This window comes from Bufo bufo, chromosome 3, assembly GCF_905171765.1.
Source record: "Bufo bufo chromosome 3, aBufBuf1.1, whole genome shotgun sequence".
NCBI classification, from domain to species: domain Eukaryota; kingdom Metazoa; phylum Chordata; class Amphibia; order Anura; family Bufonidae; genus Bufo; species Bufo bufo.
This window is the reverse complement of record NC_053391.1, coordinates 596,289,588-596,433,766: the sequence shown is the minus strand read 5'-3', so window position 1 is coordinate 596,433,766 and position 144,179 is coordinate 596,289,588. Positions and strand designations below refer to the sequence as shown.

General features: G+C 44.3%; 3 protein-coding genes and 1 long non-coding RNA gene across 4 annotated transcripts; 2 read left to right on the top strand and 2 right to left on the bottom strand.

Moving 5' to 3' along the window:
* Positions 1 to 14,429: 14,429 nt before the first annotated feature.
* LOC120993943 (transmembrane protein 70, mitochondrial-like) lies at positions 14,430 to 19,721 on the top strand (the record flags this gene model as incomplete). Its single annotated transcript, XM_040422405.1, has 3 exons — positions 14,430 to 14,582; positions 17,080 to 17,191; positions 19,273 to 19,721. Coding segments are annotated over 3 exons (714 nt in total), but the record flags the coding sequence as incomplete, so codon positions are not given.
* Positions 19,722 to 60,547: 40,826 nt separating this feature from the next.
* LOC120996153 (methyltransferase-like protein 7A) lies at positions 60,548 to 74,591 on the bottom strand. Its single transcript, XM_040425905.1, has 2 exons — positions 74,000 to 74,591; positions 60,548 to 60,985 (listed from the first exon to the last, which is right to left on the bottom strand). The coding sequence occupies exons 1-2, from the start codon at positions 74,495 to 74,497 to the stop codon at positions 60,746 to 60,748; spliced, it is 738 nt and encodes a 245-aa protein (XP_040281839.1). The 5' UTR covers positions 74,498 to 74,591; the 3' UTR covers positions 60,548 to 60,745.
* LOC120996154 lies at positions 73,631 to 117,777 on the top strand. The gene is made up of 3 exons (XR_005777735.1): positions 73,631 to 73,803; positions 107,447 to 107,781; positions 117,548 to 117,777. It is a non-coding gene; the product is annotated as an uncharacterized LOC120996154 (long non-coding RNA).
* Positions 117,778 to 126,139: 8,362 nt separating this feature from the next.
* Positions 126,140 to 139,139, bottom strand: LOC120996152 (methyltransferase-like protein 7A). Its single transcript, XM_040425904.1, has 2 exons — positions 138,592 to 139,139; positions 126,140 to 126,398 (listed from the first exon to the last, which is right to left on the bottom strand). The coding sequence occupies exons 1-2, from the start codon at positions 139,087 to 139,089 to the stop codon at positions 126,159 to 126,161; spliced, it is 738 nt and encodes a 245-aa protein (XP_040281838.1). The 5' UTR covers positions 139,090 to 139,139; the 3' UTR covers positions 126,140 to 126,158.
* Between the last annotated feature and the right edge of the window lie 5,040 nt (positions 139,140 to 144,179).

The window sequence follows — 144,179 nt, the reverse complement described above, 5'->3', positions numbered from 1 at the left end:
TCGGATTTCACCGGCCATTTTTTACAGATTCTGATTTCAAACTACTTACCACACATTATGGCCCCTAGAATTCCAGGGCAGTATAACTACCCCACAAGTGACCCCATTTTGGAAAGAAGACACCCCAAGGTATTCCGTGAGGGGCATGGCGAGTTCCTAGAATTTTTTATTTTTTGTCACAAGTTAGCGGAGAATGATGATTTTTTTTTTCTTACAAAGTCTCATATTCCACTAACTCGTGACAAAAAATAAAAACTTCCATGAACTCACTATGCCCATCGCGAAATACCTGGGGGTGTCTTCTTTCCAAAATGGGGTCACTTGTGGGGTAGTTATACTGCCCTGGCATTTTAGGGGCACGAATGCGTGAGAAGTAGTTTGAAATCAAAATCTGTAAAAAATGGCCGGTGAATTCCGAAAGGTGCTCTTTGGAATGTGGGCCCCTTTGCCCACCTAGGCTGCAAAAAAGTGTCACACATCTGGTATTGCCGTACTCAGGAGAAGTTGGGCAATGTGTTTTGGGGTGTCATTTTACATATACCCATGCTGGGTGAGATAAATATCTCGGTCAAATGCCAACTTTGTATAAAAAAATGGGAAAAGTTGTCTTTTGCCAAGATATTTATCTCACCCAGCATGGGTATATGTAAAAAGACACCCCAAAACACATTGCCCAACTTCTCCTGAGTACGGCGATACCAGATGTGTGACACTTTTTTGCAGCCTAGGTGGGCAAAGGGGCCCACATTCCAAAGAACACCTTTCGGATTTCACCGGCCATTTTTTACAGATTTTGATTTCAAACCACTTCTCACTCATTCAGGCCCCTAAAATGCCAGGGCAGTATAACTACCCCACAAGTGACCCCATTTTGGAAAGAAGACACCCCAAGGTATTTCGTGATGGGCATAGTGAGTTCATGGAAGTTTTTATTTTTTGTCACAAGTTATTGGAATATGAGACTTTGTAAGAAAAAAAATAAAAAAAATAAATCATCATTTTTCCGCTAACTTGCGACAAAAAATAAAAAATTCTAGGAACTCACCATGCCCCTCACGGAATACCTTGGGGTGTCTTCTTTCCAAAATGGGGTCACTTGTGGGGTAGTTATACTGCCCTGGCATTCTAGGGGCCCTAATGTGTGGTAAGTAGGTAAATGACCTGTGAAATCCTAAAGGTGCTCTTTGGAATGTGGGCCCCTTTGCCCACCTAGGCTGCAAAAAAGTGTCACACATGTGGTATCGCCGTACTCAGGAGAAGTAGGGCAATGTGTTTTGGGGTGTCTTTTTACATATACTCATGCTGGGTGAGAGAAATATCTCGGCAAAAGACAACTTTTCCCATTTTTTATACAAAGTTGGCATTTGACCAAGATATTTATCTCAGCCAGCATGGGTATATGTAAAATGACACCCCAAAACACATTGCCCAACTTCTCCTGAGTATGGCGATACCAGATGTGTGACACTTTTTTGCAGCCTAGATGCGCAAAGGGGCCCACATTCCTTTTATGAGGGCATTTTTAGACATTTGGATCCCAGACTTCTTCTCACGCTTTAGGGCCCCTAAAATGCCAGGGCAGTATAAATACCCCACATGTTACCCCATTTTGGAAAGAAGACACCCCAAGGTATTCAATGAGGGGCATGGCGAGTTCATAGAATTTTTTTTTTTTGGCACAAGTTAGCGGAAATTGATTTTTTATTTTTTTTTCTCACAAAGTCTCCCTTTCCGCTAACTTGGGACCAAAATATCAATCTTTCATGGACTCAATATGCCCCTCACAGAATACCTTGGGGTGTTTTCCTTCCGAAATGGGGTCACATGTGGGGTATTTATACTGCCCTGGCATTCTAGGAGCCCTAAAGCGTGAGAAGAAGTCTGGAATATAAATGTCTAAAAAATTTTACGCATTTGGATTCCGTGAGGGGTATGGTGAGTTCATGTGAGATTTTATTTTTTGACACAAGTTAGTGGAATATGAGACTTTGTAAGAAAAAAAAAAAATTTCCGCTAACTTGGGCCAAAAAAATGTCTGAATGGAGCCTTACAGGGGGTGATCAATGACAGAGGGGTGATAGATGACAGGGGGGTGATCAATGACAGGAGGGTGATCAGGGACTCTATATGGGGTGATCACCCCCCTGTCATTGATCACCCCCCTATAAGGCTCCATTCAGATGTCCGTATGTGTTTTGCGGATCCGATCCATGTATCCGTGGATCCGTAAAAAACATACGGACATCTGAATGGAGCCTTACAGGGGGGTGATCAATGACAGGGGGGTAATCAATGACAGGGGGGTGATCAATGACAGGGGGGTGATCAGGGAGTCTATATGGGGTGATCACCCCCCTGTCATTGATCACCCCCCTATAAGGCTCCATTTAGATGTCCGTATGTGTTTTGCGGATCCACTCCATGTATCCGTGGATCCGTAAAAAACATACGGACATCTGAATGGAGCCTTACAGGGGGGTGATCAATGACAGGGGGCTGATCAATGACAGGGGGGTGATCAGGGAGTCTATATGGCGTGATCACCCCCCTGTAAGGCTCCATTCAGACGTCCGTATGTGTTTTGCGGATCCGATCCATGTATCCGTGGATCCGTAAAAAACATACGGACATCTGAATGGAGCCTTACAGGGGGGTGATCAATGACAGGGGGGTGATCAGGGAGTCTATATGGGGTGATCACCCCCTTGTAAGGCTCCATTCAGACGTCCGTATGTGTTTTGCAGATCCGATCCATGTATTCGTGGATCCGTAAGAAACATACGGACGTCTGAATGGAGCTTTAAAGGGGAGTGATCAATGACAGGGGGGTGATCAATGACAGGGGGGTGATCAGGGAGTCTATATGGGGTGATCACCCCCGTCATTGATCACCCCCCTGTAAGGCTCCATTCAGACGTCCGTATGTGTTTTGCGGATCCGATCCATGTATCAGTGGATCTGTAAAAATCATACGGAATTCTGAATGGAGCCTTACAGGGGGGTGATCAATGACAGGGGGGTGATCATGGAGTCTATATGGGGTGATCAGGGTTTAATAAGGGGTTAATAAGTGACAGGGGGGGGTGTAGTGTAGTGGTGTTTGGTGCAACATATTACTGAGCTGCCTGTGTCCTCTGGTGGTCGATCCAAACAAAAGAGACCACCAGAGGACCAGGTAGCAGGTATATTAGATGCTGTTATCAAAACAGCGTCTAATATACCTTTTAGGGGTTAAAAAAATCTCATCTCCAGCCTGCCAGCGAACGATCGCCGCTGGCAGGCTGGAGATCCACTCGCTTACCTTCTAATCCTGTGAACGCGCGCGCCTGTGTGCGCGCGTTCACAGGAAATCTCGCGTCTCGCGAGATGACGCATATATGCGTGACTGTGCGCAGGGCTGCCGCCTCCGGAACGCGATCCTGCGTTAGGCGGTCCGGAGGCGGTTAAATAGCACTCCACCCCAGTGCTCTGAGCGGATTATATTATTCACTTAGGTCTTGGAAGCTGGAGAGGAAGGGTGTCTGTTCCAGCGCAGAGAGATAAGTGTGGTTTCTTGTTTGATTGTTTGGTGTCATCTTCCCCATCCAGGTTCTGTGCGAGCAGGCTGCTCCTATTTCCCCTCTTCACCATCTCAGGGAATTTAGGGTGTTTCAGTCCAGGCACGGGGACACTTCATACCTACCACAAAGGTATGCATGTGGGCTGAGCAGTGCAGGGAGACAGGTCAGGGATAAGTTAGGAGGTGACCCTTCCCCTGCCTCTTGCCTAGAGCCTGGTTGGTGGTTTAATTGTTAGTCTTTGTGCACGTCCGCCGTGACACCTGTATGTTTGATAGTGTTTATGCAGCAAGTAAAGCAATTAAGGCTACTTTCACACTTGCGGCAGCAGGGTTTGGCAGGCTGTTCCAGTGGGGGAACAGCCTGCCGGATCCGTGCTAACACTAGCCCACCATGCCATCGGAAGTCTGCTCCGGCCCCAATCACTATAATGCCTGCTGGACCCTGCTACCGCAATTGTGAAAGTAGCCTAAAATGTCTTTAGTGCTAGTGCGAGTGGTGGGGTGTCGACTGGAGCCGTATGCATTGGGGCTTGGGCCCTGGATCTTTTGAGACCCCAGCAATGCCCCTGATTGGTGGTGTTTTATAATTTTTATAAATGTTTTAATTAATTTTTTGACATTTCTTTTAATTGCTGATTTCTCCTGTAACAGAGGCCAACATATTAGCCCAAGCAAAGGGGGATACTGCTTCTGCAGATGCATGATGTCCTTGCAACTGCTAAGGCTACTTTCACATCTGCATTTTTGCTGCATCCGTCATGGATCAGCAAAAACGCTTCTGTCATGATAATACAGCCTTCTGCATCCATTACGAACGGATCCGATTGTATTATCTCTAAAATAGCCATGACGGATCCGTCTCTAAAACCATTGTAAGACGGATCTTTTTTTTTTGTGTCAGAGAAAACGAATCTGTCACAATTGTGAGTCATGACGGATCCGTCTTGCTCTGCATCCCAGGACGCACTCAAAAGCTCTGCTTGCAGTGTTTTTGTGTGCGTCATTGGAACACAATGAAACGGAACGGAATGCATTTTGGTGCACTCTGTTCCCTTCAGTTCAGTTTTGTCCCCATTGACAATGAATGGGGACAAAACTGAAGCGTTTTCCCCACTTTTGAGATCCTATGACGGATCTCAATAGTTCAAAGTGAAAGCGCAGATGTGAAAGTATCCTAACTCTGCAAGGACACTCAGAAATGTCCTTGTGGAGTTAAATGCAACACCCCCCCAGATGTATATAAATGGGCAGTCAACAACTGGTTAACATTGCCCAGTTTAATGAAGGCATTCTTACGCGATCATCAAGACAATTAACGCGATCATCTAGTTCAAGTAGAATTGCCTCTCCACTCATTTTAACAGTCCCCGCAGGGGATTACAATAAAGTAATATGACAATATATGGTAAGATTACAATATAGTCACATACAGCATGCAAAGAGCATGTAGTATTGAACATGGTAAACAACTAATTAGAATGCGATCAGTCATATTCCAGAGATATGTGTCCTTGTCTTCTGTCTTCTTGGAATGTTGAGGTGTTGATGGTAGGTTCGACGGGTCCTCAAGATATGAGGTCTTCTTGTTAAAAAAGTTTTTATGCGTATATAAGTAGAATTTTCTCAAGCACAACAGAATATATTATTAATATGAATGAAATACGATTACAGGCAGGCAGGGTATCAAAAATAATTTATTTCTTTAACGTTTTTCACCATTTTGATGATTACATTATCACACATATGTATTTCTCATTGATTTATTAGCTAACTATCTAACCTACCTGTCTAGAAAAGGCCCCTTAGACTGCCTGTACTGCATGAAGTATACAGATAAGCTGCATAGATCATGGGATGTTAGACATCCATTCCTGGCCGCCTCATAGTAGCCATTTCATCTGAATATTCACACATCATTATGGACTTGTTGACAACACACACACACACACACACACACACATAATTATCTACCTAAAAGGATGACGACAGCCAGCCAGAGGTGCATCCCAACACAAGGACCACCCCGGAGTAATCCCCGGTGAAATCACGCTTTTAGGGCATTGACTCTTCTTGTAGGAGTGGTGCTCAAACTGCTAGGGTGCATCTGTGGGACCCTCTTTCAGAGATGATGTCCTCCACCCAACTCTCAAAAAGCTGAGGGGTCTTCAGGAGAGGTGGGCAGTCGAGCTGGGCTATCAGACGGTCAACTCTGTAGCTGTGATGTCATCCTTCCTACAAAATGGACATGTCCACACCCTTAACTAGAATTATAACATATTAATCTTTTCCAGGTAATCATTGAATGTTATATCAATAAAGAGAAGCAGGAAAGTGGAAATAAACCAGACATGAGCAAAAACCCTGATAATGATTGATGCTAGAAATCAGAGTTACTTCTTTCCTTTCACATTTTCTCCTATTTTGATCATTACATTATCACTCATATATGCATTTCTCATTGATTTATTAGCTAACTATCTGTCCTAGCGGTTTAGAAAAGGCCCCTTAAATTGCATGTACTGCATGAAGTATCTAGATAAGCTGTATACATCATGTGATATTAGATATCCCTTCCTGACCACCTCATAGTTGTCATTTCATCTGAACATTCCCACTTCTTTATAGGGTTATTGACAGCACTTACTTCATTATCTACCTAAAAGGATGACGACAGCCAGCCAGAGGTGCATCCCAACACAAGGACCACCCCGGAGTAATCCCCAGTGAAATCACGCTTTTAGGGCATTGACTCTTCTTGTAGGAGTGGTGCTCAAACTGCTAGGGTGCATCTGTGGGACCCTCTTTCAGAGATGATGTCCTCCACCCAACTCTCAAAAAGCTGAGGGGTCTTCAGGAGAGGTGGGCAGTCGAGCTGGGCTATCAGACGGTCAACTCTGTAGCTGTGATGTCATCCTTTCTACAAAATGGACATATCCACGCCCTCAACTAGGAATATAACATATTAATCATTTACAGGCAATAATTGAATGTTATATCAATAGAGGAGAAGCAGGAAAGTGGAAAGAAACCAGACATGAACCAAAACCCTGATAATGATTGATACAAGAAATCAGAGTTAATTCTTTCCTGCCACATTTTCTCCTATTTTGATCATTACATTATCACTCATATATGCATTTCTCATTGATTTATTAGCTAACTATCTGTCCTAGCTGTCTAGAAAAGGCCTCTTAAATTGAATGTACTGCATAAAGTATCTAGATAAGCTGTATACATTGGGGAATGTTAGATATCCCCTTCCTGACCACCTCATAGTTGCTATTTCATCTGAACATTCCCGCTTCTTTATGGGGTTATTGACAGCACTCACTTCATTATCTACCTAAAAGGATGACGACAGCCAGCCAGAGGTGCATCCCAACACAAGGACCACCCTGGAGTAATCCCCGGTGAAATCACGCTTTTAGGGCATTGACTCTTCTTGTAAGAGTGGTGCTCAAACTGCTAGGGTGCATCTGTGGGACCCTCTTTCAGAGATGATGTCCTCCACCCAACTCTCAAAAAGCTGAGGGGTCTTCAGGAGAGGTGGGCAGTCGAGCTGGGCTATCAGACGGTCAACTCTGTAGCTGTGATGTCATCCTTCCTACAAAATGGACATATCCACGCCCTCAACTAGGAATATAACATATTAATCATTTACAGGCAATAATTGAATGTTATATCAATAGAGGAGAAGCAGGAAAGTGGAAAGAAACCAGACATGAACCAAAACTCTGATAATGATTGATACAAGAAATCAGAGTTAATTCTTTCCTGCCACATTTTTTCCTCTTTTGATTATTACATTATCACTTATATATGCATTTCTCATTTGTTAGCTAACTATCTTTCCTACCTGTCCATAAATGGCCACTTAGACTTCCCGTACTGCATGAAGTATCCAGATAAGCTGCATAGATCATGGGATGTTAGACATCCATTCCTGGTTGTCTGATAGTAGCCATTCAATCTAAACATTCACAAATCTTTATGGGGTTATTGACAGCACACACCTACATCATTATCTTATAGAATGATGATAGTCAGCCAGAGGTGTATCCCAACACAAGTACCATCCTGGAGTAATTCCCTAGTGAAATCACTCAGGGCATTGACTCTTGTAGGAGTGGTGCTCAAACTGCTAGGATGCATCTGTGGGACCCTCTTTCAGAGATGATGTCCTCCACTCGACTGAGGGGGTCTTCAGGAGAGGTGGGCAGTCGAGCTAGGCTATCAGACGGTCAACTCTGCAGCTGTGATGTCATCCTTCCTACAAAATGGACATGTGCACACCTGCAAGGAAGAATACAAGATATAAATCATTTCCAGGCAATTGTGGAGGCAATAGAGGAGAAATATAAAATTTGATGTAAACTAGAAATAAACAAAAACCCTGATAACGATTGATGCAAGAAATTATTTCAACTTCTAGGACAATGGTCTACGACCTCTGGCTCAGCAAGTGCTGCTGTAGAAATACAACTTCCATCATCCCATAATAGCCAGCAACTGTCAGAACATGTTTGGAGTTGTTTTCCACTCACTAAACATCTCAGGGGAAATTTATCAAGAGCAGGGGGGATGCATTTAATTTATCATGAAGTTCATACCTGGTTACAAATTAAGTGCATCCTCTGACAGTCTATGCGCCCTGAATGAATTCTTGACCAGCTCACAGCTGCCATAGATTTCGGTCATCATGTACAGCAGAAAACTGGCATACATCAAGTAAATCTTCTGGGGCTGATGTCTAAGCCCACCCCTTTCAAAAAATGGAAAGGCTGGCAGTAAAATGCCATTTACAAACATTTTAAACAGAATTTGCAACTTTTGTTTATCAGTTTTCTGGTGTACAGGAATGATACATCTCTACTTGTGCTATGAACTACCAAAAGCAGTGGACTTAATAATTAGGCTACTTTCACACTCGCGTTTGGTGCGGATCCGTCATGGATCTGCACAGATGGATCCGTTCCGATAATACAACCGTCTGCATCCGTTCTGAACGGATCTGTTTGTATTATCTTTAACATAGCCAAGACGGATCCGTCTTGAACACCATTGAAATTCAATGGAGGACGGATCAGTTTTCTATTGTGCCAGATTGTGTCATAAAAAACGGATCCGTCCCCATTGACTTACATTGTGGCTCAGTCTCGTCAGACGGACACCAAAGCGGAATGGAGATGGAATGAAGGCAAACTGAGGCATACTGATGAATTCTGATCTGATCCTTTTCCATTCAGAATGCATTAGTGCAAAACTGATCAGTTTTGGACCGCTTGTGAGAGCCCTGAACGGATCTCACAAACGGAAAGCCAAAACGCCAGTTTCAAAGTAGCCTTAATCATCGCCTCTCCTTACCTTGGTGTTATCATGGTTGCTGTTGTTTGTGTGACCAGAGACAGTGACCAGTGAAATAGGGGGAACATTGACCAGTAAGATAGAGCAGCATCCAGGAAGATAGGGGAGATAGTAAGCAGTAAGATAGGACAGAGACCAGTAAGATAGGATGAATAATAACCAGTAAGATAGGGTAATGACCAGTAAGACAGGACAGTGGAAATGTCAGACTATTAAGATCACGGATAAATACGATAATGGGCGATACAGTAATTAATAATGGGTAAATTGGGAGAGTCACCTACAATAAATAACCCCAATTGTAGTATCAAAAAAATGATTTTACTAATTCATGACCATACCCAAAAACAGGACATTGAGATAACCCATAATTCCCAACATATCTTCTTTGGTGTTCTATATCATTAATTAATTGAAGATAGGACAGTTAGCAGTAAAATAGGGCGGGTAGAGACCAGTAAGGTAGGGTAATAACCAGTAAGTTAGGACAGTGACCAGTAATATATGGAAGTGAATTGTAAGATAAGGCAGTGATCTATAAATTAGGGTGGGAAGTGACCAGTACGATAAAGGGGGCAGTGAATAGATGAACTAAAGGCACTTTCCAAATGGTCTGAAAGCTGGAACCTTATTGGCTGCTATGAACAAGCTCCAGTCGTCTTATGCAGTGCTTTAGATGAACCTCTTCATACACATAAATCATCCCATACAGTTCCCTGGTACAGTAATGATCCCCCTCCTGCAATGTCAGAACTTACCATGATCTAAAGAGGGGTCGCAGACTTCACTACAGACACACGGATGCTTCTCTCTTGCAGACAGAGGGGGGTGTGATGCAGCAGAGCTGGGAGACATCTTCCTCCTCCTGCAGCCGGCAACCAGGAATGACAGTTGGTAACAGCAATTATCATTCATGTCTCTGAGGGGAAGTGCTGATTGGTTGATCAGATTCTAATCCACCAATCAGCAGCTCTCTGTTCTCTACAGCCTGGGACTGGAGGAGCACACAACAGCCCGAGCCCTGAGTGCAGCACAACTGATGTGTGCGACTGTGAGGTGGACCAATTATTACCCCCAGAGCAAAGTGTGGGTAGGGTTGATGCAAATTAAATTTCCCATTAGTGTCCATACTTTTGCTCTTTTTCCCCTGAAATACTTAAACTTTTTTGTTTATAGCAGGGTACATATGGTTAAAGGAATTTTTATTTATTTATTTCACTATGCCGTAAATAAGCATTATTATTAATCCCACTAGATGGATTTCATCCGTTCCTGTTATTTTTCACCTTCCTGACAGAGCCTAGTTTTAAAAATCAGTAACTTTGGGATGCTTTAATTATCCAAGCCATTAAGAGACTCTTTTTCTAAATTTTCCAAATTTTTTTTTCTCTGCTTTTGTATTTAACTTTTTTTTGCGATATGTTTAATTTAATTCTGAATTTGAGATAAAAAGCAAAAAGAAAAGAAAAAAGAAGACTATCCAGGAGGCTCCTGAGAAATGGAGAGATCTATTGCATGAGTTGGCAAATCTCCTGGGCATCACGGAAGACTTCAGGCACTTCCCGTACTACAGTCCTCCATGAACCTGTGTGTGGGATTAGATGCAGCTCTGGCACCCAAATGTACACCGAGGGGGCAGTGCCATGTCATGAAAAGGATGTGTGGCCTATTAGAATTGGGCATGGTCTGCAGAAAGGGGCAGTGCATTGTGCCTGTGTATACTATGAAGGGGACATGGCAGACTCCAAGAAATCAAGCACTGAAGGCCTCACCTAAGGAAAAGAAATCAGAATTAAAGTTGCAATGAAAACTTGCTCTGCTATATGGCTGCCCAACTGCGGTGCACAGTACATTACACACCGATCAGCCATAACATTGTAACCACATATCGTAGGTGAACTGAATAACATTATATTGTGTCAATATCAATTGTGGATTATACATATAAGGTGACAAGTGAACATTCAGTTCCTGAAGTTGATGTACTGGAAGCAGGAAAAAGCAGTCAGAGCACACTGTGCATTACAGCTTGCTGTATATGTAATTGAGACCCCAGACCTGACCTCTGAATTAATTCAGACCCAAACCAAGCCAAAAAATGTATTCTAACCTCTGACCAGAACCCTAAATTATTTCAGACCTCGTAGCAAACCCCTAAGTTAAAGGAGCTGTCATTCCTTCACTCCTTGTTTACTGAAAATGTGGCCGCTGGAGTCATCAGCTGATGTTCTCTCAACATCTCCAGAAAGCAGCTGATTTTGCTGGGGAAAGCCTCGACCATCCACATCCAGCCAGGTATTTCATTTCAGATGAATGGCTGTCCCAGTAATAGAAGGGTGACCTAAGTCTGACTGAGTCAGGGATGCTCATACAAAGCAGCTCTCAGTTTTAGCTCTTAGCGGGGAGTCCCTAGCCCAGTGGCGTAGCTATAGGGGTCGCAGCGGTCGCAATTGCGACCGGGCCCCTAAGTCAGGGGGGCCCACGGGGCCCCCCAGGAGATAATAAGTAAAGCCCTGGCCCGGGTAGTTTACAATACTTGTGCGCTGCAGGCGGCGCCGGCCCTAACCCCCAGGCGTTCCCATGGTGACAGGGACGCTTGCCTGGGGGTTAGAATATACCATCGGATCTGAGTTTTACGAGCTCAGTGACATCGTAAAAACTCAAATCCGATGGTATATTCTAACCCACAGGCGTTCCCATGGTGACAGGGACGCTTGCCTGGGGGTTAGAATATACAGGGCCACGCCGCTCACAGCAGTATATTTATAAACTAATCAGTAACTACTTTAACTTTAATCATTGCTCATTGCTGAGCTCTTTACTTGGATTATTTGGATATCTTACTTTGTCTTAGCTCCGGTAATAGCAGGCAGTGCGGGCGGGCGGCGCTCACTCACTGACGTCATGCGCCTGCGCCGCCTAGTGGGAGGAGCAGGCGCGTGACGTCAGTGAGTGAGCGCCGCCCCCCGCACTGCCTGCTATTACCGGAGCTAAGACAAAGTAAGATATCCAAATCAGCAATGAGCAATGATTAAAGTTAAAGTAGTTACTGATTAGTTTATAAATATACTGCTGTGAGCGTCGGGGAGGGGGATCTGTGGATGGCACTGTAGAGGGATCTGTGGATGGCAGTGCCATCCACAGATCCCCCTACAGTGCCATCCACAGATCCCCCCTCCCCTAAACAGTGCCATCCACAGATCTCCCCCCTAAACAGTGCCATCCACAGATCCCCCCTAAACAGTGCCATCCACAGATCCCCCCTCCCCTAAACAGTGCCATCATGGCACTGTTTAGGGGAGGGGGGATTTGTGGATGGCACTGTTTAGGGGGGATCTGTTGATGGCACTGTTTAGGGAAGATCTGTGGATGGCACTGTTTAGGGGAGGGGGGATCTGTGGATGACACTGTTTAGGGGAGGGGTGATCTGTGGGTGGCACTATTTAGAGGGGATCTGTGGATGGCACTGTTTAGGGGGGATCTGTGGATGGCACTGTTTAGGGGGGGATCTGTGGATGGCACTGTTTAGGGGGAGATCTGTGGATGGCACTGTTTAGGGAGGGGGATCTTTGGATGGCACGGGGGGGGGCCCATAATTTTTTTTGCTATGGGGCCCATGCATTTCTAGCTACGCCCCTGCCCAAGCCCTAATACAATGTCCTGATGCCAGGTTTCCTTGTTACTCCAGAAGAACGGGAATTCCAGGCCCAAATACAACGTTCTGATCAGGGCTGGCGTTAGGTATTCAGGCGCCCTGTGCGAGCTAATCTTGTGCCCCCACCCCCCAGTTCACCTAAACATACACAAAGAGGAAAACAATCTTTGTAACAAACAGATTTTTTAAATTACAGATAATTTACGTGCAAACAAGTACAATCATACCCAGTGTCACCCAGGGCCAGTCCACTGCTCCCCTTAATCATACCCTGTCACCTTTACCCAGTCCCCTGCCCTTCTTAATCATACCCAGTGTCACCCATAGCCAGTCCACTGCCCCCCTTATTCATACCCTGTCACCTTTACCCAGTCCCCTGCCCTTCTTAATCATACCCAGTGTCACCCAGGGCCAGTCCATTGCCCCCCTTAATCATACCCTGTCACCCTTACCCAGCCCCCTCAATTAGACCCTGCCCCCCTTAAATTAAGGGTGACAGTCTCTTTGTGACATTTTTACTACAAAATCACAGTGAGATACAGTTGTCACCATGATTTTGTAGTAAAAAGATCACAGGGAGGCAAAGAGCATTATCAATCATGTTACTGCTCCGTGTCTCTGCTGTCCGGGACGGGGCTTGGCACTCTTTCACGCAGCGGATTACCCGCACGGCATCCGCTCATGTGAAAGAGCCCTTAGGCCCCTTGCAGACTAGCGTTCCTCCCGCAGGAGTCCACATCGCAGCACCCGGCCTGACCTCCCAGCGCTGCCGGAGGTCACATAGCATTATATTGATTGATCTAACCCTTAAAGTTCTGGAATGTATTGGATAACACTGGCATAATGCTCTTAGTGTCATCTAATACATTCCAGCACTGTAAGGGTTACATAGCATCATAAATCAATATAATGCTATGTGAATCCCGTCAGTGCTGGGAGGTCAGGCTGGGTGCTGCGATGCGGACTCGCTGCGGAGGAACGCTCGTCTGCAAGGGGCCTTAGCACAGGGGGGCCCACTGAGGCTTTATCGCCCAAGGGCCCACATGAACCTGGAGCCGGCCCTGCAGGACTGTACATAGTTATGCCTTGTCTGCCATAGCAGAAGTCATTTGCAGCTCTGACTAATAAAGTGGGGTCATAAGTGGAGGATCCCTTGTATGATGTTAAAGGGGTATTCCGGTTATATAAAGTGATCCCTATCCACCAGATAAGGGATAACTATTAGATCGGTGGGCTCCATACCCCTTGGATTCCCCCTGAAATTAATGAAGCAGCCGCTCAGCCTACCCTGCAGAATTCCCATAGAAATGAATGGAGAGGCAGGGCACAAGCCTGACCAGCTGCTTCGCATTTTGGGGGCTCCCAACGTGGTAGGACCCCCACTGATCTAATAGTTATTCCCTATCCTATGGATATCGGCTAACGTTATGTAACCAGAATACCCCTTTAATATACCCTGAGGACGTGTTCACATGGTTGACTTTCTACACTGATTTCAGTGCGTGTTCTGCACCCAAATTCCTGGTAAAACCGCAGCAAATTCCATGTAACACTGAAGTCTGCGGCTGTTGGGAGGCTGGTGCGGCTTATGTGACACCCCGGGCTGGCAGTCTGATTTATTGGGGACACTGCTGGATGTTTGTGGAGGAGCAGTCTGTAAAGGGTTAATTGACTTCTCAGCTATTTAGGCTGTTGACACGTCTCCCCCTATGTTTCCCAGGCAGCGGTAAACCCCGCCCAGCAGCCGCCAGTCATGTGACTTTATTGTTGCTCCAGCCGTAACCAGGCAGCGGGGTGGACTCTATCACTTCCGGGTCACTTTTAATGTATCCGGGTGGCAGCGCTGAATGACAGCCGCACCACATCCGGGTCAGCCGCGCAGAGGACGAGGATGCTGTGGGCTGCCTTGTATGGGGGGCGCTGCGCGGGACGCTGTGTCTGGGGAGGGCACGGACGTGTGTCTTCTCCCTGTCCCTGCGGAGCAGAGCGCCGCCCGGGCGTCAGGTGAGGCTGACCTTGTATCTCTAGCTTGGAAGAAAGACGAGACAGAGGGGATATGATAGAAACTTTTAAATACATAAAGGGAATCAACAAAGTAAAAGAGGAGAGAATATTTAAAAGAAGAAAAACTGCTACAAGAGGACATAGTTTTAAATTAGAGGGGCAAAGGTTTAAAAGTAATATCAGGAAGTATTACTTTACTGAGAGAGTAGTGGATGCATGGAATAGCCTTCCTGCAGAAGTGGTAGCTGCAAATACAGTGGAGGAGTTTAAGCATGCATGGGATAGGCATAAGGCCATCCTTCATATAAGATAGGGCCAGGGGCTATCCATAGTATTTAGTATATTGGGCAGACTGGATGGGCCAAATGGTTCTTATCTGCCGACACATTCTATGTTTCTATGTATGTTTCTATGTTTCTATGTTTCTATGTTTCTATGTTTCTCTACGCGTCACGTGGTGTGTGCAGCAGGTAGCCTCTGGTGCTGTACTGACCGCAGTATGGAGTGTGCATCAGGACCCCTCATCATCACCTTACCCTAAGGCCTGCCTAATATGGGCGCCTAGCAGTGTTTCCCAACCAGTGTGCCTCCAGCTGTTGCAAAACTACAACTCCCAGCATGCCCGCACAGCCCAAGGCTGTCCGGGCATGCTGGGAGTTGTAGTTTTGCAACAGCTGGAGGCACATTGGTTGGGAAACAAACAGACTGATGTGTATGGGGTGGGAGGGTGGACAGCACTAGGACCACCTCTGTATTTTGTGGATCAGTGATTTGCGGACTGCAAAATGGATGCAGTCATGTAAATGAGGCCTGGTGGTGAGGGTTCAGATCCACGGGCCCGCGCCCCAGCATTGGAGTGTAGTTGTACTAGCAGAGAAATGAATGGGGGTCACAGCGGAACTAACTCATTTGACGGGACCCCAAAATGGGAACAAATCCAACACTGCTGCATTTCTGGAGATTCTGAGGCTGTGGCTGCACCGCGACCCCATTCCTTTCTATCCTAGTGCCGCTACGGTGCGGTGATCGAGGGCACTGTGTACCTGCGCCCTAGAGGGTGACATGCTTCTGCCACTCACAGACGTGAGATATTGGAACACTTTCCGTAATAAATAAATTACCAAGTCTAATACTTTTGACTCATTTGTATGATCTTTATCTACTTTTAGGACTTGTGTAAAAATCAGATGTGATGTAAGCCAAATTTATGCAGAAATGAGATAATTCTGAAGGATGCAGCAATGTATATATGAGATAGATAGAACCTTAAAGAGGACCTCTCCGGACATGCCTGTTTTAATATCTTCATGCATCCCCCATGTAATAACAATTGTGTTACATCTCTTCTTATGGCTCTGTGTTGTGCCATTCCTCTATTATTTACACAAGAAGTTATGAATAAACTGCTATTGGCCTTCAGTAAGGATACAGAGGGGTGTAACCAGTTAGGGGGGTTACCTGCTCAGTCTGAAAACGGCAACTGATTGGATAGAGTGAGTCTGTGCAGGTACACCCCCCCCCCCCAACTTGTGACCACCGCTCTGTACCCTTACTGCAGACTGCTAGCAATTTATTCATAACTTCTAGTAGGAATAACAAAGGAATGGTACAACATAGAGACATAAGAAAAGATGCTCCAGAATTATTATTACATGGGGAATGTATATAGCTATTAAAACAGGCATGTCAGGCGAGGTGACAGGTCCTCTTTAATGTAGTATCAGGGGAGGGCAGAAGATGGGGGTACATGAAGGACAACAACATGTATGGGGCAGTCAGGAAAGTTGATCATCAGCCAGAGAAGCATTTGGCTTATTGCTGTCCTATGTGTGTGGTTGACTTTAGGGCTCTTTCATACGAGCAGATCCCGTGCAGGTAATCCGCTGCGTGAAAGACAGCCAAGCCCCACTCCGGACAGCAGAGACACGGAGCAGTAACATGATTGATAATGCTCTTTGCCTCTCTGTGATCTTTTTACTACAAAATCACGGTGACAACTTTATCTGATGGTGATTTTATAGTAAATAGATCACAGAGAGGCACGGAGCATTATCAATCATGTTACTGCTCCGTGTCTCTGCTGTCCGGAGAGAGGGCTTGGCCCTCATTCACGCAGCAGATTACCCGCACAGGATCCGCTCGTGTGAAAGAGCCCTTACAGTAAAACCTGGGCCGGCAGAATGTCTATTATACACATTTATTTGTATTATTTTGGTTTAGTACTGTTTACTGCGTATTGTTCCGTTCACCTGAATGGGAGAGAACTGCAGTACTCTGAACGGCCACAATGAAAAGTACCACGATCTGAGGATGAACCAGTTCAAACGCTGATCACTGGGGGTGCTGGGAGTCTGACTACTGCTAATATATGATTGATGGCCTATACTAGGGATAACCCCTTTAAATTTCCACTTCCAGCATCACTTCCCTGTCTGTCACGCATGTTGTGGCTTTGACATTCTCTGACACAAACGTTTTATTTCTTTCTCTACAATAGGTTTCTGTACCTGATGTGAAGTTTGTTCGTTTCGTCAGCACGTCCTCCACTCCAGTAAACCATGAGGAGGACAGACTGGTTTACATTGGAAACCTGGGAACGGCAGTGCTTGGTACGTTCTTGGCTGATATGTCTGCCACATCCTACTTGAGGTCCTCCATGCAGGTGGAGCAGCATCAGTGTAAGACTGGGGCTACACTGTGACATCAACCTGCCACCAAGGGTCCGGGTGTTGGATCCTGGATGATGTGGTGTCACCTTGTAGCACCAACCTTACACGGAGCTAGCGGGTGCAAGCACCAGTCAACTGGGAAAATATTGAAGAGCTGCTTCTATGTGACCTTTATATGCGGTAAATGACCAGACAGGGTATTGAAATTTCATGTTGAATTTCAAAATCCTAATCCCCTTTTGTCCTAAAAGATAAGCCCTCCTAAATGCGCCTGGCAGTATCTTATGCCCCTCTTATTGCAGATAGAATATGGGATGACATTGATGTCTGTATTTTTACAGGGAGTGTGGAGAATAGGCTCTACTCTGCCCTAGGTGCAGGCGCCCATAGGTGTTGGGGGGCAGATATGGTGTCTGTACTGCTGTAAATATCTGGTATATCGGCATTTTGCCTGCACACTGTAATGGTGTTTCAGCAGTGTCTCGTATTAGATATACAGGAAAGGCATGACTGCCCAATGAGACGTATACTGATGACCTATCCTCAGGATAGTTCATCAGTATCTGATCAGTGGGGGTCTGACACCCCGACCTCTGCCAATCAGATGTTTTGAGAACGTACCAGCGCTCACAGTAGCACCACGACCTTCTCATAGCTTTCCCCTGGCCAGTAAAGACACGTTCATGTGTTACGTGGCCTAGGAGCAGCTCAGCCCCATTCAAGTGAATGGGGCTGAGCACGATACCAAGCACAGCCACTATACTATGTACGGCGATGTGCTTGGTGAGCTGATCGGTGGGGGTCCCGAGTGTCGGAACCCAGCTGATCAGATACTGATGACGTACAGTACAGACCAAAAGTTTGGACACACCTTCTCATTCAAAGAGTTTTCTTTATTTTCATGACTATGAAAATTGTAGATTCACACTGAAGGCATCAAAACTATGAATTAATACATGTGGAATTATATACATAACAAACAAGTGTAAAACAACTGAAAAAATGTCATATTCTAGGTTCTTCAAAGTAGCCACCTTTTGCTTTGATTACTGCTTTGCACACTCTTCGCATTCTCTTGATGAGCTTCAAGAGGTAGTCCCCTGAAATGGTTTTCACTTCACAGGTGTGCCCTGTCAGGTTTAATAAGTGGGATTTCTTGCCATATAAATGGGGTTGGGACCATCAGTTGTGTTGAGGAGAAGTCAGGTGGATACACAGCTGATAGTCCTACTGAATAGACTGTTAGAATTTGTATTATGGCAAGAAAAAAGCAGCTAAGTAAAGAAAAACGAGTGGCCATCATTACTTTAAGAAATGAAGGTCAGTCAGTCAGCCGAAAAATTGGGAAAACTTTGAAAGTAAGGGCTATTTGACCATGAAGGAGAGTGATGGGGTGCTGCGCCAGATGACCTGGCCTCCACAGTCACCGGACCTGAACCCAATCGAGATGGTTTGGGGTGAGCTGGACCGCAGAGTGAAGGCAAAAGGGCCAACAAGTGCGAAGCATCTCTGGGAACTCCTTCAAGACTGTTGGAAGACCATTTCAGGGGACTACCTCTTGAAGCTCATCAAGAGAACGCCAAGAGTGTGCAAAGCAGTAATCAAAGCAAAAGGTGGCTTCTTTGAAGAACCTAGAATATGACATATTTTCAGTTGTTTCACACTTGTTTGTTATGTATATAATTCCACATGTGTTAATTCATAGTTTTGATGCCTTCATAGTCATGAAAATAAAGAAAACTCTTTGAATGAGAAGGTATGTCCAAACTTTTGGTCTTTACTGTATCCTGAGGATAATTATACTGCCAGAATCTTTGTGTTGCATGATAGGATACAATTCAGGAGACCCTAGAAAAGCAGAGCGAGCAGACATGTTTTCTACACCTAGTCTTTGGCTTTCTCTGGATCAAAGTTCTAGGTTGCTTTTAAAGGGACTGTGTCTTCAGTGTTAAACTTGCCAGATATATACATATACAGTTAGAATATGTGTGTTACTAATCTGTTCTTTATTATTCATACAGGGGTGAAGTTCTTCTCCTACTCTACCAGCGTGGTCAGCTTAATTATTCTGCCAATGATTTTTGCAAATTCTGGCATCGGAGTAGACAGTCTTCCATTGAAGATTGGTTTCTTCAGCATAGTTGGATTCTTCACCTTCATTACTCCTGTTACTTTGCATTTGTTGACCAAGGGCTATGTGGTTCGCCTATATCACAACAAGGAGAGAGACCTTTATACTGCAATCACTTACAATGCATTTCTTAAAGAGAAAAGGACGGAGTTTTCCCCAGAAGATGTTGAAGTACCTGGAGTGAGCAAGATGTTCACCACATTTTATGCAAAGAAGAAATCCATGCTGATAAATCCAATGTTATTTCCCAATTCCAATGATTATCAGCACCTTATGGGTTATGATAAACCCTTCACTTTTAATTTAGAAGACCTAAATCCTCCCTCTAAGGAAAAATAAACCTTGTGTTTGTAAAGGTGTCATTTTCTTAAGATTTTATTATTATTATTTTTTAAGATGACGTTTAACGCTTCCTTTCACACTTGAAGTTTTGAGTAAAGTTGAGCACAATTTTCCATCCACAGGATATGTGTGAAAGGATGGTACATACCTCATGGTATGTAAGAGAAGCTGCTCAGAGCGCAGTACGATTAAAGGGGTTCTCTGAGACCCTCAGAGTATAGCCACATGTAGCAGGTCCACTACAGAAAAAACATAGCATATCTGGATGAAATCTGCAGGGGCAAAATCCTCACCAAATCTTGCAGGTTTTACTATAGATTTCTATGCATAATTATGCAAGTTTCCATTGCAAAGGGAGAAATCCGCAGCATAAATTGGCATTTACAATTTGCATCTTGCGTTACGTGCGGATCTCTGTGCAGACATTTTCTGCAGTGTGTGGATAAGATCTGTGAAAATGTTATCCACTTCCCTGCTCCTTGCTCGGTGTGACCATACCGTAACACTGATGGCATATCCTTATAATACGCCAGCATTGTGTGTTCGGCGTGGGTCCGATGTAGCCCGGTTCTGCACAGTCCAGTGGATGGGTGCACATGGTGATTGACAGGCTCTCCTTTATGATTATGCATACTTAGCTGTCAGTCACTGTTTAGCACTACCCACAGGACTTTATAACAGTCTGCCCCCACATTAGATAGCATGCTCAACATGACACTAAGCAAATCTGACTGGTGTCCTCTGAGTGCAGAGAGTAAGTCCGACCAGGACTCCTAGGAGAGACGGTGAGACGCCTGAGGACCCTGCCCACACAGTATGATTGGCAGCTTACTGTGTATACATACTGAAACGGGGAGAGCTGTCCATCACTGTGCGCGCGCGTGGGGTAATCAGGACTCTTACTGTTTCTCCTAAGAGTCCTCTCAGGAGTTATTGAAAAGTTCTGCTCTAAATCTTGTACACATATAAATATATATGCGGTTGATCTCGGGAGGCTTTTCCCTCTAAGATCTGCACTGCGCAAGCCCTGTCAATCAGAAGGCGCAGCAGCTGCAGAGAAAGCAGAGCCTCTAGGTGTAATGGTAACGCCCCCGTTGCTCCTAGAGGCTCATTTGCATATATTAAAACATCATTTTTCTTAACAGGTCAGATAGTTTTATTATAATTTTGTAGAAGAAAAAAAAAAAAGCATATACCATACAGGATAACTTTATTTATTTTATTATTATTATTGCACAATAGACAAGTCTAGCATGCATAAAACGTCACACTCTTGGCCGGGGGGAAGGATATAATAAATACATTCAATGTGTGTGCCCGGAGTTTTCTTGGTACATATATGATACTGGTAATGAAAACAGGATGTGAACAGAGCCTTTCATTGACAGGAAACTCATTAAGCTCTGCCTTGGGCATGGCTTCAGTTCATTCCAGACCAGGGGACCTTTCTTGGCGCTCTCTGCTGTAGTAACTCTTTAGATCAGTATTGATCACTGCATCTGAGATCATGGTTAACTCCAGTCCTGACCAATGCAATAGGGTGTCAGCTGTGTGCGGGCCAAACTTGTGCCTTAAAGGGGTAATCCAGAAATTGATTATGTTGACCTAGAAGTCATCATGATTACATCAGCGGGGTCCAAGTCCCGGCACCCTGCCAATCAAATGTTTCAGGGAGCTACAGCACTCACTGGAGCTCTGGTGAGCACAGCCGGCAGCTTTAGGCCACTTGCAGACGAGCGTGAGCGGATTAGGTCCGGATACGATGCGGAATGCGTTCAGTGAAAACTGTGTTATTTTGCAAGCAAGTTCATTCAGTTTTGTCTGCGATCGCGTTCACTTGTTTAGTTTTTATCGCGCTTGTGCAATGCGAGTTAATGCGTTTTGCACGCACGTAATAAAACTGAATGTTTACAAACAACATCTCTTAGCAACCATCAGTGAAAAACGCATCGCTTGCTTGTGGATGCGATGTGATTCTCATGCAGCCCCATTCACTTCTATGGGGTCAGCGTTGCGTGTAAATTGCAGAATATAGAACATGCTGCGATTTTCACGCAACGCAGAAGTGATTTGTGAAAACCAACGCTCATGTACACAGACCCATTGAAATGAATGGTTCCGGATTCCGTGCGGGCGCAATGCGTTCACATCACGCATTGCACACAGTGCCCTACATCCCATAGCAGCAGTGCTTGGTATTGCAGCTCAGCCCCATTTACTTTATGTTTACTTCACTTTATTATTTTCCAAAGTATCAATCTCGTATAATGGGCATACGAGCATCAAACAGCAAAAATATCCAAATATCAGTAAAGGATCACGCAGGATCCACATTTTCAGTGACAATCAATGTATACAAATGAGAAAAGTAAACAGATAGCACTAGAAAAGTGTAGAGAATATTCTCAAACAAGCGACATTGTACATATTATACATCAATTTAGCATTATAGTACCCCACCCCAAAGGACGCTAAAGAATCAAGAGAAGTCATCTCACATATAACATTTATGAAAAATAAACCAAACCGTTAGAGCCCAGAAAAAGAGAGCAAAAAAGACCCTTAAATAGGAAGTAATCTATATATGATATATAGGTTAGGAAAAGGCAATTGTAAAAGAGGAATATAGAAGCGTGCTGCAAAACTATTATTCCCTGAGTTCCTCTGTATTACTGAGTTCTCCTAGTAGCCTTGAAAACTCAGAAGAATGGACAAAATCCACCAGAGTATTCCACCTACTATAGAATAGATTCTCCATACCCTGCGAAAGTGCTGTAAGTTCTTCCATTCTTAACAAATATCTGAGTTCGGACGCCCATGCACAGAGAGAGGGAGCATCCACCTTTTTCCACCGACGCGGAATAACCATACGTGCTGCTACTAGAAAGAACCGCAACAGATTTTTCTTTAGACTAGCTATCGAGCCTGGGATAAGCGATAGAAGAGCAATCTTAGGAGAGTTGGGAACCGTTCTACCCGTGAATTTGTTACATATGACGAACATCTGGTCCCAATTTTTTTTTATTATTGGACACCCCCACCATATGTGCAACATCGAACCCACCTCCGAATTACATCTCCAGCACAGGTTAGAGACATTCGGGAACATCTTGTTTAGAGTCGGGGGGGCAATAATACGATGTGGCTAGGATCTTAAAGTTCTTCTCCTTCGCGTGAGCAGCTATAGACAATCCATGAGAGAGTGCACACACCTTAAGAACATCCTCCGATGAAAAGGACAGCTGTAGCTCAGACTCCCATTTTTTAAAGAACGGGGCTAAATCAGGACTACTACAGTCCATTAGAAGCCCATACAACTGTGATATGAGCTTGTAATGAACATCAGGCTTCACATAGATGTTATCAAAAGCTGTCAGATCAGGACATGACCTTCGGTCGAATAAGCTATGTATGAAAGATCTTATCTGAACATATGCAAGCCACATGGAGCCATTCCGTCTATCCTCAGGTACAAGGGAGTCATAATTTTGGAGATGTTTTTGTGCTATAGCGTCCCGGACCCTAGGACATTGGGATTTGTGCCAAATCAAAAGATTAAGTGCCCTTTCCCCTATCAGAAAATCAGGGTTGCTCATGATTGGGGTCATAGGACCTTTTTTATGCGAAATCTGAAGTTTCGAGGTCCAATAATCCCAACAGGCCAAGGCGTGTCTCACCAGAAAAGGCCAACCCTCCTGGGCTGGGCGGTTGGAAACCCATGGTGCCACCGATAAATCTACTGGGGAAAGCTCCCTTTCCATCTTAATCCAAAGTTTCGGGGAGTTTCTATCCGACCAGTTTATGATCCTCATCAGCAATGCTGACGAATGATATACCCTAAGATCTGGCAGACCCAACCCTCCCTTATCTCTATGTTTAGCCAGAACCACAGAGCCAATCCTAACTCTACCTGAATTCCAGATGAATCGAGTAATGGCCCTCTGAAGAACCACAAAATACCCCCTTGGTACATTTATTGGAACAGTTTGAAAAAGATACAGAAATCTCGGAAGAATGTCCATCTTAACGACTCCAAGCCTTCCAAACCACGAGATGTGCTTCAAAGAAAATTTCTGGAAATCTTCCAGTACCTTCTTCTGTAAGGGTAGGTAATTAAGAGGATAAAGTAAATGGAGCTGCCTAGGTATTTGTAATCCTAAATATGTTAAACTAACGTTCTGCCATTGAAAGGGAAAATTGCTTTGAGTTTGGGAAGCTATATCTGACGGGAGTGAAATATTGAGCATCTCACTTTTAGTGGGATTCATTTTAAAGTTACTCAGAAAGCCGAACCTCTGGAATTCCTGTAGAATAGATGGGACAGTAACGTGAGGATTTGAAATATACATGAGGAGGTCGTCAGCATACAGGGCTAATTTATGATGCGCGTTCCCCAATTGTATGCCTTTAATATTCGGGTTAGCTCGTAAGGCATTAGCTAAATGTTCCATGACTATCACATACAACAAGGGAGAGAGCGGACACCCTTGCCGAGTCCCATTTTTTATGTTAAAAGAGGAGGCCAATATGCCATTTGTTCTCACTCTGGCAGTGGGATTCGTATATAAAGCACCAATTTTCCCTATTACCGTGGGGCCTAAACCAATTTGTTTCAGCGCCGCAATCATAAATCCCCAATTAACTCTGTCAAACGCTTTTTCTGTGTCGACCGAGAAGAGACAGAGGGGATCCCCCCTACTTTTAGCTCTAGAGATGAGGTTAATCGTGCGTATAGTATTATCCCTGGATTCTCTACCAGGTACAAACCCTACTTGATCGCCGTGTATAACACTAGGGAGTATTCTATTAAGATGATTCGCTATGAGTTTGGAATATATTTTAATGTCACAATTAATCAGAGATATGGGACGATAATTAGTGCAAACTTTTGGGTCTTTATTAGGTTTCGGAATTACGACTATATGGGCCTCCAGGGACTGTTTAGGAAAGGAACAAGAAGGAGAAATGCTATTGAATACTCTTAAGAGAAAAGGTAATAACAGCTCCTTAAAATCTTTGAAAAAGGCTGCAGTAAACCCATCAGGACCTGGGCTTTTCCCCCCTTTTAGTGATTTTAAAACTTCTCCTATCTCGTGTTCTGTAAAATCTTCTTCAATTTCTGTTCCCTTTTCTATGGGTATCGTGGGAAGAGCCGTATCTTCCATATATACATTTATCCGGTCAACAAACGCCTCTCCATGCATATCCGCAAATTGTCCCCGGATGTTATATAAACCCTCGTAGTATACTTTAAAGGTTTCCGCAATTTGTCTCGGATGATGTACTAGAGCACCATTAGCATCCAATATATTCGGAATAAAGCTAGCTTGTTGTTGAGGGTGTATATAACGCGCTAGCGCCTTCCCGGGTTTATTGGAATGTGCAAAAAGGTAGCTGCGAAACCGTTCAGTGTTCCTAAAAACAGAGTCTGAGAGTAACTTTTTAAGTTGATCTCTAGCTGACTTGAGTTCAGAAAGAACGTGTGGGTCCAGTGATTGCTTATGTGACTGCTCAAGATCAGCTATCTGCAGTAAAAGTTGCCAAATTTTTGCTCCCTTCTCTCTTTTGAGTCTGGCACCATGGCTTACCAAAACACCTCGCAACACACATTTCAACGCTTCCCACTGTAGGGGGAGGGCTGTGTCATCTAGTGAGTGATTCTCAAACAATTGTCTGGTCGAAGACTCCAGATCAGCTCTACAGACACTATCCCTCAAAAGGGTCTCATTCAACCTCCATGTCCATTCTTTGGCTACCAGGCCTGGCAGTTCTAGAGACAAAAATATTGGTGCATGATCTGACCAAAGTGGGTTGCCTATGTGTGAGCAAGGGGAAAAGGACAAAGCATGGTGGGAGATCAGGAATCTATCAAACGCGCTGTAAAACGCTCAACACATGAAAACCAATGCTTCCCTATGGCCCTGGTTCTCACTTGAGCGTTTTACAGCGCGTTTGAACGCGCTGAAAAACGCCCTACGCTCAAACAAGTTCTTGAGCTTCTTTGGGGCGTTTTGAAGCGCGTTTGTGGCCATAGGACACTGCAGTCAATCACACAAACGCGCGTCAAACGCGCGTTTACTATTGCAAAAAACGTGCATAAAAACGCGCGACAAAAACGCGCGTTAAACTCGCATATCATATACGCTCTGGTCTGAACCCAGCCTAAGACTGGTGCGCCGGGGAAAAGTAAGTGAAATCCTTGTCTTTAGGATGAAGTATCCTCCAGACATCTACCAATTGTCTGGCATGTAGCAGATGCTTGGATCTATTGATTGCGAACCAGGGAACCGAAGTTCTACCCGAGGAGGAGTCCAATATTGGCTCCATGATCATGTTGAAATCACCACCCAGGAGCACCAATCCCCCAGCAAAGGTGTCTAACTTAGTAAGAATACCTGATAGAGCTCTGCTTTGTCTGGTATTTGGCAGGTATATATTCACAATGGTGTACACTCTCTCATGGATCCGCAGCTTCAGGAACAGGAACCGACCCAGAGGATCTAATTGCAACTCTAAAAAGGTATAAGGCAGTGATTTATGAAGAGCAATTGAAACGCCCTTAGATTTAGAATCCGGATTAGTACTATGAGCCCAGAAAGTATAATGTTTTGACAGAATTTTTGGTACACGCTCCCTTTTGAAATGTGTTTCCTGTAACAGCAGAATTTGCTTCCTCTCCCTGTGCATGCCGTATAAAACCCCTGAGAGCTTCTCTGGGGTGTTGAAACCTCTAAAGTTTAGGGAGGCCAATTTCACTTTAGGCGGACCCGCCATTTTTAGAAACTCAAATTATGCTCTAAACTATGCTTAAGAACGCTGTAGTGGGGGAATAGTCAAGGGTTCGCACAAACCACCCCAAGAGTACCCTGCATCTTGAGGAGGTCTGGCAATCACCGACTATCAAGACAGGGGGGTAGAGGTAAAGGGGAGGGAAGGAACGAAAAGAGAAAGAAAGGGGTAAGTTGCAATATATCAAGTAACTGTCCCAAGTAGAGGGACTGACTCGTCCTATACCTGATAGAACGAGGGTTACAATAGGAGATGGACTTCCAGTGACGGAGCAAGGAAGCCGCCACAAGGCTGAGAAGCCCTAAGAGCCATGACTAATAGGTGAACATGAAAACATTCACATACAACTTTCATTACATAGCTAAGCATTGCCTTAACACTTAACTGCAGATAGAATAAATCCTGTAAACCTAAGGAGAAATATAGGATAGTTAGCCATAGACATGGAAATAACACAGTTGGAGAGAAGAAAGCATAAATGCAGGTTCAATCCCCCCAAATAAACACTTGTCTCCAAAGTTGTCCCTGGAACAGCATGAGATACGATCACCTATAAACTCAGCCTCGGATTCACGGTCACACTGGCTGCTGAGGATTCATCCTCCCTGAGGTTGCTCTTCTACTATACCCGCTCGTGGACCGAGATGGTAGAACTGGAATGACCTGCCAGTCAGGTAGATGGATTGGTGGCAGGTTCAATTCAGACAGGAACATGTCAAGGTCGTCAGGATCTCGCAGTTCCACACGGTGACCATTCCTACGGACCACCAGTTGAAATGAGAACCCCCAGGAGTATGGAATATCCTTTGACCTCAAGAGGTCTAGCAAGGGTTTAAGTGCCCTCCTTTGGGCTAAGGTGTTCCTGGATAAGTCCTGGAGTATCGTCAGAGTGGCCCCGTCGAAGTCAATTGTAGAAAAGTTGCACGCTTTTTTCATTATAGCCTCCTTTACCGAATAATAGTGGAGACGGCAGATCACATCTCTGGGCCTAGAGGGGTCCAACCGTTCTGAGACAGGTTCCCCTAGGATGGTGCTAAAGAGTCCTTGTAATGTAGATATCAAGTCCTCCGTCTTGGTGGCCTCAGGAAGTCCTCTGATCCTGATGTTATTCCGTCTATTACGGTTTTCGATATCATCATGTAGACGGTAAAGGTGACCAATGTGACGGTCTCTAACTTCCCCTTGATTCATAAGCTCATCTACCTGCGCAGCTGTGTGATCATGCAGGGACGCCACTTCCTCCAACTTCTCTTCAATAGCTTTTAAATTAGATTTAATCGTGGAGAACTCTTTCTTGTATGAGTTTTCCAGTCGCTCCACATATTTTTCCATTTCAAGCTTAGTGGGAAGGAGTTTAATATATTCCCTTATGTCCCAGCTTTAACCTGAGTTCCCACCTTCTGCCATTTCTACTGTACCAGGGGTCTGTGCTGTAGCGTGGCAGTGCTGAGGAGATGAGGCCGCGTCCCAAGATGGCGACTGACTCGTGGCGCCTCCACTCAGAAGATCCTGCTTGGACCGGAGCGAGTCAGGTGAGCTATTTGCCGCGATGCGACTCTGGGTCTGATATCGGGACCCCTGAGAGCTCGGTGGTACCTCTGCTTCCGAGGAGTTTCTCCGGTGCACCGGCGTGAAGGGAGCTGCGTTCGGGTTGCGGCCTGTTTTGTCACCAGCCGGCTCCGCTGCAAAATACTTCAGCAACCCGCTCTTTTATCCGGGGGATCTTGCTGAGGGATCACCCGCTAGTGGCCCTTTGCGTGTGCGCACCATAAGAGCTGTTTCAGGTGCATTAGGAGGCAAGTGTCTCTCGGCTTCTCAGACCTGCGGCGGGAGCTCCACACTTGTGCGTCCTCACACCGCCATAGTCAGGCCACGCCCCCCAGCCCCATTTACTTTAATGGGGCTGAGCTGCGACTAGGCCACGTGACCGATGAACATGATATCACATGGCCTAGGAAGAGGCCTGTGCACTCACAGAGCACTGGCCTCTAACAGCTGATCGACGGGGGTCCTAGGTGTTGGACCCCCACCTATGTGACGTTGATGACCTGCCCAGAGAATAGGTCATCAATATAAATTCCTGGGAAACCCCTTTAACCGCCTCCGGACCGCCTAACGCACGGATGCGTCCTGGAGGCGGTCGATTCATTCCTCATGGACGCATCCGTGCTTCATCTCGCGAGACGCAAGATTTCCTGTAAACGCGCACACACAGGCGCGCGCGTTCACAGGATCGGAAGGTAAGCGAGTGGATCTGCAGCCTGCCAGCGGCGATCGTTCGCTGGCAGGCTGTAGATGCGATTTTTTTAACCCCTAACAGGTATATTAGACGCTGTTTTGATAGCAGCGTCTAATATACCTGCTACCTGGTCCTCTGGTGGTCCCTTTTGCTTGGATCGACCACCAGAGGACACAGGCAGCTCTGTAATAAGTAGCACCAAGCACCACACTACACTACACCCCCCCTGTCACTTATTAACCCCTTATTAACCCCTGATAACCCCATATAGACTCCCTGATCACCCCCCTGTCATTGATCACCCCCCTGTAAGGCTCCATTCAGACGTCCGTATGTTTTTTACGGATCCACGGATACATGGATAACACAAAGACAGGGAGGGGGGGGGAGTTAGATCAAGATTAGGAAACAGGAAATCCAGTATCGGCTCTACTTTTAAACATTTTTAGCAGATTCAGTCTGGCCCAATTCATATCCCTCACTCTGGGTGATAAAAAAGTAGTCCCGTTTTTGATTGATACTGGAGCAGCCAAGACAGTTGTGCACAGCAAACATGGCCTCCCCTGATTTACTCTCCAAGCACACCAGTCTCTGGGTAGAAGTGGATGGGAAAGTAGTACGCTCCCTTCTCAACAGAAACCATCCATGTTAGATTTGCCCCTAACCAAGATGCGCTTGCCCATTTGCTGGTCAGTGGTAACGCCCCTTGTTGCCTCCTGGGTGCAGATTTGCTTGCAAAAGCACATGCTGGTATCTCACAGGTATCTCTGAAGGTTACAGGTGCCCTCAACGACCAGGAACTTTGTTTGTTGGCCATTAGTGACAAAATTCCCTGGTCCATGTTTGTATCAGTACTCCCAGAAGCTGAGAAAAGCAAAACCACTCACCATTGGATGGTACATGACCTACATGCAGTTAATGAAGCCACAGTTTCTAACACCCACATCGTGCCCAACACACACACCTTGTTGGCTCAGGTTCCCATTACCCCTACTCACTAGGGTGTTACATTTGTTGCTGGGGGAGGAGCTTGTAAAGGAGTGTGTGTATATATAGAGACAGACTCATTAGCTGGCCTAATTCATTAGCTGCAAGTACTACCTTCAAGTACTACATTAAGTACAGTGTAGAGATATTGCAGGAGATAGTCAGGAGGTAGGCTGGAAGGTGGAAACAATACAAAAAAAAGGTAAGATTTGTTTGATTTAAATTTAATTTTTATTTTATTTTTTTCTCCTCTTTAAAATGGCAGACTTGGTTCAGTGCAGGAATTGTTGTGCATTTATTTCATGTTCCACTCTTTGGAGATTCGGATGCTGTCAGATCTGTAGACAGTTCTCCTTACTGCAGCAGGAAATTGCATTTTTGAAATCTGAGATATTTAAATTATCTGTTAAACAAACTCCAGCTAGGACTGCTGCAATGCCACTGCCACAGAGGACCCCCAGAAATGGCAGATGGGTTACTGTAGGTTCTGAAAGACTTAGAGTGGTGGATAGAAGACATGTCCCACAGTCGGTGGTTCTCCATAATTCATTTGCAGCACTCTCAGAATGTAAGGACAACATGGATATGGACTCAAGCACAGAGGGTGAGAAACCATCGACTCCTATGTCTAATGTATGCAAGACTGCAGCCAAGGACAAAAAAGATAAAGTGAAGTCTCAAAGGAAGCAGCTGTTGCTGGGTGATTCAATCATAAGAAGTGTGGAGCTTAAAGAAAATGGTTTTGTGAGATGTCTCCCTGGGGCTACTGCTAGAAGAGATAGAAGACGTATTATTAATATTGTTAAGCAAGCAAAGCAGGAAGGGGACGTGGATGTTCTTGTCCATCTAGGGACAAATGACCTGGCTTGCAATGAAGTGTCAGAGGTGAAAAAATCTTTTATCACACTTGGTAATGACGTACAGGATTTTGCATCCACCATTTCATTTTCTGAAGTTCTGCCTGTGCATAATGTTCAGAATGATAGGCAGAGGCGCATAAAGGAGTTCAACATATGGCTTGGTAAATGGTGTCAAGAGCAAGGATTTGGCTTTGTTTCTCATGATAGCTCTACTTGGAATAGAAAGGAACTGTACAAAAAAGATGGTTTGCATCTTTCTCTCAAAGGAACAAATGTACTTAGTGAACAACTCCAAGAATTTGCGGAAGAGTATTTAAACTAGGAAGGGGGGGGCAAATGAGTGAAAATAAAAGAGTCCAATTGCCCCCCGAAACAATGCCAGTACAGGTCAGAAGCACAGAGGTTAAGAAATGATAAGCTCAGAGTCCTGTCTACAAATGCTCGCAGTTTAGGTAAAAAAATCAATGAACTTGGGTCAATAATGGCATCTGAGAATGTAGATTTAGTGGCTGTTACGGAGACATGGTTTAATGAAAGAAATGACTGGGACATAACCATACCAGGGTACTCTTTATACAGAAGAGACAGAGAAGGCAAGAAAGGAGGAGGAGTGGCCCTGTATGTGAAAGATAGCATTAAATCTAACCTAATACAAGTTGGTGAGGCCAACATAGAGTCAGTTTGGGTTACGTTGCAGTTTGCTAACCATGCAGTAACTCGTGTAGGTGTGATATATAGACCACCTGGTCAAGTTAAAGAACTAGATGATCTACTAGTTGAAGAAATAGCTAAAATGACAATGAAAGGAGAAGTTATCATTATGGGAGATTTCAATCTTCCAGATATAAACTGGAAAACCAAAATAGCAAGTTCTACCAGGAGTACAGATATTCTAAATTCCCTACTGGGGTTATCTCTACAACAAGTGGTTGAGGAGCCAACCCGGAGGGAGGCCATTTTGGATTTGGTATTCACAAATGGGGATTCGGTATATGATGTCATTGTAGGCGAAACCTTGGGATCTAGTGATCACCAGTCAGTGTGGTTTAACCACCTCAGCCCCCAGTGCTTAAACACCCTGAAAGACCAGGCCACTTTTTACACTTCTGACCTACACTACTTTCACCGTTTATTGCTCGGTCATGCAACTTACCACCCAAATGAATTTTACCTCCTTTTCTTCTCACTAATAGAGCTTTCATTTGGTGGTATTTCTTTGCTGCTAACATTTTTACTTTTTTTGTTATTAATCGAAATTTAACGATTTTTTTGCAAAAAAATGACATTTTTCACTTTCAGTTGTAAAATTTTGCAAAAAAAACGAGATCCATATATAAATTTTGCTCTAAATTTATTGTTCTACATGTCTTTGATTAAAAAAAAATGTTTGGGTAAAAAAAAAATGGTTTGGGTAAAAGTTATAGCGTTTACAAACTATGGTACAAAAATGTGAATTTCCGCTTTTTGAAGCAGCTCTGACTTTCTGAGCACCTGTCATGTTTCCTGAGGTTCTACAATGCCCAGACAGTACAAACACCCCACAAATGACCCCATTTCGGAAAGTACACACCCTAAGGTATTCGCTGATGGGCATAGTGAGTTCATAGAACTTTTTATTTTTTGTCACAAGTTAGCGGAAAATGATGATTTTTTTTTTTTTTTTTTTTTCTTACAAAGTCTCATATTCCACTAACTTGTGACAAAAAATAAAAAGTTCTATGAACTCACTATGCCCATCAGCGAATACCTTGGGGTCTCTTCTTTCCAAAATGGGGTCACTTGTGGGGTAGTTATACTGCCCTGGCATTCTAGGGGCCCAAATGTGTGGTAAGGAGTTTGAAATCAAATTCTGTAAAAAATGACCTGTGAAATCCGAAAAGTGCTCTTTGGAATATGGGCCCCTTTGCCCACCTAGGCTGCAAAAAAGTGTCACACATCTGGTATCTCCGTACTCAGGAGAAGGTGGGGAATGTGTTTTGGGGTGTCATTTTATATATACCCATGCTGGGTGAGAGAAATATCTTGGCAAAAGACAACTTTTCCCATTTTTTTATACAAAGTTGGCATTTGACCAAGATATTTATCTCACCCAGCATGGGTATATGTAAAAAGACACCCCAAAACACATTCCTCAACTTCTCCTGAATACAGAGATACCAGATGTGTGACACATTTTTGCAGCCTAGGTGGGCAAAGGGACCCATATTCCAAAGAGCACCTTTCGGATTTCACAGGTCATTTTTTACAGAATTTGATTTCAAACTCTTTACCACACATTTGGGCCCCTAGAATGCCAGGGCAGTATAACTACCCCACAAGTGACCCCATTTTGGAAAGAAGACACCCCAAGGTATTCCGTGAGGGGCATGGCGAGTTCCTAGAATTTTTTATTTTTTGTCACAAGTTAGTGGAAAATGATGATTCTTTTTTTTTTTTTTTTTATACAACGTCTCATATTCCACTAACTTGTGACAAAAAATAAAAACTTCCATGAACTCACTATGCCCATCAGCGAATACCTTGGGGTCTCTTCTTTCCAAAATGGGGTCACTTGTGGGGTAGTTATACTGCCCTGGCATTCTAGGGGCCCAAATGTGTGGTAAGGAGTTTGAAATCAAATTCAGTAAAAAATGACCTGTGAAATCCGAAAGGTGCTCTTTGGAATGTGGGCCCCTTTGCCCACCTAGGCTGCAAAAAAGTGTCACACATCTGGTATCTCCGTACTCAGGAGAAGTTGAGGAATGTGTTTTGGGGTGTCTTTTTACATATACCCATGCTGGGTGAGATAAATATCTTGGTCAAATGCCAACTTTGTATAAAAAAATGGGAAAAGTTGTCTTTTGCCAAGATATTTCTCTCACCCAGCATGGGTATATGTGAAATGACACCCCAAAACACATTCCCCCACCTTCTCCTGAGTACGGAGATACCAGATGTGTGACACTTTTTTGCAGCCTAGGTGGGCAAAGGGGCCCATATTCCAAAGAGCACCTTTCGGATTTCACAGGTCATTTTTTACAGAATTTGATTTCAAACTCCTTACCACACATTTGGGCCCCTAGAATGCCAGGGCAGTATAACTACCCCACAAGTGACCCCATTTTGGAAAGAAGACACCCCAAGGTATTCCGTGAGGGGCATGGCGAGTTCCTAGAATTTTTTATTTTTTTGTCACAAGTTAGTGGAAAATGATGATTTTTTTTTTTTTTTTTTTTTTATACAAAGTCTCATATTCCACTAACTTGTGACAAAAAATAAAAACTTCCATGAACTCACTATGCCCATCAGCGAATACCTTGGGGTCTCTTCTTTCCAAAATGGGGTTCATTTGTGGGGTAGTTATACTGCCCTGGCATTCTAGGGGCCCAAATGTGTGGTAAGGAGTTTGAAATCAAATTCAGTAAAAAATGACCTGTGAAATCCGAAAGGTGCTCTTTGGAATGTGGGCCCCTTTGCCCACCTAGGCTGCAAAAAAGTGTCACACATCTGGTATCTCTGTACTCAGGAGAAGTTGAGGAATGTGTTTTGGGGTGTCTTTTTACATATACCCATGCTGGGTGAGATAAATATCTTGGTCAAATGCCAACTTTGTATAAAAAAAATGGGAAAAGTTGTCTTTTGCCAAGATATTTCTCTCACCCAGCATGGGTATATGTAAAATGACACCCCAAAACACATTCCCCACCTTCTCCTGAGTACGGAGATACCAGATGTGTGACACTTTTTTGCAGCCTAGGTGGGCAAAGGGGCCCATATTCCAAAGAGCACCTTTCGGATTTCACAGGTCATTTTTTAACTGAATTTGATTTCAAACTCCTTACCACACATTTGGGCCCCTAGAATGCCAGGGCAGTATAACTACCCCACAAGTGACCCCATTTTGGAAAGAAGACACCCCAAGGTATTCCGTGAGGGGCATGGCGAGTTCCTAGAATTTTTATTTTTTGTCACAAGTTAGTGGAAAATGATGATTTTTTTTTTTTTTTTTTTTCATACAAAGTCTCATATTCCACTAACTTGTGACAAAAAATAAAAACTTCCATGAACTCACTATGCCCATCAGCGAATACCTTGGGGTCTCTTCTTTCCAAAATGGGGTCACTTGTGGGGTAGTTATACTGCCCTGGCATTCTAGGGGCCCAAATGTGTGGTAAGGAGTTTGAAATCAAATTCAGTAAAAAATGACCTGTGAAATCCGAAAGGTGCTCTTTGGAATGTGGGCCCCTTTGCCCACCTAGGCTGCAAAAAAGTGTCACACATCTGGTATCTCCGTACTCAGGAGAAGTTGAGGAATGTGTTTTGGGGTGGCTTTTTACATATACCCATGCTGGGTGAGATAAATATCTTGGTCAAATGCCAACTTTGTATAAAAAAATGGGAAAACAAATAATAGTGAATAAATAAAAAATAACAACAATAAATATATATAAAAAACAAAAATAAGAATAAAAATTTAGAAATAAGAGCACTTTTATAAGGTGGTAAGTTTCAAAAGGCAATTTATAAAAACTGAATAGTAAATAGATGTAAAACAGAGTAGTAATCTAAATAAATAACACCTAAAAATTAAAATAATAAATTACCTAAACCAAGGGGGCGTATAAATTAAATATCACGTTGCGGTAGCACAGGAAGCCTATAAAAAAGATAAGATGGGAATAATTAAGTAGAAGCTACACAGAAATGAGCACTATTATAGTACAGAAATGAAAAGAGAGTTTTGAAAGAATTATAATAATATAGAAAATATACAATTTTGGAAAAAATAAAACTAAATAAATAAGAAACAATAATAAAAAATAATAAATAAATAAATAAAAAATAAAAAATAAGAGAAATATAAGAAGAAAGATCATGAGTATCTAAGTTCATTATAGAATCAAAGATCCAGTATCTAAGTTCATTTTAGATTTTAAGATCCAGTATATTAACAGAATATAATATCTGATATAAAATTGAAGGGCCTGAATCGCATATCATCTACTCCCTGACCTCAAGATAATAGAGAATGTGAAGCATATGGAAGGGAGACTATAAGATTGTCTCCAAGCGTGAATTTTATAGGAAACCGACATCTAGCAATAGTTTCCTACATTGGCAAAGTTACCATCCAGAGCCACTGAAGAAAGGAATCCCCATAGGACAGTATTTAAGGGCTAGACGGAACTGCACCAACAATGATGCATTTAACAGAGAGTGCCAATCGCTATATTCCAGATTCCGAAAGAGAGGATATCCGAAGAAGGTACTGCATCAAGCCTACAATAGGGCCAAAAGCACGAATAGAGAAGATCTCCTCATTGAAAAACAGAGAGAAAGTGACAAAACGATCAGGTGCATAGGGACTTTCGACATCCAAAACAAACAAGTGTACAGTATCCTTAAAAAACATTGGCACATCCTAAGAGCAGACAGGGATCTGAGATTGATACTCCCAAAGAACCCGAGTATTACATACAGACGTGGCACAAATCTTAAAGAGATGGTGGTAAGAAGCCACTTTCAAAAGGACATCCAGAAAAAGGAAACATGGTTAAAAACCAAAGGGGTCGTACCCATGTGGTGCCTGCACTTTCTGTAAATACATGACGGTTAAAAAAGAGTTCATCAACCCAATAGATGGTAAAAAGTATAAAATCAGGGAATACATCAACTGTAGGAGTAAGGGCCTCATTTATGCAATACAATGTGAATGTGATATGCTATACATTGGGAAAACTATTCAGGAATTTAGGAGACGAATATCTAAGCACTTTAGCGTCCTAAATACAGATGAAGAAACACCCCTCTCGAGACACCTACAAATGTTTCATAGGGGGCAAACAACTGGCCTCAAAATTTGGGGAATACAAAAATTGAAAGGGAATCCTAGACAAGGAAGTATTGATAAAAAGTTACAGCAAGAAGAGACCAGGTGGATACACCGCTTGAGGTCACTAGCACCGAATGGTCTTAACGAAGGATTTACGTTTGCCTCATTTTTGTAATTAAGGAAATAAAAGGCATAAGAGAAGATAAAAGGAAATTCAAAAGTAAAAATAAAAACAATAATAAACAGTGTTACTCTAAGGTTAATTTTAGGAGGGGTCCCTGTGAAGAAAATATCACTTACCTTACAGGGCGGGCACAAAGGTGAAGACACCTGAAGGGGAAAAGAAAAGAATAAATTTAAATATTAAAGAAAAATTAAAAAGGTTTATAAAAAACCACGTTAAGATACCCAAACCAACCGAAACACGAGCTCCAAAAAATATAAAACAACAATATATTTTTAAAAAACCTACGAAGGAGAACCAGGAGTCCATATAAATAATTTTTTAAAAAATATAAAAAATATCAGTAAGGTAAAAAGTAAAGAAAAAAGTACAAAAAGATATAAATTGTGGAATAATAGTAATAACCAACAAAAATCTCCAAAAATCCAAAGATGAATAGGATACAATAAGTAATGAGTCCCATGTTCAAATAGAATAGAATAAATAACATCTCAAATCAGTAGAACTGATGAACACACTCAGGGAGAATAGGCTCTGGATCAGGAAAGGATAAGAAGGAAGCCTATACTGGTGAGGAAGGAATTAATAATCATGACCTCAAAAAATGATAGAATAAGATATATATTGTAAAATAAAACAAAAACTAGTAGACGGTAAAAATAAAGGGAAAACAAATAATAGTGAATAAATAAAAAATAACAACAATAAATATATATAAAAACAAAAATAAGAATAAAAATTTAGAAATAAGAGCACTTTTATAAGGTGGTAAGTTTCAAAAGGCAATTTATAAAAACTGAATAGTAAATAGATGTAAAACAGAGTAGTAATCTAAATAAATAACACCTAAAAATTAAAATAATAAATTACCTAAACCAAGGGGGCGTATAAATTAAATATCACGTTGTGGTAGCACAGGAAGCCTATAAAAAAGATAAGATGGGAATAATTAAGTAGAAGCTACACAGAAATGAGCACTATTATAGTACAGAAATGAAAAGAGAGTTTTGAAAGAATTATAATAATATAGAAAATATACAATTTTGGAAAAAATAAAACTAAATAAATAAGAAACAATAATAAAAAATAATAAATAAATAAATAAAAAATAAAAAATAAGAGAAATATAAGAAGAAAGATCATGAGTATCTAAGTTCATTATAGAATCAAAGATCCAGTATCTAAGTTCATTTTAGATTTTAAGATCCAGTATATTAACAGAATATAATATCTGATATAAAATTGAAGGGCCTGAATCGCATATCATCTACTCCCTGACCTCAAGATAATAGAGAATGTGAAGCATATGGAAGGGAGACTATAAGATTGTCTCCAAGCGTGAATGGAAGATTAAATGTAAGGTGCACTATTTGAATAACATTGGGCATACCTAACTGAAATTATCCTAAGTCACCGGCGCATGCGTGGCTAAAATCCAGCAGACGATTGTAAATAGACGTCACCTTTGAGTGCCCGACGCCGGGGTGGGCGTCATCAGCAGGGGACAAGTGACGTGGACACAAAGGTGCCGGAAGCATAGAGAGACTGGCGGAAGCTAATAGCGACGTAGGGAGGAAGTGACGTGTGACTACGTCACCAGTGAAAGCAGGGTGACGCGGACAACTGGTACCGGAATGGAATATGATTGGCAGTCACCTACGCCATTCATTAGGAGCGCAGCGTGGCTGGCCAAAATCATCCCGCCCACAGGAGCCGAATATATGTAAACTAGGGACCGCCCCCTCCACTGCAAACCTGCATATCCCCTGAGGACGCCGAAGTTCGGCGAAACATGTAGGGAAGCGGGAGTTGTTACATTTTAGTATCAGATTGAGCAAGTGAGAGACTCTACATTTGAGACACACAGGCAACAAAATACAGGTTGCTGAGAAAAATTTAGGGATCTAGGTAAGCCCTGAGAGCCTTATCAGGAGCTAATTCACCTAGCGGGATATACCGAGAACAGGTATATTAACCCATGTATAATCTCACTGCTCACTCTGAGGACTTTTAATCTAGAATTAGAGTGTTTATGTTTTAAATAAAAATAATAAAGATAGAAGTTTTATATTAAAATACAATTCAGTCAGTAGGTGATTCAAGTCACGCTTTGGTCGCATGACCCTTGAAAATTCCTGTGATATATTTAAATAGCGTGACCACCTACTGAGAGGACCCATATAGTCTGTTATACACATGACCCATTTTGGAAAGAAGACACCCCAAGGTATTCAATGAGGGGCATGGCAAGTTCATTGAAAAAAAAAATTTTTGGCACAAGTTAGCGGAAATTGATTTTTTTGATTTTGTTCTCACAAAGTCTCCCTTTCCGCTAACTTGGGACAAAAATTTCAATCTTTCATGGACTCAATATGCCCCTCAGCGAATACCTTGGGGTGTCTTCTTTCCAAAATGGTGTTATTTGTGGGGTGTTTGTACTGCCCTGGCATTTGAGGGTCTCCGCAATCATTACATGTATGCCCAGCATTAGGAGTTTCTGCTATTCTCCTTATATTGAGCATACGGGTAATGAGATTTTTTTTTTTCCGTTCAGCCTCTGGGCTGAAAGAAAAAAATGAACGGCACAGATTTCTTCATTCGCATCGATCAATGTGGATGAAAAAATCTCTGCCAAAAAAAGAAAAAGGAGGGGAAAGGCGTCTGCCAGGACATAGGAGCTCCGCCCAACATCCATACCCACTTCAGCTCGTATGCCCTGGCAAACCAGATTTCTCCATTCACATCAATCGATGTGGATGAATAAATCATTGCCGGGATTTTTTTTTTTATATATACAAAGTGTTTGCCAAAGTATATGAACACCGCCACCTCCTCAGCTCATATGCCTCGGCAAACATATCTTTTACTGCAGAGGAGAAATCTCGTCTTGCAGCGCCGCATACACCGACTTGCGTGTAATCTGACAGCAGCGCAATGCTTCTGTCCGAATGCACATCAGTGCTGCAGCTAGTCGATCGGTTGGTCCACCTGAAAGGTAAAAAAAACAAAACAAAAAAGAAAAAACCAGGCCGCAAAGCAATAACTTTATTAACTTTAGAACAGAACATATTAACTTTTTTTAACTTTTTTACTTACCGGTAATTTTTTTTTGTTTAGTTTTTTTTACCTTTATAGAACAAACCTCTCCTTCCCCATGGGACAATGTGCAAAGCGCAAATCGCCCAAAGATGTGGCGAAGTACGTTATGCACTTTATCCCAGGTGAAAGGAGAGGTTTGCAGCAGCTGAGAGTAAAAGGGCCCTAATAGCCCTGTGTGCCTGTCCTGTGAGATGCAATCCCTATGCTAGGTGTACCTGTGTGTGGTACTTCCGGAAACACTCACCAAAGCATAGGGCAGGGTGGTCAGGACAGTCAGGACAGAAATAGCGGGTGTCACGCCTTATTCCACTCCTGCTACAGACACGACATCTTTTTCGGGGTGACGGTTGGGTTGAGGTACCAGGAACGACACTGGGGAAATGTCGCTCGTGTAGACGGCTAACTACACTGGTGGATGGGGCCACGGAACCTCCTGGGTAAAGGAGGTTCTCGATGATCTCTTCCTGGAATTTGAGGAAAGATCGTGTTCTCCCAGCCTTACTGTAGAGAACAAAACTATTGTACAGCGCCAATTGAATTAAATATACAGACACCTTCTTATACCAGCGTCTGGTTCTGCGGGAAACTAAATACGGAGACAACATCTGGTCATTGAAGTCCACCCCTCCCATGAGCGCATTATAGTCGTGGACACAGAGGGGCTTTTCAATGACACGGGTTGCTCGCTCAATTTGGATTGTCGTGTCTGCGTGAATGGAGGAGAGCATGTAAACGTCACGCTTGTCTCTCCATTTCACCGCGAGCAGTTCTTCGTTACACAAGGCAGCCCTCTTCCCCCTTGCAAGATGGGTGGTTACAAGCCGTTGGGGGAAGCCCACGCGACTAGTTCGCGCGGTGCCACAGGCGCAAATCCGTTCTAGAAACAAATGCCTAAAGAGGGCCACACTTGTGTAAAAATTGTCCACATAAAGATGGTACCCCTTGCCGAATAAGGGTGACACCAAGTCCCAGACTGTCTTCCCACTGCTCCCCAGGTAGTCAGGGCAACCGACCGGCTCCAGGGTCTGATCTTTTCCCTCATAGATCCGAAATTTGTGGTATAGCCTGTGGCCCTTTCACAGAGCTTATACAATTTGACCCCATACCGGGCACGCTTGCTTGGGATGTACTGTTTGAAGCCAAGGCGCCCGGTAAAATGTATTAGGGACTCGTCTACGCAGATGTTTTGCTCGGGGGTATACAAATCTGCAAATTTCTGGTTGAAATGGTCTATGAGGGGCCGAATTTTGTGGAGCCGGTCAAAAGCTGGGTGGCCTCTGGGACGGGAGGTGGTGTTGTCGCTAAAATGCAGGAAACGGAGGATGGCCTCAAATCGTGCCCTGGACATAGCAGCAGAGAACATGGGCATGTGATGAATCGGGTGCGTTGACCAATATGACCGCAATTCATGCTTTTTTGTCAGGCCCATGTTGAGGAGAAGGCCCAAAAAAATTTTAAGTTCGGAAACTTGGACTGGTTTCCACCGGAAAGGCTGGGCATAAAAGCTTCCCGGGTTGGCGGATATAAATTGTGTGGCATACTGGTTGGTCTCTGCCACGACTAAGTCCAAGAGCTCCGCAGTCAAGAACAGCTCAAAAAATCCCAGGGCCGAACCGATTTGAGCCGTCTCAACCCGAACTCCAGACTGGGCGGTGAAAGGGGGAACTACAGGTGCGGCTGAAGTTGGTGACTGCCAATCAGGGTTTGCCAGCACCTCAGGGATTCTAGGGGCTCTACGGGCCTGTCTGTGCGGTGGCTGCGACGGGGTAACTAGTGCACGTGCCACCGTACCAGCTTCAACTGCCCTTCTGGTGCTCGCCACGTCACCATGTTGTACGGCAGTGCTGGTACTAGGTCCAGGGAGGGCTGCGCTGCTGGTGTATGCCTCACCACGTGATCCGGCAGCGTCAGCCCCACTCTGCTGCTCTTGAAGCGGATCCTGCATAACCTGTGGTCTAGCGACACGGGGCCGGGTACGCCTGGTGCTGCCAGGGACCTCCACCTCCTCGTCCGAACTTTGGGTCAGAGAGCCACTGCTTTCCACAGGTTCATATTCTGACCCGCTAGATTCATCAGATGAGGGTTCCCACTCCTCATCCGACTGGGTCAGAATCCTGTAGGCCTCTTCAGAAGAATACCCCCTGTTTGACATTTTGGACTACTAAATTTAGGGGTATTCCCTGAGACTACCCAAGAAAAAAAAGCAAGCCTGTCTTACAAAGGGGAGGCTAGCGAAGTACCGGAGGCCGCTGCGGTTGATAAAAAATATCAAAACTGATTTTTTTTATCGCCGCAGTGCGTGTAAAATGAATGTGCAGTGATCAAAAAATAAATAAAAAATTGTCACTGCGGTGGGGCGGGCGTGGGTGAACGCACGTGTCGGCGACCGATCAGGCCTGATCGGGCAAACACTGCGTTTTGGGTGGAGGGCGAACTAAAGTGACACTAATACTATTATAGATCTGACCGTGATCAGTTTTGATCACTTACAGATACTATAAAAGTACAAATGCTGATTAGCGATACGCTATTCAGCGAATAAAAGTGACTGCGGTGCGGTGGGCTGGGCGCTAACTGACGCTAACTACCTAACCAAGGGGCCTAAACTATCCCTAAAACCTAACAGCCAATACTAGTGAAAAAAAAAAAGTGACAGTTTACACTGATCACTTTTTTTCCTTTCACTGGTGATTGACAGGGGCGATCAAAGGGGTGATCAAAGGGTTAATTGGGGTGCAGGGGGGTGATCAGGGGCTACAGTGAAGTGTTTGGTGTACTTACAGTTCAGTCTGCTTCTCTGCTGGATCCAACCGACGAAAAGGACCAGCAGAGGAGCAGAGAAGCCATATAACAGATCATATTTACTAATATGATCTGTTATATGACTTTTGATTGGATTTTTTAAAAATCGCCAGCCTGCCAGCCAATGATCGTTGCTGGCAGGCTGGTGACGAACTTCTTCTTTGAATTTTGCCGGCCCACGATGCGCATGCGCGGGCCGGCTTGGAGCGAAATCTCGCGTCTCGCGAGATGACGCGTATATGCGTGATTGTGCGCAGCGCTGCCACCTCCGGAACGCGAATCTGCGTACAGCGGTCCGGAGGTGGTTAATATAAGAACTGTGAAAGAGTCCCACCACACAAAAACAAAAGTTTTAGATATTGGAAAAACTGACTTTTCAAAAATGAAATTAGTCATAAATGAGTCCTTATCAGACTGGAACGGATTACATGGAGTCCAGGAGAAATGGGACTACTTAAAAGGTGCATTATTGAAGGCAACAGAAAATTGCATTAGACTTGTCAGTAAAAGCAAAAAAAGGAAGAGACCACTGTGGTACTCAGCAGAAGTGGCCCAAATCATTAAAAATAAAAAGCTAGCATTTTGTAATTATAAAAAAAAAAACAGAGCAATGAAGATAAGGAAATCTACAAGATTAGGCAGAAAGAGGCCAAGCAAGTTATAAGAACTTCTAAAGCGCAGGCAGAAGAAAAACTAGCTCAGTCTATGAAAAAAGGGGATAAGACATTCTTCAGATATATAAATGAAAAAAGGAAATTAAACAAGGAATGACTAAATTAAAAACAAAGGACGGAAGGTATGTAGAAGAGAATAAAGGGCTAGCCGACTGCCTTAATGAATACTTCTGTTCAGTTTTTACAAAAGAAAAAGAAGGAGAAGGACCTCCACTAGAAAGGATGACTAATAAATCGTTTGATGCATGTGTCTTTACAGAGGAAGATGTTCTAAGTTTGCTGTCTAAAGTGAAGACAAATAAGTCACAGGGGCCTGATGAGATACACCCAAAATTATTAAAAGAGCTTAGTGGTGAGCTGGCAAAACCGTTAACAGATTTATTTAACCAATCATTAGTAACAGGAGTCGTCCCGGAAGATTGGAAATTGGCAAATGTCGTGCCCATTCACAAGAAAGGTAGTAGGGAGGAATCGAGCAACTATAGACCAGTGAGTCTGACATCAATAGCAGCTAAATTAATGGAAACCCTATTAAAGGATAGGATTGTGGAACATCTAAAATCCCATGGATTGCAAGATGAAAAACAACATGGGTTTACTTTAGGGAGATCATGTCAAACAAATCTTATAGATTTTTTTGACTGGGTGACTAAAATAATAGACGGTGGAGGTGCAGTAGACATCGCATATCTAGATTTTAGTAAGGCTTTTGACACTGTCCCACATAGAAGACTTATCAATAAACTGCAGTCATTGAGCATGGACTCCCATATTGTTGAGTGGATTAGGCAGTGGCTGAGTGACAGACAGCAGAGGGTTGTAGTCAATGGAGAACATTCAAAACAAGGTCATGTTACCAGTAGAGTTGTTGCGATACCAAATTTTTGATTCGGTTTCGATACCATGAAAAAGTATTGCGATACTCGATACCATTCGATACCACGCGAAAAAAATAAACAAAAAAAGCCACGTGCATTCCTCATTTTTAAAAATGGCGAATCGCGCAGTTTTTATTTTATTTTTTCTGTTCCGGCATTCACCACCTAGATTTTTTTTTTATATTTTAATAGTTTGGACTTTTCTGACGTGGCGATGTAATATGTTTATTTATATATTTTATATGTGAAATTGGGAAAAGGGGGGTGATTTATACTTCATATTTTAGTGTTTTTTTTTTTTTTCACTTTTTATTTAATAACTATTTCCCCCCTTAGGGGCTAGAACCTGGGATCTTTCATCCCTTTTCCTATTCACCCTGATAGATCTCTATCAGGGTGAATAGGACTCCACACTGTCCCTGCTGCTCTGTGCTTTGTGCACACAGCATCAGGGATGTTACCATGGCAACCAGGGCTTCCTGGCTGCCATGGTAACCGATCGGAGCCCCAGGCTTACACAGCTGGGGCTCCGATCAGAAGCTGCCACTGCACCACCAATGAGGGGGAGTGGAGAGGTCCCTGTGGCCACTGCCACCAATGATTTTAATACTGGAGGGTTGAGAGGGGCCGGCGCACTGTGCCACCAATGATTTTAATGGGATGGGGGATTGAGGGGGGGGGCACACTGCACCACCAATGATTTTACCCCTTTATACAGGAGGCGGGTACTAGCAGATCAGCGGCAGTTAACTGCCGCTGATCGCAGCTCCCTGTCAGGGGCAGGGTGCCGGCAATGCGATTCTGCTGCCGGCACCCGCCTCCTGTATGTGTTAAAGACTGACTACTGTATATGAGTCCAGACTTTCACTATTAGGCCACATAGAGCGGCGCCCAGCGATGTCTCAGCACTCACCATTAGTCCTGGGCGCCGCTCCGTTCGCCCGCAGTGCCCCATTACTGTCTCCTCTCCTGCTCCACATGCTGCTGATTACTATCGGAGCGATGGGAGGAGACATCAGCTTCACTAGTGGGCGTTCCTTCTCCCTGGCTGTAGCGCTGTCCAATCGCAGCGCAGGGAAAAGGAACGCCCACTAGTGAAGCTGATGTCTCCTCCCATCGCTCCGATAGTAATCCTATCATTGGGGGCGCAGTGCGCCCGCCCCTCCTCCGCCCCTCTCTTCTCATTGCCGCCCCTCCTCCGCCCCTCTCTTCTCATTGCCGCCCCTCCTCCGCCCCTCTCTTCTCATTGGTGGCAGCGGCAGCAGAACAGGGGGGAGGGAGGACAGCTTCCTTCTCCCCGTGCTGCTGAGAGAGAACATGAGCGCGCCGATAGCAGCGCGCTCATGTTCAGAGATACTAGACTGCGCAGAAGCGCAGCCCAGTATCGACAAAAACGGAAATCCCGGTATCGTATCGATACCGGGACAAAAGTATCGATTGGGTATCGAAATTTCGATACCCGCAACAACCCTAGTTACCAGTGGGGTTCCACAGGGATCTGTACTGGGACCAATTTTGTTTAATATCTTCATAAGTGATATTGCAAAAGGCCTCGATGGTAAGGTTTGTCTTTTTGCTGATGACACAAAGATATGTAACAGGGTTGATGTTCCTGGAGGGAAACGCCAAATGGAAAAGGATTTAGGAAAACTAGAAGAATGGTCAGAACTCTGGCAACTGAAATTTAATGTGGATAAGTGCAAGATAATGCACCTGGGGCGTAAAAACCCAAGGGCAGAATATAGAATATTTGACACAGTCCTGACCTCAGTATCTGAGGAAAGGGATTTAGGAGTAATTATTTCAGAAAACTTAAAGGTGGGAAGACAATGTAATAGGGCAGCACGAAATGCCAGCAGAATGCTTGGATGTATAGGGAGAGGTATAAGCAGTAGAAAGAGTGAAGTGCTTATGCCGCTGTACAGAACACTGGTGAGACCTCACTTGGAGTATTGTGCGCAGTACTGGAGGCCATATCTCCAGAATGATATAGATACTCTAGAGAGAGTTCAGAGAAGAGCTACTAAACTAGTACATGGATTGCAGGATAAAACTTACCAGGAAAGGTTAAAGGACCTTAATATGTATAGCTTGGAAGAAAGAAGAGACAGAGGGGATATGATAGAAACTTTTAAATACATAAAGGGAATCAACTCGGTAAAGGAGGAGAGCATATTTAAAAGAAGAAAAACTACCACAAGAGGACACAGTTTTAAATTAGAGGGGCATAGGTTTAAAAGTAATATAAGGAAGTATTACTTTACTGAGAGAGTAGTGGATGCATGGAATAGCCTTCCTGCAGAAGTGGTAGCTGCAAATACAGTGAAGGAGTTTAAGCATGCATGGGATAGGCATAAGGCTATCCTTCATATAAGATAGGGCCAGGGACTATTAATAGGATTCAGATATATTGGGCAGACTAGATGGGCCAAATGGTTCTTATCTGCCGACACATTCTATGTTTCTATGTTTCTACTCACTCCACTGTGATTGATTTGTCCTTTAGTCCCTACCGCTTCACACAAGAGGTGGTAGATGCTTTTTATGCCTAGAACTGGCAATTTTGTGTTCCCCCACACTGGGCCTATCAGATTATTACATTTAGATTGTATTGCTATGAAGTGAGTGGCCATGACTCAGCTGTCCTCACCCAACTGCATGGCCAGCAATAACGCCCCGTAGCATATGATTCAGTCAGACTTGATCCCGTGGCCAGAGGTTCCCCTTTTCTGCATCAGAGCTGTAGTAGTTGTACTAGCTATGCTTGATGAAAGCTCGGAGATAGCTCTGAACCACAAAGTGATGGTGATATTACATCTATCCTCATGAACGTACAATCCAAATGATTGTTTTGTTGCCCGTTATTTGAGAATGCAGTGTTCCATTTTGTTGCCTGACAATGTTGCTCTCCAAAGGTGTAATACTTTGGACCCAGCCACCCTGTTGCCTCTGGACCAAGGGGGGAGGGAAGAGTTAGGGCACCGCACTTTAAACTTTTCTTCCAGATTCAAAGGAAGAGGCTCCTGACTGTTTGCAGATGATGTCACAAGAGGTAGTGGGATTTGGTAAATCAGCCATTAGGTAATCTAGATCATGTGCTTTTTGTGGATGGATCGAGGTATGGCCAAGATGGCAGGTACTACACAGGTTGGGCAGTGGTGATTAAACGTGAACTACCACACATGTCTGCTCAAGAAGTGGAGCTAAAAGACACTGAAGATGGCTTGCAGATATGCAGATGGAAAAACAGCCAACATTTACACTGATTCCAGGTGTGCTTTTGGGATAGCCCATGACAATGGGCCCATATGGAAAGTCAGAGACTCCTTGATCACTTCAGGTAAACCCATCGAAAATGGGGAAGCAGTGAGGTCTCTGATGGAAGCCCTCTTGTCACTAACATGAGAGGTGATGATAGCAACAAAAGGCCATTGTAAACAGATGCAGAGGAGGCAAAGGGGAAAGCCACGGCAGATCAGGTGGCAAAAATGGCTGCCAAATTACCTAAGCAGACCCCTGTCTTAAGTGGCCACAGTTCAGGTCCCTGAAATAACTCCTCCTGTCTCCCGAAAGTTCTTAAGACCTTACAGAACCAGATGGGGAAGGAGGAAAGGGACTGGTGGATGGAAAAGGGGGGACTACAAATAAGAAGGGAAAACTTTACCTTCCCAGGTCCCTCTACTCCACGATGGCACAGGCAACCCATGGAGTGATGCACCAGACAAAAACTGCTATGTGTGATTTAGTACGTAGCATATGGTACGCCCCAGGGTTCAGCACTGTAACAGTCAGACATACTCAAGGATAAATGGTTCGTGTCCAGAACAACGTGGGCAAGGTGGTTAAGGTACCCAAGAAACACGTTTTGCTTTTTCTATCTGTTTCAACATTTACAGACTACCTTCAAATACACAAGGTGGGCATGTATGAGTATGTATTGATATGTGATGACTTGTTTTCAGGATGGCCAAAACCGTACCCAAAGAAGTAAAGAAGATTATGGCCGAAGTTGTGTGCAGGTATGGGGTACCTTAGATCATTGAAAGTGACACAGGTGTTCACTTCACAGGTGAAGTGATGCAGGAGATGATGAAGGTTTTGGGTGTAGGACAGGCCTTACATGCTTCGTACCATGCACAAAGCAGCAGTAGAGTAGGGAAAAGGAACTGAACGGGACACTAAGTTAAAGATTCAAAAAGCCTTAGAGTGCCTGCTGGTAGCCCTCTTTTAGTAAGGTATACGCCTCACCGTGAGACAGGCCTTTGTCCTTATAAGGTCCTTTTTGGGTCAGGCCCTAGGATAGGATTTTATTTCCCACAGCAGCTCCAGATGCAACATGGTTGTCTGACAGATTATGTGATCAGTTTGTACAAGCATTTGACTAAAGTACATTTTCGAGTTTTTGCTTCACTTCCAGGTTTTGATAAAGTACCAGGAACCCACCCACTTGTGTCTGGAGATTGGGTGGTAGTAAAAGACAGGTTAGAAAAGTCCTAAAACCCTGGTTTGGTGGTCCATTCCGAGTGTTGTTGACCACATGCACAGTGAAGCTCAAAGAAAAGGAAAATTGGATTGATTTCAAGGAAGTGTTGAGACTGGTTTTCCCTTGTGTGACTGTTGATCATGACTCAAAAGAATATGGAAAAATTGTATGAAAACTTCGATCCATAAAATCAGAAGCATTGATGACCCCCAGTCCCCCCACATAATGTCAACGCCAGTTAGGGAAAGATCATCTGACTTCCCCGTGCTCAAATCCAGTGTCACGGGAGGCTGTTCGCTAGGTATGGCTTGTCGTGGAAGCTGGTGAAGAGGAGGCGGAGCATTGGGACAGATGTTTAGGTTTAGGGAGAGAATGAAATTCAAGGGGGGACTGTTAAAGATGTGTGAATTTTATTCTATATTTAGTATCTCTAAGACTGTAATGAGTTAAACTTTTTCTTCTCCAAGTGCCTCCCTCCCACCCCTCTCTTTGTTTAAAGACTGTAGAAGAGAGGGGGGCAAAGAGCTGTGCTGTGAGAGGTGTCTGGTTTCTCATCTTTCTACAGGTGTCCCATAGAGTGTGGTGGAGATGCGTAAGCCAATCATATGGCTTGATGATATATATATTATACACTGCCTATAGAGAAGCACCTCTTTGAAGTGTCACATATGACGTATGCAGTATTATTGTTAGATTGTCCGCCATTACAAAATGGCGAACACCTAGATGTTTACATTAGTTCACATTCCAAAGTGGTACTCACTGCGCAGATGTTGAAGTGTTATCTCTGTTTCTCTTATCACTTTTTCCTTTTTGACCAATGAAACAATGTTTTAGCCTCAGAGAGGATTGCCCTCTTCTGAAGATGTATATACGGCTTACCCCATGTAATAAAAGTTAGAGATTGCATTGACCATCTATGTGTCAGCGTCTAGTCTCTCAGCCACGCGTGGATATTAACCCCTGGGGGGGGGGTACATTGATCTGGAACACCAGAGTGTATCTAAAATGCCCTAATTTAGGGCTGCTTTAACAGCGTCATAGCAACCAATGACGCCGTGCGCTCCTGCTCTGAACAGGAATCCAGCCAGGCATACCACGGACCGATCTCGGCCGCGGAACACGGCTGTGTGCATTCGGCCATACTAAGAGACTTGAGACTATTTTAGGATTCCCCATTTTTAATCGGCTGTGTGACAATATTTATTCCCATGGCCGGTTTTACGCCGTGTCCACCAGCCCCTGGACGTCATGGAGCATGCGACGGTCGTGGTAATGTGAGTATTTTCAATAAAAGTTTTTTTTAAATTGTTAAACTTAAAACATTATGTTAATTTAATTGTCTTTTTTTTTAGGGTTCCAGAGTCTCTACCAGAACAGATGAGGAGGACGTCAGCGGGTTTTACATTGACAACGACCTACTAAACCAGATAGAGGAGGAACGACCACCATTATAGGACCACACCAACCGCCGCCAGGAAGACCATCATGCAACACGGCTCCTCTGGCTTGAGATATGTGAGGTCATTGTGCCAAATTGGGATGACCTCAGAGACAACGGGACGAGTGCTGTAAGTATACAGTATTTCATTTGTAAATAGAATACACGTATGTTTTATTGATCAAAAGTGGTTTACCGTCTATTTGATGTGGGTCACTGCCACCGATAGTTTAATACCATTTTTTTTTTTACGGTTGTTGTGGCAGGTTCAAATAAATAGTAAACCATTTTTGATGTCAACAAATTATGTATTTTAAACCTTCAGGACCCTGTCATTTTTCACCTTAAAGGCAACCTGTCACCGAGATTTTGTGTATAGAGCTGAGGACATGGGTTGCTAGATGGCCGCTAGCACATCCGCAATGCCCAGTCCTCATAGCTCTGTGTGCTTTTATTGGGTTAAAAAAACGATTTGATACACAAGCAAATTAATCTGAGATGATTCCTGTCCCTGAGATGAGTCCAGCGTGAAGGAGCCCATCACCGCCCCGCATCCTCAGAATCTCCTCCTTTCTCCCCGATGTCAGAAAGCTAGAGTGCTGTAATCTCGCGATGCGAGAGCTAGCGCATGCGCAGTTCCTTCCCTGAGGCTGATGCCAGCACAGGGGAGGAACACTATGACGACACTGAGCATGTGCTAGCTTGCGCATTGCGAGATTACGGTGCTGGGCTCCTTCACGCTGGACTCATCTCAGGGACAGGACACATCTCAGATTAATTTGCATATGTATCAAATAGTTTTTTTTACACAATAAAAGCACACAGAGCTATGGGGACTGGGTATTGCGGATGAGCTAGTGGCCATCTAGCAACCCATGTCCTCAGCTCTATACACAAAATCCCGGTGACAGGTTCCCTTTAACCCCTTAAGGGGGGAAATCTTAAGGACCAGCACACTTTTTGCTAATCTGACCAGTGTCACTTTATGTGGTGATAACTTTAAAACGCTTTGACTTATCCAGGCCATTCTGAGACAGTTTTTTCGTCACATATTGTACTTCATGACACTGGTAAAATGGAGTAAAAAAAAATATTTTTATTTATAAAAAATACCAAATTAGCAAATTTCCAAGTTTCAATTTCTCTACTTCTATAATACATAGTAATACCTACAAAAATAGTTATTACTTTACATTCCCCATATGTCTACTTCATGTTTGGATCATTTTGGGAATGACATTTTAATTTTTGAGGATGTTACAAGGCTTAGAAGTTTAGAAGCAAATCTTGAAATTTTTCTGAAATTTTCAAAACACCTTTTTTTAAGGACCAGTTCAGGTCTGAAGTCACTTTGTGAGGCTTACATAATAGAAACCACCAGAAAATGACCCCATTCTAGAAAATACACCCCTCAAGGTATTCAAAACTGATTTTACAAACGTTGTTAACCCTTTAGGTGTTCCACAAGAGTTAATGGCAAATGGAGATAAAATTTCAGAATTTTTTTTGTCAAATTTTCCATTTTAATCCATTTTTCCAATTACAAAGCAAGGGTTAACAGCCAAACAAAACAATATATTTATTGCCCTGATTCTGTAGTTTGCAGAAACACCCCATATGTGGCCGTAAACTACTGTACGGGCACACGGTAGGGCATAGAGGGAAAGGTGCGCCGTGTGGTTTTTGGAAGGAAGATTTTGCTGGACTGGTTTATTTACACCATGTCCCATTTGAAGCCCCCCCTGATGCACCCCTAGAGTAGAAACTCCATAAAAGTGACCCCATCTTAGAAACTACACTCCTCAAGGTATTAAAAAAAAAACATGGTGCCCAAAATAAGGCCATCAAAATCTGCCTTCCAGACTGGTGAGTCACATGATGTGGCCAGCATCACGTGACTCGCATAACACATCCCAACATAGCCGAGCGCTGATCATCATTACCGACGCTCAGCTCTCCTGCTGCTTCTTGTCTAAAGGACAAATGGCGCCGGTCACGCCTAGGAGGCATGCGCTGTCCGACCCTCGCCACCCCCCTGGTCCCCATGGAGAATGCTGGTGGCGCTGTGAAGGCAGAGTGCGCCGCCGGCTCTCCGTGACAGTAGGTGTTCTGTAGTATGGCGCTTTTTTGAGGAAAGTGCGGATGACAAAAGATTAGTAGTTTGCAACCTGTGCCGTACCAAAATGAGCCGGGGCGTGAACACTAGCAACCTCACCACCACCAGCATGATCCGCCACATGGCATCCAAGCACAGTAATAAGAGGGACAAATGCCTGGGTCCACAATCTGTGTCTGCGGGTCAGACCAGTGCCTCCTCTTCCCCTGTGTTATGTGCTGGCCAATCCCGACCTGCACCTGGACCTTCGCAAGCACCATTAGCGACCACATCCACTTCCGTATCCCAGGGCAGTGTACAAATGCCCTTACCCCAAGAGTTTGAACGCAAGCGCAAATACCCAGCCACCCACCCACAGGCCATAGCACTAAATGCACAGCTTTCCAAATTACTGGCCCTGGAAATGTTGCCATTTAGGCTTGTGGACACTGAGGCTTTCTGCAGCCTGATGTTGGCGGCCATCCCGCGTTACGCAGTCCCCAGCCGCCACAATTTTTAAGGTGTGACGTGCCCGCCTTACACCAACATGTGTACCGTAACATCACACGTGCCCTGACCAACACAGTTACTGGGAAGGTCCACTTAACCAGGGACACATGGACAAGTGCATTCGGCTAGGGACGCTACATTTCCCTGACGGCACACTGGGTGAACGTTGTGGAGGCCGGGAGCGAGTCATCCCCTGGGATGGCACAGGTGCTACAGACGCCAAGGATTGCGGGCCCAATGTCGATCAGGGTTTCTGCCAGCACCTACGTTAGTGGCTCCAACCCCCACTTCTCCACCTCCACTTTCACCTCCGAATTATCCACGTACAGCACCAGTCAGCCATCAGTCGGTAGCTGGAAGCAGTGTAGCACTGCAGTGGGGAAGCGGCAACAGGCCGTGCTGAAGTTGATATGCTTAGGGGACAAACAGCACACCGCTGCAGAGCTGTGGCAGGGGATAAGAGACCAGACTGAGCTGTGACTCTCGCCACTCAACCTACAGGCATGGTTGTGTCTGATAATGGATGTAACTTGGTGGTGGCTTTGGAGCTCGGCAAGCTCACACACATCCCATGCTTAGCCCACGTTCCACATGTTGGCCAGGCTTTGTGAGCAGCAGAGGGCAGTAGTGGGGAAGCTGCAACATGGTCGTCGCCTTTCCAGTCAGCTTTCGCTATTCAAAAGCGAGGAGTGGGCAAGGATGTCTGACCTCTGTGAGGTTTTAAGAAACTTTGAGGAATAAACACAGATGGTGAGCAGCGATAATGCTATTATCAGTGTAAACATCCCAATTCTGTGTCTACTCAAACGCTCACTGCTCACAATTAAGGACGACGCTTTGCATGTGGAAGAGGTGGAAGTGGGGGAAGACAGACCACTCTAAGTTCATCTTCTCAGCACGAATTGGACGATAAAGAGGAGGAGGAGGGGGGGAGCAGGAGACGGTTGCTTCCGCTACAGACGGTAGAACCCATGGAAGTTTAATTCTATCTGTTCAGCGTGGGTGGGCAGAAGGGAGGAAGAGGAGATTGAGAGTCATCCTCCTGATCACGACAGCGAAGTCTTGCCTGTTGGTACTCTGGCACACATAGCTGACTTCATGTTAGGCTACCTTTCCCGCGACCCGTGCGTTATACGCATTTTAGACAGCACAGATTACTAATTGTTCATCCTTTTTGATCCCCGCTACAAAGAGAACTTCTCATCTCTCATTCCTCTGGTGAAGAGGATGAGCAAAACATTGCAGTACCAGAAGATCCTAGTTGAAAAATTGCTCCAAAAAATTCCATCTGACAACGCTGGCGGCAGAGTCCGTACTTCCTTGGGCAACTGAGGAGGGGAGCACACAGCAGTTCCAACAGAGGCAGGGCAACACTCTCCAAAGCCTGGGACAGTTTTATGACACCCCGCCAGCACCCTCACCCTGATGCGCGGCCGACTGTCACAAGGAGGGAAACATTTTGGAATATGGTCAAGGAGTACATTGCAGACCGTGTCAGCGTTCTCAGTGATCCCTCAGTGCCTTTCAACTACTAGGTGTCCAAGCTGGACACGGAAGGAACTGGCGTTCTACGCCTTGGAGGTGCTGGCCTGCCCCACCGCCAGCGTTTTGTCTGAGCGGGTATTTAGTGCTGCTGGTGGCATTATAACAGATAAGGGTATCCGCCTGTCAACTGAAAATGCTGACAGGTTGACTCTTCAAAAAATGAAGAAGGCCTGGATTTCCCCTGACTTCTCGACTCCAGAGGAAAGCTGATGGGATGAACCAAAAGGCACTTTAAATTTGTTGTTAAGAATGTTTTGAATACACTGTATTCCCATGTACCCCTTCCACAACAAAAAAGGGTATATGGTTGAATCTTCCTTTTCTCATCCTCCTCCTCCTCTTCCATCATATTAACATGCTTATTCGCTGCATATAATGCCCTAGCATATAATGTTTTATAGGGTCAGCTCACCTGCAGGCCCTTGCATATAATTTTTTAGAGGGTCAGCTCACCAACAGGCCCTCACCTGCAATCTTTTAGAGGATCAGCTCACCAGCAGGCCCTCACCTACAATCTTTTACAGGGTCAGCTCACCTGCAGGCCCCTTACCTACAATATTTTAGAGGGTCAGCTCACCAGCAGGCCCTTCCCTACAATCTTTTAGAGGATCAGCTCACCAGCAGGCCCTCACCTACAATCTTTTAGAGGGTCAGCTCACCAGCAGGCCCTCACCTATAATCTTTTAGAGGATCAGCTCACCAGCAGGCCCTCACCTACAATCTTTTAGAGTGTCAGCTCACCAGCAGGCCCTCCACTACAATCTTTTACAGGGTTAGATCACCTGCAGGCCTTCACCTACAATCTTTTAAAGAGTTAGCTCACCAGCAGGCCCTCACCTACAATCTTTTACAAGGTCAGCTCACCAGCAGACCCTCACCTACAATCTTTTACAGGATCAGCTCACCTGCAGGCCCTCACCTACAATGTTTTACAGGGTCAGCTCATCTACAAGCCCCCACCTACAATCTTTTACAGGGTTAGCTCACCAGCAGGCCCTCACCTACAATCTTTTACAGGGTCAACTCACCTGCAGGCCCCCACCTGCAATCTTTTACAGAGTTAGCTCACCTCCTGATGATGACAGCGAAGTCTTCCCTGTTGGTACTCTGGCACACATAGCTGACTTCACGTTAGGCTACCTTTTCCACGACCCGCACATTATACGCATTTTAGACAACACTGATTACTGGTTGTTTACCCTTCTGAACCCCCGTTACAACAAACTTCTCATCTCCAATTCCTCTGGTGGAGAGGACAAGTTAAACGGTGCTATACCAGAAGGTCCTTGTGGAAAATTTGCTCAAAAGTTGATAGGACAGACATCCAAATAGATCGTCGACGGCACCGGGACATGCGATCATCCAGAAGTTATCTAGAGTCAACACAGCAGCAGCAGGCCCTCGCCCATAATGTTTTGGATGGTCAGCTCACCAGCAGGCCCTCGCATATCTGTTACATACAGTGTACTTTTTGCGTAGACGCTGCGAACAGTGACATTACCTGTGGTACCTCTCCTGTATAACATTTCCTCATCCTAAATACCTGTGACATTCCCTGTAATTTTTTATTACTCATTCCAATGACAGGGCCTAGAAAGAGTCATGCATTGTTATTTTTAGTCACTACCTCCCAGAGTCGGGAGTGGGTAATTTGTGCGCCCCTGGCTGCCTTGTTTGGAAGTGGTAGCCATAGCCATTTCTCAGGCTTTCTCTCCGGAATCCAACCCTGATTCCCTGTTACCCGTGATCACCATAGTAGGCGCACAAAAGAACATCGAAGTTGATAGGGCAGACATCCAAATGGATCGTCGACATCACGGGGACATGCGATCACCCAGAAGTTATCTAGAGTCAACAAAGCGGCAGCAGAACCTCGCCCATAATGTTTTGTATGGTCAGCTCACCTGCAGGCCCTCACATATTTGTGACATACAGTGTTCTTTTTGCGTAGACGCTGCAAACAGTGACATTAGCTGTGGTACCTCTCCTGTATAACATTTCCTCATCCTAAATACCTGTGACATTCCCTGTAATTTTTTATTACTCATTCCAATGACAGGGCCTAGAAAGAGTCATGAATTGTTATTTTTAGTCACTACCTCCCAGAGTTGGGAGTGGGTATTTTGCGCTCCCCCGGCTGCCTTGCTTGGAAGTGGTAGCCATAGCCGTTTCTTAGGCTCCCTCCCCGGAATCCAACCCTGATTCACTGTTACCCATGATCACCATGGTAGGCGCACAAAAGTACATAGAAAGCTGATAGGGCAGACATCCAAATGGATTGTCGACATCATAGGTGTCACGATGCTCTCTGTGTGTGGTTCCAGGAGGCGGTGACGACCGAGGCGCGCTCGTGTCATCAGCGCATCCGGCGTCGCCCGTTCCTGTGGGAACCACACTGGGGCTGAGTGCCGAGCTGATCACTCGGCGCTCAGCTGTATGGGCTTCATTGGTACTCAGGAGTCATGTGACGCTGGCCACATCACATGACTCCACTAGTGTACTATTTGAACAGGCAATCTGCTGGACACAGATTGCCTGTTATTGAGGTCCTTCCTGCATGATACTCACCTGGTTTGTTTGTTCCTGCTTGACTTCCGATTTACCGTCTGTCTCATCCTCTGGTCTTGGCGTGCTCTCCTGGTTTGACTTTGGCTTGTCCTGACGATTCTGTTTGCTCCTCCGGTACCTTTTCTGCTCTCTTGGTTTTGACGCGGCTTGTTTGATCTTTCTGTTTATGTGTTGTTTGTCTTCCCTGCACTATCCCAGCTAAGGGTTTGTCGACCAGTTGTCCCTTGTCGCTAGGACTTGCGAGGCAAGTAGGCAGGGACAGGGGTGAGGGTGGAGTTCAGTGGTCACTACCCCACCCCCTGTGTGTGACAACGGGGACGTGCGATCAGCCAGAAGTTATCTAGAGTCAACAAAGCGGCAGCAGGCCCTCAGCCACAATCTTTTACAGGGTCAGCTCACCAGCAGGCCCTCACCTACAAGTCCAGTCTCACTATCCAAGAGACTGATCAACACAATCCTCACCGCCGGGGGTCACATAACTAGTTAGCACAGAGGAGTCTCGGTCGTTATCGGAATTAACCAGACAAAATCACTCCACCAACTCAGAACGGCTATGCACAGAAAAGAGCTATCAATCTGTCAATCCTTTCCTTGTCCGGGCCGGGTGAGGTTTCCCGTGTTGAGTTAAATTAAGCCGCAGGCTCCACTACTGGTGGTGCCCTTCCGTCAATTTAAGTTACAGCTTTGCAACCATACTCCCCCCGGAACCCAAACACTTTGGTTTCCCAGAAGCTGCTCGGCGGGTCATGGTAATAATGCCGCCGGATCGCCGGTCGGAACTACGACGGTATTCGATCGTCTTCAAACTTCTGAGTTCGTGAATAATGAAAAGATTCTTGGCAAATGCTTTTGCTTTGGTTAGTCTTGCGCCGGTCCAAGAATTTCACCTCTAGCGGCGCAATACGGATGCCCCCAGCCGTCCCTCCTAATCATGGCCCCAGTTCCGAAAACCAACAACATAGAACTGGAGTCCGATTCCATTATTCCTAGCTGAAGTATTCTGGTGACCTGGCCTGCTTTGAACACTGTGAATTTTTTCAATGGTCAGCTAAGCAGCAGGCACTCTCCCATAATTTTTTTAATGGGCAGCTTACCTGCAGGCCCTGCCCTACAATCTTTTACAGGGTCAGCTCAACTGCAGGCCCTCACCTACAATCTTTTAATGGGTCAGCTCACCAGCAGGCCCTCAACTACAATCTTTTAGAGGGTCAGCTCACCAGCAGGCCCTCACCTACAATCTTTTACAGGGTCAGCTCAACTGCAGGCCCTCATCTACAATCTTTTAGAGGGTCAGCTCACCAACAGGCCCTCAACTACAAGTCCAGTCTCACTATCCAAGAGTCTGGTCAACACAAACCGCACCCTGACGGCACACAGGGTGAACATTGTGGAGGCCAGGAGCGACTCGGCTGCTGGCACCAGACTTGACCTCCAATAGATCCTCGTTTAAGGTTTTAAAGTTTGCTCATTACAATTACAGGGCCTAGAAAGAGTCCTGTATTATTATTTATCGTCACTACCCCCCGAGTCGGGAGTGAGTAATTTGTGCGCCTGCTGCCTTCCTTGGATGTGGTAGCCATTTCTCGAGTTCTCTCTCCGTAAACGAACCCTGATTCCCCGTTACTCGTGGTCACCATGGTAAGCGCCCAAAATGACATCAAAAGTTGATAGTGAAGACATCCAAACGGATCATCGCTGTCACGGGGCGTGCGATCGGCCCAGGGTTATCTACAGTCACCAAAGCGGCAGCAGGCCCTCGCCCATAATTTTTTCGATGGTCAGATCACCAGCAGGCACTCACCCATAATGTATTAAATGGTCAGCTAAGCAGAAGGCACTCGGCCATAATTTTTTTCATGGTCAGATCAGCAGCAGACCCTCATCCCTAATTTCATTTTTGATTAATGAAAACATTATTGGCAAAAGCTTTCGCTTTGGTTCGTCTTGCGCCGGTCCAAGAATTTCACCTCGGCTCAATACGGATACCCCCGGCCGTGTCTCTTAATCATGGCCCCAGTTCCGAAAACCAACAAAATAGAACCAGAGTCCTATTCCATTATTCCTAGCTGAAGTATTCACGCGACCCGGCCTACTTTGAACACTCTAATTTTTTCAATGGTCAGCTAAGCAGTAGGCCCTCAACCATAATTTTTTGATGGTCAGGTCAGCAGCAGACCCTCCCCCCTAATGTTTTAGAGGGTCAGCTCAGCAGCAGGCCCTTGCCCCTAATGTTTTACATGGTCAGATCAGCAGGCCCTTGCTCCAAATGTTTTTGAGGGTCACCAGCAGGCCATCAATCATAATTTTTCAAGGGTGTGTATGATGCCCTCCTTTATGTGTAACAAAGGATGTATTGGAATGTCGGTTCCTTGTAATTTTTGGCAGCCCTTTCACTTAGTGCATAGGCTTTATGAGTGTAGGAGTCCAACTACATAAACAATTGTACCACAATGTGAATGAGGCCCTCCTTTATGTAATATGCAGGTTGTATCGGAGTGCCCTTTGCTTTTAATTTTTGGCAGCACTTGCACTTTATATACAAGTAAATATACAGAAAAGAATGTTTCCTAACTATTTTTCCTCTAAAATCGATTTTATCTTCGGTTTTGTGCGAATTATTGTCACTATGTAAAAGTGGCGTACTACTCGGACAACATCGTTCCCAGCAGCGACCTGGGAGTCCAAGATGCATCCAGACATCCTCCCCATACTGTTCCCAAACCATTTCAGTGGTGTTTCCATCAATTTATGACCTTTTCCTATGAACCAGGCACCCTCCCCTCTTCAGAGCTGGGGGTGCCTGGTTTAATGCTCAGGTTCTCCCATTGACTTCAATTATACTCGGGTGCTCGGTAGAGCACCCAACCATCCCGATGTCCTCGGCCAGAGCACCCGAGCACTGTGGTGCCCGATCAACACTAGCAGCTACATTAATGGTTTGGTGGATGTGATTACCAGTACTTTTAAGGGGGGGGGGGGAGCTATTAAATTTTAGGGTTAATTTATTTTTTCTTCCTGCAGTTTAGATATTTACGCACTCTACTCAATAAAAGAGATGAACAATGCAACAGTTTTTGTGTTATTAGTTTAGTTACATTGTAATTGTCTAGAATTGTCACATATGACGATCAGACCAATTTCAATTTTTACAAGGAATCTGTCAGCAGATTTGTACCTATGAAAATGGCTGACCTGTTCCATGTGCACTTGGCAGCTGAAGACATATGTGTTGGTCCCATGTTCATATGTGCCCGCACTGCTGAGAAAAATTATGTTTTAATATATGCAAATATACCTCTAGGACAGGGATCAGCAACCTTCGGCACTCCAGCTGCCTTGAAACTACGACTCCCAGCATGCAAACCTACTCAGGTTTTCTTGGAACTCCCACAGAAGTGAAAGGAAGATTCTAAGGCTGAGTTCACACTAGTGGATGCCGTGCGTGGCATCCGCTCCGTGAAAGAGTGCCAAGACCCGATGCAGACTGCAGAGGCACGGAGCATTAACATGACTGATAATGCTCCGTGCCTCTCTGTGATCTCTTTACTACGAAATCACAGTCACTGTGATTTCGTAGTAAAGAGATCACAGAGAGGCACGGAGCATTATCAGTCATGTTAATGCTCCGTGCCTCTGCAGTCTGCATCGGGTCTTGGCACTGACTCGTGTGAACTCAGCCTAAGAGTTGTAGATTGCAAACATCTGGAGTGCCGGAGGTTGCTGATGCTCTAGGAGCAACAGGGCCAGGCAGTTCCCCCATCGCTCCTAGAGGCTCATTTGCATATATTAAACCTCATTTTTCTCAGCAATGCAGGCACATATGACCATGGGACCAACACAGATGCCTTCAGCTGCCAAGTGCACATGTAACAGGTCAGTCAGTTTCATAGGAACAAATCTGCTGACAGATGCCCTTTAATCAATGCTGAATTTCAGCTTATTCCAAAGGGTTCACTTATTTTTTTATTTCAGCTGCGTAATACTCTTGGAAACAAAATACAACATATGCTGAATAACCAAACTTTGAGTTCATCTGTAAAATAGTGTCAATGTATTTATTTCACAGCATATCCAATAATATGAGGACTAACGACATTCAAAGGTAAGGGGGCAGTTATGTGGCGCAGGTTCAAGACAGAGAACTTTGCATTCTCCAGGTCTTTCCATGTGGTCTTTCTTATGCTACATCCAGCAAAAATCAACTTCCAGGAGGGATTCAGGACTTTCTGAAAAAAACTATTCCAGCTGGATTCATCTGGGTCAGCCACGTGTTCCATGAAGTAGAAAGCTCCACCCTATAATAAGAAATAAACATGTAATCATTTTAACAGTAGTTCATATGGCTTTAAGTCCAGACATTTCCTGTGTCATGTGTGGGCATTTCCATCTTAGGCTAGTTTCACATATATGGTAAGGCATCCGGCAGGCTGGATGCAGCAGATACCGCCAGCACCATTAACTATGATGGGTTCGAGTGGAGATCTGGCTGCTACGCAGCAAATATGCCAGGCTTCAGACGGAAAAAAAACAATGCATGCAGCGATTTTTTTTTTTGACCAGTCGATTCCTGGCTTTCTATGCAGGAACAGCCTGTCAGAAGGCTGTACCGCATGTGTGAAAGTAGCCCCAGTTGTTCTTATGCTGTTAAGTTATTGTTATATTTTTTGATTTGAATATATAAAATGAATAATTTTATTAGTTAAAGTGTTAGGTATTACTTCCTCTTATGGTTTCTCTTTCTTCATTGACAGTTCCAGCAAATTCGGGCTGTCCTAGGCTGAAATGGGATGTTTATATAAGTGCAGCCCATAAATGAGCATCCCCAGGTAGGTTTGGGGGCATTCCTGGGTATGGGGCTTACATGGCCAAAATGTACCAATTACGATGTTCGTATGTATCAGATGCAGCCATCCAATCTCTATAGTAAGTCATGTACAGACTTGTTTATGTGCAGCAATATGAGTGGTGGGACAAGCTCTCTTGTTGTCTGTTCCCAGTCCATAAGGTCAGCATATCTGTTGAATGGACAATCTGTTTAATTACCTTCTGTAACCGATTCTTCCACCAATTTCTGGATTATTTTTGTTATAGAAATATTAATAGTTGTAATCTGCTTGCATCAAACTTTGTGTAAAGAAATAGGGAAATCTCTTTTCCATCAACCACAGTCAGAGGCAGACACAGGTGTTACCATCTTGATTGAATTCTTGCTGAGCACTCCTCCTTCCCCCTGCCCAGTCTGTTTCTTTTATTTACTCACAAAAGGTGTAAAAGGGGCTGGCCCATAACAAGGATGCAGGAAGTGATGACATACAGGAAGTGATGACATAGGAAGATGAGAACATAGCCAGCTCACAAACACATGTATACAATAACCACTGGAGCGAACTTTATCCAGCCTTGCTCAGTGATCAATGCCAGATAAAGTTACTATGATCCTCATGCATGTTTATCTACAGGACAACATCATTATCTCCAGCGGCTGATCAGGCGCACTAGAGACAACAAACGCACGTTCCTTTCATATATTGTTCTCTTAACAAATGCATCCACGCCAAGCCAATAAATCCGCGTCTTGCGCGGGGGCCCTAGCCGGCGTCCATACATCAGCCAACAAAACACTGCTCTGCTGAACACATCAGTCTCCCCCGACCCACAGCCCAGTGCATTGCACTTAGTGCTTACAAACCGGCAAACGCCCCCCTACACACTGAGAACACGTCTCCAAGCCCATGAGAAGGTTTTCATACTGACGGTTTTACCACTGGTCCCGATTCAACCCAAGTACCCTCTGCTAGAGCGTTCTTTGGCTAAATCCGTCACAGGGAGACAGATGACAATCTATAAAAACACACACACATCCTAAGATAAAATGTCCGCATAATAAAATTTCCACAACATTTTACATAATCCTGATGGTTCCTGCTCCTTGCTGGCTTTACCCCCCCCTCCATCCCTTACATTTTCCTGGGTTTCTACTACTGGTTTGGATCTACTGCATAGGACAATAGAGGGATGGCATGATTCTGCGACCATAAGAAGCCCTGTATGATTTTTCATAGCACAGGTGATTAATGTTAGGCTGATTGGGGTCCCAATGGGGATGTGGCTTTGTTGGCCACTGCTATTTATGTATTCACTATAGAGTTGTATAGAATGTAAACGTGCATGCTCAACTACTACTTCATACAACTCCTTGGTTTGGTCTTGGTATAGATGAATGGTGTCATTTGTCATCGCCACGAGGGCAAGTATCCCCTTCATGCCTCCCTAGGCACAATGCTATACTTTTGGTTGTTGCTGTGCCTGATTCTTAAGCTCACAACAGATTAGTCCTATGGAAGTGAAAGGGGGTCAGAGTCAGTACCTAGCAGTACACGGTAAAAATCCATATACACAGTAATACAGAACTCTTATGGTGTCCTCCTCTAAAGGGGCTACTTCAATATACACTACTCACAAAAAGTTTGGCTTGTGGGTGAAATTTCAGAATGAACCTAAAAAATTGAGACATCCTAAGCCACATTAAGCTCCGCAAAAAACAAGCTTAATGTCACTCATTTGCCTTGTGGGTAGCCAAAATCCATGAAACTTCCAGGATAGGTTTGGGAAGCTGGGAACTAAGGTTGTGCAAAGTTTCAAGGAAATTGATTGAGGTTTAGGCACATTATGGTACATTAAGCTCTTTTTACATTAAGCTAAATGTATAAAAGGAATAGTTTAATGTGAATAACTTTTGGTATGTTTTATCAAATGACCCCAAATCTTCAGAATATGTTGGCATAGAGAGAGTCTAGTAGGATAGGAAGTTTGGGGAAAATCGGTTAACATCTGAGTATTTTGTACGTTAAGCCACATTAAGCTCATCAAAAAACAAGCTTAATGTCACTCATTTGCCTTGTGGGTAGCCAAAATCCATGAAACGTCCAGGATAGGTTTGGGAGGCTTGGAACTTTGGTTGTGCAAAGTTTCAAGGCAATTGATTGAGGTTTAGGCACATTATGGTACATTAAGCTACATTAAGCCATTTTCACATTAAATATTTTAGGATGTCCCTGGAAATAACTGATTAAAATCGCTGAAATGTGAACTAGGCCTAGAGATGCGGAGATAAATCAATTCAGGAATTAAGCAAATATTTGAAGCAAAGCAGGCAGTAATTGGTTGTATCAGGTTCCAGAAGGGTTTTGAAAATGCATTTAAACCATATATGAGAAATAGTACCTAGATTCACATCTCTAGCATTTCAGTGGATGGTTTGGATTGCAGCAATTCTGATGTTTTATACTAACATGAGACCAATTGATACCTCAGTTTAACAAATTAGTACAGTTTAAGTGGAACCTTTAATTTGCCTAGACCCACAAGGCCATAGGGTAGCTGTCCCTAGACAGCATTGATCACTTACTGTATGTATCTTCGTTATATTTATGGTGGCAAAATATAAAGCCATGGGTTTAGGGTTCCACCTGACATGGTCCGTGTCTAGTATTGTGAAATGCATGAGGGGGAGTAAGGCTACTTTCACACTACCGTTCAGGACGGGTCCGTCTGGTGTCTGCACAGACGGATCCTCTCCTATAATGCAGACGTTTGGATCCGTTCAGAACGGATCCGTCTGCATTATATTTTAGAAAACATTCTAAGTGTGAAAGTAGTTCAGACGGATCCGTCCAGACTTTACATTGAAAGTCAATGGGGGACAGATCCGTTTGAAAATTGAGCCATATTGTGTCAACTTCCAACGGATCCGTCCCCATTGACTTACATTGTAAGTCTGGACGGGTCCAGTTGCCTCCGCACGGCCAGGCGGACACCCGAACGCTGCAAGCAGCGTTCGGGTGTCCGCCTGCTGAGCGGAGGCTGAACGCCGCCAGACTGATTCATTCTGAGCGGATCCGCATCCACTCAGAATGCATTGGGGCAGTACGGATGCGGTCGGGGCCGCTTGTGAGACCCTTCAAACGGAGCTCACAAGCGGAGCCCCGAGCGCTAGTGTGAAAGTAGCCTTACAACACCAGTCATGGGCCATCATCAAGATTCAAGGAGGGAAGGAAATAGAAGCAATCCTTTTTTTAATTCTGTAAAACCACTTTAAAAACCCTATCCTATTGCTTGGGCCACTGGCATCCTGCTCGGTGGTAGTTCTTGATAACAGCACTTATACTTAAAGGGGTTGTCCAGGTTCAGAGCTGACCCCAGATATAAACTCCCCTTCACTCCTTTACCATGTACGAGTGGAGCATCAAAGCATTTTCTTGCTCCGATGCTCCACTTGCCTTGCACTGCATTAAAAAATTTGCTGTGGGGCCCAGTCATTTTTTAGTTACAACACTGACTGTAGCTACTAATCATTCTGCTAGTGGGGTTAATCTCGGAGTGGGGTATAGGTTACCAGAGGCTCCCCTAGGCATGGGATTCAGCAAGTTCCCTTCAGTTTTCCAGATCCGGTTGTTTATTACATCGGAGAACCATATTGCCGGCTGAGTCCCAATCTGGTGCTGTGGCGGCAACGGCAGGGCAGCTGGAGATGTTCACTTTCATTGCTCTGTGCGCCACTAAACTCTTTAGTTGGGGGGTAGGTGTGTGTAGTGTATTTATGTGTTTGTGTGTTGCATATATATGGTGTATGTACATGTAAACATGTGTCATGATGCTGCGTGTCCACCATTAAGTAGGGAACCTGTTGTTAAAAATTTGAATCCCACCCCTGGGCTCCCCCATGATAAAATATTAGTACTGTGTCTGGCTCCCTGTTATGACAGGCAGCACTGACCATTACAATGTGTCAGGAAAGCTGTAGTACTATAGTTACTGAAGTAGAATGGACAGCATTGTGTGGCAGTAAAGAACAAATGAACTGAAACATGAATATTTTCTATAACACCTGGCTGCCAACTATCCCGAATTTGCCAGGACTGTTCCTGATTTTCAGAGACAGTCCTGGCCAATTCATGCTGTACTGAGCTGAGAAATAGGTGGGGCTAACACAACCCCCACCCACAAATGTGTGTTTCTGGGCGGGTCTGGGGCATTACCGGGGGCACGTATCCCTAGCAAAGAGTAGTTTTCCAAGGTCTTTGGTAAGTCCTTCTTTAGGACCTGGAATTTTTAAAGGGGTTCACTGGATTCAGGGTTGAACCCCGATATAAGCTCTTCTTTATTCTTTTTAATATATATACGAAAGAAGCTTCGGAGCAAGGAAATGCTCCGATGCTCCACTCGTATATATAGTAAAAAGAATAAAGAAGAGCTTATATCGGGGTTCAACCCTGAACAGCTTCCGTCAGCGCTATAGACCACTCATCTGTGCCGGTGACATCACTAGGCTCACTGCTAGGTGGAAATCTCCATCTAGCAAAGTAAACAAACAGACCTTGCGCTGTGCAATGCAGGACAAGGCAAGGAGACGCATTGGAGCAAGGAAATGCTCTGATGCTCCACCTGTATATAGTAAAGTATAAAGAATACTATTCTTTACTATAGTATAGTAAAGAATAAAGAAAAGTTTACAATATATCCTGGTTCAGCCCTGAAACCAGAGAACTGTAGCTGGCCAGCTAAGACCTGTCCTAGGTTGCTAATATAGCTTGTGTGTTTATACAGCTAGACCTGCCAATAACCTTAATACAGTTCTTATGTTTGTGTGATAAAGACAAAAGCAGAGTTATTAACAGCGACTTTATGTTTAGATGTCATATAACTGTTATATTTTGTGTTCACAGAAGTAGAAAAGATAGTATGCCTTTAACCCCTTAGGGACTGGGCTCATTTTCATAAAGTGATAACTTTAACCCCTTAGGGACTTAGGACATACCGGTACGCCATGTTTGCCGAGTCCTTAAGGACTCAGGACGTATCGGTACAAGCCCCCCTGATGCACCCCTAGAGTAGAAACTCCATAAAAGTTACCCCATATAAGAAACTACACCCCTAAAGATATTCAAAACTGATTTTACAAACTTTGTTAACCCTTTAGGTGTTCCACGAGAATTAATGTAAAATAGAGATACAATTTCAAAATTTCATTTTTTTGGCAGATTTTCCATTTTAATAATTTTTTTCCAGTTACAAAGCAAGGGTTAACAGCCAAACCAAACTCAATATTTATGGCTCTGATTCTGTAGTTTACAGAAACACCCCATATGTGGTCATAAACTTCTGTACGGGCACACGGCAGGGCGCAGAAAAAAAGGAATGCCATAAGTTTTTTGGAAGGCAGATTTTGCGGGACTGTTTTTATTGTTTTAAAATTTGTTTTTATTGGGTTTTCCAATCACAAGGAAAGTATATATTGGTGACATATGATACAGAGCTGATACAGATATATCTAGAATGAATACAAGTTCTCTCAAACAAAGGCTTATGCATAGCTGTACACAGTTCACGTATGGCGCGTCTTAAAGAAATATCTATTACAATTGCAGTATAACTCTACTGAATGATTGGCAGAGAGTTTCTTTGCTCAATAAGGAGTACCCAAAAACAGGTAAGAACCAATAAACACAAAAGACACGTACACAAATGGAGGGGGGGGGGGGGAGAAGAAGGAAAGTGATGGGGAGGGGGGGCTGGTCGATCCTGCGGAACCCTAGCTGTAAACGAAACGTTTTCATGGTGAATGAACATCAAATGTGATCTATAAAAAGGCTACCTGGTTCCATGCTCAGGTATAGTTGTACCTCGGCCGACGTGCCTTATGACTATGATTTTGAAGAGAGAGATCACTTTGAGGAGTGCCGAGAAAACACAATATGCACAGTGTAATGATCCCTGGCTCCAGTATAGAGCTCTTAACAAGTTACCCAACGGTAAAATTTCAAAATGCTTTCCAGGGGGTCCAAATAGCCTCAAACAAAAGTGGGGTTCTAGTGTCCCAATGCGCTATCTGTTCTAGTCTATAGAGTTGATCACATTTTAGAATCCAATTTGGAATGGTAGGGGGGGGGGGTCTTCCTTTTTCCACTGACTAGCTATCATTAGCCTGGCGGTTGCTATGAGGATATTACATAGTGATCGTGTATGTTTAGAACATCAGATTCCTGTGTATAGCCCAAACAAACAAAGTTTAGGCGACAACAGGATATCTATTGTTGTTATTTCCGATAAGATATTACCTACTTCTTGCCAGAAGGGTATAATTTTTGTACATTGCCACCAAATATGTGCGTGAGTACCGAGCTCCTTATCACATCTCCAACAGAATGAGCTACATTCTGGAAATGTGGTGAAGGCGTTGTGGAGTGTAGTACCATCTTGTCAAGACTTTATAGCTGTTCTCCTGTACCCTGACACACCTGGACACCTTCAGCGGACTCAAAGTTGCAAGTTTTACCTCGAAGGGGGTAAATTTGACGCTTAAATCTTTCTCCCACTGGAGTAGAAATGAGGGGGTTTCCTCCCGCCCAAACGACAAAAGGATGTCATATAATTTGGAAATTTTCCCCTTCAGTTCTTTCACTTGCAGGACCAATTTCTCAAAGGGGGAATGACCTAAGGTAGACGACAGGTTCTTTAGAAGCTCTTTCAGTCTGTATGTGAGGAAAGCACAATGGAAGGTGAGAGTGGAGCCCTATCCAACCGTTCACGGAGTTCGTCGCAGGAGGGGGTATCCTCATTCGGACACAACGATAAGACCGGGGTTGTGCACATTTTCATTTTATCAATAAGGGTTTCTCGGAAAGGTTTAGAAGCCTGATAAAATAAATCTGACTTGTGAGTAGAGTGAGCCAATGAAAACATGACCATATACGCAACGCATAAGTAGTGAATGGGCACGGCGTATTCAAAGTGTGGCGAGCGTGTGAATACTCCATAAAAAGTAAAGAGCGTAATGGAATATTTGACATGTCATTCTCTGACACAATATCTAATCTGCTAGTATATGTCCGTAGCCATTCTAAACATCTTAGACATATGACTGCCTTATGGTAGCTATATAGGTCCGGGACTCCAAGCCCGCCAAAACGTGGGCGTTGCACAACCTGTTTAAGCGGCAATCTAGGCCTTTTCCCGCCCCAAAGAAATTTTGTAAAAATGCCTTGAACTCTACTAAAATACGCTTTAGGGATGGATATTAGCAATGCTTGAATGTAATATAAAATTGTGGGTAAAAGTATGGTTTTTATTAAAGTTCGTCGTCCAAACCATGAGACAAAAGGGATATCCCAGGAATTAATGAGATCCTCCAGACATTTCGGCAAGGGCATGTGGCCATGACAGAGGGAGGGAGAGTCACGTTCAGAACTGTGGATTTCGCCAAATTTACTGAGAAGTTGGAAATATCATGAAAGGTCTGAAGTGTCGACATAATAGCCGGAAAGGCTCTCTCCGGGTTGGTGATGAGTAACAATACATCATCCGCAAAAGCTGCAGTCTGATGTGTCGTGGAGCCAATTTTCACGCCCACTATGTCGGAGTGTTGTCGAAACGACTGCAGGGGTGTCTCAATTACAATTATGAAGAGTAGAGGGGATAAAGGGCAACCTTGCCTTGTTCCATTCGAAATTTTAAAAACAGGAGACAAAGTGCCATTTACCAAGACTCTTGCAGTGGGGAGGTGGTACATGGCCATAACACAACCGATGTATGAATCTGGTATGCCAAATTTCACTAATGCCTGTGTCATGTAGAGCCAGTCCACCCTATCGAATGCCTTTTCGGCATCCGTACTAAAGATGGCTAAGGGTATCTTATTTGTTTTGGCCTACTGCATGAGTCGGATTATTCTAACCACGTTGTTTTTGCCCTCTCTTCCAGGCACAACGCCTACTTGTTCTGGTGAGATAATGTTTGGTAAGTATTCTTTAAGTCTGTTGGCAAGCACTTTAGCGTAAAACTTGAGGTCATTGTTGAGCAACGAAATAGGGCGATAATTCGCACATAGGGTGTGATCTTTCTTAGGCGAAAGTAAATGTCCCTCCCTCTCTCACTTCATTACAAGCATTCACTAGACGGGGTAAAAGGATATCTTTAAACGCTAAAAATAGTAAGCCACCGGGAGGCCATCTGGGCCAGGACTTTTATCGAGAGGGGAACTTTTTAATGCCGCTTGTAGTTCAGTTAACATAAATGGGGAGTTTAGCGCTGCAGTTTGAGCTGGGGATAGTTGGGGAAGGTTTTGATTATCTAACCAAGCCCGAATGTTTTGTTTCTGGACCGCAGTTTGCGAAGGAGATTGGGTAGCATGCAGATTGTAGAGTTTGCTATAATATTCACAAAATTGCTTCGCTATTAAATCGGTTTTGTGGACCATTTGAGCATCTTGCGTTTTAATTTGTGAGATGAAGGAAGCCACCTTGCGCTTTTTGATCTGTGACAATAGGACTTTAGACACCTTGTTTCCATGCGCGTAGTACTTATATTTAGAGGCTAAAAACAACTTAGCAGTTTGTGCATTTAGTATATTTTTTAATTCAGGGCGCAAGGTGTCCAGGCGTACCAAAGTGTCGTCCTTCAACTGCTTTCTATGCTGTCTTTCTAGTTCTGAGATCACAGAGGTAAGTTCGTCAATTTTCTTAGTTTTCTGTTTTTTAACAAAGGATCCCAATGCTAACAACTCTCCCCTTGTCACTGATTTATGTGCGTCCCAGAGGATGATATGTGAAGTGTTCTTGTTGTCATTTAATCTGAAGTACTTCTCTATCATCTTAGCTATTTTCGGGTTGTTAGACCCGTTCAACAAAGTTTCATTTAACCTCCATCGAAACTCTGCTTTAGGCATAGAAACTTCTTGTATGGTGAAGGTGATGCTAACTAGGGCGTGGTCCGAGAGAAGAATGCTTCCGATTGTAGAACATGCGCAGTTCTGTAGAGATTTTGTATCAGTGAAAATATAATCTAATCTTTGATATGATCTATTTTAATTTTGATGAGAGCAATGCTCGAGAGCAATGATGAGCCCTTGGAGGAGTCCAAATGTGGGACTAGAGTTACATTCAGGTCACCTCCAAGAAATATCGCCCCATCTGCAAATTCCCCAAATCTCTTTACGGTGTCTACAAGCCAGACGGTTTGTGTTACATTGGGAGCATAAATAGTACCAAACGTAAATAGTTGAGGGCCTATGGTACCCTTAATAAATAAATATCTGCCCTCCTCATCTGACAATGTGTCTTGATGTAGGAACGGAATAGATTTATGGATCGCAATACTCACACCCCTAGAGGCGGAAGATATGGATGGGCTGTGAAACCATTGACTATACAACAAATGTGATAACCTAGGGATGTGGTTCCTGCGGAAGTGGGTTTCTTGCAATAAGGCAATATGGATTTTCTTTTTGTTGAGGTATTGACAAACTTGACTTTTGTTCGGAACATTTAGACCCCGTACATTATAAGTGCCAATTTGAATATTAGCCATAAGTATTATAACATACCATTCTGAAGTTCGACTGTTCCGGTAACAACAGGCGATGTAATAAGCGACCAGTAGGTAGGGGGAAGGGAAAGCTAGGGAAGAGGGGATGGGTCAAAAGACATACTACATAAAGGAGAGAAAAAAAAGAAGTTAAACAATTGTCATTGGCGCAAACAACGCAGTTTCTAAGATAACATATGCTGGAAAAAATCCAGCGAAGAACATAAAGTCCCCTGTAGGGGGGGGAAGGTGTCATCTAGATGCGACCCTTTAACTTCTGGAGCCTGTAAACGAGGGCTGGAGAATATCAAGGTGTTCAAAGGAGAGATCATTGAGCCATTTGGAGAGTAAAGTAGGGAGGGGAAGAGGATAGAAATTAGATGTCGAAGATGTGAGCAGGAAAGAATAAAAGTGTGGCACCATGGCCCTCACCGGTAGATTAGAAAAAGAGAAAGAAAACATTGACGTAAAACCTCCTATGGCCACTAGATGTCCCCCGTGGCCTGCTAAATAGAGCTAAGTTAAAAGTTTAGGTACAGTATCACAACTCACAGGAAATATCATATCCTCTCCGACACCTTATGAGAATATGACCAAGGAGACATTAGGAAAGAAGAGAGGAAGGGGAGCCAAAGCGAGGCCTGGAGAGATAGAAAAACAAGATGAATATACAGTAGGAGGTAAAGAGAAAATCTCTTCAGGGAGAAGAAATGGCTATTTAAAGCCGGTAGTTAAGAAAAGGGTATGTGACCCCTGGAAGTCCCGATGTTTTTCATGGTGGAATGCGGCGAGTCTTCTTTGCTCTCTGCTGTTTTGATGAAACTTCTTGCCAGGTATCCCGTACTGGAAGTGCTGGTAGATTAGCCATGCTTTGTACTGGGCACCAGTCCGGTATTTCAAGGCCTCGGATTTCCAGTGCATCACATACTCGGATCAGATCGGCGTGGCTCCGGATAACTTGTTTTCGCTGCGGAGTATTAATCAGTAATCCGAAGGGGTGCAGCCACTAGTAGGTTAGCTTTTTCTGGAGAAGTACATCTAGGAGAGGTTTCAAATGCCTCCTCTTTTTTAAAGTTATTGATGAAAGATCTTGATAGAACGTTATAATGGAGCCTTCAATTTCGGCCATTTTGTTCACCCGAGCTGCAGCCAGAATCTTTTCTTTTACCGTAAAGTTGGATAAGAGGCAAATAACGTCCCTAGGAGGGTCTTGTGATTTGGGCAGCGGGCGTAGCGCTCTATGGATCCGTTCCATCTCAAAGGAGTCCGGATGATTATCAGGCACCAGCCTCGTGAATAGTTGCGTGACCTCATGTAGCAGGGAGTCTTGCGACACTGACTCAGGCACACCTTTTAGTCTTATGTTATTTCTGCGCCAGCGATTATCCTGGTCTTCTACCAGGGAGTAGATGTAATTTATGTGGGCTTGTGCGTCATCTAGGCTGTAGGAGACTTGATTACCAAAGCCGATAAGGGTCTGCTGCGCCTTCTCCAGATCCTCCAGCCTTGTGTGCACATGATGTATGTCTGTTTTAATTTCAGAGAGGTCGCGTCTCAGCAGCTCCAAGGCATCCTGTAGCAGACCTTTCATGAAAGTCCTGGAAATCATCAGAGCCAGAAGCTTCTTCTCTGTCACTCTCTATTTCTCCTTCAGAGTCGGCCTCTCTTTCCTCCTGAAAGCCCGTGCTGCGACCCGGCGCCATCTTGGAATCTGATCTCGTGTCGGGTCTTCTAATAAATCTCTCCAGGTCGCTCTGGTTTGTCGCCTGTTTCAGCTTCCCTGGGGTGTATTTTTTTTTCTCCTTGCAGGGTTTGCCCATTTTAGCTTAAGATAATCGCTGTGAAAAGCTCCAGAGGCTCGGTCTGCAGCAGAGCTCTTCACTCAGTGTGCATCCGCCTCGGCTGCTAGACTCCGCCCCCCTGCTGGACTGTTTTTTTGACACCATGTCCCATTTGAAGCCCCCCTGATGCACCCCTAGAGTAGAAACTCCAAAAAGTGACCCCATTTTAGAAACTAGGGGACAGGGAACTATGGAGGTCACAGTTAAGGGGATGGTCCGCTATGGAGGCCAGTGTTAAGGGGCGGGGTGCTGTAGAACTCACTGTTAAGGGGGCGGGGTGTTGTGGAGGTCACATTTTAAGGGAACAGAGTTCTGTAGAGGTCACTGTTAAGTGGGCGGGTTATCGTGGAAATAACTGTTAACGAGATGGGGCACTGTGGAGGTCACTAATAAAGGGGGGGCTGCTGTGGAGGTCACTGTTAAAGGGTCAGGGTACTGTAGATGTCACTGTTATAGTGGATACTGTCGATATCTTTTAATGACATACACAAACATTAAATTATATAGATGAAATATACCTGTGCGAAGCCGGGTCCTTCTGCTAGTATAATTATATTTTTGAAGGTACAACTGTAAAGCAGAATCCAGTGTACTGTTGCTAGAATAGACAAGTTTGCAAAAATCCAGCCTTAAATAAGTTGTCCAGGGTTTTTTGTTTTTTTTATCCTAACACCAGCCAGTGGTGGTGTGATCTGTTAGCATCTGCATGGATGGGGTCACTTGCATTGCTTCAGCCAATGACTGGTCTCAGCAGTGATGTATTCCCACTAGGTCACATGCTACTTGGGAGACATGTCACTGCTGAGGCCAGTCATTGGCTGCAGCAGTGCATACAACCCCGTCTGTGCATTAGTGGAATCTGGAAATCTGGCGAAGACAGCCAGGGAGCCAGAACCGAGCTCAAGGAGCAGGTACGTATGTTTTTCTTTACAGGTCCTTCTGGATGGGGTGGGACAAGCCTTTCAAGTACCGAACTACTCTGTGTCCTAAGGGTTTAACACTATCATGCAGTTTTTAAACTGTAATAGTTTTTTTTTTCAGCCACTTTATAAGAACACAAACTTATATAATAAATAAAAAGGACGTTACAAGTAGTACACAACTCACCGGCCGGAGGACTCTCTGGATCTCTTTCAGTACAGCTGGTGTGTTAAGCACAGAACAAGTTAGCAACGTGCACGCAACAACATCCATAGAGCCATCAGCCACAGGCGTCATGTTGTCAGCAGATGCTACCAAAAAGCCATCGTAGGTCAGGTGGTCATTTTCTGCTTGGCTTTTGCTCAGGAACTTTTGGAAGTTTGGGTTGATATCCAAGCAGGTCACTTTGCAGCCCCTAGGATAAAATTTGAAGTTTGCACCTGAGCCACAGCCAAGCTCTAGAAGCCTGAGCTCTTTGGAATCGCATGAAAAGTCAGAGATATTGCTAAAGAGTCTTCTTTTCTGATCCTCCATCACTTTGTTGTAGATCTGAGCGAAAATGTTCATGAAAAATGGAAAACGTTTCCTAATAAATGAATCCCAAATACCAAGATAATTAAGGATGTGAGCAGGCAGCATGATGACAGCCATTATAAACTGCAGAAGAAATATAATCCCAGGCATGGTGACCGAGTTGAATGTTGCAGGCAGAGAGAGTGGATTCAGAGTGAGGCTCAGCTTCTCTGGGCAACTGTTTAACCTACTGTATGTAGGTCCACCCCTCACTCTACAACGAGGGGGGGAAAGCTACACAGTGCACGGTCTGTCAAAGCTTCTCAGCACATGTGCACAAACTCACACCCTATGTAGGCATTTTCTATGAGCAACAACCATGCTATAGACATACATGCATGCTGTGATCATAGCAGAATTCAGGAAAATGAGGGTTGTGTTCTGCTCGGACAACAGTAACAATAATCAACGCCGTAACTACTCAAACAGAAACATGGGTCTTGATGGATCAGTTGCACTTTTCAGTTTAGTGCTAAGAAGTACACAATTACAATTTTGCATGTGCCATATTCCTTAAAGGGGTTATCCGAGTTATGGAAAAAAAATATAGCACTGTAAATCTGATGGGCAGCAATATATAACTAAGCTAAGACAGGTTTTGGGGGGGGGGGGGGGGGGGGGGAGAGAATATGTTTCCTCATTTCCCTGGTTCTCTTCTGGCCCTTTGCTTACCTGCAATAACAACAATCTCTGCCCCTCCCCCGGCTCTGCAAAAGGAGTGAATACAAGTGCTGCCCTGAGTGACATGTCTGCCTGCTGGGAGACTCAGCAGCATGTTGTATTTGTAGGACTACAAGTCTCAGCTCAGCTGTACAATTACACTGCTGATACACACAGGATCTTCCCCTTACCTGTTCTTGTGCAATGCTCTGCAGAACTCCTCTGTCAGCTCCTGTGCCCAGCATTTGTCTCCTCACTGCCTGCAGCTACTCAGTAAAACCTTCAGCCCTCAGTCTGTGCAGCTAAAGGGGTTAATGTTTTTCCTCAAGAATCCAGGTAGAGGGCAATAAGCAGCAGTGCAGGGGGGCATGGCCAGCACAGTTGTGTCTCATGTACAGGCACATATCTGCTCTCTCAGGCTTGTGCACGAAACATCGTCAGAGCAGGGAGAGAAGCTGACATCACAGGTCATGTGACCCTCAGAGAAATCTGAGAAAGCAGCAACTGGAGATAAAGTAAGTGAATTGTAAAGTCCTTTCATTTGCCTAGTTAGAAACATACAAAGAACAAAAAAATAACTGACAACCCTTTTAAGGCTTCTTGCATACAGTACAAAGATTGTAATGTGGCACACAAGTCCTGTTAACTTCGGTCAGGCGCTCCACGTACAGAGCTATTTTCACCTAGGATCAATGCCACTGGGGGAGAAATGATCCCATGCTCTACGAGTGCACTATAATGACTCCATAGAAACAGAGCTATAATATCACCGTGATGTGCACGAGGCCTAAGACAGAGTTGTAACATGGGGTATATCTCTTCTGTTGTCAGATTCCCTTTAGAAAAACATTCAGACAGATCTACTTTACCGAACATAACTGTTTTTGTATTTGTTACTATCACTTTAAGAGGCACAACGGCTCTAATTCATCAGCAGGGTACTACTTGTAATGTGTCCTTAAATGTTAGTAAGGCCAAGTTCACACTTCAGTTACTTTCACACTAGCGTTTTTGCCGGATCCGGCAGGGTTCAGCAAAAACGCTTCTGTTACTGATAATACAACCGTCTGTATCAGTTATGAACAGATCCAGTTGTATTATCTTTAACATAGCCAAGACGGATCCGTCATGAACTCCATTGAAAGTCAATGGGGGACGGATCCGTTTTCTATTGTGGCAGATTGTGGCAGAGAAAACAGATCCGTCTTGCTCCGTATCCCAGGATGGAAAGCAAACCGCAGCATGCTGCGGTTTTCTCTCCGGTATGAGAACGGAACGGAATGCATTTTGGAGCATTCCATTCTGTTCAGTTACGTTTTGTCCCCATTGACAATGAATGGGGACAAAACGGAAGCGTTTTTTTCTGGTATTGAGACCCTATGACGGATCTCAATACCGGAAAATAGAAACGCTAGTTCCCAAGTAGCCTTATTTGGTCAGTTATTTCCATCAGTTAAGGTTCTATTACACCTACAGATAATTGCTAAGATTATCGCAAACAAGTGCTCGTATGAAGGCTCATTAGCGATGATCTGGCAGTGTAATACTGCCGCAGATGAACAAGTTTGTGCTCGGATCGGCTCATGATGAGAGGGTCCCCTACCTAAGCCTATACTCCCCCTCCTACCTAGAAGCAGCAGAGTTATGCCAGAACTGCTTATCGAAGGGTAACCTAAAGGGGGCCACACCAATGATGAGTCCTGAGAAGAAGGGAGGGCTTCTGGGTGGGTCGAAAGCATTCAAACCGACAAGTGGGGGCAGGAGAGCCAGGTTTAAATAATTAAAGCCCCGCCTCCCCTCACACAAACACGGCACTCTTAATTGCCTACCACTTGTGCTCGGATCGGCTCATGATGAGAGGGTCCCCTACCTAAGCCTATACTCCCCCTCCTACCTAGAAGCAGCAGAATTATGCCGGAACTGCTTATCGAAGGGTAGCCTAAAGGGGCCAAAAGAACCATGCATAGGAGTTTGAAAAGACTTTGATAACAGAAACTACAAAACCAAAACTCGAAAGCCAGTGACATTTCGTATTAAGGATCCGGGATATAACGCATTGAACACGCGGAACTGCGACGACCCAACCGTTTGATGACATGTACTGGCACCTTATGCATGGACGCCGCAGCTGCCGCACCCATGCGGAAGGAATGTCCTGTGATCCAGAGAGGACCGACCCCTGAACCTGTCAACTAAACCCAAATGTACCTAAGAAAGGCTGCGGTGGTTAGCCGGGCATTGCCTAGTTCGAGTACGGGAGAACATGCCGGCTTGGACTAAATACTTCGCAGCCAAGCCTCCAAGGCCTGCACCGGACACCATCTGCTGTCCGTGGGAAAGTATCTGACCGCCACCGATTCCCCCGGCCATGACGTCTTGGACGAGGCCAAGGTGAGGACTTAGATGGACCCGCGCCGGATGAGCTGACCTTTCCGCAAGCACCCAGCCAGCGTATTGGTGCCCATGAGCTCGCCTGACCTGAGGAATCCATGGAAGGCCAGGTACTAGGCTGTTTCTACCAGAGCGCTAACCTGCGGCCCGAACGGTTTACCCTGCAGTTTGTCTGTCACGGCCTGAACAAGCTACCGGTAAATGGCTGACGCACATGTCGTTACACAACAGACATCTTGCGCAAACCCTTCAACGCCGCTTTGATCGGGTGGGCGGAGAAGAGTGATGGTAGGTCCGGATGTAGCATGTACCAATGGTGCTGAATACCTGCCAGGTATAGTTAACAGTGCTATAGGACAGGTTTAATTAAGAGTGGCAAAACCCAGACGAATCCCAATAGGTGAGTGATAGGCCCCCGGCCAGCGGCCGTGTAGGTGTTCCCATATCTCTGAAACGGGCGCCAAGCTGTCTTGTAAGCCCTCAGAGTATTACTGGCCAAGGAATTGGCCATCAGTCTCTTAGCTATGGTGAGATGAGAGACTAGTCCCAGCGCAGCTGGGCCTGGTGAGGAATCTTTTTATTTTTTCCCTTTTTTCCTCCATGCGTGAGAGACTCTAATGGCGGAGTCATGTGTGTAAACCTAAAACGGAGAAGTCGTGCGTGAGAGACTCTAATGGCGGAGTCATCTGTGTAAACCTAAAGCGGAGAAGCCATGCGCGAGAGACTAATGGCGGAGCCATGCGTGAGAGACTAATGGCGGAGTCATATGTGTAAAACTAAAATGGAGAAGCTCTGCGTGAGAGACTCAGATGGCGGAATCATATGTGTAACTAAAACGGAGAAGCCATGCGTGAGAGCCTCTAATGGCGGAGTCATATGTGTAAACCTAAAACGGAGAAGCCATGCGTGAGAGACTCTAATGGCGGAGTCATATGTGTAACCTAAAACGTGGAAGCCATGCGTGAGAGACTCAGATGGCGGAGACATATGTGTAAACCTAAAACGGAGAAGCCATGCGTGAGAGACTCTAATGGCGGAGTCATATGTGTAACCTAAAACGGAGAAGCCATGCGTGAGAGACTCTAATGGCGGAGTCATATGTGTAACCTAAAACGGAGAAGCCATGCGTGAGAGACTCTAATGGCGGAGTCATATGTGTAACCTAAAACGGGGAAGCCATGTGTGAGAGACTCAGATGGTGGAGACATATGTGTAAACCTAAAACGGAGAAGCCATGCGTGAGAGACTCTAATGGCAGAGTCATATGTGTAACCTAAAACGAAGAAGCCATGCGTGAGAGACTCTAATGGCGGAGTCATATGTGTAACCTAAAACGGAGAAGCCATGCGTGAGAGATTCTAATGGCGGTGTCATATGTGTAAACCTAAAACGGAGAAGCCATGCGTGAGAGACTCTAATGGCGGAGTCGTATGTGTAAAACTAACTCGGAGAAGCCATGCGTGAGAGACTCAGATGGCGGAGTCATATGTGTAAACCTAAAACGGAGAAGCCATGCGTGAGAGACTCTAATGGCGGAGTCATATGTGTAAACCTAAAACGGAGAAGCCATGCGTGAGAGACTCTAATGGCGGAGTCATATGTGTAACCTAAAACGTGGAAGCCATGCGTGAGAGACTCAGATGGCGGAGACATATGTGTAAACCTAAAACGGAGAAGCCATGCGTGAGAGACTCTAATGGCGGAGTCATATGTGTAACCTAAAACGGAGAAGCCATGCGTGAGAGACTCTAATGGCGGAGTCATATGTGTAACCTAAAACGGAGAAGCCATGCGTGAGAGACTCTAATGGCGGAGTCATATGTGTAACCTAAAACGGGGAAGCCATGCGTGAGAGACTCAGATGGTGGAGACATATGTGTAAACCTAAAACGGAGAAGCCATGCGTGAGAGACTCTAATGGCAGAGTCATATGTGTAACCTAAAACGAAGAAGCCATGCGTGAGAGACTCTAATGGCGGAGTCATATGTGTAACCTAAAACGGAGAAGCCATGCGTGAGAGATTCTAATGGCGGTGTCATATGTGTAAACCTAAAACGGAGAAGCCATGCGTGAGAGACTCTAATGGCGGAGTCGTATGTGTAAAACTAACACGGAGAAGCCATGCGTGAGAGACTCAGATGGCGGAGTCATATGTGTAAACCTAAAACGGAGAAGCCATGCGTGAGAGACTCTAATGGCGGAGTCATATGTGTAACCTAAAACGGAGAAGCCATGCGTGAGAGACTTTTTTTTTTTATACTATAAACCACTTAACCACCTCAGCCCCTATGGCTTAAACACCCTGAAAGACCAGGCCACTTTTTACACTTCTGACCTACACTACTTTTACCGTTTATTGCTCGGTCATGCAACTTACCACCCAAATGAATTTTACCTCCTTTTCTTCTCACTAATTTGGTGGTATTTCATTGCTGCTGACATTTTTACTTTTTTTGTTATTAATCGAAATTTAACGATTTTTTAGCAAAAAAATATGTAAAATGGTATATGTAAAATGACACTCCAAAACACATTGCCCAACTTCTCCTGAATACGGAGATACCACATGTGTGACACTTTTTTGCAGCCTAGGTGGGCAAAGGGGCCCACATTCCAAAGAGCACCTTTCGGATTTCACCGGTCATTTTTTACAGAATTTGATTTCAAACTCCTTACCACACATTTGGGCCCCTAGAATGCCAGAGCAGTATAACTACCCCACAAGTGACCCCATTTTGGAAAGAAGACACCCCAAGGTATTCGGTGATGGGCATAGTGAGTTCATGGAAGTTTTTATTTTTTGTCACAAGTTAGTGGAATATGAGACTTTGTAAGGAAAAAAAAAAATCATCATTTTCCACTAACTTGTGACAAAAAATAAAAAATTCTAGGAACTCGCCATGCCCCTCACGGAATACCTTGGGGTGTCTTCTTTCCAAAATGGGGTCACTTGTGGGGTAGTTATACTGCCCTGGCATTTTCCAGGGGCCCTAATGTGTGGTAAGTAGGTAAATGACCTGTGAAATCCGAAAGGTGCTCTTTGGAATGTGGGCCCCTTTGCCCACCTAGGCTGCAAAAAAGTGCCACACATGTGATATCGCCGTACTCAGGAGAAGTTGGGGAATGTGTTTTGGGGTGTCATTTTACTTATACCCATGCTGGGTGAGATAAATATCTTGGTCAAATGCCAACTTTGTATAAAAAAAATGGGAAAAGTTGTCTTTTGCCAAGATATTTCTCTCACCCAGCATGGGTATATGTAAAATGACACCCCAAAACACATTCCCCAACTTCTCCTGAGTATGGCGATACCACATGTGTGACACTTTTTTGCAGCCTAGATGCGCAAAGGGGCCCACATTCCTTTTATGAGGGCATTTTTAGACATTTGGATCCCAGACTTCTTCTCACGCTTTAGGGCCCCTAGAATGCCAGGGCAGTATAAATACCCCACATGTGACCCCATTTTGGAAAGAAGACACCCCAAGGTATTCAATGAGGGGCATGGCGAGTTCATAGAATTTTTTTTTTTTTGGCACAAGTTAGAGGAAATTGATTTTATTTATTTTTTTCTCACAAAGTCTCCCTTTCCGCTAACTTGGGACAAAAATTTAAATCTTTCATGGACTCAATATGCCCCTCACGGAATACCTGGGGGTGTCTTCTTTCCGAAATGGGGTCACATGTGGGGTATTTATACTGCCCTGGCATTCTAGGGGCCCTAAAGCGTGAGAAGAAGTCTGGAATATAAATGTCTAAAAAATTTTACGCATTTGGATTCCGTGAGGGGTATGGTGAGTTCATGTGAGATTTAATTTTTTGACACAAGTTAGTGGAATATGAGACTTTGTAAGAAAAAAAAAATAATTTCCGCTAACTTGGGCCAAAAAAATGTCTGAATGGAGCCTTACAGAGGGGTGATCAATGACAGGGGGGTGATCAATGACAGGGGGGTGATCAGGGAGTCTATATGGGGTGATCACCCCCCTGTCATTGATCACCCCCCTATAAGGCTCCATTCAGATGTCCGTATGTGTTTTGCGGATCCGATCCATGTATCCGTGGATCCGTAAAAATCATACGGACATCTGAATGCAGCCTGACAGGGGGGGGGATGATCAATGACAGGGGGGTGATCAATGACAGGGGGGTAATCAATGACAGGGGGGTAATCAATGACAGGGGGGTGATCAGGGAGTCTATATGGGGTGATTACCACAGTCATTGATCACACCCCTGTAAGGCTCCATTCAGACGTCCGTATGCGTTTTGCGGATCCGATCCATCTATCAGTGGATCCGTAAAAATCATGCGGACATCTGAATGGAGCTTTACAGGGGGGTGATCAATGACAGGGGGGTAATCAATTACAGGGGGATGATCAGGGAGTCTATATGGGGTGATCACCACAGTCATTGATCACGCCCCTGTAAGGCTCCATTCAGACGTCCGTATGCGTTTTGCGGATCCGATCCATCTATCAGTGGATCCGTAAAAATCATGCGGACATCTGAATGGAGATTTACAGGGGGGTGATCAATGACAGGGGGGTGATCAGGGAGTCTATATGGGGTGATCACCACAGTCATTGATCACGCCCCTGTAAGGCTCCATTGAGACGTCTGTATGCGTTTTGCGGATCCGATCCATCTATCAGTGGATCCGTAAAAATCATGCGGACATCTGAATGGAGCTTTACAGGGGGGTGATCAATGACAGGGGGGTGATCAGGGAGTCTATATGGGGTGATCACCACAGTCATTGATCACGCCCCTGTAAGGCTCCATTCAGACGTCCGTATGCGTTTTGCGGATCCGATCCATCTATCAGTGGATCCGTAAAAATCATGCGGACATCTGAATGGAGCTTTACAGGGGGGTGATCAATGACAGGGGGGTAATCAATGACACGGGGGTGATCAGGGAGTCTATATGGGGCGATCACCACAGTCATTGATCACGCCCCTGTAAGGCTCCATTCAGACGTCCGTATGCGTTTTGCGGATCCGATCCATCTATCAGTGGATCCGTAAAAATCATGCGGACATCTGAATGGAGCTTTACAGGGGGGTGATCAATGACAGGGGGGTGATCAGGGAGTCTATATGGGGTGATCACCATAGTCATTGATCACGCCCCTGTAAGGCTCCATTCAGACGTCCGTATGCGTTTTGCGGATCCGATCCATCTATCAGTGGATCCGTAAAAATCATGCGGACATCTGAATGGAGCTTTACAGGGGGGTGATCAATGACAGGGGGGTGATCAGGGAGTCTATATGGGGTGATCACCACAGTCATTGATCACGCCCCTGTAAGGCTCCATTCAGACGTCCGTATGCGTTTTGCGGATCCGATCCATCTATCAGTGGATCTGTAAAAATCATGCGGACATCTGAATGGAGCTTTACAGGGGGGTGATCAATGACAGGGGGGTGATCAGGGAGTCTATATGGGGTGATCACCACAGTCATTGATCACTCCCCTGTAAGGCTCCATTCAGACGTCCGTATGCGTTTTGCGGATCCGATCCATCTATCAGTGGATCCGTAAAAATCATGCGGACATCTGAATGGAGCTTTACGGGGGGTGATCAATGACAGGGGGGTGATCAGGGAGTCTATATGGGGTGATCACCACAGTCATTGATCACACCCCTGTAAGGCTCCATTCAGACATCCGTATGCGTTTTGCGGATCCGATCCATCTATCAGTGGATCCGTAAAAATCATGCGGACATCTGAATGGAGCTTTACAGGGGGGTGATCAATGACAGGGGGGTAATCAATGACAGGGGGGTGATCAGGGAGTCTATATGGGGTGATCACCACAGTCATTGATCACCCCCCTGTAAGGCTCCATTCAGACGTCCGTATGCGTTTTGCGGATCCGATCCATCTATCAGTGGATCCGTAAAAATCATGCGGACATCTGAATGGAGCTTTACAGGGGGGTGATCAATGACAGGGGGGTAATCAATGACAGGGGGGTGATCAGGGAGTCTATATGGGGTGATCACCACAGTCATTGATCACGCCCCTGTAAGGCTCCATTCAGACGTCCGTATGCGTTTTGCGGATCCGATCCATCTATCAGTGGATCCGTAAAAATCATGCGGACATCTGAATGGAGCTTTACAGGGGGGTGATCAATGACAGGGGGGTAATCAATGACAGGGGGGTGATCAGGGAGTCTATATGGGGTGATCAGGGGTGATCAAGGGTGAATAAGGGGTTAATAAGTGACAGGGGGGGGTGTAGTGTAGTGGTGCTTGGTGCAACATATTACTGAGCTGCCTGTGTCCTCTGGTGGTCGATCCAAACAAAGGGGACCACCAGAGGACCAGGTAGCAGGTATGTTAGACGCTGTTATCAAAACAGCGTCTAATATACCTGTTAGGGGTTAAAAAAATCACATCTCCAGCCTGCCAGCGAACGATTGCCGCTGGCAGGCTGGAGATCCACTCGCTTACCTTCTGATCCTGTGAACGCGCGCGCCTGTGTGCGCGCGTTCACAGGAAATCTCGCGTCTCGCGAGATGACGCGTAGATGCGTGACTGTGCACAGGGCTGCCACCTCCGGAACGCGAATCTGCGTTAGGCGGTCCGGAGGTGGTTAAGCAGCTCCCGTATGGGCATAGCTCTGAGTACGAGCATGAAGAGCATGGTATAACGCAGATCACCTGCACGGACTAACTAACATCCTGTGCCTAAATAACCCCCTTGGAACCTTATGTACGGCCGGCAGCAGGAAGCCAGCCATCGCCTATGATCTGCTCCCCCTGGCCGAGCCTAGTACTCCTTCCCCTGATCGCTGCCTACCTAACGGGACGGCGGCCCGTGCCAGACTTTATTGAAGATGAGGAGCCTTTACCCCTAGCCGCGTGTGGAGCTCACACTGCTCCCTGGCAGAATGCACCAGTGCGGGGGAGCCCCCACCTCAGCTAGGGCCGACCCACCGCCGGCTGGACACTCGTACCGCGTGGGGAGCAGCGCCGCTCCCTGGAAATGTGCACCGGATCAGAGGGAGCCCTTCCTTTACCGTGGGCCCCGGCTCCCGCTGGTTTGAATCGTGTGCCGCGTGAGGAGCCGCACAGCTCCCTGGCATTGTGCGCCGGTGCGGGAGTGCCCCCCCTCACCTAGGGGCTGATTGTTGTGACTGGAACCAGCTGGGAGACTGAAGCCTGACCGGACCTACCTGTGACCGTGAAGGCTGACCCCCCAGGCCGTGGCTGACCCGCGTGCGTAGACGTGACGCAACTACCCGTAGATGCCCACCCAGTGCCTGTAGTCAACGGGCGTGCGACCGAGTCTGTGGATGTGACCGACTAGCCCCTGTAGTCGTAAGGGGACCCTACATCGAGAGTAGCGGTAACGGACCATCGCCTGTAGACGTGGTAGTATTACCTCACGAGTCTGTTGACATGAGACTAATGCCTGCAGTCGTGGCAGGGCTTTCTAACGAGTCTGTAGTCGTGACAGACTAATGCCTGCAGTCGTGGCAGGGCTTTCTAACGAGTCTAGTCGTGACAGACTAATGCCTGCAGTCGTGGCAGGGCTTTATAACGAGTCTGTAGTCGTGACAGACTAATGCCTGCAGTCGTGGCAGGACTTTATAATGAGTCTGTAGTCGTGACAGACTAATGCCTGCAGTCGTGGCAGGGCTTTATAACGAGTCTGTAGTCGTGACAGACCGATGCCTGCAGTCGTAGCAGGGATTTGTACCAAGTCTGTAGCCGTGACAGACCTGGCAAACCAACAATTATATATATATATTTATTTTTTATTTTAATTTAATTTAATTTTTTATTTTTTTACAACTTCCCACCAAAGGCCACAACTGTAGGCGCCACCCTGCAAGACATGCGTCAGTGGCCTGAGCTTAGATAGGCCACCATACCCAGTCCCCTAAGTCCACGCGGGAGTAAAGGGGTGGCCCACGCATGCGCACCACACCTGACTCACCTGGCGGCCATGACAGCCACAAACCCTGCAGAATCGCAAAGTAGCCAACCACCTGTGGACCTGAATAAACAAGGACAGACATGTGAGTGAGCGAACCCCGGCTGAGTGATCCTTCACCCACGCAACTGCTCCCTAAATATCCACCGGCTTGTCGCGGCTGTGCCCCGACCCGACCCACTAACTCCCCACGTACCGTATGTGCTATGGGCGGCCAGGCTACGTGCCCGAGGCGTAGTGGCAATCCCCCTTCCTTGAACCCCCTTATTTAATAAAGTCCTTTTTTTTTTTTTTTACCAACTGACGCCTGCCTTAGTACCTAGACACTAGTGCTGAGCAAGGAGCCCAGTACCTGGACTGCAGTACCAGTAACTGGTGACACTTTCACCTGTCTCAGGTGTGTTCAGACCTATGGCATTTCCAGCTTACCTCATATTGTTTTAAAAAAAAAAAATAATTACTCATTAACTTAGGTGGATATAGGTTAGGAATGTCACTACCACTGTGTCAGGCCCTACATGACGAAACACTGAGTGCATCTGGTTTTATAGACCGGTGCAAACATGTTATCTGCTTCTTCCTACTGTTTACTAGTTATCGAGTTCATCCATTAACCAAATAGATCTGCAAATGATGTTGCATTCTGGTATTATGTCCCATACATGTATACAGTTTGATAAATCATTGAATTCAGAGTATCATTCCTGATCTGTTTGCTATACAGGATGCATGAAAATTTAACTAGTTATTTGGGCCGATGGCACATTATATAAAATCCACCCACTCATATGTTTTACACTAAACCTGTAAGAATGGTCTGCCTGTAGGTGTCGCCCTCTCTCAGCTAAGAACCTGCTGGAGCGCCGAAGGGCAGTAAGCCGCACTGTGAAGCCGGTGGGCTGCGTGAGCGATGCGCTGCGCGCCATGGTATGAGCGGGAGTGCGACTGGCCGCAGCGGAGCAACAGGTGAGGGGTGACCGAGGAGGCTATTGCACCGTTAGCCTGGGGGACGCTGCATGTGAGCGGGGGAGCCTTAAACCGGATCGGAAAGTGCGGGCAGTCCCAGGTGCGGCTGGGGACCGCGGCCACACTCGGCCGCGTAACATGACATAAATAAACGAGATGGGTGGGCATCCCCCCAGCCTACCTATACTCCGCAGCAATGAGCCCGACGCAGCCGACCACACGAATTAACAACGAGACACGCGACCTCTCTGGAAGGACAGCCAAACCACGAGCCGATTCGAAAGCATTCGAACCGACAAGTGGGGGCAGGAGAGCCAGGTTTAAATAATTAAAGCCCCGCCTCCCCTCACACAAACACGGCACTCTTAATTGCCTACCACTTGTTCATAGGGTTATCAGAGTCTTTCAACATGTTTAAAAATAATCGTTTCCCGGCTGCAGATCGTGCTGTGTAATCAGCACTCTGCTGCCGGCAAATAATTATTCAGTATGGGGACGAGCAATGGCATAGCGATCATTCGTCCCCATACCGAGGAGATCGCTGCATGAAATAGCAGTGGTCTCCTCCACTAATGAGCAAGCAATTGCTGGGAAGGCATGCTTTCCTACCAACAATTGCCTGCAAAATCTGTAGGTGTAAGGCCTACGCTCTGGACTTGCAGTGTGAGTATGCAGCAGCTCCCGTCCTGACCTCCCGGTACTGATTGGGTCGCATAGCATTATATTGATTTATGATGCTATGTAACCCTTAGGCCGCTTTCAGACGAGTGAGTGTCACGCTCCAGACTCGCAACGCAGCTCCCATCCTGAACTTTCAGCACTACTGGGGTCACATAGCATAATATTGATTTATGATGCTATATAACCCTTACAGTTCTGGAATGTATTGGATAACACTGACATAATGCTGTCTGTAGAAGAATCACAGTTCTGACTAATAACCTGTCAGGAGGTCCGATAAGCTAAAGTGGTATAGCATAAGTAGTATATCACTAACTACCACCATTTCAAATATAGCCTTTAATATCATTATTAAAAGAATATATATAAGCCAAGAAATTTGATTAGCACAAATAAACAAAAAATAATACCAAAAATATAAAAAATATAAAATAATACATTCGGAAATAGGGCATCTGATGAGGGGGATGCTGACCCTAAAGCTCACCCTATATTAAATGCCCTGCCTAAAAACAGAATAGCCGCCCCGATAGGGGCGATCCCGTGTCAGGAACCTCCTGTACACCCTAGGATGGCCCTGATCAAGGAATGAAGTTTCCAACTAGAACAAGTTGATGTTTGATATCTTTTACATAAAATGAAAACACAAAAAAACACAAAAATTATAAACCAGAAGTATGCCACAATCTTAAGACTGACATATAGCAGACCTTAATATGAAAAAGTTGGTAGAGGAATATATATAGTATCGGGTATGATGTACTCCATATTAAGAAAATATCCCTGTATCAACGCGTTTCGCCCTTTGAATATGAGGGCTCCTCAGGGGACTAACTTAAACTTGCTCTGAAACAATAGATAATGGATGCAATAAAGAAAAAAGATATTCCACCTATACCATTCCTAGACGATTGACACCAGGACGCCCACCAGCTGCACCAGCACGGACGCATCCCAGACTGGGACTCTGACCGGACAGGAATTGGGTCCCTTGTGAGCAAAAAAAAAAAAAGTGCAAAATAGCGTTGCATGCGGGATCTCAACCTTTGTTGTGAATGGGATCCGACAGGTGCCAGTAGTGTTCGGCATATGATGGATCTGGCGATTCTGATATTCTGCTAGTATGCTGGAACACAATACAGAAATCTGAGTACCTAGCCTTACCCGATGAATTGTGCACGCTGCTGCTACTTTTTATATAGTGTGCCATCCTTCCCCCATGAACTGTGCCTGCTGCTGTTTCACCTCCCCCAATGCTGACTTAAGGTACCTTAAGGTAAATTATTGTTAAATGGAGCGAAACTGCACGATTATCGAACAGTGTAAAAGCAATGAACGATAGAGACACAACTAAACAATCAGTAGATTTCTCGTCGGTTTGATAGTTTGTGTCGGCACAAAAATCATTGTTGGATGTTAAAGATTTCATAGATGTAAACAAGAATTTATCACTGCATGCCACTCAAATTTCTCTTTGTGTAAATGCAACAGTCTGCTTTACAAACGATAGAATATGCAATCGAAATTACGATTTTGTGAACGATAATCGGCGCGTCTAAAGGGTCATTGTTGAAACGTTCAGTACACCAAGAAACGACTTGTTTGTCACTCAGTCATGCCGATCATTGCCTAGTGTAAAGTTACCTTAAGGCCTCTTTCACACGGGCGTTGCGGGAAAATGTGCGGGTGCGTTGCGGGAACACCCGCGATTTTTCCGCACTCGGGTTTTGCACTCGCGTGAGAAAAATCGCACGTGTTTGGTACCCAAACCCGAACTTTTTCACAGAAGTTCGGGCTTGGGATCGGTGTTCTGTAAATAGTATTATTTTCCCTTATAACATGGTTATAAGGGAAAATAATAGCATTCTGAATACAGAATGCATAGTAAAATAGCGCTGGAGGGGTTAAAAAAATAATAATAATATTTTAACTCACCTTAGTCCACTTGTTCGCGGCCCGGCATCTCCTTCTGGCTTCATCTGATCTCTGTGCAGCAACAGGACCTGTGGTGACGTCATTCCGGTCATCACATGGTATGTCACATGATCTTTTACCATGGTGATTCACCATGGTAAAAGATCATGTGACGTACCATGTGATGACCGGAGTGACGTCATCAAAGGTCCTTGATCCTATAATTAATGCTCACCACAGGTCCTATTCAGTAAAGGGGACAGAAGGAGATGCCGACATCGCGATCAAGTGGATTAAGGTGAGTTAAATGATTTTTTATTTTTTTTTAACGCCTCCAGCGCTGTTTTACTATGCATTCTGTATTCAGAATGCTATTATTTTACCTTATAACCATGTTATAGGGGAAAATAATAATGATCGAGTCTCCATCCCGATCGTCTCCTAGTAACCATGCGTGAAAATCGCACCACATCCGCACTTGCTTGCGAATGCTTGCGATTTTCACGCAACCCCATTCATTTCTATGGGGCTTGCGTTACGTGAAAAACGCACAAAGAGGAACATGCTGCGATTTTCACGCAACGCACAAGTGATGCGTGAAAATCACCGCTCATGTGAACAGCCCCATAGAAATGAATGGGTCGGGATTCCGTGCGGATGCAATGCGTTCACCTCCCGCAACGCATCCGCGCGGTATACTCGCTCGTGTGAAAGGGGCCTTACTGTTTGTGCTGCTGGCAGAGCGCAGTCAGGGCCTGGGGCTGGTCTTCACGGAGCTGGACTGGAGTCTGGACTGGTGACAATGTTGGATCAGGTCAGGTCCGGACCAGTCTGTCAGGTCACAGTGGGACGTGTGTTGGCAGAGGAACAGGGATGGGACAAGGTAGTTTGGTGCCCCAGACAGATCACGAAAATGGCGCCCCTTTGTATAAATAATTAAAAACTAGCTTACTTATTAATAAAATGAAAAACATGAATATGATAATAATAATAATAATAATAATAATAATAATAAAGATGATAATAATACACACCTCAGATGCGGCAGAACCTCATAATATACATCTCCGCTGCTGCAGAACCTCATAACACACATCAAGGCTGCTGCTGCTGAACCTCCTAACACACACACCTCAGATGCTGCAGAACCTCCTAATACTCACATCAGCTGCGGCAGAACCTCCTACCACACACCTCAGATGCTGCAGAACCTCCTAACACACACCTCAGATGCTGCAGAACCTCCTAATACATCAGCTGCTGCAGAACCTCCTATCACACACCTCAGCTGCTGCAGAACCTCCTAACACACACCTCAGCTGCTGCAGAACCTCCTAACACACACCTCAGCTGCTGCAGAACCTCCTAACACACACTTCAGCTGCTGCAGAACCTCCTAAAACACATCTCAGCTGCTGCAGAACCTCCTAAAACACATCTCAGCTGCTGCAGAACCTCCTAAAACACATCTCAGCTGCTGCAGAACCTACTAACACACACCTCAGCTGCTGCAGAACCTCCTAACACACACTTCAGCTGCTGCAGAACCTCCTAATACACACCTCAGCTGCTGCAGAACCTCCTAAAACACACCTCAGTTGCTGCAGAACCTCCTAACACACACTTCAGCTGCTGCAGAACCTCCTAATACACACCTCTGCCACTGCAGAAAATTCTCCTCTCACAGGTAGCCATATAAGTGTAATCAGTGGGCGTTGCATATCCTCCACTGGAGGACCCCATAGCAGCTGCGTGGTCTGCCTTTATTGGAGGTACGCCAGTGTTTCCAGGAGACATGCAATTTTTCTCCCACAAAATGTGCAAATAAATTAGACCAGCCTAAGTGAATATGAACCTGTTGTATTGAAAGACAAACACCAGAAGTCAGACTAATAAAAATACGCCTAGTCTAATTCATCAAAGACTGTGCGACTTTTAATAAATACTCGGCAAAAGAAAGACAGACGAATGAAAAAAGCCTGTCTAAGGCCTCCTGCACACGACCGTTGTGTGCACCCGTGGCCGTTGTGCCGTTTTCCGTTTTTTTTCACGGACCCATTGACTTTCAATTGGTCCGTGGAAAAAACTGAAAATGCACCGTTTTGCAGCCGCATCCGTGATCTGTGTTTCCTGGCTGTGAAAAAAATAGGACCTGTCCTATTTTTTTCACGGCCAACGGTTCACGGACCCATTCAAGTCAATGGGTCCGTGAAAGAACACGGATGCACACAAGATTGGCATCCGTGTCCGTGATCCGTGGCCGTAGGTTACTTTTTATACAGACGGATCCGAAGATCCGTCTCCATAAAAGCTTTTTCATAGCTGAGTTTTCACTTCGTGAAAACTCAGAACCGACAGTATATTCTAACACAGAGGCGTCCCCATGGTGATGGGGACGCTTCAGGTTAGAATATACTAAAAGAACTGTGTACTTGACTGCCCCCTGCTGCCTGGCAGGTGCTGCCAGGCAGCAGGGGGCAACCCCCCCCCCCTGTAGTTAACACATTAGTGGCCAGTGGGCACCCCCTGTGGTTAACACATTGGTGGCCAGTGCGGCCGGCCCCCCCCTCCCTCCCTTGTAGTTAACACATTAGTGGCCAGTGGGCCCCCCCCTGTAGTTAACACATTGGTGGCCAGTGCGGCCGGCCCCCCCCCCACTCCCCTGTAGTTAACTCGTTGGTGGCCAGTGGGCTCCCCTCCCTCCCCTGTAGTTAACTCGTTGGTGGCCAGTGGGCCCTCTCCCCTCCCTCCCCCTCCTAATTAAAATCTCCCCCCCTATCATTGGTGGCAGCGGAGTGTACCGATCGGAGTCCCAGTTTTGTCGCTGGGGCTCCAATCGGTAACCATGGCAACCAGGACGCTACTGCTGTCCCGGTTGCCATGGTTACTTAGCAATTTGTAGAACCATTATACTTACCTGCGAGCTGCGATCTCTGCGTCCGGCCGGGAGCTCCTCCTACTGGTAAGTGACAGGTCCGGCTGGGAGCTCCTCCTACTGGTAAGTGACATGACCTGTCACCAGTAGGAGGAGCTCCCGGCCGGACCTGTCACTTAACAGTAGGAGGAGCTCCCGGCCGGACGCAGAGATCGCAGCTCGCAGGTAAGTATAATGGTTCTACAAATTGCTAAGTAACCATGGCAACTGGGACTGCAGTAGCGTCCTGGTTGCCATGGTTACTGATCGGAGCCCCAGCGATTAAACTGGGACTTCGATCGGTACACTCCGCTGCCACCAATGATAGGGGGGAGATTTTAATTAGGAGGGGGAGGGAGGGGAGAAGGCCCACTGGCCACCAACGAGTTAACTACAGGGGAGGGAGGGAGGGGGGGCCCACTGGCCACCAACGAGTTAACTACAGGGGAGGGAGGGGGGCCGGCCGCACTGGCCACCAATGAGTTAACTACAGGGGAGGGAGGGGGGGGCCAGCCACACTGGCCACCAATGTGTTAACTACAGGGGGGGGCGGAGGGGGCAGTCATGTACACAGTTCTTTTAGTATATTCTAACCTGAAGCGTCCCCATCACCATGGGAACGCCTCTGTGTTAGAATATACTGTCGGATTTGAGTTTCACGATGTAACTCAAATCCGAAGGTATATTCTAACATAGAGGCGTTCCCATGGTGATGGGGACGCTTCAAGTTAAAATATACCATCGGATTGGAGAAAACTCTGATCCGATGGTATATTAACTCCTGACTTTACATTGAAAGTCAATGGGGGACGGATCCGTTTGAAATTGCACCATATTGTGTCAACGTCAAACGGATCCGTCCCCATTGACTTGCATTGTAATTCAGGACGGATCCGTTTGGCTCCGCACGGCCAGGCGGACACCAAAACGACTTTTTTTTTTATGTCCGTGGATCGCAAAAAAATACGGTCGTGTGCATGAGGCCTAAGGCTACTTTCACACTAGCGTTTCTATTTTCCAGTATTGAGATCCGTCTTATGGTCTCAATACTGAAAAAAAAAGCTTCAGTTTTTGTCCCCATTCACTGTCAATAGGGACAAAACGTAACTGAACAGACCAGAATGCTCAAAAATCCATTCCGTTCCATTTGGTTGCATTCCCATACTGGAGAGCAAACCACTGCAAGCTGCGGTTTTCTTTCCGTCATGGGATGCGGAGCAAAATTGATCCAGCATGACCCACAATGCAAGTCAATGGGGACGGATCCGTTTAACTCTGACACAATCTGACACAATAGAAAACGGATCCGTCCCCCATTGACTTTTAATGGAGTTCATGACGGATCCGTCTTGGCTATGTTAAAGATAATACAACCGGATCCGTTCATAACGGATACAGACGGTTGTATTATCAGTAACGGAAGGATCCTGCCGGATCCAGCAAAAACTCTAATGTAAAAGTAGCCTAATTTAATGGCCAGAAACAGGCGAGCTTGGTAAATGTGCCTCATTCAGTTGCGCTAAAAAAGTTGCAGTGTAGCCTCATCCTTAGTTTTAATTTGCTTGGTTAATTAGGTGCTGTAACTAAGACAAACCATTCTACCTTAGACTTCATGCACATGCAACAGGCGCCTTCCCCTAGGGCCCTCTATATAACGCGTCACAGGTGTCGGAAATGCCGAGTGGTATGTTGCAGCCTAAAATGTCTCTTTAGGGTATTTTCACACTTGCGGCAGAGGATTCCGGCAGGCAGTTCCGTCGCCGGAACTGCCTGCCGGATCCGGCAATCTGGAGTCAAGCTAATGGCATTTGTCAGACGGATCCAGATGCGGATCCGTCTGACAAATGCATTGCAATACCGGATCCGTCTCTCCGGTGTCATCCGGAAAAACTGATCCAGTATTATATATTTTTTTGCATTTTTAAAGGTCTCCGCATGCGCAGACCGAAAAGCCGGATCCATTTTGCCAGAACACTAATGCCGGATCCGGCACTAATACACTTCAATGTAAATTAATGCCGGATCTGGCATTCCGGCAAGTGTTCAGTATTTTTGGCCGGAGATAAAACTGCAGCATTCTGCGGTATTTTCTCAGTCCAAAAAACGTAAAAGGGACTGAACTGATGCATCCTGAACGGAATGCTCTCCATTCCGAATGCATTAGGATAAAACTGATCAGTTTTTTTCCGGTATTGAGCTCCTGTGACGGAACTCAATACCGGAAAACAAAAACACTAGTGTGAAAGTACCCTTATGTGTGTCACGGTGCTCCTACCTGGATACTGCTGGACCCCAGGCTTTGGCTCTGAATCAATAAATAAAGGGAATAATTGAGGGATTAAGGAAGAACTTGAGTCCAGACCTTGAGATGACGTTCAATGGCAGCTTTACTTTTCATAAACGTTTTCCAGAACGGTTTACAGGCTTTGTCTTGGTTCTAGCAGGTTTTAGCAAGAAACTGGCAGGCAAACTTCACTCTGCTATGTCTGTTTCTCTATGAATCTAGTGTACTGACAGGCTGGCTGTAAAACTCAGCTTCTTCTGTATGCTGCACTTCACTTGGTAGTCTGACTCTAGGTTATGCCAGGGTACTTTCCTCCTGGCTCCTGAGGCTTCAAGCTTTGGCTTCCAAGCCCACTTCTCTCCATATAAAGTGAGCCGCACAAAGGCGTAGCTATAGGGGGTGCAGAGGTAGCAGTCACTTCTGGGCCCAGGAGCCTGAGGGGCCCAAAGACCCTTGTGCCACATAAGACACTGTCATTATAGAAAGTGGAGGGAAGGGGTTAGGTCAAGAATTTGGCATGAGGGGGTGCCCTTTCAATGTTTGCCTCAGGCAGCAGGAAGGCTGCGTGCTTCCTTGACCCTTTCCAACAAGCACTGAGGGAAGGGGGGCCCAAGCTGCACTCTTGCACTAGGGCCCATGAGCTTTTAGCTATGCCCCTGGAGCCGCATATATGTGACGTAACACGTCACGTGACGTGACAAATCAGTCACGTGATCCATCGTCTAGTCGCATGATGCTGCCGGCAAATTCCACGATAATTACAGGGATAGATGTCTAGAGAATAATAGCGCATGCGCAGGCCTGGCATAACAGTCGCACAAAAATAGACAATCTATAACGCCCTAATACCATAGATGTGAATAGTAACCAACATGATTATATAAAAATGATGCAAATAACAGCAAAAATACATAAGTGATACAAATCGCATGATGAGATGTAAACAATGCATGCCATAAGTGATGATCAATGAACGTGATTAGAAGGTGTAAATGAATACAAATCCCAGTGAAAATTTTTTAAATATAAATGTAAAAATTATGAAAAAACTAATAAATAAATAGTGTGCAGTGAAAAAATAAAAGTGAAAAATATGATGTGAAAATATTGAATTAATAGTGGTGTATGAATAAAAATATGTGAATTTTTCTTTTTGCGTTAGTATATTCTCTTTTATATCCAGGAACATATTGCAAACGAGCCTAAAAAGTGTATGAAAGGTGGGTAATTTCATGCAATGACAACACTGATTATTAAATAATAAACAAATACAAATAGCAATTCATAATTGAAAGTAAAAAATATTAAAAACAATGACATATGCTGACCCAGGAGGTGCCTATAGGACAGACAAAAAGCCAGGAGACTCATTGTGTTCAGTTGGACGCAATGTGTTAAATTTTGAAACCATTTGCATTCCAATTGAGCAAGTTTCTTTGAAATATCTCTATCCAATATTCTAATCTATTCCCTGGACTTTCAAACCCCTGGGATCACAGGCATGATACATTTTGAAATATTTGGCAACAGGTTTCAAATTAGTCATATCCATATCAAGAGCAGCCGAAATGTCACGAACGTGCTCACGTACCCTGACCTTCAACTCCCTCGTAGTGAGGCCCACAAACACTTTTGGACATGAGCATTTTGCATAGTAAACCACTGCTGTACTAGAGCAGGTTAACCGATGTGCAATTTGAAAAACCTTCTCGCCAGTAACATCACAGAATTCTGTAGCCCTTTCCATATTGGTACATCCCATACATCTCCCACAAGGGACAAAGTCCCATTTGGGTTTTCCTAACCCGGGAAAAATTGGAGGATAGGATGCCATCAAAGAAAGAGAATATTCCATTTCATAACCGTACATCCTCCATTTCATCTTTGTCCTCAATCTCTGACCATTTGGAATCCACAGGAAGGATGACAAGATCTACTTCCTCAAATAAAAGAAAGGAGGCCCCTGGCCCCATATCCAATGGGAAGAGGAGGAATTTCCTGGAGAAGAAGGGAGATACACAACATGATAATCTGAAGGTAATTAACCTTTCTCAACATGTGTTGTCCTTGGTGGATATATCAGTTTTGGAAAAGGGTCTCACCTTCTCCCCTTGTGCCCCTTTTGATCACTTTACAGTGGTGAAGGATTTGCACATCTTCGCCCACTCGTTACTTCTCAAAAAGTGGCACCATAAGGAAGGGCATACTGATATTTTTACTACCAAAGAAGAACAAGAGGCTGTGCGGTCTTTGGAGGAACTATTGGACGAAAACAAAATAGATAGGGATGATGAGATTCCACCATCAATTAAATGCAAGTCAAAAAAGTTTCCATCCCTTTCACTATGTCCCTCTATCGATCTTTTTGGAAAATTGGTATCCAGGGAATTTGTGGATATTCCTGTGTCTGTATCTAGGGACAACTTGTCAAGGGCACAACGTCAGAGCTTGAAAAATTTCTCCAAGCTTTGATGTAGGGTTTAAACCCTCGGATAAGGGGGGTAATATTGTAGTCTGGCCCTACTCACTATACGAAAAGGAGGCATACAGACTATTGAGAGATAAGGAATGCTACAAGATATTAACTTTTAATCATTCAGCATTCATTTAAAGGGATTATGAGGCGGATTTTGAACAAGGCCCTGGATGAAGGTGTAATATCCAAGCCTCTATATGATTAGTGTTGAGTGCGAATATTCAAATAGCGAATATTATTCGCGAATATCCCAACTTCGAAAATTCGCGAATATTTCTAATATAGTGCTATATATTCGTTATAGCAAATATTCGGCATTTTTTCCCATCTGAACAATGGGCACATGATTCCTCCCTGCTTCTTGCTTGTGGGCCAATGAGTCATTGGTCCACAAGCAACTTAAGCAGGGAGGAATCATGATGACTTCACATGGAAAAAAATTCTGAATATTCAAAAAAACGAATATATAGCACTATAGTGAATATATTCGTTTTAGAATATTCATCTATTTTTTATCCTGTACAGTTGTTCCAGCATACTCCTCCACGACAAGCGTCCCGGTCACTATGGGAACGCCCGGTAGTTAGAATATACCATCGGATCTGAGTTTTCACGATCTGAGTGAGATCGTGAAAACTCAGATCCAATGGTATATTCTAACCCCCCAGGCATTCCCATAGTGACGGGGGCGCTTGTCGGGGAGGAGTATGCGAATATAATGAGGCAGTAAGGTGCCCAAAGGGGTGTTATTTTCATTCAAAAGGTGCCCAGGAATGCCCTAGAGTGCCCAGGTCCGCCACCCTTACAGAGCCCAAGCACGCCTCTCTCTCCTCTCATACACTATGCACCCAGCCTTGCCATTGCTATCACGCCCACCCCCCCCCCCCTTAATCCAGGTTACGTCGCTAGTAGCCGATAACCCCGCCTACCCTTTCCCTTCAGCTTGACCCACAGGCACATGACCTGTGCTCTTCCAGTTTAATTGAGGGCATCAGCCTCAATTGTTTCACTGGGCATGCGCCGAGCCCAGTGACGTTTTTGGCGCAAATTGTTGGCACGGCAGAACATAAAAAATGGCTTTATATGCAGTTAGAGTGCTCCAATATATTCACGATTGCACTAATTGGCACTAATGATGCGAATATTTTGGCGCAATACGTGAAAATTCACATTTTAGCAGGTCTGACTACATATTACCGATTGGTGCACTATGTATTGTTGTGACATCACAGCACTATGTCTGTAGCATGTATGTATGGATAGCAGAACCTATCACACTACCTAACACACTGCACTGCAAAAGCTTCACTATATCAGGATATAAGTAATGGATCCAAAAAAGGGACGGTTTAAGGTCTGACAATATATGGATGTAGGTGCAACCAACGGACCTGGCTCACCCTGCCAGTATAAATAGAATTGAGAACAAAAGAATTGTGGGTGGGCACTCAAACTATGGACTAGGCAGAAAGCAATTTATTATGTGGTCAATAAAACATAAAATATTACAATAAAATACAAACATAAACAGTCCTAGTATTGATGGGCAAATAGCATGTATATTACATATAAAATCCTAGTCTGCTAGGCAATGCAAAATGTATATCGAGACCTGCAACATGTACAATCCTAAAGTTGCAGGCAATGCAGATCGCAATGTGTGTACTAGGACCTGCAGCAATAAAGCAATGGGACTGAATCTTGCAGCAAGTGTCAGACTGATGCGCCCCCCTCCCCCATGTATCCAGCCCCCAGCGAGTGTCAGCCTGATGCTGTCCCCCCCACATATGTGGCCCCTGCCCCGGATGCAGGTCCCCCTGCTGTGTGTGAAGGCAGCGGCTCCATTCCTGAGCCGCCGCCATCAGCAGCGAGTGTCCGCTCTATGCTGACACTCTGCTGTAACCCCTTAGGTCCCTTTCACACGAGCGAGTATTCCGCCCGGATGCGATGCGTGAGTTGAACGCATTGCACCCGCACTGAATCCCGACCCATTCATTTCTATGGGGCTGTTCACATGAGCGGTGATTTTCACGCATCACTTGTGCGTTGCGTGAAAATCGCTGCATGCTCTATATTCTGCGTTTTTCACGCAACGCAGGCCCCATAGAAGTGAATGGGGTTGCGCGGAAATCGCAAGCATCCGCAAGCAAGTGCGGATGCGGTGCGATTTTCACGCACGGTTGCTAGGAGACGATTGGGATGGAGACCCGATCATTATTATTTTCCCTTATAACATGGTTATAAGGGAAAATAATAGCATTCTGAATACAGAATGCATAGTAAAATAGCACTGGAGGGGTTAAAAAAAAATACAAATATTTAACTCACCTTAATCTACTTGATCGCGCAGAATGGCATCTCCTTCTGTCTTCATCTTAGCTGTGTGCAGCAACAGGACCTGTGGTGACGTCACTCCGGTCATCGCATGATCCATCACATGATCTTTTACCATGGTGATGGATCATGTGATGGACCATGTGATGACCGGAGTGACATCACCACAGGTCCTGTTGCTGCACACAGCTAAGATGAAGACAGAAGGAGATGCCGGCTCCGCGATCAAGTGGATTAAGGTGAGTTAAATTATAGTATTTTTTTTAAACCCCTCCAGCGCTATTTTAGTATGCATTCTGCATTCAGAATGCTATTATTTTCCCTTATAACCATGTTATAACGGAAAATAATACAATCTACAGAACACCGATCCCAAGCCCGAACTTCTGTGAAGAAGTTCGGGTTTGGGTACCAAACATGCGCGATTTTTCTGACGCGAGTGCAAAACGCATTACAATGTTTTGCACTCGCGCGGAAAAATCGCGCGTGTTCCCGCAACGCACCCGCACATTTTCCCGCACCGCCCATGTGAAAGGGGCCTTAGATGCCGCGGCAGCGGCATCCATGGGGTTAATAAAGGGAGGGGGCTTCCTCTCTCAACCATCGGGGCCATTGCAACCGAACGCTTTGTAAAGGCGTCCAGTGCTGCCATCTGCAGGAAATCTGATAGTACTATACTTTGCAATGCAAGAGCATTGCAAAGTATAGTACAGCCATCAGACCCACTGGATCTTCAAGATCCAAGTGAGACTTGATAAGTAAAAATAAATAAATAAATAAAAATGGAAAATAAATATAAAATAAATTGCCTTTTCCTATAAAAAAAATAGACATATTAGGTATCACCGCGTTCGTAACGACTGGCGTTATAAATATATCACATGATCCACCCCATTCGATAAACACCATTAAAAAATAAAACACCGAGCGATCAAAAAGGCATATTTCAAACAAAATGGTACCAATAAAACCATCACCTCATCCCGCAAAAATTGAGACCCTACATAAGAAAATCGCTCAAAAAATAAAAAAATATATAGCTCTCAGAACATGGAGACACTAAAACATCATTTTTTTATTTTAAATATGCTATTATTGTGTTAAAGGGAAATAAATTAAAAAAAGTGTACATATTAGGTATCACCGCATCCGTAACAACATGCTCGATAAAAATATCACATAACTTAACCCCTCAGGTGAACACCGTAAGAAAAGAAAAATTAAAACAGTGGCAAAAAAGCCATTTTTGTCACCTTACATCACAAAATGTGCAACACCAAGCGATCAAAAAGGTGTATGCCCCCCAAAATAGTACCAATCAAACCGTCACCTCATCCCGCAAAAAATTATACCCTACTTAAGGCAATCGCCCAAAAAATAAAAAAGCTATGGCTCTCAGACTATGGAGACACTAAAACATTTTTATTTTTTTTCAAAAATACTATTTTTGTGTACAACTTAAATAAATAAGAAAAAGTATACATATTAGGTATTTCCCCGTCCGTAACAATCTGTTACATGACCTAACCCCTCAGATAAACGCAGTAAAAATAAATAAATACTGTTCCAAAACAACCAATTTTTTGGTCACCTTGCCCCATAAAGTGTAATAATGAATGATCAAAAAATCCTATGTACCCAAAAATGGTACCAATAAAAACCTCAACTCTTTCTGCAAAAATCAAGCCCCTGCACAAGACAATCGGCATAAAAATAAAAATATGGCGTTCAGAAAATGAAGACACAAAAACAATTTATTTTTCAAAAATGCTTTATTATGTAAAACTGAAACAAACAAAGAAAGTAGACATATTTTATATCATTGCATCTGTAACAACCTGCTCTATAAATATAGCACATGATCTAACCTGTCAAATCTTGTAAAAAAAAAAAAAAACTGTGGCAAAACAGGCATTTTTTGGTTACCTTGCCTCACAAAAAACGTAATATAGAGCAATTAAAAATCATATGTACCCTAAATAGTACCAATAAAACTGGCACCTTATACCGTAGTTTTCAAAATGGGGTCATTTTTGGGAGTTTCTACTGTAAGGGTGAATCAGGGGGGCTTTAAATGGGACATGGCATCTAAAAACCAGTTCAGCAAAATCAGCAAAAACCATACGGCACTCCTTTTCTTCTGCGCCATGCCGGGTGCCCTTACATCACTTTAAGACCACATGTGGGGTGCTTCTGTAAACCGCAGAATCAGGGTAATAAATATAGAGTTTTGTTTGGTTGTTAACCCTCAATGTGTTAAAGAAAAAAATGCATTAAAATGGAAAAGCTGCCAAAAAAGTAAAAATTATAAATTTTATCTCCATTTTTCTTTAATTCTTGTGGAACACCTAAAGGGTTAACAAAGTTTGTAAAATCAGTTTTGAGTAACTTGAGGGGTGTAGTTTCTACAATGGGGTCATTTATGGGGGGTTTCCACTGGGTAAGCCCCGCAAAGTGACTTCATACCTGAACATACCTGTACTTAAAAAGTGGGTTTTGGAAATTTTCTTAAAAATTTTAAGAATTGCTTCTAAACTTCTAAGCCTTCTAACGTCCTTAAAAAAATAAAATGACATTTACAAAATGATGCCAACATAAAGTCAACATATGGGGAATGTTAACTAATAAATATTTTATGAGGTATCACTTTCTGTTTTAAAAGCAGAGAAATAGAAATTTAGAAAATTGCGAACAGTTCAAAATTTTTGGTAAATTTGTGATTTTTTCATAAATAAAGGTGAAATATATTGACTCAAATTTATGACTATCATGAAGTACAAGTCTCAGAATGGCTTGGATAAATAAAAGTGTTCCAAAGCTTTTACCACATAAAGTGACGCATGTCAGATTTGTAAATTTTGACCTGGACTCTGGGGCATCAATGACCCTTGGTCATAAAAGGGTTAATAGTTTTTACTTTCAATTATGAATTGCTATTTGTATTTGTTTATTATTTAATAATCAGTGTTGTCATTGCATGAAATTATCCACCTTTCATACACTTTTTAGGCTCGTTTGCAATATGTTGGACATAAAAGAGAATATAATAGCACAATTTTTTTTTTCACATATTTTTACTCATGCAACACTATTTATTCAATATTTTCACATCATATTTTTCACTTTTATTTTTTTATTTTTTTCACTGCACACTATTTATTAATTTTTTCATCATTTTTACATTTATATTTCACATTTTTTCACTGTGATTTTTATTCATTTACACATTCTAATCACGTTCATTGACATCACTTATGGCATGCATTGTTTACATCTTATCATGCAATTTGTATTACTTATGTATTTTTGCTGTTATTTGCATCATTTTTATATAATCATGTTGGTTACTATTCACATCTATGGTATTAGGGCGTTATAGATTGTCTATTTTTGTGCGTTGTTATGCCAGGTCTGCGCATGCGCTATTATTCTCTAGATGCCGCTGACATCTATTCCCATAGCTATCGCGAAATTTGCCGGCAGCATCATGTGACTAGAAGATAGATCACGTGATTGATTTGTCACGTGACGCGTCACATCACATATATGCGGCTCACTTTATATGTGTTCAGATATCTTATGGTCCAGGTGTGTATAATTAGTGACATTTGCAATGAGCATTGCAATTGGTTATTGGGAGTATTTATTGTGTGTCCTGCAGTGATGACCCCAGACGAGGGTTCGCCGAAACGAGCGTCAGGGTTGGCGCCATCCCGGAGGAGGCACACTATGGGTAATTGATTCTGCCTTTGTAATCTGTTGCAATGTTTGTACTTGCACTTGCACTTTATATTCTTTTATTAAATGGTGGAGCAGCATGAATTAGTACCATTGTGCATTGTGCCCCCCCTCTGGTTGATGAAAAAATAATGAAGAAACAGCACCACCCATCCCAATCTGGAAATAAATTTACCAATCATTGAAGAGTAGTTTATAGTGCACGCGGGTAGAGATCCAGGCTAGGGGTCCCATTCAAATGCCCAAAGTAAAAGAATCTTCAGCACTCGCCAATGGGGTGAAAAAAATCTGTTTTAGGCCTCATGCACACGACCGTTGTGTGCACCGGTGGCCTTTGTTCCGTTTTCCGTGATTTTCTGCAGACCCATTGACTTTCAATGGGTCCGTTGAAAACTCGGGAAAATGCACCGTTGTTCATCCGCGGCCGTGATCCGTGTTTCCTGTCCGTCAAAAAAATATGACCTGTCCTATTTTTTTAACGGACAACCGTTCACGGACCCATTCAAGTCAATGGGTCAGTGAAAAAACACGGATGCACACAAGATTGGCATCCGCGTCCGTGATCCGTGGCCGATGGCAACTTTCACACAGACGGATCGCAGATCCGTCTGCATAAAAGCTTTTTCAGATATGAGTTTTTACTTCGTGAAAACTCATATCCGACAGTATATTCTAACACAGAGGCGTTCCCATAGTGATGGGGACGCTTCTAGTTAGAATATACTACGAACTGTGTACATGACTGCCCTCTGCTGCCTGGCAGCACCCGATCTTTTACAGGGGGCTGTGATCCGCACAATTAACCCCTCAGGTGCAGCACCTGAAGGGGTTAATTGTGCGTATCATAGCCCCCTGTAAGAGATCAGGGGCTGCCAGGCAGGAGGGGGCAGACCCCCCTCCCTCCCCAGTTTTAATTTCATTGGTGGCCAGTGCAGACCCCCGGCCCCCCCTCCCTCCCATTATTGTATTATCATTGGTGGCCAGTGTGCGCCCCCCGGCCCCCCCTCTATTGTATTAATATCATTGGCCAGTGTGCGGCCTCCCCCCGATCATTGGTGGCAGCGGAGAGTTCCGATCGGAGTCCCAGTTTAATCGCTGGGGCTCCGATCGGTAACCATGGCAACCAGGACGCTACTGCAGTCCTGGTTGCCATGGTTACTTGGCAATATTAGAAGCATCATACTTTCCTGCTGCGCTGTCTGTGACCGGCCGGGCGCTCCTCCTACTGGTAAGTGACAGATCATTAAGCAATGCGCCGCACAGACCTGTCACTTACCAGTAGGAGGAGCTCCCGGCCGGTCACAGACAGTGCAGCAGGTAAGTATGATGCTTCTAATATTGCTAAGTAACCATGGCAACCAGGACTGCAGTAGCGTCCTGGTTGCCATGGTTACCGATCGGAGCCCCAGCGATTAAACTGGGACTCCGATCGGAACTCTCCGCTGCCACCAATGATCGGGGGCGAGGGAGAGGGGAGGCCGCACACTGGCCACCAATGATATTAATACAATAGAGGGGGGGCCGGGGGGGGGCGCACACTGGCCACCAATGATAATACAATAGAGGGAGGGGGGTCCGGGGGGGCCGCACACTGGCCACCAATGATAATAAAATAGAGGGAGGGGGGGCCGGGGGGGGGCTCACACTTGCCACCAATGATAATACACTAGAGGGAGGGAGGGGGGCCGCACTGGCCACCAATGATATTCAAACTGGGGAGGGTCTGCCCCCTGCTGCCTGGCAGCCCCTGATCTCTTACAGGGGGCTATGATACGCACAATTAACCCCTTCAGGTGCGGCACCTGAGGGGTTAATTGTGCTGATCACAGCCCCCTGTAAGAGATCGGGTGCTGCCAGGCAGGATGGGGCAGTCATGTACACACTTCTTAGTATATTCTAACTTGAAGCGTCCCCATCACCATGAGAACGCCTCTGTGTTAGAATATACTGTCGGATATGAGTTTTCACAATGTAACTCAAATCCGATGGTATATTCTAACATAGAGGCATTCCCATGGTGATGGGGAAGCTTCAAGTTAAAATATACCATCGGATTGGAGAAAACTCTGATCCTATGGTATATTAACTCCTGACTTTACATTGAAAGTCAATGGGGGACGGATCCTTTTGCAATTGCACCATATTGTGTCAACGTCAAACGGATCCGTCCACATTGACTTGCATTGTAAGTCAGGACGGATCCGTTTGGCTCCGCAAGGCCAGGTGGACACCAAAACGAAAAACGGACGAAAAAACGGTCACGGATCACGGACCAACGGAACCCCGTTTTGCGGACCGTGAAAAAATACTGTTGTGTGCATGAGGCCTTATTCAAACAGCAGCATAATCAGAGCGATGTTTCGACCATGACTGGTCTTTCTCAAGCAGTGTGATCATAGTATAATATTGTGCCTTAAATAGTGTGTGTTGTGGGAGTCCCTATCACCTTCCCCAAAGTGGGAGTATACCACCAAGAGTATCCATATTACATATCTTATGAAATGGACAGTATTCTCATATATACAAATCACATAAATTCATTATGTTAATTGTACAGAATTCCTGTGAGGTCCTGCGCTAAATCCTGGCGTGTCCCTGCAACGACAGCGCATGCGGCGTGCCCTCGCACGTGTCGCGCAGAAGCCAGTGAAAAAAAAGGGAGGTCATGGGTATTGCCATCGCCACTGTTGTCAGGGGGAGGAAGCAATCTCCCAGGAAACGGAGATGCTTCCCACCCGAGGCATCCAGCTAAGGAGAGCTCCACCGACAGACTTCACATACTATAGAGACATAAATAAACCAGACCGCTCTCTAATTCCAGTGGCTAAATAATATTGGAATACATCCAAGCAACACAAATCGAAGATCCTCAAATCTGTTATGGAACTCCCTGTCTCTGAAAATTTTTCCAAATTTGGACATAACATTTCTCAACTAAGATTCCAAGTAATTGATGGAGTTTCCTCAAGAAACTGAAATGGATTCATAGACTGAACACCCTTGAACCAAAAGGACTCAATAGGGACTTCAATTTGAGCATTTTCATCTAATGTGGGGGCCTCCCAGAGCATATAGCTTAGGGGACGCATGGGGACACGATCACTTGTTCTTGTTTCATGGTTTTATTGTTTTGGCCGGTGGTGGTGTTTTTTTTGTGTCTCCACCCCCCCTTTCCCTTTTGTGTTTACAGGACTTAGATGAAATCTGGTTCCAGCTGGTTCGGATCCCTCTTCTGCCAAGTGACAGGTGTCCTGGGGTCAGCTGTTAATTGGTCAGCTGTCCAGCAGCGGGAAGAAGAACATCAGCTGATTGTTCGATGCCTGCTGTGGCGGGAAGCCTGCGGGTTTAAAAGATAGGGCATCGCCATTAGTCACCTGCAGTTTTTAAGAAGACCTGGACCTGTGCAGAAGATGGAAGAACTACTGCGACAGCTCATCTTGAAGGCTGAATCGGCAGGCTGAGAAGAATGGCTGTGGTAATGCCTTTCCCAGCCTGAACATATGGTAGTGTAACATCCCAGAGTGGGGTTACTATACGCTTTTACCCCGCTACAATCTGCTAAGAGCATTAATATTGTCATCTGATGTGATTTCCTCATGTCATTCACTACTGTGCAGTTGAAACCATTTTAAATGTTATATTTTCCTTTGTAATGTCTCAGGTCTACCAGCAGGTGGCGGCATCGTTGGTAGGCATAGTTTTAATGTTATGGCCATTCAGAATGGAACATTCCAGTTCTGTTCTGCCCCCCTGCTTAAGGGAAGTAGAGTTTCCCATGCCCTGCGGCAAGGGAGGGAAGAACCAGTTAGATCCAGTGTGTTCCAGCTCTCCCTGCAAGGGGAAGGCTGTGTTGGTAGGAGCTCCCAGTTACAGGGATCCCAACCTAGGATCCAGCCTCGGCTGAGGCCAAGGATCATCCTTCCCAGACTGAGCCATCAACCTCAGTGCTGGTGGACAAGCAAGCAGCCACCTCCACATCTACAGACCTCCAGGACAAAATATACCCTGTGAGCAGAACTGTGAGTGTTTATCCAGAGTCCAGGAGAAGCCAAATCTCTCCTCAGCTAGTCAGGCCCATATCAAGCAGAAGACAGACAGAGCAGAAGATAGATACCTGCCAGATTCACTAGGCATATGAATAGAAGCAGAATACATATTGATTCCTGCCACATATTGCCAATTCCTGCTGGGACCCAAGACCTATGCTGTAACTCGTATGGATTCAAGCTGCCATTAAGTAAAGACAAGTTGGATTATTTCACCAGTCTGGATCTCATTCCTTACTATCAAAGTTCCTCAGTTACTCCTACTAACAACACTCAATTTATTGCAAGTGAGTCAGGATCCAGGAGTCCAGCCATACCAAGGTAGGAGACACCGTTGACATTACACAGAGACATTATTTCCCTCTGGCATTCCTCACCTGGTACGTGAGTTATGACATCTTAAATGGCCCTGTTGCAGTACCTTCACAAGCTGCAATTGGCGTCACAAACTACTCATAGACTTATATGCACCTATCCGGACCCACTGCATCATTGGCCACCGTACCAGTGTCCTGCTCATTGCAGTAGCGGCGAAAAATCAAGCGGAGTGGCGCTTGCTGGAGGACAAAGAACAAGAAGCTGCGCCGGAGAGTGTTCTGCTAAGGGAGGCGGAGTCTGATGCACTGCCAAGCAAAAGAGCCAGACGTGCAAAGCGCTCGTATTCTCTGCCTCCTGAAGCTGGCAATAGGAGGGCCAGATTGGTGTAGTGTCTGGAAGTGGACCCTGCGTCATCGACTGGCGCCAGTAGAAGACGTCATCGAAAGACGGCGCCCAGCACAGAACCCGGAAGTATTCAGCAACAACAAGTAGCGGCAGTGAGCAGGAATACAGCCGATACAGCATGTCAGCATAAAGAAGCAGCGATCACATACCCTGAACTACAATGGATTTACAGCTTACCTGGATACAGCAAGGGAGAATCCTCTACTCCAGCACTGGCTAAAGTTCCTGAGATCAGCGGTGAATTTCCTGGGAAGCTGAAGCTGAGGTTTCCTCAGTCCTCGGTTTCTGTGCAGGAGGTTCCATCTAGTGGTGAGAAACTACATGTACAGTCTCTGTCTAATTTATTGTCTAATCAGAAATTTGTTTCAGGTTAATATGCCCTTTTTCCGATTTTGTTCAAAATGAGAACACTAATTCGCCAGCTGGAGTCTGGGTTAACCATCCAGTGGCAAGGGATTTTAGTCAATCTACAGTCAGCGCCCCTAATCTTATCTGAAGCCTGTGTTAAGGAGGCAGTATCTTGTGAGGTTTTGCCTCTAGGCTTTCATTTACCATGAAATATTAAGGAGCGTATTTGGCGCTTAGAGTTTATTGATATAATGTCTTTATTACCTTCTAATAAAGAGCATATTGTAAGTAGTGACAAAAAGGATGAGAAATCAGAAGAAGTCAGAAAGCGTAGTCAGCCACGATGCAGGCTTTTTGTATTTATGCATCAGTGTTATGCAAAAAGCTTCCTGTCAAGTGCTGTGGTCTTTTTCAGCACTTGAATATAATTCTGAAAGCTTACTGTAATTTCGGTGGAATCGCCTGGTTCCATTATGATGAGATGTTCAGGCAAAAATTAGATATCCACCCTTCTTTAAAATGGGGTTCAAAGGACTTTGGGCTTTGGATTAATTTAATGCTTACTCAAAGAACCGCTCTACTGAAGCAGACTCCTTCTCAAAGCTTGAGGAAAGGAGTTTGCTTTGCTTTCAATGAGAGTACATGCAAGTGGTTAACCAACAGCCGCTACAAGCATAAATGCTCCTTTTGCGGGGGCACCCATCCTTTATCTAGGTGCTTTAAGCGAAGCGGTCAGAGGAATTTTAAAACAGCCAAGGAGCAACTTTCCAAAAGCATTGACGCCAGTGAAGTTAGCAGAAATGTTACCTTGGCTAAAACTCTACCCAGACCAGGTGAAGGCTAAATTAATTTTTGATGGATTTTCAGAAGGGTTTGTTGTTCCAGAATTCAAGGGCGAAGGGTGTGTCTTAGTAGATAATTTAAAATCTGTCACTAGAATATCAAATGTAGTTCATGATAAGAATAATAAATAATTGGTTAGTGGTAGAATAGCAGGCCCTTTTGATTCTCCACCATGTGTGAATTTTTGGGTATCGCCGTTGGGTATTGTTCCTAAGAAGGAACCGGGCGAGTACAGGTTAATTCATCATTCATCTTTTCCTGTTGATAGTTCTCTTAATGATCAAATTGGTAAGGATGAAGCGTCTGTTTCCTATGCATCCTTTGAGCAGGCAGTTGCATTGTTGAGACGTTTTGGCCATGGGGCTTTACTGGAAAAAGCTGATATTAATGCAGCATTCAGGCTTTTGCCAGTTAGTTCTACTGGTTTTAATTTTTGAGTTTTAGTTTTGATGGTAAGTTTTATTTTGACAAATGTTTACCTATGGTTTTTTTTAAGTCTTACTTGTATTTTGAATCTTTTCCCTCATTTTTACATTGCGTAGTTCAGGTCCCGGTTCCGGAGGGTGGAGTTTTGCAATACCTAGATGATTTTATGTTCATAGGTTTTTTGGATTCTACCTTATGTTCTTAACTTTTGCAGTGTTTTCTTAATATGTCTTGTAAATTTGGTATTCCTGTTGCGGTTGAAAAACTATTTTCCCTTGTTCCTGTTTAGAGTTTTTAGGTATAGTCATAGATAGTTCTAGGATGGAATTTCGTTTATCTGAGACTAAGCTTGAATCATTAAGATTTAGTTTAGTGTCTTTGCTAGCAAAAAGTAAATGTACTTTGAAAGAATTACAATCTTTGTTGGGCTCTTTAAAGTGCACATGCAGGATTATACCAATGGGCCGTGTGTTTTCTAAAAGGTTGTATTTCGCTTCAAGAGGTTTGCGGTCACCTAGGGCTCATATCAGATTAACAAGACCTCTTAGAGAAGACATGGCTATATGGCTTGAGTTTTTGAGTAAATTCAATGGCAGGAGGAGTTTCAAGATTCTGATGCTCTTCAGTTATTTACAGATTCAGCAGGTAGTTGTGGTTTTGGTGCTTTCTGGAACAATAAGTGGTGTGCAGAGAGGTGGCCGTCCTTTTGGGTTGAAAGTAAATTCACTGTTAATATTGTTTTGTTAGAATTATTTCCAGTTTTGGTTGCAATGGTAATTTGGGGTTCCTTTTTCAGAAATAAGAGAATTCTTCTGTTTACAGACATTAAAGGGGTAGTCTTTGCTATTAATACGTTGTCATCAAAATGTGAAAAAACGGTTTGCCTTTTAAGACATCTAGTCTAATATATATTTAAAAGCAAAGTATATTGAGGGTAAATCTAATGACATAGCCGACTCTTTATCTTGTTTTCAGTGGATGACGTTTCGGGAGTTGGCCCCTTCGGCAGATTAAGTAGGGGTGCCTTGTCCTATGCATTTATGGGACCTGCTGTGAGATTAATTATGCATAGCATACGTAATTCCCTTGCACCTCGAACATGGGCTGCATATGCATCCGCATGGGATGATTGGTTGTTATTTAGTCAGTCGGTGGAATTTGTTCCATCTATTAGTTTAGAGAATTTAGGTCTCATGTTTGTTTCTTTACTTATTGCTAAAAAACTTTCGGTGTCTTATATTGCTAAAACGATAGCTGGAGTGTCATTTTTTCAAAGAATATATGGTCAGTCACCTTTATCAGTTATGTTTATTATCAAGCAAGCTTTGAAAGGGTATTGCAAGGCCAATCTTAGTGCTGATTTGAGGCGCCCTATATCATTAGATTTCTTGGAAAAATTAATAAAGGTGCTTCCAAATGTCATAAGGGATCATTTTGAAATGGTTTTATTTCAGACTGCGTTTATTTTGGCTTTCTTTGGAGCTTTTAGGATTGGCGAATTAGTATCTATTACAAGAGTATCTGGTCCTGGCCTTCTTTTATCAGATGTTGCAGTTATGGAGGACAGGGTTACTATAAGAATTAGACATTCAAAAACTGATCAGTTAGGTCATGAGCTGGTTGTTTCTTTGAACAGATGGTCTAACTCTGTTTTGTGTCCAGTCTGAGCTGTTAAAGCTTGGCTACAGTTAAGACCAGCTGTTCAAGGTTCCTTTTTATTGCATTCTGATTTGAGTCCTTTAACTAAATTTCAATTTAACTATTTGCTCAAGAAATGTTTAAGTGCCTTGCAAATGAGTCATCTCCGGATATCCTCCCATTCCTTCCGAATAGGTGCAGTTACTGAAGCGGCTGGGAGGGGGTTGGAGGATGCGATCATTAAAAGAATTGGTCGCTGGACTTCTAATAGGTTTAAATTATATGTCAGACCAGATTTTTTTGATATTCTTATATTTTACAGGTGTCCAATGTATAGTTTGGGTTATTGGACATTTCTTTGTTTATTGGGCCCAGAAGACAGCCAAGAAAATAAATTATACAGAAAATGTATCCTTTATTCCAATAAATGTAATATCTTCTGGTTTGGAGTCAGGGATTTACAATGGAAAGATCTACTGAATTTGATTCAGTAATTGATTTTTGAATGGCCTTTACTGCACATGTTAATTGTGCATGCGGGTGGGGATGACAAAGGTAAAGTTAAGACGTTAGATATGTTATGGAGAATGAAGCAGGATATGGCCTTGCTAAAAAGTTCATTTCCAGACACTGTTCTGGTTCTCTCGGAAATTGTTCAGAGACTTACATGGTCATCTGAAGAAGCTCGGCCATTTGAAAGGATTAGAAAAAGATTAAACAGGGCAATGTTTAAATTTATGCCTATGCTAGGAGGTCTTAGTTATAGACACAGTGACCTGGAGGGTTTCATTCCGGGTTTATATATGACAGACAAAATGCTTTTGAAAAGTGCCTGTGTTCTCTTTTCTTTCTTTTTTTTTTGGGGGGGGGGGCATGTCTCTGTTAGTCATGGCTTGTGGGATATGGTACTTAGTGGTCAATATTTATTCATTATTGGTTTAATTATTTATTTGTGGTTTGTTTATTGATTATTGATTAAATATTTATATATTTATTGGTTGATTTGAATAAAGCAACACAGCCTTTTTTATCCAACATTAAGTTGTGGTGTCTGATTAACAATTTAATTGAGTGATTATGTGATCTGTGTCTCCAAGTGGGGGCCCCCGAGAGCATATAGTTTAGGGGAAGCATGGGGACACGATCACTTGTTCTTGTTTCATGGTTTTATTGTTTTGGCCGGTTGTTACGGTCACGTACACACACACACAGGGGGGGAGGGAAGTGACCACTGCGCTCCACCCTTACCCCTGGCCCTGCCTACTTGCCTCGCGAGTCCTAATGACAGGGGACAACTGGACGGCAATCCCTAACTTGGAATAAGTGCAGGGATGACAGACAGACAAACAACAGGACGTGAACGGACCGAGTCAATACCAGGAAAGCTACAAAGTACAAAGGTTTAAGCAAAGAATGGTCAGGAGAAGCCGGGGTCAAATACCAGGAGAGCAGAGAAGTACAAGAGGAGTCCTAAGAGAGTAGTCAGGTGGGAGCCGAGGTCACAATACCAGGACAGATGCGCAGTACAGGAGGATCAGGCAAAAGGATGGTCAAGGAACAGGATCAGGTAAGTATTCAGCAGTCCAACAGATAGCCAGGAACCTAGAAATTAACAGGCAACCTGTAGCCAGCAGGCTGCCTGTATTTATAGTGGGGAGTGAGGGTCATGTGACGTGGCCAGCGTCACATGACCGACAGACCAACCAGACGAGCACCGAGTGATCAGCTCGGCGCTCAAGGCAGACTAAGAGCAGGGAGCCACCCAGCTAGTAAAGCCGCCCTGGGAATGAGGTCAAACACAGAACCTCATTCCAAAAGCTAAGCAACAGTTCTGCAGGCAATGGGGGACCGAGTGCACCTTCGGAACTCCGTGACAGTACCCCCCCTTTTACGAGGGGCCACCGGACCCAAGACTTCAGGCGATGGCTTTTCAGGGTGTTCTAAATGAAATTTACGAACAAGTCTAGGAGCATGAACCTCCCTGGCAGGTACCCAAGATCTCTCTTCAGGTCCATACCCCTTCCAGTGAATCAGGTACTGAAAGGAATTACGCACCTTCCTTACATCCACTATTTTAGACACCACATACTCGACAGCATCATTAACAAGAACCGGCGGAGGCGAGGCTTTTGATGGTACTACCGGTTCAAAATATTTTTTAAGCAGAGATTTATGGAACACATTATGAATGTGGAATGACTCAGGCAGTTCCAACCTAAAAGATACCGGGTTAATCACTTCCGTGATCTTATATGGTCCAATAAAACGAGGAGCAAATTATTTTGAAGTTACCTTGAGAGATAGATTCTTGGAGGACAACCATACTTTATCCCCAACCTGAAAGTTTACCCCCCTTGAACGTCTCCTATCGGCCTTGAGTTTTTGAGAACATTGAGCCTTTTCTAGGTTCGATTGAACCCGGGCCCAAACTGTGCACAGTTCGGAGGAGAGTTTATCCGCTTCAGGGTTAGAGGAGGAGACGGACGACCCAGAATGAAAACGGGGATGAAAACCATGGTTACAAAAGAAAGGGGAGACCCCAGCGGAAGAATTGACACGGTTATTCAAAGCAAATTCAGCCAATGGAAGAAATTTCACCCATAATTGCTGGTCATCAGCAACATACGACCTCAAGAATTGTTCGACAGACTGATTAAGGCGTTCAGTCTGCCCATTACTCTCAGGGTGGTAGGCAGAGGAAAAAGGCAATGAAATTTTACATTTTTGACAGAAGGCCCTCCAGAATTTGGACACAAACTGCACACCCCTGTCAGAAACAATATTTTCCGGGATACCATGCAATCGAACTATTTCTTTCACAAAAATAGACGCCAGGGTTTTGGCATTCGGGAGTTTAGACAGGGGAATGAAATGGACCATCTTGCTAAACCTATCCACCACTACCCACACTACAGTCTTACCCTCCGCCAGCGGTAGGTCAGTTATAAAGTCCATCGAGATATGGGACCAGGGTCTACTGGGAATGGGTAGGGGTCGTAGGTTACCAGCAGGGCGAGTCCTAGGTGTCTTGGACCTGGCACAAACCTCACAGGCTGACACATAGGACTTGACATCCCTAGTTAGAGTGGGCCACCAATAAGATCTAGAAACCAGATCCTTAGTGCCCTCAACACCCGGATGTCCACAAAAGGCAGAATCGTGACACTCACCCAACAGCTGGAGACGAAATTGTACGGGAACAAACAACTTATCTGTTGGGGTGGATACCGGTGCCAGATGTTGTTCCGACCTAATGCGAGCCGAGATATCCTGGGTAAGAGCTGCTAAGAAGATTTTTGCTGGTAGGATGGATTCAGGTGGTACCTCAGTAGGTTGAAAAGCCTGGAAGCTCCGAGATAATGAGTCCGCCTTCACATTTTTACTTCCCGGCCTGAACGTGATGGAAAAATCAAAACGAGTAAAAAACAGAGCCCATCTGGCTTGACGGGGATTCAACCTCTTAGCAGACTCGAGAAACATAAGGTTTTTATGGTCAGTGACAACAGTTACACAATGCCTTGCCCCCTCCAGAAAATGCCTCCACTCCTCAAATGCCCATTTAATGGCCAGCAGCTCCCTATTCCCTATGTCGTAGTTTCTCTCCGTGGGAGAGAATTTCCTGGAGAAGAAGGCACATGGTCTCAGATTAGTGAGGCTAGCAGGACCTTGTGAAAGGACTGCTCCTGCGCCGTCCTCGGACGCATCCACCTCCACAATAAAAGGTTTCTCCTGATCAGGCTGGATCAGAATGGGAGCGCTACTGAATGCCTTTTTTAATTTTTCAAATGAAGAAATGGCCTCAGTAGACCAATTCTCCAAATCCGCCCCTTTCTTAGTAAGGTCGGTCAACGGTTTAGCAATTACGGAAAAATTCATAATAAATTTACGATAGTAATTGGCGAAACCTAAGAACCGTTGTAAGGCGTTTAAGGATGAAGGTCTTACCCATTCCTTAATTGCTAGTACCTTACCAGGATCCATCTTGAAGGCGTGAGGAGTCAGAACATGCCCTAGAAACAGAATCTCCTGCACACCAAAGACACATTTCTCTTGTTTAGCGGATAGCTGATTCTCCCTCAACACCTCTAATACTTGTCTAACATGAGACACATGGGATTCGAAGTCAGGAGAGAATATCAAAATGTCGTCAAGATAGACAATAACAAATTTACCTAAGAACTCCCTAAGAATGTCATTCATGAAGTTTTGGAACACAGCTGGGGCATTGCTGAGTCCAAAAGGCATCACCTGATATTCAAAGTGTCCTACCGGAGTATTGAACGCCGTCTTCCATTCGTCTCCCTCCTTGATTCGGATTAGATTGTATGCCCCTTTCAGGTCAATTTTGGAAAACCAGGTTGCCCCCAGGACCTGGTTAAATAAATCCGGAATCAATGGGAGGGAGTACCTATTCTGGACAGTGATTTTATTTAATCTCCGGTAATCGATACATGGCCTAAGACCACCATCTTTTTTCTTAACGAAGAAAAACCCCGCCCCCATAGGAGAGACAGAAGGTCTAATATGCCCTTTACCAAGGTTCTCCTTAATATAATCTTCCATGGCCTTGCGTTCGGGCATAGAAAGATTATAAATTCGTCCTTTAGGAAACTTGGCCCCCTCTACTAGCTCTATGGTACAATCATAAGGTCTATGGGGGGGTAGAACCTCCGGGGTTGGTGATGAGAATACATCAGAATATTCTCTAACAACAGAGGGTAAAGTATCAGACTTTACTGAGACCCCAGCCTGTAACACGGACAGGCACGAGTCACACTTAGGCCCCCATCTCACCAACTCCCCATTGGACCAATCTATGGTGGGGTTATGTAGTCGGAGCCAAGGCAACCCTAGTACCACCTCAGCAGGTAGGTTCTCCAGGACTAGAAGCGAACATCTCTCTGAGTGGCACACACCCACGGTTAGAGAAATCTCCGAGGTACATAAGCTCACCGTACCACCAATAAGAGGAGTAGCATCAATAGCCATGACATGGATAGGAGTTGGTAAGGCAAACATAGGAATACCCAATCTAACAGCATACTCAGAGTCAATAAAGCTAGCCGCTGAGCCAGAATCAATAAAGGCCTTACCCGGCCATTTATCTACTCCCAGAGAAATCGTAATGGGTACCGAAAGCTTACATTTAGAAAATTCAGTGTGTACCTGGTCTTTAGGTTGCCTTGCCTTAGGAGACTTGACAGAGGACCTTCTTAGGACACTGGTTGATCCAATGGTCAGAATCTCCACAGTAAAAGCATTCTCCGCGTCTGCGGCGAAGATTCCCTCGGGTCATGCCAACCTGCATGGGTTCCTCGGTGGACAAACCTCACCATTGTCTCTGGGATAGGCCTCTGGCTGGACCACCATCTGGGAAGAGAACTGTTGTTCCTGTCGTCTCTCTCTAACCCGTCGGTCAAGTCGGACAACAAGGGTCATCATCTCCTCTAAGGTCTCTGGAAGTTGATAACTGACCAGAAGATCCTGTAATTTATCAGACAGACCTGACCTGAACTGACTCTTCAGGGCTGGTTCGTTCCATCCTAAGGGGACACACCACCTTCTGAATTGGGTGCAATAATCCTCCGCTGGTAAATTGCCCTGAACCAGTGCCTTTAGAGCCGTCTCGGCTACTAGAGCCCTGTCTGGTTCATCATAGAGGGTACCTAGGGCCTGAAAGAACCCCTCCACAGAATATAAACAACTGGCCCAGCAGGTAAAGAGAACGCCCAGTCCTGGGGATCACCCTGTAATCGGGAAATGATAATGCCCATGCGTTGACTCTCGGGCCCAGAGGACACGGGGCGCAAACGGAAGTAAAGTTTGCAACTCTCCTTAAAAGAGAGAAACTTCTTCCGGTCTCCAGAAAAGGTTTCTGGGAGCTTAATCTGGGGCTCAAAATGCGGACTGGAGGCCTGAGGAGTGGAAGAGCCTTGCCCTAACTCAAAAGAGCTGAGTTTTTCCCCTAACTCCTGCACCATCTGCGTCTGATTAGCGACATAGTCAGTCAGGGTCACCAGAGGATTCATAATCCAGTGGTTATTGGGCCTGTTAATCTGTTACGGTCACGTACACACACACACAGGGGGGGAGGGAAGTGACCACTGCGCTCCACCCTTACCCCTGGCCCTGCCTACTTGCCTCGCGAGTCCTAATGACAGGGGACAACTGGACGGCAATCCCTAACTTGGAATAAGTGCAGGGATGACAGACAGACAAACAACAGGACGTGAACGGACCGAGTCAATACCAGGAAAGCTACAAAGTACAAAGGATTAAGCAAAGAATGGTCAGGAGAAGCCGGGGTCAAATACCAGGAGAGCAGAGAAGTACAAGAGGAGTCCTAAGAGAGTAGTCAGGTGGGAGCCGAGGTCACAATACCAGGACGGATGCGCAGTACAGGAGGATTAGGCAAAAGGATGGTCAAGGAACAGGATCAGGTAAGTATTCAGCAGTCCAACAGATAGCCAGGAACCTAGAAATTAACAGGCAACCTGTAGCCAGCAGGCTGCCTGTATTTATAGTGGGGAGTGAGGGTCATGTGACGTGGCCAGCGTCACATGACCGACAGACCAACCAGTCGAGCACCGAGTGATCAGCTCGGCGCTCAAGGCAGACTAGGAGCAGGGAGCCACCCAGCTAGTAAAGCCGCCCTGGGAATGAGGTCAAACACAGAACCTCATTCCAAAAGCTAAGCAACAGTTCTGCGGGCAATGGGGGACCGAGTGCACCTTCGGAACCCCGTGACACCGGTGGTGGTGTGTTTTTTGTGTCTCCTTGCCCCCCCCCCCCCCCACCTTTTTTTGTGTTGTGTTTATAGGACTTAACTGAGATGAAATCTGGTTCCAGCTGGTTTGGATCCCTCTTCTGCCCAGTGACAGGTGTCCTGGGGTCAGCCGTTACTGTTAATTGGTCAGCTGTCCAGCAGCGGGAAGAAGTCCATCAGCTGATTGGTTGAAGCCTGCTGTGGCGGGAAGTCTGCAGGTTTAAAAGAAAGGACATCGCTATTAGTCACCTGCAGTTTTTAAGAAGACCTGTGCCCCACCCAGAGGTCACGCAAAGTTTTTTCTGGAAGAGTAAAAATACTCCTTTCACACGGGCGAGTATTCCGCACGGGTGCAATGCGTGAGGTGAACGCATTGCACCCGCACTGAATCCTGAGCCATTCATTTCTATGGGGCTGTGCACATGAGCGGTGATTTTCATGCGTTGCGTGAAAATCGCAGTATGCTCTATATTGTGCGTTTATCACGCAACGCAGGCCACCACAGGTTCTTTTCCTGCACACAGCAAAAAAGAAGACAGAAGAGAAGTGGATTAAGGTGAGTTAAAAAAAAAATTATTTTTTTTTTTACCCCTCCAGCCCAATTGTACTATGCATTCTGTATTAAGAGTGCTATTATTTTTCCTTATAACCATGTTATAAGGGAAAATAATACAATCTACCCAGCACCTAACCCAAACCCGAACTTCTGCAAAGAAGTTCGGGTTTGGGTACCAAACATGCCGATTTTTCTCACGCGAGTGCAAAACGCATTACAATGTTTTGCAACGCAACGCACCCGCACCTTTTCCCGCAACGCCCGTGTGAAAGAGGCCTAAGAGTATTATGATGCAGATTAATGTGCTTTTCTTTGATATCATTATTTCCTAATGATTTTATTAATGTCATTAGAGGTTTGAATTTTGATTGAGGCATTTCTTCTTTTGCCATTGTATAAAGTCTTGAATACTGCCATTTCTCCAGGAGTTACTTCATTGCATGCCACCAGAAATTGTTTTGCCAGTGTACTGCTACAGCTGCTGGTGGTATCATCTTCAGCTAATGAATCAATGACATTATCATCATGTAACAGTAAGGCATTACTAGAATTATCATCATGATGAGAGCTATCTTGCTCTGTATCCTCATTCTTTTCACTATTTCCATTTAAAGAGGACCTTTCACTAGAATAGAAAATCTAAACTAAGTATACAGACATGGAGAGCAGCGCCCAGGGATCTCCCTGCACTTACTGTTATCTCCGGGCGCCGCTCCGTTCTCCCGGTATAGCCTCCGGTATCTTCATATGTTCGGCTCCACCCAGTGGAACCTGCCGGCGTCTCCTTCTCCCATGCTGTAGCACTGGCCAATCGCAGCGCTCAGCTCATAGCCTGAGAGGTTTTTTTTCTCTCAGGCTATGAGCTGAGCGCTGCGATTGGCCAGCGCTACAGCCTGGGAGAAGGAGACGCCGGCAGGTTCCACTGGGTGGAGCCGAACATGAAGCTACCGGAGTCTATACTGGGTGAACGGAGCGGCGCCCAGGCATAACAGTAAGTGCAAGGAGATCCCTGGGCGCCGCTCTCCATGTCTGTATGCTTAGTTTAGAATTTCTATTCTAGTGAAAGGTCCTCTTTAAGTGGGAAACTTGGGTGTTGCCTGCACTCTTGTTAAAATATTTGAACAAGTTCACTTGTTGGTTTTTTTTTGTGGAACTGGAATCCATTACATATAAAAAAAATACATAAAAAGTGCTATCAGGCAAAACTTCTATCTAACTGAGTACTACACCACGTCCCCACTCTGGAAGTGGAACACAAGGCAGGACCACAGGTGGCGGGCAGCAGTAGGAAAAACAAAACCAACCACAAAGTGGCATTAGTGATAGGGTGGGGTACTCACATTATGCTATACACCCCAATTGACCGTTCACTAACCTGGCAGGCGGCAGCAGTAGGTGAAGGAAGGTGATGCTTCAGGCAGCAGCACTGTAGAAGTGGAAGGCGGCCAAACCACGGGGTGGTGAGCTGAAAGCAGCAGTGGGTAGAACTCTGGCTATTAGCTACTGGTAGCACTAGTGGCAGTGGACGGCAGTGCACACTGGAATGGAAGATGACAGGGTGGCAGCGGGTAGCAGTGGTGGCAGCAGATAGGGTGAGCTGAAAGGGTGAGCTGGTGGCAGGTAGCAGTGGCACTCCGAAAGGGAACACAGGGTGGTCTGGTGACAGGCAGACAGGATAGGTGATTTGGTAGGTGGCTTGGTGGTGATCTAACAAAGTGACGTCACATCAGTGATTAGTAGAAAGTTTTAACTCAGAGTACTACCCATCTAAGATCTAACGGATGCTAAAGGACAATATGGCCTTTTAGGGGTTAATAAATTACTTCATCCACTTGCACACACAGAGCAGTCGCTCCTCTAAGTGCAAGTGGATGAGGTGATTATTTTTTTTGTACACTAAAAAGACGCATTACAGGCTGAGCTGAGGACCACTTGGGGACATTGGGGGCTAGGTGTACTATCCCTGCACGGTGACATCACTGTGCAAAAACCCTGTCATGCCATTATTACATCACTTGTGCCCTGATCTGTGACATCATATGCATTAAACCTTTGCTTTAGTCAGGGGCTGTTGAGATCGCATTTTTGCTGTACATCAAACAGATATGTTTGTAAACAGAAAAAAACTTATAGAAAGTATGACTTGACATAATCATAGACTATAACTGGGAAAACTTAGTTCAAAAGTGCATACTTTTGACACGGTGATGTGCTGCCCCATGGTTACTTGATAGTAGATACGCCCTGACTTTACTGGTAGCAGTGGTGGAGAGGTCATTGCTGTGGCTTGCACTAGTCTTGGGTTAATATGGCTGGCAGCGCTGTTTCAGGACCTAATATGGCTAGTTGTTCTGGGGGTAACATGTCTCTGGCACTGTTCTGGGGGTAATGTGGCTGAAGAGGTTATGACTTATGAACAGACTGTGGCTGCTTCCTCTAATTACAGAACAGGCCGTCTCCGGTTGCTATGGGTAACAGCTGTACTGTACTCCTCAGTCCTCATGACGCAGACTGCCTGCACATTAGGAGCTGTACACTACAGATAAGCGCGGGAAATTGAAACGTTGTTGGTGACAAAACACTCACCATGCTGCCGGCCGTCACTTATGGGTAACCTGTGCGAACATTACCGAAAGTTACTACTAGCAGGGCTGGTCCCTGACAGGGCGCACACCGAGGACGAGCACCGCTATAGCTCACATATCCATATGTGTTCATAGCCGGGTTAGGCTCATACAGCATGTGAGGCTGAACAAGTTAAAACAAGGCGCTACAACAAGGCCACTTACCCCGCCAGTGACGATCGCGTGCGCCTCCTTCCTTACTTCAGAGCGGTGTGCCATTACTGTAAGGAGCTTTGTCATTGGTTGTTTTAGGCAGCAGCAGCATTGCTGCGCTGCCCTTGCCATGCACAGCGCTCACTGCGCTGATGAATGACAGGGAAAAGTCTAAGGTGTATTGGTACGCCTTAGACTTTTTCCAGGGAGTAAAATGGCCTGAACAGGCGTCTATGGCGCTTTTAATCCAAGATTAAGTTGTAGTGCCTTATTAACAATTTAATTGAGTAATTATGTGATCTGTTTCTCCATGTGATTTATTCCCCTACTCTGTTTTTTGCTGAACCCTTACTGTTTAGATAAACTACATAGTTTTATAATATAAGTATAGCGCCCAACAACTGGTTTGTTTGTGATTGTTTTTAAGTTTTGCACATCACTGATTCACCCCCTTTTCTTTCCCACAGGCAGCATCCACTGTGAGGCCCATTTTTTTACTTTTTTCCTGGCTTGTCAACTCTTCCATATGCGCCCACCGGGACTACCATGAACCGATCCCTCAATTATTCCTATTTGGAATGGCCAGCACTCGTTATAGACAAACTAGGGGGGAGTCTTTTCTTTAGGTTGGCCTAAGGGGCTGGTTTGCATGATTGGGGTCCATGGTTCTTAACCCTGGGAACTGGATGGTCATTTCACATGACCCCTTTTATCCCGTGCTTGGATGTAGTGTGGCCATGCCCAGTCTAATGGGCTGTCAACACTATATGAAAAGGGGAAGTGTGAATGGTCACCTCGGTACTCCTATAAAGGACCGATGGTCATCCAAATGCTGACCATGATCCTGTGGAGACCGAGGCAGTGGGGGGACTCATGACATGACTAGTAGCCGCCTCAACGCCGACACTAGCCGATTGTGTTCCCCTTGTGTGTATACAAGCAACCTTGTGCCATTTACCTATACATAAACAGTTAATGTTCTCTCCCCCGATGTAGTTGCCCATATGGGGTGTCTGGTAAGCCGTATTCATTAATATAAATATTCTAATATAAATATTCCAATATTATTTAGCCACTGGAATTAGAGAGAGGTCTGGTTTATTTATGTCTCTATAGTATGTGAAGTCTGTCGGTGGAGCTCTCCTTAGCTGGATGCCTCGGGTGGGAAGTATCTCAGTTTCCTGGGAGATTGCTTCCTCCCCCTGACAACAGCTGACGACGGCAATACCCGTGACCTCCCTTTTTTTTCCATTGGCTGCTGAGCGACACGTGAGAGGGACGGCGCATGCGCTGTCGGAGCAGGGACATGCCGGGATTTGGCACCTGAATTCTCCATGTATAGCGCAGGACCTCACAGAAATGCTGCACACTTAACATAAGTGCATGAATTTATGTTATTTTTATATATGAGAATACTGTCCATTTCATAAGATATGTAATATGGATACTTTTGGTGTGATACTCCCACTTTGGGGGAGGTGATAGGGACTACCACAACACAGCGACTTAAAAAGATTAAAATAGACAAATTGCCAGGACCAGATGGCATACACCCCCGTATCCTAAGGGAATTAAGTAATGTCATAGCCAGACCCTTATTTCTGATATTTGCAGACTCTATACTGACAGGGAATGTCCCACAGGATTGGCGCATAGCAAATGTGGTGCCAACATTCAAAAAGGGTCCAAAAACAGAGCCTGGAAACTATAGGCCTGTAAGTTTAACATCTGTTGTGGGTAAACTGTTTGAAGGTTTTCTGAGAGATGCTATGTTAGAGCATCTCAACAGAAATAAGCAAATAACGCCATATCAGCATGGCTTCATGAGGGATCGGTCATGCCAAACTAATTTAATCAGTTTCTATGAGGAGGTAAGTTCTAGACTTGACAGCGGCGAATCAATGGATGTTGTATATCTGGACTTCTCCAAAGCATTTGACACTGTACCACATAAAAGGTTAGTATATAAAATGAGAATGCTCGGACTGGGAGAAAACGTCTCTATGTGGGTAAGTAACTGGCTCAATGATAAAAAACAGAGGGTGGTTATTAGTGGTACACACTCAGATTGGGTCACTGTCACTAGTGGGGTTCCTCAGGGGTCAGTATTGGGCCCTATTCTCTTCAATATATTTATTAATGATCTTGTAGAAGGCTTGCATAGTAAAATATAAATTATAGCAGATGACACTAAACTGTGTAAAGTAATTAACACTGAAGAGGACAATATACTACTACAGAGGGATCTGGATAGATTGGAGGCCTGAGCAGATAAGTGGCAGATGAGGCTTAACACTGACAAATGTAAAGTTATGCACATGGGAAGGAATAATGCAAGTCACCTGTACATACTAAATGGTAAAACACTCAGTAACACTGACATGGAAAAGGACCTAGGAATTTTAATAAACCGCAAACTAAGCTGCAAAAACCAGTGTCAGGCAGCTGCATAGATGCCCGTGATGAGAACATATTCCTACCACTTTACAAATCATTAGTCAGACCACACATGGAGTACTGTGTACAGTTCTGGGCTCCTGTGAACAAGGCAGACATAGCAGAGCTGGAGAGGGTCCAGAGGTGGGCAACTAAAGTAATAATTGGAATGGGGCAACTACAGTACCCTGAAAGATTATCAAAATTAGGGTTATTCACTTTAGAAAAAAGACGACTGAGGGGAGATCTAATTACTATGTATAAATATATCAGGGGTCAGTACAGAGATCTATCCCATCATCTATTTATCCCCAGGACTGTGACGAGGGGACATCCTCTGCGTCTGGAGGAAAGAAGGTTTGTACACAAACATAGAAGAGGATTCTTTACGGTAAGAGCAGTGAGACTATGGAGCTCTCTGCCTGAGGAGGTGGTGATAGTGAGTACAATAAAATAATTAAAAAGGGGCCTGGATGTATTTCTGGAGCGTAATAATATTACAGGCTATAGCTACTAGAGAGGGGTCGTTGATCCAGGGAGTTATTCTGATTGCCTGATTGGAGTCGGGAAGGAATATTTTATTCCCCTAAAGTGAGGAAAATTGGCTTCTACCTCACAGGGTTTGTTTTTTTTGCCTTCCTCTGGATCAACTTGCAGGATGACAGGCCGAACTGGATGGACAAATGTCTTTTTTCGGCCTTATGTACTATGTTACTATGTTACTATGTTACTATGTTACACTATTTAAGGCACAATATTATACTATGATCACACTGCTTGAGAAAGACCAATCATGGTCGAAACGTCGCAGTGATTATGCTGCTGTTTGAATAAAACAACCAGATTTTTTTCCCCTGATTGGCGAGTGCTGTGGATTCTTTTACTTTGGGGCCCCTCTGGTTGATGTCGCTTTTTCCCTGCACTTGTTTTATTGTAATTCATTTTATTGATTTTGTCTAATAAAATATAGTACTGATTCCATGCGGTCTGGTAGTTCTTTTATAGGTGTATGCAGCTTCTCAGTGCATAGGTAGAAAGACCCAAAGTCTCCCATTATTAACTGGCTGTGCATTAACCCTTTCCACAGCGTAGCGCAAGAAATGTGCGAATGAACAGGATATAGTAAAATAAATATATAAAATGCAGTTCAACAATATAAAGCAGTATAAGTGCAAAAAACAGCATAAATTACGGTGCAAGTTAACCTTTTCAATAATAAAGTAGGGAGTTGATGGCTTTGCATAGGGGGAATTGTCCACAAACGTCCATGCTACAGAGTCTCCTTGCCGCAGGAGACTGTGGAAGTGGTTAGATATGTGGAAAATGTGCAACACAGAATGAAGTTCTCTAGATCATCAAGCCAAATTATTCCCAGGTCCCAAACACTTAGACCAAAGGTGCATCGCAGCCTCTCTTTTCCCAGTAAAATATTTTATTGTCTAGTTTTGAAAATCATTTTCTTTGTGGGGATGGGGTTTGTATTATGTAATAAATTTTTTTCAGGTATTCAAAATTTGTCTCTTATCTTTTTATGAGGGTTGAGAGTATAATATACCAACCGTGTCAGGATATTGATGACCTATCCTCAGGATGGATCATTATATAAAATTTCCATGGATTCAGTTCCTGGCACCCACTGTGGATAAGCTGTTTGTGGTGGTAGAGCTGTCTGTGCATGTGATAATTTGGCTTAAAAATTGAAGGGCATTATGTTGCATGAAGCAGCAGAGCAGAGTAATTGCAATAACTCTTCCCATTCCAATGAACTGGGTGAGCAGTGGTAATTACACTGTACCACCGCTACTAGTGAGACAACACCACTATAAATCACAATACTGATGTTTTCATCCATGCACGGGGAGAAGCAGCAGTGGCAGTGCGGGGACCAGGAGCAGGGAACCAGGTAAGTATATTCATTGTGAGGGGCCTTGCATATGGGGGGATATAGTCTTGGATTACACCTTTAACTGCTTCCCGACCGCCTAACGCAGGGATGCGTCCTGCCACGGTCGATTCATTCCTCCTGGACGCATCCATGCGTCATCTCGCGAGACGCGAGATTTCGGTCAGAGCCGGCCCACGCATGCGCATTCGCACACTCAAAGGAAGGAGAGTATCTGCTGTCCCCTGTCTGGATCCAGCTATTTGAAAGAGAGGTTGTCCCAGGAAGACCAGTTCCAGTGTATGGGAAGAAAACCTTATCATCAAGCAAGGCCGCACGGTTGCTGTGAGCTTGGTGGCCATCCCGGGTAAGCGGCATCCTAGGGCCCAGAACGGACGCAGGTCAGTACACCTGATTACCAATTGTACTTTACTGTTTGGCGCCTAAAGTAACAGAGACTAGCCTAGGCCTTGTATTAGCTAGTTAGATAGGGTTATAGCCTTGTTAGGCCTTACTGTACTGGACTGCAGCGCAGTAATTGACTTGCAGGCTCTGATGCGTCTGCCACCGGTTAGGTGTGTCCTCTAAAGCGGCACAGTACGACTTGTAGGCTCTGCTGTGTACGCCAACGGGCTAGGCCTGTCCCTCGGACAGGGACGGTGACTGTGGGCCTGGGGTATTACTTATACTGTTTGTACTTGTGTTAATACTGTTTCCAAAGTAAAGTTTATATTCTTGCATATACAGCTGGTGTCAGTGTCGCTTTCCTTGTCTGTGACTTCGCTGTATTCTGGGGAGCCCACCCCGGTACACGGCTTACAACTATGTAACAGGTCAGTCAGTTTCATAGGAACAAATCTGCTGACAGATGCCCTTTAATCAATGCTGAATTTCAGCTTATTCCAAAGGGTTCACTTACTTTTTATTTCAGCTGCGTAATACTCTTGGAAACAAAATACAACATATGCTGAATAACGAAACTTTGAGTTTATCTGTAAAATGGTGTCAATGTATTTATTTCACAGCATATCCAATAATATGAGGAATAACGACATTCAAAGGTAAGGGGCCAGTTATGTGGCGCAGGTTCAAGACAGAGAACTTTGCATTCTCCAGGTCTTTCCATGTGGTCTTTCTTATGCTACATCCAGCAAAAATCAACTTCCAGGAGGGATTCAGGACTTTCTGAAAAAAACTAATCCAGCTGGATTCATCTGGGTCAGCCACGTGTTCCATGAAGTAGAAAGCTCCACCCTATAATAAGAAATAAACATGTAATCATTTTAACAGTAGTTCATATGGCTTTAAGTCCAGACATTTCCTGTGTCATGTGTGGGCATTTCCATCTTAGGCTAATTTCACATATATGGTAAGGCATCCGGCAGGCTGGATGCAGCATTGCTGGATGGTACCAGAATGTCCGCCAGCGCCATTAACTATAATGGGTTCGAGTGGAGATCTGGCTGCTACGCAGCAAATATGCCAGGCTTCAGCCGGAAAAAAAACAATGCATGCAGCGATTTTTTTTTTTTTGACCAGTCGATTCCTGGCTTTCTATGCCGGAACAGCCTGTCAGAAGGCTGTACCGCATGTGTGAAAGTAGCCCCAGTTGTTCTTATGCTGATAAGTTATTGTTATATTTTTTTTATTTAACTAATAAAATTATTCATTTTAAATATTCAAAGTGTTAGGTATTACTTCCTTTTATGGTTTCTCTTTCTCCATTGACAGTTCCAGCAAATTCGGGCTGTCCTAGGCTGAAATTTGGATGTTTATGTAAGTGCAGCCCATAAATGAGCATCCCCAGGTAGGTTTGGGGGCATTCCTGGGTATGGGGCTTACATGGCCAAAATTTACCAATTACAATGTTCGTATGTATCAGATGCAGCCATCCAATCTCTATAGTAAGCCATGTACAGACTTGTTTATGTGCAGCAATATGAGTGGTGGGACAAGCTCTCTTGATGCCTGTTCCCAGTCCATAAGGTCCGCATATCTGTTGAATGGACAATCAATTTAATTACCTTCAGTAACCGATTCTTCCACCAATTTCTGGATTATTTTTGTTATGGAAATATTAATAGTTGTAATCTGCTCGCATAAAACTTTGTGTAAAGAAATAGGTAAATCTCTTTTCCATCAACCACAGTCAGAGGCAGACACAGGTGTTACCATCTTGATTGAATTCTTGCTGAGCACTTCTCCTCCCTGCCCAGTCTGATTCTTTTATTTACTCACAAAAGGTGTAAAAAGGGCTGGCCCATAACAATGATGCAGGAAGTGATGACATACAGGAAGTGATGACATACAGGAAGTGATGACATAGGAAGATGAGAACATAGCCAGCTCACAAACACATGTATACAATAACCACTGGAGCCAACTTTATCCAGCCTTGCTCAGTGATCAATGCCAGATAACGTTACTATGATCCTCATGCATGTTTATCTACAGAATAACGTCATTATCTCCAGCTGCTGATCAGGCGCACTAGAGACAACAAACGCACGTTCCTTTCATATATTGTTCTCTTAACAAATGCATTCATGCCAAGCCAATAAATCCGCGTCTTGCGCGGGGGCCCTAGCCGGCGTCCATACATCTGCCAACAAAACACTGCTCTGCTGAACACATCAGTCTCCCCCGGCCCACAGCCCAGTGGATTGCACTTAGTGCTTACAAACCGGCAAACGCCCCCCTACACACTGAGAACACGTCTCCAAGCCCATGAGAAGGTTTTCATACTGACGGTTTTACCACTGGTCCCGATTCAACCCAAGTACCCTCTGCTAGAGCGTTCTTTGGCTAAATCCGACACAGGGAGACAGATGACAATCTATAAAAACACACACACATCCTAAGATAAAATGTCTGCATAATAAAATTTCCACAACATTTTGTATAATCCCACTAGTTCCTGCTCCTTGCTGGCTTTACCTTCCCCCCCACCTCCATCCCTTACATTTTCCTGGGTTTCTACTACTGGTTTGGATCTACTGCATAGGACAATGGAGGGATGGCATGATTCTGCGACCATAATAAGCCCTGTATGATTTTTTATAGCACAGGTGATTAATGTTAGGCTGATTGGGGTCCCAATGGGGATGTGGATTTGTTGGCCACTGCTATTTATGTATTCACTATAGAGTTGTATAGAATGTAAACGTGCATGCTCAACTACTACTTCATACAACTCCTTGGTTTGGTCTTGGTATGGATGAATGGTGTCATTTGTCATCGCCACGAGGGCAAGTATCCCCTTCATGCCTCCCTAGGCACAATGCTATACTTTTGGTTGTTGCTGTGCCTGATTCTTAAGCTCACAACAGATTATTCCTATGGAAGTGAAATGGGGTCAGAGTCAGTACCTAGCAGTACACGGTAAAAATCCATATACACAGTAATACAGAACTCTTATGGTGTCCTCCTCTAAAGGGACTACTTCAATATCCACTACTCACAAAAAGTTTGGCTTGTGGGTGAAATTTCAGAATGAACCTAAAAAATGGAGACATCCTAAGCCACATTAAGCTCCGCAAAAAACAAGCTTAATGTCACTCATTTGCCTTGTGGGTAGCCAAAATCCATGAAACTTCCAGGATAGGTTTGGGAAGCTGGTAACTAAGGTTGTACAAAGTTTCAAGGCAATTGATTGAGGTTTAGGCACATTATGGTACATTAAGCTCTTTTTACATTAAGCTAAATGTAAAAAAGGAATAGTTTAATGTGAATAACTTTTGGTATGTTTTATCAAATGACCCCAAATCTTCAGAATATGTTGGCATAGAAAGAGTTTTGTAGGATAGGAAGTTTGGGGGAAATCGGTTAACATCTGAGTATTTTGTACGTTAAGCCACATTAAGCTTATCAAAAAACAAGCTTAATGTCACTTATTTGTCTTGTGGGGAGCCAAAATCCATGAAACGTCCAGGATAGGTTTGGGAGGCTTGGAACTTTGGTTGTGCAAAGTTTCAAGGCAATTGATTAAGGTTTAGGCACATTATGGTACATTAAGCTACATTAAGCCATTTTCACATTAAATATTTTAGGATGTCCCTGGAAATAACTGATTAAAATCACTGAAATGTGAACTAGGCCTAAAGATGCGGAGATAAATCAATTCTGGAATTAAGCAAATATTTGAAGCAAAGCAGGCAGTAATTGGTTGTATCAGGTTCCAGAAGGGTTTTGAAAATGCATTTAAGCCATATATGAGAAATAGTACCTAGATTTACATCTCTAGCATTTCAGTGGATGGTTTGGATTGCAGCAATTCTGATGTTTTATACTAACATGAGACCAATTGATACCTCAGTTTAACAAATTAGTACAGCTTAACCCCTTAGGGACACATGATGTATCGGTACGCCATGTTCCCCGAGTCCTTGTGGTGTTCCGATCACCGCCGGGCGGTGATCGGAACACGGTGCCTGCTCAAATCATTGAGCAGGCACCTCGGCTAAATGCGCGCGGGGGGGTCCCGTGACCCCGCCGTGTCGGCGATTGCCGCAAACCGCAGGTCAATTCAGACCTGCGGTTTGCGGCTTTTACCTGCTGCGGCGGCGGTGCCATCAGGTCCCCATGCGGCTGAGGGGGGGACCCGATGGCATAGAAGACAGCGCGATGCCTTCTACAGAAGTATTGGAATGCATTGTAAAGGAATATATCTCCAAAAGTTCAAGTCCCAAAGTGGGACAAAAAATAAGTTGAAAAAATTAAGTTTTCCCCCAAAAAAATAAAAGTTTCAAGTAAAAATAAACAAAAACGTCATTTTCCCCAAAAAAAGTTTAAAAAAATTGGTAAAAAATAGGGAGGAAAAAAAAAGTATACATATTAGGTATCGCCGCGTCCGTATCGACCGGCTCTATAAACATATCACATGACCTAACCCCTCAGATGAACACCATAAAAAAAATATGCTAAATAAACCATTTTTTGTCACCTTACATCACAAAAAGTGTAATAGCAAGCGATCAAAAAGTCACACACACCCCAAAATAGTGCCAATAAAACCGTCATCTCATCCTGCAAAAATCATACCCTACTCAAGGTAATCGCCCAAAAACTGAAAAAATTATGGCTCTCAGACTATGGAAACAAAATGAAATCATTGTATAAAACTTACATAAAAAAAAAAAAGTATACATATTAGGTATCGCCGCATCCGTGACAACCTGGTCTATAAAAATATCACATGATCTAACCTGTCAGATGAATGTTGTAAATAACAAAAAATAAAAACGGTGCCAAAACAGCTATTTCTTGTTATCTTGCCTCACAAAAAGTGCAATATAGAGCAACCAAAAATCATATGTACCCTAAACTAGTACCAACAATACTGCCACCCTATCCCGTAGTTTCTAAAATGGGGCCACTTTTTGGGAGTTTCTACTCTAGGGGTGCATCAGGGGGACTTCAAATGGGACATGGTGTAAAAAAAAACAGTCCAGCAAAATCTGCCTTCCAAAAACCGTATGGCATTCCTTTCCTTCTGCGCCCTTCTTTGTGCCCGTACAGCAGTTTATGACCACATATGGGGTGTTTCTGTAAACTAAAGAATCAGGGCCATAAATATTGAGTTTTGTTTGGCTGTTAACCCTTGCTTTGTTACTGGGAAAAATTGCTTAAAATGGAAAATATGCCCAAAAATTTAAATTCTGAAATTTCATCTCCATTTGCCAATAACTCTTGTGGAACACCTAAAGGGTTAACGACGTTTGTAAAATCCGTTTTGAATACCTTGAGGGGTGTAGTTTCTTAGATGGGGTCACTTTTATGGAGTTTCTACTTTAGGGGTGCATCAGGGGGGGCTTTAAATGGGACATGGTGTCAAAAAAAACAGTCCAGCAAAATCTGCCTTCCAAAAACCGTATGGCATTCCTTTCCTTCTGCGCCCTGCCGTGTGCCCGTACAGAGGTTTACGACCACATATGGGGTGTTTCTGTAAACTACAGAATCAGGGCCATAAATATTGAGTTTGGTTTGGCTGTTAACCCTTTTGTAACCAGAAAAAAAATATTAAAATGAAAAATCTGCCAAAAAAAGTGAAATTTTGAAATTGTATCTCTATTTTCCATTAATTCTTGTGGAACACCTAAAGGGTTAACAAAGTTTGTAAAATCAGTTTTGCATACCTTGAGGGGTGTCGTTTATAGAATGGGGTAATTTTTGGGTGGTTTCTATTATGTAAGCCTCGCAAAGTGACTTCAGACCTGAACTGGTCCCTAAAAATTGGGTTTTTGAAAATTTCAGAAAAATTTCAAGATTTGCTTCTAAACTTCTAAGCCTTGTAACATCCCCAAAAAATAAAATATCATTCCCAAAATGATCCAAAAATGAAGTAGACATATGGGGAATGTAAGGTAATAACGATTTTTTGAGGTATTACTATGTATTATAGAAGTAGAGAAATTGAAACTTGGAAATTTGCAATTTTTTATACATTTTTGGTAAATTTAGTATTTTTTTATAAATAAAAATGATTTTTTTTTTACTTCATTTTACCAGTGTCATGAATTACAATATGTGACGAAAAAACAAATTTAGAATGGCCTGGATAAGTCAAAGCGTTTTAAAGTTATCAGCATTTAAAGTGACACTGGTCAGATTTGCAAAAAATGGCCTGGTCCTTAAGGTGAAATAGGGCTGAGTCCTTAAGGGGTTAAGTGGAACCTTTATTTTGCCTAGACCCACAAGGCCATAGGGTAGCTGTCCCTAGACAGCATTGATCACTTGCTGTATGTATCTTCGTTATATTTATGGTGGCAAAATATAAAGCCATGGGTTTAGGGTTCCACCTCCCTGGATCTCACAGGCCGGAAGCTGTATGAGTAATACACACTGTATTACTCATACAGCCAATGCATTCCAATACAGAAGTATTGAAATGCATTGTAAACGATTAGACCCCCAAAAGTTCAAGTCCCAAAGTGGGACAAAAAAAAAAGTTTAAAAAAAAAGTTTAAAAAAAAAGTTTTTCCCCCAAAAAATGTAACATTTCAAGTAAAAAAATAAACAAAAACGTCATTTTCCCCAAATAAAGTTAAAAAAACATGGTCCGTGTCTGGTATTGTAAAATGCATGGGGGTGAGTTACAACACCATTCATGGGCCATCATCAAGATTCAAGGAGGGAAGGGAATAGAAGCAATCCCTTTTTTTAATCCTGTAAAACCACTTTAAAAACCCTATCCTATTGCTTGGGCCACTGGCATCCTGCTCGGTGGTAGTTCTTGATAACAGCACTTATACTTAAAGGGGTTTTCCAGGTTCAGAGCTGACCCCAGATATAAACTCCCCTTCACTCCTTTACCATGTACGAGTGGAGCATCAAAGCATTTTCTTGCTCCGATGCTCCACTTGCCTTGCACTGCATAAAAAAATTTGCTGTGGGGCCCAGTCATTTTTTAGTTACACCACTGACTGTAGCTACTAATCATTCTGCTAGTGGGGTTAATCTCGGAGTGGGGTATAGGTTACCAGAGGCTCCCCTAGGCATGGGATTCAGCAAGTTCCCTTAAGTTTTCCAGATCCGGGTGTATTACATCGGAGAACCATATTACCGGCTGAGTCCCAATCTGGTGCTGTGGCGGCAACGGCAGGGCAGCTGGAGATGTTCACTTCCATTGCTTTGTGCGCCACTTAACTCTTCAGCTGGGTGGTAGGTGTGTGTAGTGTATTTATGTGTTTGTGTGTTGCATATATATGGTGTATGTATATATAAACATGTGTCGTGATGCTGCGTGTCCACCATTAAGTAGGGAACCAGTTGTTAAAAATTTGAATCCGACCCCTGGGCTCCCCCATGATAAAATATTAGTACTGTGTCTGTCTCCCTGTTATGACAGGCAGCACTGACCATTACAATGTGTCAGGAAAGCTGTAGTACTATAGTTACTGCAGTAGAATGGACAGCATTGTGTGGCAGTAAAGAACCAATGAACCGAAACATGAATATTTTCTATAACACCTGGCTGCCAACTATCCCGAATTTGCCAGGACTGTTCCTGATTTTCAGAGACAGTCCTGGCCAATTCATGCTGTACTGAGCTGAGAAATAGGTGGGGCTAACACAACCCCCACCCACAAATGTGTGTTTCTGGGCGGGTCTGGGGCATTCCCGGGGGCACGTATCCCTAGCAAAGAGTAGTTTTCCAAGGTCTTTGGTAAGTCCTGCTTTAGGACCTGGAATTTTTAAAGGGGTTCACTGGATTCAGGGTTGAACCCCGATAAAAGCTCTTCTTTATTCTTTTTAATATATATACGAAAGAAGCATCGGAGCAAGGAAATGCTCCGATGCTCCACTCGTATATATAGTAAAAAGAATAAAGAAGAGCTTATATCGGGGTTCAACCCTGAACAGCTTCCGTCAGCGCTATAGACCGCTCATCTGTGCCGTGACATCACTAGGCTCACTGCTAGGTGGAAATCTCCATCTAGCAAAGTAAACCAACAGAACTTGCGCTGTGCAATGCAGGACAAGGCAAGGAGACGCATTGGAGCAAGGAAATGCTCTGATGCTCCACCTGTATATAGTAAAGTATAAAGAATACTATTCTTTACTATAGTATAGTAAAGAATAAAGAAAAGTTTACAATATATCCTGGTTCAGCCCTGAAACCAGAGAACTGTAGCTGGCCAGCTAAGACCTGTCCTAGGTTGCTAATATAGCTTGTGTGTTTATACAGCTAGACCTGCCAATAACCTTAATACAGTTCTTATGTTTGTGTGATAAAGACAAAAGCAGAGTTATTAACAGCGACTTCATGTTTAGATGTCATATAACTGTTATATTTTGTGTTCACAGAAGTAGAAAAGATATTATGCCTTTAACCCTGACCGGGCTCATTTTCACTTTAAGGACCAGGCCATTTTTTACAAATCTGACCAGTGTCACTTTCATAAAGTGATAACTTTTACCCCTTAGGGACTTAGGACATACCGGTACGCCATGTTTGCCGAGTCCTTAAGGACTCAGGACGTATCGGTACGTCCTAAGTTTAAAAAAAGATTGCGGCGCGGTGGGGGTTAATTGTGACAGGAGGCATCCTGTCACAACGCCGGGGGGGTTCATGTGACCCCCCGTATCAATTCAGACCTGCGGTTTGCGGCGGCGATCAGGCGTGCCATCGGGTCCCCATGCGGCTGTAGGGGGGACCCGATGGCATGGAAGGCAGCGCGATGTCTAAGAAAGGCATCGCGCTGCCTTCCGGTGACGAGCCTGTGAGATCCAGCTCCCTGGATCTCACAGGCCGGAAGCTGTATGAGTAATACACACTGTATTACTCATACAGTGTGTATGAGTAATACACACTGTATGAGTAATACAGTGTGTATTACTCATACACACTGTATGAGTAATACAGTGTGTATGAGTAATACACACTGTATTACTCATACAGCCAATGCATTCCAATACAGAAGTATTGAAATGCATTGTAAACGATTAGACCCCCAAAAGTTCAAGTCCCAAAGTGGGACAAAAAATAAAGTGAAAAAAAAAAGCTAAAAAAAAAAGGTTTTCCCCACAAAAAATGTTAACATTTCAAGTGAAAAAATAAACAAAAACGTCATTTTCCCCAAATAAAGTTAAAAAAAAATTGGTAAAAAATAGGGGAAAAAAAAAAAAGTATACATATTTGGTATCGCCACGTCCGTATCGACCGGCTCTATAAAAATATCACATGACCTAACCCCTCAGATGAACACCATAAAAAAAAAAAAAGTACAACAGCAAGCGATAAAAAAGGCGTTTGCCCACCAAAATAGTACCAATCTAACCGACACCTCATCCCGCAAAAAATGAGCCCCTACCTGAGACAATTGCCCAAAAAATAAAAAAAACTATGGCTCAGAATATAGAGACACTAAAACATAATTTTCTTTTGGTTTCAAAAATTATATTATTGTGTAAAACTTACATAAATAAAAAAAAGTATACATATTAGGTATCGCTGCGTCTGTATTGACTGGATCTATAAAAATATCACATGACCTAACCCCTCAGATGAACACCGTAAAAAATAAAAAATATAAACTGTGCTAAATAAACCATTTTTTGTCACCTTACATCACAAAAAGTGTAATAGCAAGCGATCAAAAAGTCACACGCACACCAAAATAGTGCCAATAAAACCGTCATCTCATCCCGCAAAAATCATGCCCTACCCAAGATAATCGCCCAAAAACTGAAAAAATTATGGCTCTCAGACTATGGAGACACTAAATCATGATTTTTTTTGCTTAAAAAAAGAAATCATTGTGTAAAACTTACATAAATAAAAAAAAAAGTATACATATTAGGTATCGCCGCATCCGTGACAACCTGGTCTATAAAAATATCACATGATCTAACCTGTCAGATGAATGTTGTAAATAACAAAAAATAAAACGGTGCCAAAACAGCTATTTCTTGTTATCTTGCCTCACAAAAAGTGTAATATAGAGCAACCAAAAATCATATGTACCCTAAACTAGTACCAACAATACTGCCACCCTATCCCGTAGTTTCTAAAATGGGGCCACTTTTTTGGAGTTTCTACTTTAGGGGTGCATCAGGGGGGCTTCAAATGGGACATGGTGTCAAAAAAACCAGTCCAGCAAAATCTGCCTTCCAAAAACCATATGGCATTCCTTTCCTTCTGCGCCCTGCCGTGTGCCCGTACAGAGGTTTACGACCACATATGGGATGTTTCTGTAAACTACAGAATCAGAGCCATAAATATTGAGTTTGGTTTGGCTGTTAACCCTTGCTTTGTAGCTGGAAAAAAAATAATAAAATGGAAAATCTGCCAAAAAAGTGAAATTTTGAAATTGTATCTCTATTTTCCATTAATTCTTGTGGAACACCTAAAGGGTTAACAAAGTTTGTAAAATCAGTTTTGAATACCTTGAGGGGTGTAGTTTCTAGAATGGTGTCATTTTTGGTTGGTTTCTATTATGTAAGCCTCGCAAAGTGACTTCAGACCTGAACTGGTCCCTAAAAATTGGGTTTTTGAAAATTTCAGAAAAATTTCAAGATTTGCTTCTAAACTTCTAAGCCTTGTAACATCCCCAAAAAATAAAATATCATTCCCAAAATGATCCAAACATGAAGTAGACATATGGGGAATGTAAAGTAATAACTATTTTTGGAGGTATTACTATGTATTATATGTAGAAGTAGAGAAATTGAAACTTGGAAATTTACACTTTTTTACAAATTTTGGCAAATTTGGTATTTTTTTATAAATAAAAATGAATTTTTTTTACTTCATTTTACCAGTGTCATAAAGTACAATATGCGACGAAAAAACAATCTCATAATGGCCTGGATAAGTCAAAGCGTTTTAAAGTTATCAGCACTTAAAGTGACACTGGTCAGATTTGCAAAAAATCCGTAAGGTGAAATAGGGCCGAGTCCTTAAGGGGTTAAAACGCTTTAACTTATCCAGGCCATTCTGAGAATGTTTTTTTGTCACATATTGTACTTCATGACAAAATGGAGTAAAAAAAAATGCATTTTTATTTATAAAAAAATACCAAATTTCCAAGTTTCAATTTCTCTACTTCTATAATACATAGTAATACCTACAAAAATAGTTATTACTTTACATTCCCCATATGTCTACTTCATGTTAGGATCATTTTGGGAATGATATTTTATTTTTGGGGGACGTTACAAGACTTTAGAAGCAAATCTTGACATTTTCAAAAACCAACTTTTTAAGGACCAGTTCAGGTCTGAGGTCACTTTGCGAGGCTTACATAATAAAAACCACCCAAAAATGACCCCATTCTAGAAACTACACCCCTCAAGGTATTCCAAACTGATTTTCCAAACTTTGTTAACCCTTTAGGTGTTCCACAAGAATTAATAGAAAATAGAGATACAATTTAAAAATTTCAATTTTTTGGCAGATTTTCCATTTTAATATTTTTTTTTTACTTTTACAAAGCAAGGGTTAACATCCAAAGAAAACTTAATATTTATGGCCCTGATTCTGTAGTTTACAGAAACACCCCATATGTGGTCGTAATCTACTGTACGGGCACACGGCAGGGTACAGAAGGAAAGGAATGCCATGCGGTTTTTGGAAGGCAGATTTTGCTGGACTGGTTTTTTTGACACCATGTCCCATTTGAAGCCTCCCTGATGCACCTAGAGTAGAAACTCGATAAAAGTGGCCCCATCTAAGAAACTACATCCCTCAAGGTATTCAAAACTGATTTTTACAAATGCTGTTAACCCTTTAGGTGTTCCACAAGAATTATTGGAAAATAGAGATACAATTTCAAAATTTCACTTTTTTGGCAGATTTTACATTTTAATAATTTTTTTCCAGTTACAATGCAAGGGTTAACAGACAAACAAAACAATATTTATGGCTCTGATTCTGTAGTTTACAGAAACACCCCATATGTGGTCGTAAACCTCTGTACGGGCACACGGCAGGGCGCAGAAAGAAAAGAATGCCATACGTTTTTTGGAAGGCAGATTTTGCTGGACTGTTTTTTTGACACCATGCCCCATTTGAAGCCCCCCTGATGCACCCCTAGAGTAGAAACTCCAAAAAAGTGACCCCATTTTAGAAACTAGGGGACAGGGAACTATGGAGGTCACAGTTAAGGGGATGGTCCGCTATGGAGGCCAGTGTTAAGGGGCGGGGTGCTGTGGAACTCACTGTTAAGGGGGCGGGGTGTTGTGGAGGTCACATTTTAAGGGAACAGAGCGCTGTAGAGGTCACTGTTAAGTGGGCGGGTTACGTTGAATTCACTGTTAACGAGATGGGGCACTGTGGAGGTCACTGTTATAGTGGATACTGTCGATATCTTTTAATGACATACACAAACATTAAATTATATAGATGAAATATACCTGTGCGAAGCCGGGTCCTTCTGCTAGTATAATTATATTTTTGAAGGTACAACTGTAAAGCAGAATCCAGTGTACTGTTGCTAGAATAGACAAGTTTGCAAAAACCCAGCCTTAAATAAGTTGTCCAGGTTTTTTTTTTTTTTATCTTAACACCAGCCAGTGGTGGTGTGATCTATTAGCATCTATATGGATGGGGTCACTTGCATTGCTTCAGCCAATGACTGGTCTCAGCAGTGATGTATTTCCACTAGGTCACATGCTACTTGGGAGACATGTCACTGCTGAGGCCAGTCATTGGCTGCAGCAGTGCATACAACCCCGTCTGTGCATTCGTGGAATCTGGAAATCTGGTGAAGACAGCCAGGGAGCCAGAACAGAGCTCAAGGAACAGGTACGTATGTTTTTCTTTACAGGTCCTTCTGGATGGGGTGGAACAAGCCTTTCAAGTACCGAACTACTCTGTGTCCTAAGGGTTTAACACTATCATGCAGCTTTTAAACTGTAATAGTTTTTTTTCAGCTACTTTATAAGAACACAAACTGATTGCTTATATAATAAATAAAAAGGACGTTACAAGTAGTACACAACTCACCGGCCGGAGGACTCTCTGGATCTCTTTCAGTACAGCTGGTGTGTTAAGCACAGAACAAGTCAGCGACGTACACGCAACAACATCCATAGAGCCATCAGCCACAGGCGTCATGTTGTCAGCAGATGCTACCAAAAAGCGCTCGTGGGTCAGGTGGTCATTTTCTGCTTGGCTTTTGCTCAGGAACTTTTGGAAGTTCGGGTTGATATCCAAGCAGGTCACTTTGCAGCCCCTGGGATAAAATTTGAAGTTTGCACCTGTGCCACAGCCAAGCTCTAGGAGCCTGAGCTCTTTGGAATCGCACGAAAAGTCAGAGATATTGCTAAAGAGTCTTCTTTTCTGATCCTCCATGAATTTGTGGTAGATGTCAGAGAAAATGTTCATGAAAAATGGAAAACATTTCCTAATAAATGAATCCCAAATGCCAAGATAATTAAGGATGTGAGCAGGCAGCATGATGACAGCCATTATAAACTGCAGAAGAAATATAATCCCAGGCATGGTGACCGAGTTGAATGTTGCAGGCAGAGAGAGTGGATTCAGAGTGAGGCTCAGCTTCTCTGGTCCACCCCTCACTCTACAACGAGGGGGGGGGAGGGCTACACAGTGCAGGGTCTGTGAAAACTTCTACTCAGCACATGTGCACAAACTCACACCCTATGTAGGCATTTTCTAAGAGCAACAACCATGCTATAGACATACATGCATGCTGTGATCATAGCAGAATTCAGGAAAATGAGAGTTGTGTTTTGCTCGGACAACAGTAACAATAATCAACGCCGTATCTACTCAAACAGAAACATGGGTCTTGATGGATCAGTTGTGTAGTGTCCCTATTCTGCCACAGATGTACGTTAGAGAAAATCCCCTGATTGGTTGTGAGTGATAGCCCCTGTTCAAGCAATGGTAGATAGCTGAACTCACTAATATCTCCAGATATAGGCACCAGTTGCATGTGATAATCGAGTGAGGAGAATACAATGGTGAAGCTTTGATAATTTATTGATTTGCCTTGAAAACAAATGCAGGGAATTAGGGAATGCTAGAGGATATTAGAGGTCAAAAAGAATTGCTCTCACCAGCTTGAAGTCTGCAACAAAGAGGAAGGACGAAGGACCTTACAGAGGATGTGATGTCACAAAAGAGGGAGGAGAGCAATGGAATGGAAATTTACATAACACACTATAAAATGTATTATAAGAATAACCACAGGGTGGCAGCGTTACACAACATAGTAAAAGATAAGATAATGCAAACACAACAATTAGTAGAATAGAAGAATAAAGGCTGGAACAGCACACTCCCCGTCTGAAATCCTTGGATTTCACTATATATGCAACTGAAAAACCAAAAACAAACAAAAGGAACACACTGGAAATGGTGGACTGGAACAGTCCAACGCCTTGAGTCTTCTGGTACCCAGGAATAAATTTCCTCAAGTAAAGAATCATTCCTCTACGGGTAAGAGGAGAACAATCTCAGATGCAGGCCTGATAAAGGATTTGGGATGGCCTTGTTTTGCGATAGTCACTCCCACCTTGCGAACTTTGCCATCTTCACTGATGAAGACTTTTGAGATGAGTCCCATGGGCCAGGAGTTTCTTTCCACCTTCTGGTCTTTCATGAGTACAAGATCTCCTATCTGTAAGTTTGGCTTGACCTGTTGCCACTTTCTACGTGCTTGCAGAAGCGTTAAGTACTCTTTTTTCCACCTGCTCCAGAAACAGTTGGCGAGATGTTGAACGTGCTTCCACTGTTTCAGATATATGTTACTAGAAGAAAACTCTTCAGGTGAATTAGGAACAGATCCAAACTTCTGAGTGAGAAGAGTTGCTGGAGTGAGAATGACAGGGGATTCTGGATCCATAGATACAGGTACAAGAGGTCTTGAGTTGACAATAGCGGATACCTCAGCCAGGAAGGTAGTCAAAGTCTCATGGGTGAGCCTTCAGAAGTTTGAGTCCATCAGCATACAGTCCAATATTTTGCGGGTGATGCCTATCATTCTTTCCCATGAACCGCCCATATGAGAGACATGCACAACCATTATTGGCTAAGTAGTCTTGAACTGGTTTAGAGTCAATTTGCAACTCTCGACAGGCTCCTATGAAGTTGGTTCCACAGTCAGATCTTATTTGCTTTACTGGTCCTCTGATGGCGAGGAATCGTCTTAAAGCATTGATGAAGCTAGAAGCGTTTATGGATTCTATTGCTTCAATGTGTATAGCACGCACACTTAAGCATGTAAACAACACTGCCCATCATTTGCTTTCTGCATGACCACCTCTGGTCTTACGTGCAGTGACTGTCCATGGCCCAAAGACGTCCAGACCAACATAAGTGAACGGTGGTTCGGTGCTTGTCCTATCAACTGGCAAATCAGACATTTGTTGATGTTGTAATTTTCCTCTCGCCTTGTGACATTTAATGCAATGGTGAATAATATGAGCAACCTGTCTTTTTGCTCCCACTATTCAAAGACCTGCGGCTCTTAAAGCTGGACTCTTTCATGATAATGCCGTATAAGCAATGTAGTAACGTGGTGTTTGGCAGGAATAATGAGGGGATTCATTTCTGAAATCTCTAGCTTAGCCTTGTTTAGGCGACCACCAACTCTCAGCATGCCACAATCATCAATTACTGGTTTCAAGTTGACAATAGGGCTGCCTCTTGGTATATCTTGCTTGTCATGTATACATTTCAGTTCCATTTTAAATGCACTCTGCTGTACGTTACGTATCACAAGCAATTCACTTAGAATAATGTCTTCTGCCGTTAGAGGTTTATGGCACAGGTGCCAACTGCGACAGTCAGTGTTATGCTTCTCAGCATGAAAACAATGAACAATGTGGACTAACCTTGCAATGATGTGAATGAGTCTTGACCATCTAGAGAAGCGTTCAAAGCGATGACAGCCCAAGCCAGCCCTCCTTTCAGACTTGGTGACGAAGGTACTAACTTCAGGCCGGATCTCTGGATCTTCATGAGGGTCCTGGAGACTGAAGACGTCTTGGATAGGAGTTTCTTCATCCTGGTTCAGCAGAAACGCTGGACCTGTCAACCAAGAAGAAGTTGCAGAGACTCTACCAGATGCCGGTCTGGTGGCGCAATCTGCGGGATTGAGATGAAATGGAACATAGTGCCACTGTTCAGGTTTAGAGGATCTTCTAACCCTTTCAATGCGGTTACTGACATAAACGTAGAAGCGTTTTGACTGGTTGTAGATGTAACCCAGGACAACCTTAGTGTCTGTGTAAAATTGAATGTCATCCACCTGAATATCCAGCTCACGTTGTATAAAGTCCGCAATCTCTACGGCTAGCACAGTCCCACAAAGTTCGAGTCTAGGAATGGTGTGCTCAGGTTTTGGAACAAATTTTGCCTTTCCAAACAGAAATCCAACATGTGCTTGATTGGAATAGTCTATTACCTTTAAATAAGCAACAGCTGCGATGGCTTCAGTAGACGCATCTGAGAAGATGTGGATTTCTCTCCTCCGAGTGGCTGTAAGGGATGTTGGAGTGTAACACCTTGGTATGTGAATACTGTCTAATGCATGCAAGCATTCCTTCCACAACTCCCACTTTTGTTGTTTGTCAGAGGGCAGTGGAGCATCCCAGTCAGATACAGACTCTGAGAACTGTCTTAACAGGAATTTGCCTTGTACAGTCAAAGGTGCCACAAATCCCAGGGGATCATATAGGCTGTTCGCCACTGAGAGAACTCCCCGTTTAGTAAATGGATTATCTGCACAGTTAACTTGAAATCCAAGGGAGTCATTTGCTAAGTTCCACCTCGGGCCCAGACTTCTCTGTACTGGTGGATTGTCTATCCCTAGATTCAAATCTCTGAATTCTGTGGCATGATCGCTGGGCTGGAAGGCTTTCATTACGGCAGCACAGTTAGAGGCTATCTTATGTAACCTTAGACGAGACTTTGAAAGAATACCTTGTGTCCTTTTAAGCAGATCTATGGCCTCCTCCGCTGTAGGGAAGGATTTAAGTGCGTCGTCCACATAGAAGTCTCTCACGACAAAGTTTCTGGCATGTTCCCCAAATTCTGACTCACCATCTAAGGCAGCCCTACGTAGGCCATATGTAGTAACAGCAGGTGAAGGACTGTTACCAAACACGTGCACCTTCATGCGGCATTCAACCATTTCTTTGCTGGTGTCATTGTCTCTGTGCCAAAGAAACCTAAGATAGTTTCTATGATCTTGCCGCACGATAAAGCAGTGGAACATTTGTTCAATGTCAGCAGTAATGGCTACTGGCTCCTTTCTGAATCTCATGAGCACTCCCACCAGATTATTGGTCAGGTTCGGACCGGTGAGAAGGACGTCGTTCAGAGATACGCCGTTATTTTTGGCACTTGAATCGAATACCACTCTTATTTGGTTTGGCTTCCGTGGGTGATATACCCCAAAGGATGGAAGGTACCAGCATTCTTCATGCTCTTGTAAAGGTGGAGCCAGCTCTGCATGATCATTGCGAAATATCTTTTCCATGAAGGCCACAAAATGACTTTTCATTTCTGGTTTGTTTTTCAACGTACGTTGCAAGGAGATGAATCTGGAGAGTGCTTGTTCCCAGTTGTCAGGGAGTCTGGCTCTTACAGCACGGAAAGGTAAAGGTGCAACCCAGTGGTTAGATGCATCTTTGAAGAATTCATCGTCCATTATTTTAATAAACTTTTTGTCATCCATGGACAAGGCCAGTTTGTCGTCGTGTGGTGTTGTACAAAACACAGTTTTTCCCAAGTTGTCATAACTGGTAGAAATGATGTCTGGTGTCTTTAAGAGGTTAGAAAGCCTTTCCTTCACCTCATAATGATGAACACATGGCTTAAAATGAGATGTGCGACCATTGTTGAGCACAAAGGTTTTGAAGGAGTTCACTTGAGATGGTTTGTGGCTCTTATTTATACATACATCGCCCACGATTACCCAGCCTAAAACGAGTCTCTGTGCATATGGGGCATTATCAGGACCGTTGCATTGTTGACGCACCTTGTTGACCCTCAGAATGTCTCTCCCAAGCAGAAGTAGGATGTCAGCATTCATGTCCATAGGGGGAATCTCACTAGCTAGATGTTTCAAGTGGGAATGATGATATGCAGCTTCTGGAGTAGGAATTTCATCTCTTTCCTCTGGTATTTGGTCGCATTCAATTAACGTTGGCAAGGGTATATGAACGTTCCCTTTAATGGAGGAGATAAGGTATCCAGTGGCTCTTCTGCCATAAGTCTCTACACGACCAGAACAAGTGTTGAGGGTATATGGTGTTGCTTCTCCTGCTATGCCGAAAATCTCAAAGAATTTAGGTTTTGCCAGAGACCTATTGCTTTGTTCATCAATAATTGCGTACATTCTGATGGCCCTTTCAGATTGCCCTTCTGGGTAGACGTTGACCAAACACACCTTTGCCCAGCACTTAGAATCAGCCTCCTTGCCACATATCGCCATACAGGAAGAGGAAATAGTAGTTGTAGCTAATTCTTGAGCCGGTGGCTCCCCGCTATGAAGTGCGACGGCATTGGTCGCAGCTTGAGATGGTGCGTTGTCTGAAGGCAAGGTAGGATGCATTGCTGTA

What these genes read in the sequence shown, in the direction of transcription:
- LOC120996153 (XM_040425905.1), bottom strand. Translation starts at nt 74,497, where the DNA reads ATGCCTGGGATTATATTTCTTCTGCAGTTTATAATGGCTGTCATCATG. An exon ending in TCCAGAGAGTCCTCCGGCCG is followed by an intron (nt 60,986 to 73,999) that starts GTGAGTTGTGTA and finishes TTCTTATTATAG; the next exon opens with GGTGGAGCTTTCTACTTCAT.
- LOC120996152 (XM_040425904.1), bottom strand. Translation starts at nt 139,089, where the DNA reads ATGCCTGGGATTATATTTCTTCTGCAGTTTATAATGGCTGTCATCATG. An exon ending in TCCAGAGAGTCCTCCGGCCG is followed by an intron (nt 126,399 to 138,591) that starts GTGAGTTGTGTA and finishes TTCTTATTATAG; the next exon opens with GGTGGAGCTTTCTACTTCAT.